The following is a 143,763-nucleotide window of genomic DNA, read 5'->3' on the forward strand; positions in this document are numbered from 1 at the left end:
AGCTGCCTTCCAACAGCTAAAAGACAAACTCGTCTCTGCCCCCATCGTGGCCTTTCCCGATTATGTCCTCCCTTTTCGCCTCTACACCGATGTTTCCCTCACCGCCATAGGCACCGTACTAGCCCAGGTACAAGCCGGTTGGGAGCACATCATCGCCTGTGCCAGTCGCACCTTGAATCCAGCCGAGAAAAATTATGCCGCGACCAAGCGAGAATGCCTCGGCATAATTTGGGCCCTTCAACATTTTAGGGCTTACCTTTCCGGGACCCGGGTCACAATTATCACCGACCACCAGTCACTCCAGTGGTTATGCCAGTCTGACTCACATAATGCCCAACTCGTCAGGTGGTGCGAAACCCTGGAGGAATTTCAGTATGAAATCTCCTACAGGCCCGGAAAGCTCCACACCAATGCAGATGCCCTCTCCCGCCTCCCCATCCACGTGGTACAACCAGATCCGGACCTCCTACAATTATGGCACCGCAAGGAACAGCCTCCCTGGATTCCCGTCCACCTGTTCACCAAACTATGCTGACAGAGTGACCACCTCCTAACCCCGTCTGGGCATATCCTCCTGACCCCTGATACAGCACGTGACACCCTGTCATAAAAAGACTTTGTAGTTACTTGTAGAGAAGTTATATATATTAGACTTGTGGACGAGCGGTTGTTATACTTGAGTTGTTTGTACGTTGATAATCTTGGTTCCCATTTGTCATGCAATGACAGGAGAGATAAAGAAGATTATGGGACTATTTTTATTTGTCTTGGAAATATTAACAAGTGCCTTGCACATGAGTGAGTATAAGTAGAGTCCCTGTCTCCCTGTCTCGCTCTCTCTCTCTCTCTCTCTCTCTCTTCCAAGTTGCTAAGCCTTTCTCCCCACTACCTGCCGATTCTATGGCCTCTCTTCTTCTGAGCTCTCTTTCCTAAATTCTGGTGAAACAGGGGTCGTGTCACGTGTGTTCACTGTGGTTGGAAAGTTCTAGAAGCCTGTGTGTGAGTATGTGTGTATGCGTGTGTATGGTCATGAGGCGCTGTCGTGTGCCTATAAAGCATTCCTTGAATTAAGAGTGTGTAAGCATGTTTAGCATTGCTCGATTCTTGCAGACACAATACCTTCTCGTCATCTGACTTCCTGCCTCTATATGTCTCTCTATCTATCTATTTATCTATTTATTTATCGTGATTTGTAATTATAATATGGAGTCCTAACATATGCTCGGCACACGCCACTGGAGGTCCTCCGACAGCAATCATCATTGACATATGCTAATCTATTAGTACATAATATTGATTATAATATTGTATACATATAATATTCATAGTAAATTGCCTTGATCTAGTAATATTACGTTTTAAACCAGTTGTATACATATTTGAATAAATGCAATGGTTATTGTATGACATTTTGTAAGATGTGTATGTACAACAGACATACACATATAATTGTGCGATGGTAATACTGCTAGGTTATACATTACATATTGAGTTATCCCTTTAGTAATGTCTAACATTTCCCCTAACTTGTAAGATGATTCTGGTAATACAGAATTGTGGTATAATGGTATGACTTTACATAATATTGTAGTAATATTGTGGTAATACATAATTGTAATATTTTATGAACTGTTACATAATATTGTGGTAATGCATAATTGTGTTGGCCTTATAATTGTAGTTACATTTTGTTAACGCAACTGTTACATAATTGTGTTGGCCTTATTGTAGTTAAAGTTACATAAAAGTTACATCTTGTTAATACAACTGTTACATAATTGTTACATATTGTTTGTAGTTACATAATTGCAGTTAAAGTTACATAAAAGTTACATCTTGTTAATGCAACTGTTACATAATTGTTACATCTTGTTAATGCAACTGTTACATAATTGTTACATCTTGTTAATGCAACTGTTACATAATTGTTACATATTGTTTGTAGTTACATAATTGTAGCAAGTGTAACATAATGCAATCGTTTGTCGTTACATAATTGTTACATATCGTTTGTAGTTACATAATTGTAATAATTGCAGACCTGACATTGAATCTGGTCATGCTGCGGTCGATGATAGTGATGTGCCATGCCACTAGCTTGTGGAGACAACAATTTGCTTTTTTGTTTGTAGTTTATGTGGTATTTTGGCATTTGTAGTAACACTTACACTTATTTTCATTTGTTTGTTATGTGATCTTACTCTATTTCTTTCTTTTTTCTTTCTTACTTTTTCTTTCTTTTCTTCTTTTTTTTCTTGTATGTATTGATTTTCTATAGTTTGTTTTTCTTCGCTTGTGTACGCTTTTTCTATGTTGTTCATGGTTGCATAATTACTGGCTAATTTCCTTGGGATACTTTTTTAAAGTTTAGTTTATATTGCACAGGTATTATTGAAAATGATATTATATAGTCCCATATTTTGTTATTTTATAAAAAAAAAAATATATATATATATACACTATATACAGTATTAACTATATACACTGACTTGTTGTTCACTTGTACCTCTCGTGGGCAATATATGTGTCAGCAATGTGTGGAAATCACTGTCTTCACGATTGTGTTGAAGATGTTCATTCTTGCTAACGTCATTTGTGTTGGCCATTTTTTTTCTTCTGGTTTTCCTTGTAACTTAATTTATCTGTTTCCATTAAGTAGCTTTAATTAATAAAATGTAATACAGTTCTTTTAATCGCTCACTGAGTAACTGTGATGGTATATTTTCTTTATCACTTTGTAGATATAATAATGTATAGCTGTATGTATGAAACACGTATTTTATGTAGGTATAAATGGTAACACTCGTTGGTAGTAAATAAATGCTATAATAAATGAATGAATATATACAGTGTAGAATATTTATTGTTGGTGCAAGTATTTAATGATGAAATTATGAAGATAATTGAAGTAGGTATATGTAATTAAGTTGTAACTATACAGCACGTTTTATATGTTTGTGCAGAAGCTTATTGTCTATCACTGTGTATTGTAAAAATGAAGTAACTATGTAACTCACTAATTTTTACCGTGGTGGGAATGGTGTTAGTGATGGTGCAGGTGGTGAGTTGACTGACGTGGCGTCTTTTCAGCAAGCACGCATGATGACGTCGACTTCCCACACTGGTAGCTGTGGTGAGTGAATGAGTAGCGATGAGTAACTTGAGTGAAGACGAGTGAGTAAGATGAGTTGTGAATATGGACTTAATATTTGCTTCGTCGTCTTGACCTCTTCACTCCTGCGTCAGCGGTGGAGGTTGGGGAACGGTAGCAGAGAGAGGAGGGTGAGGTCTGGTAGTTGTGAGTTATGAGTCGTGTCTCATTCTTCATTTGTTTGTTTTGTTTTTCTTTGTCGATGTTTTCTCGGTCCTATTCTCCTGTGATTTACTCGTTGTAGGATGAAGACTGCCGCTACTTGTAGGTGCGTGTAGAAGATTATACAGACGACTCGTAGAGTTGTTACTTGTAGTTGATTGTAGATGGTTGTAGTTCGTTAGTTGTGAGAGGTATTTTTTTGTTTTCAATCTTGATATTTTGTAGGAATTCACTGTTGATTCGAAGACGAGGTGCGTTCTTTTCGCTGCTACCAAATGTCATAAAAGACTTTGTATAACTTGTAGTGGAGTTTATGTGTATTAGACTTGTGGACGAGCGGTTGTTATACTTCAGTTGTTTGTACGTTGATAATCTTGGTTCCCATTTGTCATGCAATGACAGGAGAGATAAAGATTATGGGACTATTTTTATTTGTCTTGGAAATATTAACAAGTCTCTCGCACACGAGTGAGTATAAGTAGAGTCCCTGTCTCCCTGTCTCTCTCTCTCTCTCTCTCTCTCTCTTCCAAGTTGCTAAGCCTTTCTCCCCACTACCTGCCGATTCTATGGCCTCTCTTCCTCTGAGCTCTCTTTCCTAAATTCTGGTGAAACACGGGTTGTGTCACGTGTGTTCACTGTGGTTGGAAAGTTCTAGAAGCCTGTGTGTGAGTATGTGTGTATGCGTGTGTATGGTCATGAGGCGCTGTCGTGTGCCTATAAAGCATTCCTTGAGTTAAGAGTGTGTAAGCATGTTTAGCATTGCTCGATTCTTGCAGACACAATACCTTCTCATCATCTGACTTCCTGCCTCTATCTGTCTCTCTATCTATCTATTTATCTATTTATTTATTGTGATTTGTAATTATAATATGAAGTCCTAACAACCCTGCACCAATTTCGTGCCCATAACAGCATCCACCTGGGCACCAAGAAATTATTACAAGTGTTCAACGACACCTACTGGGCGCCAATCCCCTCCACCCTCGCCAAGGAAATCATTCAAACTTGCCGCACCTGTGCACTGGGAAAAGATGTCACAGGGACCGCTGGACCCTCAGGCCACATCCTCGCCCAGAAGCCCTGGCAACTCCTGGTGATAGATGTAGAAGGCCCCCTCCCTCCCAAATCTGGATATAAATATGTGATCACCTTTGTGGACACATATTCGAAATTTGTAGTAGCCTGTCCAGTGAAAGGGCATCATGCTGTCGCCATTGCCAATGCCCTTCTCCGACACATGTTCCCTTATTTTGGCATCCCTCAAGCCATCCATTCTGATAATGCCCCTGAATTCTCCGGGAAAATCTGGGAGGAACTCGCCAGAACCTTTGGGTATAAAATCTCCCACTCCTCTCCTTACTGGCCACAGGGGAACGCAGTATGTGAACATAGCCATCATACTCTCATGAATCAATTATGCACACACATCGAGGCTACGAAAAATGACGACTGGCTGGCTCATGTGAAGATAGTTCAGTGGGGCATGAATTCCTGCCCCCGAGAAGACGGGGTTTCCCCACATGAAAGGATATTCGGCGAAGCCCCCCTTCTATTACCACTGCGCCAACACCTGCAACCACCCACCTCTGCTACCACTACAGACCCGTTGCACCTTCTGAAGGGCCGACTGCACCGCCTACAAGAAACTCTAGACCTCGGCCCCAACACAGCCTCCAACCCCTTCAGCCCGGGTGGCACCATCGTCATCTCCCAACTTCCCACCCCCCACAAACTCGCCCCTCGCTTCATGGGGCCCCACACAATCACCCACTTAAAGTGCCCCAACCCTTAACAGGTTATCGTAGATTATCATGGCACCCCGCGCAACCACCGAAACCGCCATGTGCGCCCTTTCCGCATGCCCGCCTTTGCCACCCCGACCCCACATCCCCAACCTCCCCCTGCTCCTGCGCCGCCCTCCGCTTCCACATACGAGTGCTACATTTCCTCCTCGCCCTTCCCCCTCCACCCCCCCTACTGCCTCAGCTTCCCCGGCTGCCACCACCTCTCGCACCTCACCTGACATCTCACCCGCCATATCAACCTCCCCTCGCTTTCCTTCACCCCTTCCCTCCGCCGCCCCACCCTCACCGCCTAACCCCACGTCTCCTGCCCATGCCGCCACACCATCACCACAACCCACTACCACTGCCCTCCGCCCACCGCCCTTGCGTACGCCCATTCCGACGGCCTCACCCACCACCGCGCCCCCCACTTGCACAGCAGCCCGTACTACCCAACCCCGCCCACCCTGCACGCCCACTTCCCCACCCACTCCCATGCTCAGAACCACTACCACCCACTGAGGCCGCCTCTCATGCCCACCCGCCCTATACACCCATTCTCCTACACCACCTGCCTCCCCACAACTTCACACTGTCATGATACACCAAGCCCAAATCCCCTCCACCTACACTCCCCAGAGACTCGACGCCACATTACCACGGCACAAAACCCGACCCCGACCCTCAGTGTCCAGCATACAGCACCCTACCACACCAGCAGCAACACCGAGCAAGATGAAAGTGTGACGGGCCATATGGGCACCTACCCTCGACAGGAACCACCGGCTCCGTGGACCACACCACCTGCTGGCCCTCCTCCGTTCTGCCCTCACCACCTCCACACTCTTCCTTACCTGTGATGCGGAGCAGGAAGAAAACCACTACACTGCTGCCTGGCAGGCCCTACTACAACACTTCCAGCCTGTGTACGCCACACACGACACTCACATATACCACCTCCAGCCACGGGGACGTGACTTTTTCCAGGGGGAGAGTGGTGAAATACGTGATGTACAGCATAGTGCCCCCGGAAACTCACTGACACCCCCACCTGGACCCATGGAGTAGCCGCAGCCGAACCATGGGATGCAGTGCGACAACGGCATAAGTCAGCCTGGGCCGTGCGCCCCTATAGCACCCAGCTGTCGCACTGTCACCCTAGCAGGAAGATGACACTACCTTAGGGGAGTGGGACCACCAGATCAGATCGGGGTGGAGCTGCCTATCCAGCTCCAAACAGCACCCCTCAGGAGTGTGCTTGTAGCTGCTCCCGCCTTCGTCAGACGGCCGATTGCCGTTCTGAAGGTGCTGACCCTGAGTCGGCCTATTGCTGCTCCTCCCTTCAGCAGAAGGAGATGGCCTGTGGCCGCTCCCACCTTCGTCAGATGGCCGATTGTTGCTCCAAAGGTGCTCCCTCCGAGTTGGCCTATAGCCGCTCCTCCCTCCGGCAGAAGGAGACAGCCTGTGGCCGCTCCCTCCTTTGTCAGACAGCCGGTTGCCACTCTGAAGGTGCTTGCCGCTCTGAAGGTGTCCAGAGGCGCGCTGATTCCCCCACTTAGGCCACGGCCAGTAGCCAGGCCTTGGCGCTTCATAGTTGCGCCTTTGGGCAATCATGGCCGATTGCCGGGCCCCACGGCCAGAGAGAGGTGTCGGCAGTGTCATCGCCCCATCGTGGGATGAGAGCCTGGACCTCCAGCATCAGAGAACCCCAGTGAGGCCTTATGGCTTCCCCTGGCCTCCGCTCCCTACGCCTGGCCCTGGAGAAGGCCCACCTGACGGACCCTAGTTCAGGTCGGTGCTGCAGCCCCTCCCTGATGGCGCCCCTCGACTCTGGGGACCGCAGCCCTCAGTCACTCCAGACCCTCCCCAGGACGCCCGGGCATGATCTCTCCACGCCCCCAAGATGGCGTAAGACCTCCACCTCCAGCCGAGACCTGAGCCAGAGATTCCTGGACCTGTTTGGCCCCAGTCCTGAGGGCCACACTCCTGTACCTAGCCCAGAGACTACAGGCCCCTTCGCCACCTGCAGCCCTGGATGAGAGAGGACGCCCCTGCGAGTCGTCCCGTGCCCTCTCGGCACGCCCTCCCTTGGCGGTGCCCCTATTCCGGCAGAGTTGTCGCCAGCGTGTCTCCCCACCGCCCCCACTATATGAGTGAATCATGTAAAGTGTGATGTTGCCCCAGAATTAGTTAAGTATCTTATGCTAAGTGTGACATTGCCCCAGAATTAGTGTAACAGTGATACAGTGACTTAATGTATGTTGAATATCGGTGAAAAGCGTGGCTTGCAAATCAGTGCCCCTGGAGACGATGTGAGGGAAGAACAACATAGTGCCCCCAGAAACACGGAAGAACAACGTAGTGTCCCCAGAAGCACAGTGAGGAAGAAACAGTGTAATGCCCCCAGAAACACACCAACACCCCTACCCGGACCCCATGGAGTAGCCACACCCACACTAGGGGACCCAATACGACAACAACATAAGCCAGCCCAGGCCGTGTGCCCTTATCACACTCAGCCGTCGCACCGCCACCATAGCAGACGGAGGACACTACCTTCGGAAAGCAGGACTGCCGAATCAGACTGGGGTGGAACTGATATTTCAGTTTCTGACAGCACCCCTCTGGAGACGGCTGATTGCTGCTCCCGCCTTCGTCAGTCGGCAAAGCGTCGCACTGAAGGTGTTTCTGCTGAGACGGCCAATTGCCACTCATCTCTTCTGCCGAAGGAGACGGCCGATTGCCGCTCCACCCTCCTGCCGAAGGAGACGGCCGATTGCCGCTCCACCCTCCTGCCGAAGGAGACGGCCGATTGCCGCTCTGGAAGCGTTCCCCCTGAGATGGCCGATTGCAGCTCAACCCTCCTGCCGAAGGAGACGGCTGATTGCCGCTCTAGAGGCACTGCCCCTGAGATGGCCGATTGCCACTCAACCCTCCTGCCGAAGGAGACGGCCGATTGCCGTTCACTCCTCCTGCCGAAGGAGATGGCCGATTGCCACTCTGGAGGTGCTGCCCCTGAGACGGCCGATTGCCGCTCACTCCTCCTGCCGAAGGAGACGGCCAGTTGCTGCTCCAAAGGCGCTGCCCATGAGACGGCCGATTTCCACTCCCCTCTCCTGCAGAAGAGACAGGCCCACGGCCTCTGGAGAGACGACCAGAGGTGCGCTGACTCCCCCACACAGCCATGGCCTATTGCCAGGCCCCACGGCCAGACAGAGGTGCCGACATCGCCCCTGCGTGAGACAGACGCCCGGCTCCCCAGCACCAGAGGGACCTCGCGAGGCCTAACGGCCTCCCCTTGCCTTCGGTCCCTACGCCTGGCCCTGGAGAAGACTCACCTGTTGGGCCCCAATACAAGACGGTGCTGCAGCCCTCACCTGACGACGCCCCTTGATTTTGGGGACCGCAGCCCTTAGCCTCCCCGGGCACTCCCCAGGACTCCCAGACGCAACCTCTCCACGCCCAAGAGATGGTGACGGGCCTCCACCTCTGGCCGAGACAGGAGCCAGAGACTCTAGACCTGTTTGGCCCCAGCCCTGAGGGCCATACCCCTAATCCCAGCCCGGAGACTATGGGCCCTTGCGCCACGTGCAGCCCTAGACGAGAGAAGACGCCCCTGCAAGCCGTCCCGTGCCCTCTCGGCACAAATTTCCCTGGCGGTGCCCCTAGCCCGGCCAAATAGACACCAGCGTGTCTCCCCGCCGCCCCCACGACACGAGTGAATATATGTCAAGTGTGGTATTACCCCAAGACTAGTGATGGAAATTATATTAAGTGTGACGTTGCCCTAGAAAACAGGTTACAATGATATAGTGACTAAATGTATGTTCAGTAGCAGGGCGAGTGAAATCACGGGAGAGTGAGTAACGATGAGAACAGTGAGTGAGTCCCGAGAACTCTGACTCATAAGTGACGCCCTCTAAGAAACCAGTAAGAACTCTTCCCCTGAGGAAGTCTCTGTAGTGAAAATATATATATGTCCCTTGTTGTCAGAAAACCATAGAAAAGTGAGAATAATATCCGTCCCTTTGTATTACCGCAAATATCCAGTGTCCCACTATTCCCTCCCTCTCTACAACATCCCCTCCCCATAACTAACGTAATATAAACGAGAATAGAATCAAATGTCAAAACCCTTTTTCAATCAAGCGATACTAAGAGTGAAATAGAAAGATGTATCCTTTCCCAATATTACTATAACTCTGTTCCGGCTCGTCACGAGTCCTTCCCCTCCCCCCTCCGCGTGAACTCCCCCTCCCGTGCTCTCACACGCACCCGTGTTCCCTGTACACCTGTTCATTAGACTTTCTGTATTGGCAACCGTAGTGGTTAAGTCAGTATCCTGCGAGATACTAATATCCTAAGTAAGGTTTTTTTGTGTATCACTATTCGTGTTGTAATATCTGTATTTTTTCCTGTGTCTGACTGTGGGAATATACGTGTAAAAGGTTATTGCCTAGAGTTTTTGTGTCCTGCCTCTCTTTCATTGCACTAAGCTCCAGTCACGAAAGAGGACCCCGCTACATGTTAGGTGGTTTAGGACCGAGGAGTCGGGCCTTTTTCACCTAGCATTACACTGGTGGCCAGCGGTGGTTCTTGACCCGGGCGTAGAAGAGAGGTAGTGAGAAATATTTGGCAACATGGCAACTAAACCGCACGTACAATTACCCAGGTTTGACCCTGACCAGTACGATATACACACATATCTGACGATAATTAAACCCTTACTGGATATTGGCTTCGAGAATGACCAGCAGAAAATTGCAGTCACACTCCCACTATTGGGCAAAGCGGCGGCGAACATAGCACCGAAAATCGTCCCGGAGCTCACCTGGCAGAACTTTACAAAGTTCGCTGTCCAAGCCATCACCCCATCATTAGGGAGAGTGGTGGCTCTATCCAAATTGGGTAGTTTTTCATTTGACGGGGATTTAGACAATACCCTGATACAGGCAAGACGCCTGGTCACTGCTGCCTACCTGGAGGCAGATGAAGAAACCCGGGACCAACACTTGTTTGACACTCTACTCAGAGTGCTCCCGAATGTCATTAGACAACACTTTACCATCCATGACCCAACCGGAGACATGGATAGGGACATCCAGCTAATATGGTGCCTTCTGACCGCCTGCCCTACTCCTCAGCCGATCAATGTGGTGAAGAGATTTCCCACCCAACCCCCGGCCCCTCCAACCATGCAACGACCGCCCATGCCTCACACCAGCCCTACCCCGGCACCTAGCCCACCCAGGGCACACCCTTCTCGCTGGCGACCTGCCCCACGGGAAAAGCCAAACCTGATTTTGGTCAACCCGTGGGAGTTCACAGCCTGCAGTTCTTGCTGTCCCCTACATGATATACGGGACCAACTCAAAGCTGCCCGCCGCAGACTCACAGCCCCAGGTTCATGTAAGGTGTCCTCTTTGGAGGGCGAGACTCCAGAGGACGAGCTGGCACCCGTGGACGAGCCCTATGCGGGAGAACAGGAGCAGGACCAGGAGAGTGAAAGCCCCAGACAGCTGGATTTTTAGGCCCACCCCCGCACCAACCCATGGTGGCGGGGGTCACTACCTCTAAGTATCGCCCCCCAGTGTATCACAAGATGAAATTAAACGGCGTGAAGGCCAGACTGCTAGTCGACACGGGAGCAGCCAGGTCCTGTTTATACAGCCACTATTTCTCCCGTCACAAGTCGACCTTTGGCCCTCACTGACCTACCACCACTCACCTTGTGGACGCTGGGGATGGCCCCCTGCCCATCCATGGGGAGACTTGGGCCCTACGGGTCGATACCCACCAGCCGGTGTCCACCCAACATCAGTTTATTGTTTTTGACTCCTCCTGCCGGAGTTACGATGGGTATTTAGGACTGGACTTGCTCCAAAAACTCGGAGCTACCATTGACTGCCACTACCAACAGCTCCAGTTTCGCTCCCCACCCCGCCCTACCCAGGCCGTTTGCACCTGCACGCCGCGGCCCCGGCCGGAGGTCTCGTCCCCTCCCTCCCTCCTGCCCCCCCTCCCCCTTCTCTCTCCCTGCCCCCCTCCCCTTCTTTCCCAGTGCTTCCCCCCACCGCCCCGGCCCCTTCCTTCCCCACTACCGTCTCCGTCGCTGTTACCATTCCTTCTCACCATGAGGCTTGGGTGCCCCTGAACCGGCCCTCCGGCCCCTCTGTACTATTTTCACCCCTCCTCCCATCTGCCTTTTGTCTCCCACCTTTCTCCTCCCCCACCACACCGCTGTCCGCGTAGCCAACCTTGCCCCTTTCCCCCTTACCCTCCCCAAAGGGCTCATTATCGGAGAGATGGAAGAAGCTGAGCCCTGTGCCCCAACCTCCTCCCATTCCCCCGCCCCCCTACCCCCTATTCCTGACCATCTCTCCGCCCAGCAGTCAAATACCTTACGTTGCCTTCTCCTGGATTTCCAGGACCTGTTTGCGACCGGACCAGCAGATATAGGGCATACCACATACCTGTCTCACGAGATCTATACGACAGGCCCACCGATTAGACAGCCTTCCCGACGCAAGAACCCCCGACAAAGGGAGGAAGAGGACCGCCAAGTGCGCGAAATGATCGAGGCCGGCGTCATTTCCCCCTCCACCAGCCCTTGGTCCTCCCCCATCGTTCTAGTAAGAAAGAAGGACGGTACGATGCGGTTTTGCATTGATTACCGCCGCCTGAACGACGTGACCGTCAAAGATGCCACTCCCCTCCCACGGATCGACGACTCCCTAGATTCCCTTCATGGGGCATCGTGGTTCTCTACCCTCGACCTCCAGTCTGGGTACTGGCAGGTCCCGGTACACCCAGAACACCGAGGCAAAACCGCTTTCTCCACGAGCAACGGGCGGCACTTCGAATTCAATGTCCTGCCGTTTGGCCTTTGCAATGCCCCTGCCACCTTTTCCCGGCTAATGGAATCTGTCTTGAGCGGCCTCACTTGGGAGATATGTCTGGCCTATCTGGACGACGTCATCGTTTTCAGCCAGACCTGGGCCGACCATTTGCAGCGCCTCCGTCGGGTCTTTACTAGGATCCGCCAGGCAGGCCTCAAACTCAGTGGCGTAGCATGGGTTGCCAGCGCCCGGGGCAAGGAAAATATTGCGCCTCCTAACCCGTGGACTGTCAGCACTCCTTGAGTCCCTTCCACCAGTCCAGGATTGAACCCCTTTCTTCCCAGGCACATGTATTTTAAGAAAATACTTCATTGTATAACCATTCCTTCACTTTCATAAATGTTTAAACCATTAAAGAATCGAATATATGTATATATATATATATATATATATAGTTGAAACAGAAGAACGAATAAGAAATGACTACCGCGTCAGCAAAACAACTGTCACAGAAAAAAATATATAAATAACTTGTCGACACGCTAGAACAACAAAATTCACCAAACGATCGAACTCTTATCGACACACGCAAGCACTGGCTACAACATCATGTTTTACTCAGTGTTGGTGTTGCAACACTAAATTGGCGGGAGGCGACAGTATTTCGAGATTCCGACAGATCTTAATTTTACGTGTGTGTGGATGAGCGAAAATGAGAAGACAAGTGTTGGATGCAGGAGTGTGGAGAGGGTGGGGGAGTGGAATCTCGGACCATCACTATATAGTGATGGCCAAAGTAAGGCTGCAAAGAAAATGGGTGAAGAGACGAAGGGGAAGACAGAGGAAACAGCTCCTGTGAGAAGAGTGGAGAAGTCGCAAGATGGTAAGAAAATGGCAGAGTATAAGAGCATTGTGCAAGGAAGATTGGGAAGGTATGAGAGCAGACGGAAGGGGTGGAAGATGTATATAAGATATTCACGGACGAGATAGGCGCAGCGTGAAGTGGTTTGTGGAGTGAGGAGGAGATGCAGGGGTGTGCAAGGGACAGCATGGTGGAATGATGAGGTGAAACAAGCTGTGGAACGAAAGAAGGCACATAGTGAATGGCTAGTTCGTAGAGGTAGAGGAGAAGATGAGAGAGAGAAGAGAGAGGTATATATGAGCAGAAGAAGGAAGGTGAAGAGATTGGTGAAGGAGAGTAAGAAGAATGTGGATGAAGAGTTTGGGAGGAATCTGAATGTAAAATGGAGGGAGAGTAAGAAATTGTTTTGGATGGAGATAAAGAAAGTAAGACAATGTGAAAAGGGAAACAGTAGGGGAGTGAAAGATAGGGATATTAGACTGTTGGTGGAGAAGAAAGAGAAACTGAGGAGACGGAAGGAGCATCTTGTGGAGCTGCTGAATGTAGAGAGTGAGAGCAGTGCGAGTATAAATGGTTGGGGAATGGCTGGGAGAAGAAGGGATGAGAGGAGGGAGGAACAGATCAGTAGGGCGGAAGTAGTGGAAGCAATGAAGAAGATCAAGCTGGGAAAGGCCCTAAGAACTGATGGAGTGTGTGGTAAAATGCTGAAGTATGGGGGTGAGATTGTTGTGGAGTGGATATGGAAGTTGTGTAGATTGGCTCGGGAAGAGGGAAGAGTTCCAGAGAATTGGAAATCAGGTATAACTGTTCCTTTATACAAAGGAAAAGGGGAGAGAGAAGTATGTGGTAACCATAGGGGTATTCGCCTTCTTAGTGTGACTGGAAAAATATATGGTAGAATACTCATTGATAGGGTTAGGCATATAACAGAGGAGCTAGTTGGAGAAGAACAAGGGAGATTTAGGAAGGGAATAGGGTGTGTAGATCAGATATTTGTTCCAAGAAGTCTAGCGGAGAATTATCTAGAGAAGGGAAAGAAAGCGTATATTGCCTTCATGGACTTCGAGGAAGCTTATGAGAGAATAGATAGGCAAGGTATGTGAAAGGTATTAAGAATATATGGAGTGGAGGGGAAATTGTTGAGTGCTGTGAAGAGTATGTACGAAGGAGCTAGGGTTACGGTGCGAGTGGATGGTGAGCTGAGTGAGTTCTTTGATCTTAATGTGGGACTGAAACAAGGTTGTGTGATGACTCCATGGCTGTTTAATATATACATGGATGGGGTGGTAAAGGAGGTGCAAGGTAGGGCAGTGGATGCGGGGGTGGCTCTAATGAATGAGGGTGAGATGTGGAAGATTCCGGTGTTGCTGTTTGCTGATGATACAGTAGTGTTGAGTGAAGATGAATGGGAGTTGCACGCTTTGGTGAATGAATATGGGACAGTGTGTAGGAAGAGGAATCTGAAAATTAATGTAAACAAGAGTAAAGTTATGGTGTTTGAGAGGAATGAAGTCCCAGAATGCACAGTGAGGTTGGATGGTGAGGATATGGAAAATATGAGTGCATTCAAGTACTTCGGTAGTGTGATGAGTAAGGATGGAAGTTTGGGGGATGAAGTGCGTGAAAGAGCACAGCATGGAAGGAAGGTTGTTGGTTCACTGAAAACAGTGATGAGAAATAGGGAGGTGAGTATGGAAGTTAAGAAGTCACTGCATGATAGTATTGTGATCCCTTCCCTGACGTATGGAAGCGAGGCATGGACCTCGCTAGAGGGTAACAAGTCAAGAGTGAGAACAGTAGAAATGAGTTACCTGAGAGGAGCATATGGAGTGACATGGAGGGAGAGGGTGACGAATGAAGAAGTGAGGGAACGTTGTGAGGTGGATGTGGATGTGGTTGAGAATATTAGGAGAAATACACTGAGGTGGTTTGGACATGTGGAGAGAATGGAGAATGAAAGACTGACTTAGAGAGTGTATGTAGGTGAAGTGGAGGGAGGGATAGGGAGGGGAAGGCCAAGGATGAGGTGGAGGGATGGAGCTGAGAGGTATATGAGGGAGGGGGGAGTGATTTGGGGGGAGGGCAGTCAAATGGTGGATGACAGAGCGAATTGCAGGCGTTTTGTCTGCGGCCACCCTTTGCGGGATTAGGGCTTCGGGCTATAGATAGACAGATAGACAGAATAATTTAGCGATCGGATTGTCGTCACATGCACAAATAACGGAGGCCACAGCATGTTTCATAAATACAATGTGTAACACTAGTTTCTGCGGATATTTGTGAGGTGAAAGAATATGTCTTTCTGAGTAGAAAATCTTCTGTACACATGTGCATTTTAAGGATTACTTTAGGCGTGAGGTGGAGTTTAAAAATTACACAACGTATCAGTGTCACACATCACGGAGACGAGGTGGGTAGGGAAGGAGGATCGAGGCTATCTAGGCGCCCTTGCAACTCGGTGAAATCATGATTTTTTTTTAATTATGATTTTTGTGCAAGTTAGGGAACATTTCAGTACCGGTATCTTCAAACGGGAAATCACGCTATTAATAGGCATTATGTAATTCACCGGTAAGGATTACACGAGGACAGTATGGTTGTAATTAGCGAGAAAAATAATGTAAATGTTACTTGGCAACATTTATTTGCCCCGTCATGTTGAAAAAACTGTAGAATGTCCGAACACTGGGAGGTTTTGTGTATGAGGGGGAGGGAGCACTATTTTTTATTTATTATCACTATTTTGACTCTATTGGATACGTTTTTGTGAAGCTGCAGAACGTGGTGAATGTTTTTGGCGTATCCAATAGAGCCAGGTTTCCGGGGGCTTGAATGATGAGTGAATGGAAGCGTGGCCCATTGGATTGGGCAAATTTGGGCTGTCTGAACATTGCTACTCCTCACCCTGCCCTTGAGTGGGAAAGGAGATCCGGATGATGATGATGATGATGATGATGATGATGATGATGATCACTACTTTATTATATATATAGATAGATAGATAGATAGATTTTTTTTTTTCTTTTAATTTTGCGCCTCTAAGAATTTTGCGCCCGGGGCAACCGTCCCTGTGGCCCCCCCCATGCTACGCCACTGTTCAAACTCCACCCCTCTAAGTGTGTCCTGGCCGCCAGGACTGTCTCTCTCCTGGGACACTTTATCTCCTAGGCAGGAATCTCCCCCGACCCTGACAAGCTCCGCGCCATAGCGGACATACCACCACCGCAAGACGTCCACGGCGTCCGCGCCTTCCTAGGACTCACATCCTACTATCGTCGTTTCGTGAAGGGTTTCGCTCAAATTGCAAAACCTCTGCATGATCTGACCAGGAAGGGGGAACCATTAGTATGGACTGAAGCAAGACGAGAGGCCTTCCAACAACTGAAAGACAAACTCGTCTCTGCTCCCGTCGTGGCTTTTTCCGATTATACCCACCCGTTCCGCCTCTACACCGATGTTTCTTTCACCGCAATAGGCGCCGTGCTTGCCCAGGTACAAGCCGGCTGAGAACACATTATTGCTTGCGCCAGCCGCACTTTAAAACCAGCTGAGAAAAATTATGCCGCAACCAAACGAGAATGCCTCGGCATAATCTGGGCACTCCAACATTTTAGGGCCTACCTTTCCGGAACCCAGGTCACAATCATCACTGACCATCAGTCTCTCCAGTGGCTGCGTCAGTCGGACTTGCATAACGCCCAGTTCGTCAGGTGGCGCGAAATCCTAGAAGAATTTCAGTATGAAATCTCCTACAGGCCTGGGAAACTGCATACCAACGCAGATGCCCTCTCCCGCCTTCCCATTCACGCGGTACAGCCAGATTCGGACCTCTTGCACCTATGGCACTGAAAGGAACGGCCACCCTGGATTCCCGCCCACCTGTTCACCAAACTATGCTGACAGGGCGATCACCTTCTAACTCCATCCAGACACATTCTACTAACCCCCGATGCGACAAGCGACACCCTACGCCACCTCCATGCCCATAACGGCATCCATCTGGGTACCAAGAAGCTAGTTCAAGTGTTCAACAACACTTACTGGGCGTCAAACCCCTCCACCCTCGCCAAGGAGATAGTTCAAACTTGCCGCGCATGTGCGCTAGGGAAGGAAGTCACTCAGACCGCCGGACCCTCGGGCCACATCACCGCCCATAAACCTTGGCAACTCCTGGCAATAGATGTAGTGGGCCCCCTCCCTTCCAAATCTGGGTATAAATATGTGATCACGTTTGTCGACACATATTCGAAATTTGTAGTAGCCTGCCCGGCAAAAGAACATCATGCCGTCGCTGTCGCCGATGCCCTTCTCCAACACGTATTCCCTTATTTTGGCATCCCTCAAGCCATCCATTCTGACAATGCCCCAGAGTTCTCTGGTAAAATCTGGGGGGAACTTGCCAAGATATTTGAATATAAGATCTCCCATTCCTCGCCTTATTGGCCACAGGGAAACGCCGTATGTGAACGTAGTCATCGTACACTGATGAACCAACTACGTACACGCATTGAAGCTACGAAAGATGACGACTGGCCGGTCCATGTAAAGATCATTCAATGGGGCATGAATTCCTGTCCCCGAGAGGACGGGGTTTTCCCACATAAAAGAACGGCCTCTCCTGCTACCACTACGCCAACATCTGCAACCACCTGCCGCCGCCTCCACCACGGACCCCTTGCACCTTCTGGAAAGTCGGCTGCACCACTTACAGAAAACACTGGACCTTGGCCCCGACACTGCCTCCAACCCTTTCAGCCCGGGCGATACTGTCATCATCGCCCAACTTCCCACCCCCCACAAACTCACCCCCTGCTTTACAGGACCCCACAAGATCACCTATATTCCAAACCCCTACCAGGTTGTCATGGATTACCACAGCACCCCACGCACCCCCTGAAACTGCCACGTGCGCCCTTTCCGCACGCCCACCTCTGCCACCCCCACCCCACATCCCCCACCTGCCCCTGCTCCTGCACCGCCTGTCACTTCTACATACGAGTGCTATGTTTCCTCCTCGCCATCCCCCTCCACCCCCCCTACCACCTCAGCCTCCCCCGCCGCCACCACCCCCCGCACCTCACCTGACATCTCGCCTGCCACACCAACCTCCCCACGCTCACCCTCACCCCTTCCCTCTGCCGCCTCACCTTTTCCACCTGCACCCACTTGCCCCCCCCACACCACAGAACACCCCACTACCACCTCCCCCTCCCCTCCACACCTGCGCACGCCCACTCCGACAACCTCACCTTCCGCTGCGGCCCCAACACGTACAACAACACATACTAACCAACCCCGCCAACCCCGCCCGCCCACTTCCCCACCCACCCCCACCCTCAGAACCACCACCACTCGCTCCGGCCGACTCTCACGCCCACCCGCCCGATACACCCATACCCCTACACCTCCTGCCTCCCCTCCACTTCACACCATCATGATACATCAAGCCCAAATCCCCTCCACCTACACTCCCCAGAGACTCAACGCCGCATTACCATGGCACAAAACCAGGCCCGGACCCTCAGTAGCCAGCATACAGCCCCCTACCACACCAGCGACAACACTGACCAAAATGAAGATCCGACGAGCCATATGGGCGCCGACCACAGGCAAGAATCGGCGGCTTAGAGGACCATACCACCTACTGACCCTCCTCCGATCAACCCTCACCGACTCCACGCTCTTCCTCACCTGCGACATCGAACAAGAGGAAAATTTTCACACCACCATTTGGCAAGCCCTACTCCAGCATCTCCAGCCTGCATACGCCACCCACGACACTCATGTATACCACCTCCAGCCACGGGGACGTGACTTTTTCCAAGGGGAGAATGGTGAAATGCGTGGCTTGCGTTCCCCCCGAGACGGCCGATTGCCACTCAACCCTCCTGCCGAAGGAGACGGCCGATTGCCGCTCTAGAGGCACTGCCCCTGAGACGGCCTATTGCCGCTCTAGAGGCGCTGCCCCTGAGATGGCCGATTGCCACTCAACCCTCCTGCCGAAGGAGACGGCCGATTGCCACTCTGGAGATGCTGCCCCTGAGATGGCCGATTGCCGCTCACTCCTCCCGCCGAAGGAGACGGCCGATTGCCACTCTGGAGGTACTGCCCCTGAGACGGCCAATTGCCGCTCACTCCTGCCGAAAGAGACGGCCGATTGCCGCTCCAAAGGCGCTGCCCCTGAGACGGCCGATTGCTGCTCCCCTCTCCTGCAGAAGAGACGGGCCCACGGCCTCTGGAGAGACAACCAGAGTTGCACTGACTCCCCCACACAGCCACGGCCTATTGCCAGGCCCTACGCCCAGACAGAGGTGCCGACATCGCCCCTGCATGAGACAGATGCCCGGCTCCCCAGCACTAGAGGGACCTCGTGAGGCCTAACGGCCTCCCCTGGCCTCCGGTCCCTACGCCTGGCCCTGGAGAAGACTCACCTGTCGGACCCCAATACGAGACAGTGCCACAGCCCCCACCTGATGGCGCCCCTTGATTTTGGGGACCGCAGCCCTCAGCCTCCCCTGGCCCTCCCCAGAACTCCCGGGTGCAACCTCTCCACGTCCAAGAGACGGCGACGGGCCTCCACCTCTGGCCGAGACAGGAGCCAGAGATTCCTAGACCTGTTTGGCCTCAGCCCTGAGGGCCACACCTCTAATCCCAGCCCGGAGACTACGGGCCCTTGTGCCACGTGCAGCCCTAGACAAGAGAAGATGCCCCTGCAAGCCGTCCCATGCCCTCTCGGCACGCCTTTCCCTGGCGGTGCCCCTAGCCTGGCCAAATAGACTCCGGCGTGTCTCCCAGCCACCCCCATGACACGAGTGAATATATGTCAAGTGTGGTATTGCCCTAAGACTAGCGACGGAAATTATATTAAGTGTGACGTTGCCCTAGAAAACAGGTTACAGTGATATAGTGACTAAATGTATGTTCAGTAGCAGGGCGAGTGAAATCACGGGAGAGTGAGTAAGGATGAGAACAGTGAGTGAGTCCCAAGAACTCTGACTCATAAGTGACGCCCTTGTAAGAAACCAGTAAGAACTCTTCCCCTGAGGAAGTCTCTGTAGTGAAAATATACATATGTCTCTTGTTGTCAGAAAACCATACAAAAGTGAGAAAAATATCCATCCCTTTGTATTACCACAGAGATCCAGTGTCCCGCTATTCCCTCCCTCTCTACAACATCCCCTCCCCATAACTAATGGAATATAAACGAGAAATAGAATCAAATGTCAAAACCCTTTTTCTATCAAGTGATATTAAGAGTGAATTAGAAAGATGTATCCTTTCCCAATATTACTAAAATGCCCGCCACCAGACCTCCCACCTCGCCACCCCCCACCCCAACACCGGGCCGCTACCACACCACCACCCCAGGAGGACACAACGGTGGGGCTAGTGACCCAGGTCAAGAGGGTCACCGGGACACTACTGTCCTGAGTCCCTTTTCCCCGCAACTGCCCCAACACCAGGTGACCGGAGAAAGTCAACTACCTTGCAGGTGGGACAACCATCGTCAGAATTGGGGTGGGACTGAACAAGATTCAGTCCCAGGTAACACCGTGTTGACGGCTATTGTTACACCCTCAAGGGCAGGAGGCCCAAGGGCAGGAGGCCCTAAAGAGTGTACCAGGGTAAAGAGACCCTCGGCTATGGCCTTAGTACACTCCGGAGAGAGAGTTGCCCCTGTGCATCCCTCTCCTGCTGTTCTATCCTACAGGAGCAACACCGCGCCGACGGCCCCTATACGTGGCGGGGAAGGAGCGGCCACTGTACACCCTTCAGTTCCTTCTCGTCAGGAAGATCAGCTCCCGGCTACGGCCAAAGTACATACCAATGTAGAGAGGCCCTTGGCTATCGTACGTGCAGCTTTTCCCTACTCTGGGAGCAACACTGCGCCGATGGCCCCTCTACGTGGCGGGGAAGGAGCAGCCACTGTACGCCCTTCAGTTGCTCCTTGTAAGGCGGGTAGGTTTATGGCCCCGGCCAAAGCACGTACCAGGGTAGAGAGGCCCTTGAAGATAGCATCAGTACGTACCGGAGAGATTGTGGCCCCTGTGCCCCCTACTCCTGCTTTTCCCTACTACAGGAGCAACACCGTGCCGATGACCACTGTACGTGGCAGCGAAGGAGCGGCCATTGTATGCCCTTCAGTTGCTCCTTGTACGACGGGTAGGCTCACGGCCACAGCCAAAGTACGTACCAGGGTAAGGCGACCGGAGGCTCCGGCCTCAGGACGTACCGGAGAGGACACGGGCTACGTGAATCCTTCTCCTGCCTCTTCCCCCTGTGGGAGCCCTTCGTCACCACCCGGGAGTGTTGCCCCGGAGGTGTCGCTAGAGTGGTGGCAAGGCCCGATACCGGACCTACCTCCTACGCCTGAGAGATCCTTGTTCCTGCCCGAGACCCGACAGAGAAGTTGCTGCAGCCCAGCCCTGTCGGCGCCTCTCCCCATAGGCGCCAGCAGTCCCAGGACCCCCAGGCCAGACCCACAGGCTCCCGACAAGGGCAACCCAGGCTCCCTCACCCCACGGAGCCAGAGATGACAGGCCCGACTCCTCCAGCTGTTCGGACCCAGTCCCGAGGGCCACCTCTCAGGTCGAGGCCCCCAGACAGGAGGACCTCCCTGCACCCCACCGACGAGGCTCCGACGCGAGGGCCACATCTCAGGTCGAGACCCCCAGACAGGAGGGCCTCCCTGCACCTCACCGACGAGTGGGACCCGGGCAGTGACTCCCCTGCGGGTAGTATATTGCCCTCTGCAGGCCGGATCCCCCTAGGGTTCTCCCCTCACCCCCCTGCTATGGAGTGAACATTACCCAGGAGATACAGGTAAATAGTGACGCCTCTTGTGCCGAGAACAAACCAGGGGAAGTAACAGTGAACAGTGACCGAGTGAAGACCAGTGTAAAACCAGTGACAGTTACTATTAGTCCAAAAGAACTCAGTGCCCGGCAGGACAGAGAATTAACATTGACGTAATTATATGAGTCCCCCAGTAAAAGAACTTTCTGTGACTGAATAGAGACTAGTGTGCGCGGGCAAATCAAAAGCCTGTGTGTAAGTGTCGCCGTGACTAAGTGACTGTGTCAAGTGTCGCGATCCGCACCCTGCCTTATTTATAGTAGTATTTCCCCCACGACTTTTAATTTTGTTTATTCCCTTTGTTTTCGACTAAGTGTATATCCTGCCTAAAAGTGACATACGGGTATTAACATATATAATTCAGGACATCAATGTATGTGCATGGTATTGCGTACTAAGCGTGACTGTATCTTGTGGTGTTGAAGGTTATCTCTGTGTCCCTGTCTCCTGTATCTCAAATATCACTCTGTGTTTTAATGTAACGGTTAAACTTAAGGCAATAGATGTGTTAAGGTATACTGCCTGGTTTTTATGTCCTGTTCCTTTGTGGGTGCTTTACTTCCGGTCCGGAAAGAGGACCCCGCTTCAGTCGCTAGTGTTTTTGGGACGAGAAGTCGACCTAAAAACACCAGCATAACACTGGTGGCAAGCGGTGGTTCTGGATTCAAGTAAAAGCACGGAGGAACGAAAAAGGGAAACTTGCACAATGGCAGCCAAACCACACATTCAGTTGCCGAAATTCAACCCGTACCAATGTGACATTGATGTGTATTTAGAAATGGTTAAACCCCTCTTAGACATAGGGTTCGACTCGGAGAAAGAAAAAATTGCAGTCACATTACCTAACCTGGGCAAAATAATCACCACTGTCACACCAAAAATTGTCCCAGAACTGACATGGGACCAATTCTCACAAATTGTGAGACAGGCTTTCATGCCTTCCATGGGCAGAGTTGTCGCTCTCTCTCAACTCAACGCCCTCACATACGACGGAAGCCTCGATGACATCTTCATCCAGGCTAGGCGGCTCGTCACCGCTGCGTACCCGGGCACAGACGCAAAAACCCGGGAACAACTCATATTCCACAAACTCCTCAGGACCCTCCCCGGTTTCATTAAAGACCACTTCATAATACATGAACCGGCGGGAGACCTGGATAAAGAAATCAACCTAATAAGGCGCCTTCTAGCCGTCCACTCCTCCCCCAAACGCATCGGCGACATCAAGCAATTCCCTACAGATCTCATCCCCGTAAATCCGTGGAAATTTTCTCCTTGCTGCCCTGAGTGCCCAATCTATGACATTCGTGAACAGCTAAAAGCTGCCCGGCGCAGCAGAGCAACACAAGAGCGCCTCCAAGCCTCCCCACCATACGCCGATTGCCCCAAGCCTCAAAGAAGGAAAGCAAGACAAGCAAGGCACAGAAGGCGCCACCCCACTGCCCCCGTATCCCACCGTGATGACGGGGGCCACCTCACATCTCCCCCAGTGTACGACAGGGGGAAACGTCATCTTTCCTTTTCCTCTCCTCTCACTATCTCTTCTATTTTGCCCTCTAAAATGCGTGGCTTGAAAAACAGTACCCCCGGAGAATACCATAGTACCCCCGATGACAGGGCAAGCCAAGAACAGCGTAGTGTGCCCACAGATACGCCGCCACCCCCACACGGACCCCACGGGGTGGCCGCCACCAGCCACCACCACTCCGGGCAACAGCGACACACGTTAGCCCGGGCCGTGCGCCCCTGTGACATGCAGCCACCACGCCGCCGCCACCGTAGGAGAAGGACACTACCTTCGCGTAGTGGAATTGCTGAGCTGGCTAGGGGTGGAGTTAGAAACTATACTCCAGACGGCACCCCTCTAGTAGAGACGATCTATGGTCGCTCCCAAAGTGTTCCGGTAGAGACTATCTATGGTCACTCCCAAGGTGTTCAGGTAGAGACGATCTATGGTCGCTCCCAAGGTATTCCGGTAGAGACGATCAATGGTTGCTCCCAAGGTGTTCAGGTAGAGACGATCTATGGTTGCTCCCAAGGTGTTCAGGTAGAGATGATCTATGGTTGCTCCCAAAGTGTTCTGGTAGAGACGATCTATGGTCGCTCCCAAGGTGTTCCGGTAGAGACGATCTATGGTCGCTCCCAAGGTGTTCCGGTAGAGACGATCAATGGTCGCTCCCAAGGTGTTCAGGTAGAGACGATCTATGGTCGCTCCCAAGGTGTTCCGGTAGAGACGATCTATGGTCGCTCCCAAGGTGTTCCGGTAGAGACGATCTATGGTCGTTCTGTTCTGGTGTCAACATCTTTTTCCATATGAAGTTGTAGTATCACACATTGTACATAATAACTTTTTTAAAGCTGTTTAGTCATAATTAACAGTGTGTAATGAAGTGTGAATGATGAACAACCAAATATCATTTCGCTGTTAGCTGTGGTATAGAAGAAGGTGGATGGCAGACCATAAGTGCCACCCTGTTTCAATTATAAAATGAAGGTTAGGAGAAGTGAAAAGATATCTGAATAGTGCGTAAGTGTAAAGTCCTGGGGAACCATTTATTATGTTGGTATATGTGAATGTACTTAATACCATTTAATAGAGGTGTATAATGTGCTAGTAGAGTTGTCATTTATCTCTACTTTTTGCATAAGCCCAGAGTATATGTAGATGCTCGGCACCTCACTTTTTAGCTGACCTCAGCACCGCGCCCTAGTCAGCTCGGTGAGTGTACAGCGTCAGAAGCCGTTTTACAGTTTTAAAGGGAGGTGGTATCGCTCTTACATATCTCTTGGGTCGCAGTTATATTATTCTGTACCCAATAAAGAGAGATTTAATCTGCTCATTTCTGTCACCTTACGCTACCACTTAATAACAGACCAGCTTCCACCTTCTCGTGGCAGAGGACCTTTGGTGGGAAGTGTCGGGCAGTGACGGCGAGTAGCTGACGTGTACTACAGACAGTGTCGTCGGTCCAACACGGTGGTCTAGTTATACTATACAGCAGAACACATTATTTTATTGGTGCTAGCGGTGGCACGATATTTAGTGCTAGCCGTGTACCGATACATTAAATTGGTGGCAGCGGTGGGATACGATACGTGGTAAAGGGATTTATGCTGTGAACCAGTAACCCTTGCAATCGCTCGTTCCTGAAGGTGAAACAGAAAATCTTACTCTACTGTTGTAAGGGGACTAATTACCAGTGAGTTAAGTGGAGCAGATAAACTGGAGTGGTGCATATTAATTCCTCCCATTATTCTGCCAGTGCGAGATTCCTATCTTAAGCACAAACTGGCAGTTATCTCGCCCTGTGGTGTGCGAGATATCTCCATCTTCAAACGCAAACTGGCAAGAATCTCGCTCTCGTGTGCGAGAGGCGAGATAAGGGGAGTTCAAGCCAGTGCGGTGAGGAGTGGGTCAACTAGTGACTTCTAGCAACTCCAGAGGCGCGGACGGCCGAAGCGAGCCGAGAGGGGGAGCCGAGAGCGGCCGAGAGGTGCCACGATTGTGTGTGGTGCGACTGTGGCATCTGCCTGGCGTGGTGCAGGGCGAACCAGTCGCTTGCTAACTCCCACAGCGAGCGGGCTGCTGCGTATGGTTGGAGGAGTCTGGTGGAGTGTGGAACGTGGAATGTGGAACATCATCCTGGACTTTCATATCTAGGTAGTGTCCATGCATTAGTAATCCACACACACACACACTTGAATCAACACACGTTAGTTAGTTGATGAGTGGAAATAAAGGTTTCTCAGAATTCCCTTGAAATAAATATACTTTCTGTATTTTATATGTGTCCCGTTCTGTCACTTACCATAACTATCCTTTTTTATGTCAGTTTATCTTCCTGTAACTGGGAGGGGAATATTACTGACAAGGTTGGATGGATACAGTGAAAAAGTGGGGACGTAGAATTAGGGGAAACAGAGATCAGGCAATCCCACTAGACTCAGAATTTTATGAGTGGGTTGAAACATCAAATAAAAGTGCTCAGACATATAAAATGAGTGAAGGACATATTGAGGATCAAGGTGATGAGGATATTTCTGAAGGACAGGATGAGGATTTGAATGTTTTGCATTTGCGTTCTAGTCATACTTATTCAACAGTCCCAGAGCAATCAGTTAGATCCAAAATGGCCACTAGTCTTGCTAATGAGGGTAATCCTAGAGAGGAGACTGTGGAAGTTGAGACAACAACAGAACCTTTGGTCATTCAGGATATGCAAAATCCAGTCATTAGTGATAGTACTACAACCACTCACATACCTGTGCATACTTCTGATGTTTTCAGTACACCACAAGGTTTTGGACAGAATTTATTTTCTGTTCCTTATTCAAATGCATGGGGCATGAATACTAATATTGGCATGCAAACCCAGAATCCTAATCAATGGGGCATGAATACTAATATTGGCATGCAAACCCAGGGCCCTTATCCAAATACCTGGGCATGACTAACAATATGGGCGTGCAAGGTCAGACTAACCCTCCTCCTTTGTGGCAGACTAATATGGCACCCACTAACTTGACTACTGCTAGTATCCCACAGACTTTACCTCCTGTTGCGCCAGTCAGACAGTCTCAAGGGCCTATTGTTACTCAGGCACCTTCAAACACAGACTGCATCAAAGTACTTCCCACAGCACAACCAAGTTTACAGTTTACTGGGGAAGACAATTATGATATTCACAAGTTTTTGAGGGACTGTGAAGCCCAAATACATAGGCTACAGCTTGCTAGTGATGCGGAGAAGATTTGGCATGTGAAAGCAAATATCAAATCAAATTCTCATGCTTCTGAAATGATGGAGGCATCCTTGTTTTACTCTGGGCCTACTGCTCAGAATTATGAAAGGTTTAAGGAAGCCCTAACCCACATTTTTGCAAGTGATTGCTATGTGCCAGATGCTTGGGTGTTCAGGTATGTAAACAGGGCTCAGCAGTACCCTAACTGTTTAGTGAATCAAGCATTGGCGAAGGCAGGTACGTGTTATGTAGAGGCTAGCAAAGCCTTACCGAAATCAGGCTGGGGAGACGACTTTGGGAATGACTTTGAAAGAGTCGCGCGGTTACTTGAATATTTACAGTTTCTAGCTTGTTTGAACTCTGCTACTCGAGCTCATGTACTTAGGCAGCCGAAAAGACCTCCCGAAATATCCTTGCCTGATATGAGCTTTAAGCTAATGGCAAAGGCTGAAGGAGAGGGTAGTAGTGTCCTAGCCATTCACACAGAGAAACCTCCTGGGAAGTATTGTACAGTGTGTAAAAAGGCTGGACATACAGACAAAAAATGTTGGCATGTTAAAAACGCGGCACGCCATGCAGCCAAGGCCAACTCGACTGCCACGTCTGAGCCTGGTTCTGGGAAGCAGGTGAGTAACAAACAACCCAGTACTAGTTCTCCACAACAAAACCCGATCAAGGCCACGAAGTCAAAGGGGACAAGGTGGTGCGCCATACATGGGCATTGTCTTCATGAAACAGACTACTGCCCCCTTGTCATTGAAAACAGGAAGAAACTAGGAAACCAAGCTAGTTCGGGGGAAGCTCGGGGCCACACGCCAAAGTAATTAAAATAGTACAATCCACCGATGCGTGTGTGGCAGCTATTACTAAGGTGGACTTATTATCTATTCCTTGGATCATAGGGAAAGGTCAAGTGTCCCTGATCGTAGATACAGGGGCATGTACAAACATTATTTCTAGTAAAGCGTTGAAAAGACTTAAAAGTGAAATGCCTCTAGCAAACTGGACATTATCACCACCTGATGTAATGTTGACAGGTGTGACAGGGAGTAGAATGAAGATTGTAAGCCAGGTGCCGTTGACATTGAGGGCAGATAAACGATCTCCTGTGTTACGTGCTACGTTTTATGTGGTTGAGGATTTTCCTCTGCCAGCTGATGGGCTGTTAGGCTTTGAGACCATGGAGGAGTATGATATAGTAATACACCCTCAAAGACATTCCATTTCCTTTAATGGGAAAGAGTTTGTAGGCCTTAATACCTCAGCAACACGAACTGGAACTGGCATCCAATCAGGAGCCGTCCAACCAGTTGTGACCCCGACAAGTGAAGCGTCAAGGGAGTCCCCGGATGCACACGAAGCGGAGGGTATGGACTGGAAGAAAGTCAGGGCTATAGTGAGTGGTAATCACCACTTACCCAGTCGAATTGTCTGTAAAATTCCTGTCCGAGTACCTGACGTGTCGGTGGGAACTGATGTAGCATGCTTAACTGAGACTGTGAAACATAAGGCATTGTCGCTGGAATCGACTCTGACTAGCGTTGGCCAAGACCAGAAGACGCCCCTCTTCATCGCAAATATGAGTGGTGGTGCAGTTAAGCTCAGAGATGGTTGTTATATAGGCGACTTGATGTGCTATGGTGCCCCCATAAAGGAAGTCGACGACGTGCCGGTGATCTCTCCTGTAGTTACATCTCAAGCAACGACTCAGTCGGAACCCGTACGTCTGGCTAAGGAAAAACAGCTGGAGCAATACGTGAAGGTCACGGATAATGTAGACCATAAAACACGACTCCTAGCCCTCCTTAGAGAATTTTCCGACGTAGTAGCACTTCCAGGAGAAGCGCTGGGTAGGACGGATAGGGTGAAGCATCATATTGGTTTGTGCCCTGGTACAAATCCAGTTTATGTGCCCGCATACCGTCTACCGCACAGCCAAAGGGAAGCAGTGGATGAGGAAGTTGAAAGGATGCTGCGTGATGACGTTATCCAGCCTTCCTCCTCGCCTTGGAATGCACCACTCTTTCTAGTGCCTAAGAAGGACGGTGGTGTGAGACCTGTTGTGGATTTTCGGCAAGTGAACAAGGTAACAGTACCGGATCGTTACCCGATTCCGCATCTGAGACTTACTTCAATCATTAGGTAAGGGAAATACTGTGTTTACTTGTCTGGATCTAGCGTCAGGGTATTGGCAGGTGGAGCTGACCGAAGAGTCGCGTCCCATTACTGCTTTTAGCACTCACCGTGGGCACTTTGAATTTCTCCGGATGCCTTTTGGACTGAGTAATGCTCCTTTAACATTTCAGCGGATGATAAACCAATTGTTTGGCGAGATGTTAGGGCAAGACGTCTTAGCGTATCTAGATGACCTAATCATCGTGAGTAACAATGTTAACAGTCATTTTAACAAGTTAAAAAGAGTGATGGAAACCTTGAGATCTGCAGGTCTGAAAATTAAGCTGTCTAAGTGTGAATTTCTGAAATCCAGTATTAGATTTTTAGGACACCTAGTTGATAGTAATGGCATCAAGACTGTGCCGGACAAGGTAAGGCCAATGTTAAATTTTCCTACACCACAGAACAAGGATCAGATAAGATCGTTCCTAGGCCTCACTGGCTTTTATAGGAGTTTTGTCCACAGGTATGCCATCATAGCATCACCTTTAACAACGCTACTTAAGAAGGACGCTGCATGGAAATGGGGACCCTCGGAAGAGAAAAGCTTCAACGAGCTCAAGCAAGCCATGTCAGAAGCACCCATATTAGCGTTTCCTGATTATACTCAACATTTCTATCTGTGCACGGACGCCTCAGGTCTGGGTCTGGGAGCGGTGTTACAGCAGAAGGATGAGCAAGGAAAGACACATACCATAGCGTATGCTAGTAGGGCATTAAGACCCCCAGAGAAGAACTATTCGACGACACATTTGGAGACATTAGCAGTCGTGTGGGCGTTAGGACATTTCCGGGATATTATCTTTGGCTACCGGATAATTGTTTTAACTGACCATGCACCCATACGCGACTTGTTTAAAGGAAAAAACTTGCACGGTAAGGTTGCGCGTTGGTTTGGCAAGGTAATGGAGTTTGATCCAGAGGTCAGATATTTACCAGGCCGTCAAAATGTTGTGGCCGACGCGTTGAGTAGAAACATTGCTGCTACCATAGCCGAGGATGTTGCTCTTGCTGAGTATTCCTCAGACACGGTAAAAGCAGAACAACATAATGATGCGATGTGGTCTCAAGTCATCTATGCCTTGGAGTCTGGCGACGAGACTTGTCTACCTGAACTCCCAGTACCAATGACTCACTTCCATCTTCAACAGGGTCTTTTGTATAAGCAACCCCTAGGGAAGGACACTGCATATCAGTTGGTTGTTCCTGCTACCTTACAGCAAGCCGTGCTACAGTTAGTGCATGACGTACCTCAAGCGGGTCATCCCGGTCGCGATAGATGCATACGTGAGGCGAGAAAGAAATACTATTGGCCGACCATGAGGAAGGACATAGAAGCCCACGTCAGTCAATGCGTCAAATGCGCGGAAATACGAGGAACGACGGGACTTCCGACTCCCATCTTAGAGTATCCTCTACCGGAAAAACCCTGGGATACAGTCTCCATTGATCTCTTAGCGTTGCCGAGAAGTCGTCAAGGTTCAAGTTATGTACTGGTGGCAGTGGACCATTTCTCACAATTCACTGTTTTAGCACCTTTACAGACGAAAACTTCAGAGGAGGTGGTGCACGCTTTTGTGACTTCAGTGATTTGTCCATACTCTACACCTAAGGTATTGCTCAGCGATAATGGCAGTGAATTTCGTAACCAGGTGTTACAAGAAATCTGTCGTATGTATGGATTAAAGCAAGTTTTTGTAACGCCTTACAGTCCTAAGAGCAATGGCCTGGTGGAGAGAACAAACAGGAAGATACTGGAAGTCTTGAGACCAGTAATAACCTTAAATCAAGAGGATAACTGGGAAGACTGGTTACCACATGTAGCGGCGACCATCAACTCCTCAGAAAATTCATCAACTGGGAAGTCTCCTCATTATATCCTTTATGGAGAAGAGAAAGTGTTACCCTACGATTTGTTGGCTGGACCTCCTACTCCAGTATACAACGAAGAAGACTACGCAAAGGTACAGTTGTTGAAATTCCAACGTATACACAGTGAAGTACGGAAAAGATTAAAAGCCTCAAGAGCAGAGATGATGGCGAAACAACACAAAGGTAGTCAAGAAAAGACGTTACAGGCAGGCCAGAAGGTCATGATCCACAACCCTGAGAGAATTTCCAAGCTCAGACCTAAGTTCCGCGGACCATATACCGTTGTGGAACGAGTACGTGGAAATACTTAAAGAATAAAGGATGAAGCTAATGGAACTCAGGAGGTAGTACATGCTGATAGGATCAAACTAGTAAGTTAAGAGCTAGGCCTAACTAACCCTGCGTCTGATGTGTTGTCCCCTCTGTCTTCGTCGCAGTCTATGTTGTCATCCGTACCTGTCCCTAACCAAGAGTATCGCAGCAAGCTACGATCCCACAACAAGAGTGATTAAGGGAGTATCTTCTCTTGCAGAAAAAAATGTGGCTGTGGCTCATACTCCTCGTGCGTTGCTTGGGGTGGATCTATGGAAAGACGTCGGACACGGACACGACTGCGTTAATGCCAGGAGCACTGAAGAGCCCACTTGGAGAAGTCGTAGTAGTGGAAGATGCAGTATGCGTCTACTATCCAATGGAAGGCTATCTCCAAACGCCAGATATTGTCAAGGAGGTCTCCAAGGGCTTGTCGAATCTCAGACAGCAACTGTTGGAAGTGGGAAAGATGTTTAATCGAAACCCACGATTGACGAACTCTGACACTGAAGCTTTGGAACGAACCTTGCATGGAATTGTTGAGCTTCAGACTAGGCATATAGACAGGCTCACCGACAGGCTCACTAACTTGCATGTAGCTTTACCTAACGTACACTCTGATCTTTCCAAGCATGTCCATGCACGTACTAAGAGAGGACTTGTGGATTTTCTAGGAATCCTGTCTCAACAACTCTTTGGTACGGCATTAGATAAGGATGTAGTGCAATTGGGTAGACAGATGCATGACTTGACACTGGCCGCTAAAGCCAATAATAGATTAATCATGCATGTGTATAAACAGTTAGATGAGTTCACTAACAAAGCTAACGAGATAATTAGGACTACCAACCATCTAGTAGAGCCTGTGAACAACATCCAAATTAACCTACCAACCCTAGCTAACTTGGTGTTATTCGCTGAGTACTTACATGCTCTCGACGAGTCAACCATTGCTTTGGAGAAGCTGGCAGCCAATATGGTGGACGGCTTAATCGATGCAAGTTTGAACAGGGTTAATGCTTTATTGCTGCCTACTAATATACTAACCAGTGCACTTGATATAGCTATGTGGAAGCATGGACTTATGCCACTCTATGATCTGAGTCAACTGGAATATTATTACCCATTGTTAGAGGCCCAGTTGACCCATGAAGGCATCCTGATATTGGTACCTATGAGGAATGCTGTAACATACCAGGCATGGCGGTTCATTTCCTTCCCTTTTGCTACTGCTAATAATACACTTGTTGTTATTGAAGAGGGTCCAGAGGTGGTAGTTGTCTCAGATGACAAGAAATATGTAGCAGAAACGACTGTGGATGAATTTGAGAAGTGTAAGGCCTCATTTCTTGATCTCCATGTATGTCCTGCTTTCCATTTTGTCTTCGTACCATTAAAGGTAGAGGAGTGTAAGAGGGCCTTGTTGGACACAAATACTTCCTCTGCTCTGCAACGTTGCACCTTCCAACCCATCCAGTTGAAGTCAGTTTTCCATGCTCATATTCATGCGAAACAGTACTTTTACTTTCCTAAAGACAGAGGATGTAACTGTGATTTGTGGCTCACAGAATCAATTCCTTACAGTAAAGGGGTACTATGTTGCACCTGATTTTTGTGAGTTACACAGTAAAGAGATAGCAGTTCTGCCTAGCAAGCATCATCTAGCTTTGACAGTGAACTTCTCATCCCAGTTACGACCCTTTTTACCTTCATTCAATGTTACTTCCTTGAATGTGAACAGGCTGTCTCATGTATTAAAGGAGCTTACCTTCCTCTCCCACCTGAACAGGACTGATTTAGAGCCTTATGTACTGTCCTATCTTCCTTCATACCTTTCTCCTTCCTGTTTTGGTCCTGGCGTTGGTCTTCTACTTATTGTGGTCTTGTCCTGTGTTTGTGGTTTAGGCTACTATTTAAGGCGCCAATTAAGGAACCCACTGATACCACGTGTCCGTACTCGAGGATTGCAAGTGGATGTTCCTGAATAGTTAGGTACCCTACACTCTGGTTAGGCTACACGGTAGTTAGGACAACAATGTCGACGAGGACGTCAATGGTGTGGCCGAGCGATGTTCTGGTGTCAACATCTTTTTCCATATGAAGTTGTAGTATCACACATTGTACATAATAACTTTTTTAAAGCTGTTTAGTCATAATTAACAGTGTGTAATGAAGTGTGAATGATGAACAACCAAATATCATTTTGCTGTTAGCTGTGGTATAGAAGAAGGTGGATGGCAGACCATAAGTGCCACCCTGTTTCAATTATAAAATGAAGGTTAGGAGAAGTGAAAAGATATCTGAAGAGTGCGTAAGTGTAAAGTCCTGGGGAACCATTTATTATGTTGGTATATGTGAATGTACTTAATACCATTTAATAGAGGTGTATAATGTGCTAGTAGAGTTGTCATTTATCTCTACTTTTTGCATAAGCCCAGAGTATATGTAGATGCTCGGCACCTCACTTTTTAGCTGACCTCAGCACCGCGCCCTAGTCGGCTCGGTGAGTGTACAGCATCAGAAGCCGTTTTACAGTTTTAAAGGGAGGTAGTATCGCTCTTACATATCTCTCGGGTCGCAGTTATATTATTCTGTACCCAATAAAGAGAGATTTAATCTGCTCATTTCTGTCACCTTACGCTACCACTTAATAACAGACCAGCTTCCACCTTCTCGTGGCAGAGGACCTTTGGTGGGAAGTGTCGGGCAGTGACGGCGAGTAGCTGACGTGTACTACAGACAGTGTCGTCGGTCCAACACGGTGGTCTAGTTATACTATACAGCAGAACACATTATTTTATTGGTGCTAGCGGTGGCACGATATTTAGTGCTAGCCGTGTACCGATACAGCTCCCAAGGTGTTCCAGTAGAGACGATCTATGGTCGCTCCCAAGGTGTTCCAGTAGAGACGATCTATGGTCGCTCCCGAAGTGTTCCGGTAGAGACGATCTATGGTTGTTCCCAAGGTGCTCCGGTAGAGACGATCTATGGTCGCTCCCAAGGTGTTCCGGTAGAGACGATCTATGGTCGCTCCCGAGGTGTTCTGGTAGAGACGATCTATGGTCACTCCCATCCTCGTGAGACGATCTATGGTCGCTCCGAGAGTGTCGTGGTATAGACGACCCATTGTCGCTCCCTCCTTCGTGAGACGATCTACGGTCGCTCCAAAGGCGTGCAGAGTAGAGAGACGTCCCCACGGCAGGAGACTGGAGCCCAGGCTTCCTGTCCCAGAGTGACCCAGACAGGCCTCCCAGCCTCCCCTGGTCTCTGTACCCTACGCCTGGCTCTAGAGCAGACGCACCTGACGGACCCCAGTGGAAGTCACTGCCGCAGCTTTCCCCTGTCGGCGCCCCTAGACGCTGGAGACCGCAGTCCACAGTCTCTCTCGGCTCTCCCCAGGACACCCGGGCGTGATCTCTCTACGCCCCCACGACGTCGGGACCTATCACAGAGGTTCCTGGAGCTATTCGGCCCCAGTCCCAAGGGCTACACGCCGGAGCCAAGTCCGGAAGCCACGGGAAGTCCAGGACGCGAGAGGACTCCCTAACGAGCTATCCCGTGCCCTCTTGGCACGCCTCGCATTGACGGTGCCCCTGTCCCAGCATGATCACCGATGACATGTTCCTGCCTATCCCCCTGATGAATACGTGTGATATTGTAGCACGAGTGATTTAGGTTAAGTGCGATTTCCCCTAATGTAAGTATTGTGCAGTGATTTCATATAGTGAATATCGGGGTAAATCAGATCACAGTGAGAAGTTAAAGGACGAGAGTGTGGAACAAGATCTGATTGACTATACTTGTGAGTGACATCTCTGTTATATAATTAATAAGCTTGTGCTGTGCCTATAAAGACATACCCCCATTACTGTGAAGGAATATTGTGAAAGGAAGTATTAACAGTATTCTCTCCTTCCCCCACGCTGTGGAACAAGATCTGATTGACTATACGTGTGAGTGACATCTCTGTTATACAATTAATAAGCCTGTGCCTATAAAGACATACCCCCATTACTGTGAAGGAATATTGTGAAAGGAAGTATTAATAGTATTCTCTCCTTCCCCCACGCTACCCATAAATCTTGTTTACCACCCGCTCTCACTCCCATATCTCAAGTAAGTGTAAATCAAGGATAAAATGAATTATCAAAGTATTTTGGCTAGTGGAAACCATGTAAACTTCACGGCTAATATCTGCCGCCTTCCAGTATTACCGTAACTTTCCCCTAGCCGTCACAAGTCACTCCCCGCACCTCCCCTATCTCCTCCTAGTGAGTCTCAACCCCCTCCATGCGCCCCCGCGCGCGCGCCTATATTTACTGCACTCCTGATACACTAGGATTGTTTGTGTTGTCATTAGTATCAGAGAAGCAAGTATCCTGCGAGATACACATATCCTAGATAAGGTTTTATATTGAAACATATTGTGCTGTAATATCTGCTGATTTGTCTTGTGTCTGACTGTGGTAATATACGTGTAAAGGTTGTTGCCTAGAGTTTTTGTGTCCTGCCTCTCTTTATTGCACTAGCTCCGGTCTCGAAAGAGGACCCCGCTCCACGTTAGGTGAAATAGGAACGAGAAGTCGAGCCTAATTTCACCTAGCATTACACCCTCCCCTATTCCTAAGCTTCCCACCTCACACACCACTTTCTCCACTACTACAGCCTCCCCCTTTCATATTCCTCCCCAACACAAAGCCTGCCTCCCCCTTCACAGACCTCCTAGAACCCTTACGTCATCTTCCCCTAACCTACTTCCCAAAACCGCCTCCTCCTGTCTACTCCCTCCCACTTACCACCCCGCACCACCCACCACCATTACTTCCTCGCCACTCATTTTCCCCGCCAACACAGCCAACTCATTCGCCTTCCCTATCACACCATCCTCCTCCTCACTCTCACCTGCCTCTCTTTCCTCGCTCACCTCCCCCACCCCACCCTCAACCTCACCATACCCACAAACCCCTTCCCCCACTTCACCCTTACCTGACCCACCACCACCTTCCTCCGATTCTGATCCTTCACCAACCTCACCTCCGCCTGCATCTCCTCCGGCTGCCCCACCTCCTCCAACCCACCATTCTCAATCACCGCCCGCTACGTCCACCACCAACACCGCACCACACCACCCATCACCAACTCCCACCTTCACCGCCGCGGAAACAACCACCACCACCGTACCACCACACCCCACCCGCACCCCACCACGCACCGCCCCACGCAACACATCACCCACCAACTCCCCACGTGCACCAACCCCACCTACCACCAACTCCACCCACTCATCCACTCCTGGCCACCCATTAACCACCGACCATGCCCACTACACAAGACACCCCACACCACCACCAACAACCGCCCACAACCATGACGGGAAGCCCATGCCGCCACGTGCCCAACCACCATCACCGCCTACGCCCACCCTCACCACCACGACCACCAAATCACGGCGCCTTTTCCGCCCACCATCTAGATACACCCCCACACCTCCATCTCCTCCCCATCCTGGTCCCCATTCCCCAACACATGCCACCCACACCCCAAACACCACCCCCATTACCCTCCCCCTTCATCAGGCATCGTGGAAACTTCCCACTTCACAACCAGAGATGAAAATTGAGAGAGTGCTATGGCGCCCCCACGACCGCCCACCTGTCAGGATTCGGGAGACACACCACCTTCTCCGCCTCCTACGCCAGACCGACCACCCATCCTCCCTCCGGCTCACTCTCAACCCCCATCAGAAGCCTAACACCATCACCTACCACTGGATCAGCCTCCTACAACACCTCACCCCGGCCCACCAGACATCCACCTCCACGACATACCACCTCCAGTCACGGGGTCGTGACTTTTCCACCACGGAGGGTGGTAAAATGCCCGCCGCCGGACCTCCCACCTCGCCACCCCCCACCCCACCACCGGGCCGCTACCACACCACCACCCCAGGAGGACACAACGGTGGGGCTAATGACCCAGGTCAAGAGGGTCACCGGGACACTACTGTCCTGAGTCCCTTTTCCCCGCAATTGCCCCAACACCAGGTGACCGGAGAAAGTCAACTACCTTGCAGGCGGGACAGCCATCGTCAGAATTGGGGTGGGACTGAACAAGATTCAGTCCCAGGTAACACCGTGTTGACGGCTGTCACACCCTCAAGGGCAGGAGGCCCAAGGCTACGCCCTAAAGAGTGTACCAGGGTAAAGAGACCCTCGGCTACGGCCTTAGTACACTCCGGAGAGAGAGTTGCCCCTGTGCATCCCTCTCCTGCTGTTCTATCCTACGGGAGCAACACCGCGCTGACGGCCCCTATACGTGGCGGGGAAGGAGCGGCCACTGTACGTCCTTCAGTTGCTTCTCGTCAGGAAGATCGGCTCCCGGCTACGGCCAAAGTACGTACCAAGGTAGGGAGGCCCTTGGCTATCGTACGTGCAGCTTTTCCCTACTACGGGATCAACACCGCGCCGACGGCCCCTATACGTGGTGGGGAAGGAGCGGCCACTGTACGCCCTTCAGTTGCTTCTCGTCAGGAAGATCGGCTCCCGGCTACGGCCAAAGTACGTACCAAGGTAGAGAGGCCCTTGGCTATCGTACGTGCAGCTTTTCCCTACTACGGGAGCAACACCGCGCCGACGGCCCCTATACGTGGTGGGGAAGGAGCGGCCACTGTACGCCCTTCAGTTGCTTCTCGTCAGGAAGATCGGCTCCCGGCTACGGCCAAAGTACGTACCAAGGTAGAGAGGCCCTTGGCTATCGTACGTGCAGCTTTTCCCTACTACGGGAGCAACACCGCGCCGACGGCCCCTATACATGGCGGGGAAGGAGCGGCCACTGTACGCCCTTCAGTTGCTCCTTGTAAGGCGGGTAGGTTTATGGCCCCGGCCAAAGCACGTACCAGGGTAGAGAGGCCCTTGAAGATAGCATCAGTACGTACCGGAGAGATTGTGGCCCCTGTGCCCCCTACTCCTGCTTTTCCCTACTACGGGAGCAACACCGCGCCGACGGCCACTGTACGTGGCGGGGAAGGAGCGGCCACTGTACGCCCTGCAGTTGCTCCTTGTACGACGGGTAGGCTCACGGCCACAGCCAAAGTACGTACCAGGGTAAGGCGACCCAAGGCTCCGGCCTCAGGACGTACCGGAGAGGACACGGGCTACGTGAATCCTTCTCCTGCCTCTTCCCCCTGTGGGAGCCCTTCATCACCACCCGGAAGTGTTGCCCAGGAGGTGTCGCTAGAGTGGTGGCAAGGCCCGATACCGGACCTACCTCCTACGCCTGGGAGATCCTTGTTCCTGCCCGAGACCCGACGGAGAAGTTGCCGCAGCCCAGCCCTGTCGGCGCCTCTCCCCATAGGTGCCCGCGCAACCCAGGCTCCCTCACCCCACGGAGCCAGAGATGACAGGCCTGACTCCTCCAGCTGTTCAGACCCAGCCACCTCTCAGGTCAAGGCCCCCAGACAGGAGGGCCTCCCTGCACCCCACCGACGAGGCTCCGACGCGAGGGCCACATCTCAGGTCGAGGCCCCCAGACAGGAGGGCCTCCCTGCACCTCACCAACGAGTGGGACCCGGGCAGTGATTCCCCTGCGGGTAGTATATTGCTCTCTGCAGGCCGGATCCCCCTAGGGTTCTCCCCTCACGCCCCTGCTACGGAGTGAACATTACCCAGGAGATACAGGTAAATAGTGATGCCCCTTGTGCCGAGAACAAACCAGGGGAAATAACAGTGAACAGTGACCGAGTGAAGACCAGTGTAAAACCAGTGACAGTTACTATTAGTCCAAAAGAACTCAGTGCCCGGCAGGACAGAGAATGAACATTAACGTAATTATATGAGTCCCCCAGTAAAAGAACTTTCTGTGACTGAATAGAGACTAGTGTGCACGGGCAAATCAAAAGCCTGTGTGTAAGTGTCGCCGCGACTGACTGCGTCAAGTGTCGCGATCCGCACCCTGCCTTATTTATAGTAGTATTTCCCCCACGGACTTTTAATCTTGTTTATTCCCTTTGTTTTCGACTAAGTGTATATCCTGCCTAAAAGTGACATACGGGTATTAACATATATAATTCAGGACATCAATGTATGTGCATTGTATTGTGTACTAAGCGTGACTGTATCTTGTGGTGTTGAAGGTTAACTCTGTGTCCCTGTCCCCTGTATCTCAAATATCACTCTGTGTTTTAATGTAACGGTTAGAATTAAGGCAATAGATGTGTTAAGGTATACTGCCTGGTTTTTATGTCCTGTTCCTTTGTGGGTGCTTTACTTCCGGTCCGGAAAGAGAACCCCGCTTCAGTCGCTAGTGTTTTTGGGACGAGAAGTCGACCTAAAAACACCAGCATAACAATTACTATAACTCTGTTCCGGCTCGTCACGAGTCTTTCCCCCCTCCCCCCCCCCCGCGTGAACTCCCCCTCCCGCGCACCCGTGTTCCCTGTACACCTGTTCATTAGACTTTCTGTATTGGCAACCGTAGTGGTTAAGTCAGTATCCTGCGAGATACTAATATCCTAAGTAACGTTTTATTTCTGTGTCACTATTCGCGTTGTAATATCTGTATTTTGTCCTGTGTCTGACTGTGGGAATATACGTGTAAAAGGTTATTGCCTAGAGTTTTTGTGTCCTGTCTCTCTTTCATTGCACTAAGCTCCGGTCACGAAAGAGGACCCCGCTACACGTTAAGTGTTTTAGGACCGAGGAGTCGGGCCTTTTTCACCTAGCATTACAATCGGGGCAAGTGAAATCACGGGTGGATGTGTAAGGAAGAGTGCAGAAACTAAGTTCTGGTGAATCAGACTCACGAGTGACGCCCTTGCAGGAAACCAGTAAGACTACTACCCCGAGAAATCCTCTATAGTAAAATACACCAATGTCCTTTGTTACAGGAAACAGTAGAGAAAAGTGTTAATAATATTCTCCCGCTTGTATTACCGTAAACAGTGAATTCCCAGTGTCCTCCACCCTCCCTTTAAGAATCTCCTCCCAGCAGCTAGTGTGAACGTAAACGAGGAATAGAATCAATTGTCAAAACCCCTTTGCTATCAAACAATACTAAGTTTGAATTAATAATGCTTACTCCCTCCCAATATTACTATAACTCTGTTCTGACCCGCCGCGAGTCACTCCCCTCGCCCCTCCCCCGTGTGAGACCCACTCCCCGCGCTCCCAAGCGCACCTGTATTCCCTGTACACCTGTGCACTTGAATAACTGCGGTGACGTCAGTATCTGTTAAGCCAGTATCCTGCGAGATACTAATATCCTAGTTAAGGTTTTTAAAATGCCCGCCGTGCCCGCCGCAGGACCTCCCACCTCACCACCCCCCACACCACCACCGAGCCGCCACCCCACCACCACCCCAGGAGGACACACTGGTGAGGTTAGTGACCCCGGGCAAGAGGGTCATCAGGGCATCACGGCCCTGAGCCCCTATTCCCCGCAAGTGCCCCAACCCCAGGTGATCAGGGGAACTGAACTACTGTGAGGGCGGAGCAGTGATCGACAGAATAGGGGTGGGACTGAAATTAAATCAGTCGCAGGTAACACCGTATTGACAGCTTTGTTACACCCTCTAGGGCAGGAGGCCCAAGGGCAGGAGGCCCAAGGCTACGGCCTAAACAAAAGTAAAAAGAGACAGACAAACCTAGGCTACGGCCTAACAGAGTGTGCAAAAGGGAAGGCGACCCCAGGCTCCGGCCTTAACACACCAGGGAGAGAGAGTTGCCCTAGTGCATCCCTCTCCTGCTGTTCTTCGGCTACGGCCAGAATACGGACCAGGGTAAGGAGCCCCTGCTGCCGTACGTGTAGCACTACCCTATTACGGAAGCGACGTCCCAGGGTCGGTACCCAGCCGCAACGGACGGGCGAACCAGTTCGCCCATTAGTTGTCTTACGTACGGGCAGACACTCGGCTCCGGCTGGGGCACGTACCAGGGTAGAAAATTCCCTGCAGGTAGGATCAGTCCGTATTGGAGAGAGTGCGGCCTCTGTGCCCCTCCCTCCAGCTTGTCTCCTACTACGGGAGGAACACCACGCCGGTGGTACCTTGCCACGGCGAAAGGGTGACACCGATCACCCTATAGGTGTACCCCGTACGCCGTGCAAGTTCACGGCTACAGCCAAGGTGTGCAATAGGGGAAGGAGATCCCCGGCTCAGGCCTCCAGACACACTCGAGAGACCACGGGCAACATGAGTCCTCCTCTAGCCTCTTTCCCTTCGGGGAGCCCTTTGTCGCCATCCGGGAATATAGCCCCAGATGAGACATTAGAGTGGTGGCAAGGCCCGATATCGGACCTACCGCCCACACCCGGGAGTTCCTTGTTCCTGCCAGAGCCCTGTAGGAGACGCTGCCGCAGTCCAGTCCTGACGGCGCCTCTCCCTCTTGGTACCCGCAGTCCCAGGACGCCCAGGCCCGACTCCACAACCCATGACGAAGGCGATCCAGGCTCCCTCACTCCCCGGAGTCGGAGGAAACAGGCCCGACTGCTCCGATTGTTCAGCCCCAGTCCTGAGGGCCACCTATCAGGTCGAGGCCCCCAGACCACAGGGCCTCCCTGCACCCTACCGGCGCGGCCCTAACACGAGGGCCGCCTCTCAGGTCGAGGCCCCCAGACGGGAGAGCCTCCCTGTATCCTAAGTGCAACAGTGATAGTGACTATACCCAGGAAACAAGGGGAAACAGTGACAGTGACAGTAACCAGGAGAACAGTGACAGTGCTTACGCAGGAGAATATAGTAAACAGTGGCCCACTAGAATCTAGTGCTATCAGGGCAGAAAGTGCATTTGATGAATTGTTTTAGTCCCTCCCCACATTAAGGAACCAGGGAGTTTTCTGTGAGTCTAGAGGTAGGAGCGCGGGCGAGTCGAAAGATAAGTGTACGTGTCTCCGTGACCAGGTGACAGTGTCGAGTGTCGCTATCCGCACCCTACCTCTTTTATAGTAATATCCCTGAACCAGACTCTCAATCTCGGTATTCTTACAGTGAACAACCCCATTTATATATTACCTCCAAGTGACATAAGAATCCCATTAAAGAACCTAAAGTGAACAACCCCATTTATATATTACCTCCAAGTGACATAAGAACCCTATTAAAGAATACTCGCAATCTCCCTGTGTAATAATGATAGTGCATATGATCATTCTGTGAAGCCAAGTGTTAATTCTGTATCTCTGTGTCTCTGTATCCTAAATATCATTCTATGTGTACTGTTATGAGAAGGACCTAGGTAATAGATGTGATACGGTATAATACCTGGTTTTTATGTCCTGTTCCTTTGTTAGTGCTTTACTTCCGGTCTAGAAAGAGGACCCCGCTTCAGTAGCTAGTGTTTTTACGATGAGAAGTTGCCTTAAAAACATAGCATTACACTGGTGGCAAGCGGTGGTTCTGGATCCGAGTAAAAGCACGGAGGAACGAAGAAAGGAAACTTACACAATGGCAGCCAAACCACACATCCAATTGCCGAGGTTCAACCCGGACCAGTGCGACATAGAGGTATATTTAGACATGGTCAAACCCCTCCTAGACATAGGGTTCGACTCAGAGAAAAGATCGCAGTCACACTACCTAACCTGGGTAAAATAATCACTACTGTCGCACCAAAAATCGTCCCAGAACTGTCATGGGACCAATTCTCGCAAATAGTGAGACAGGCTTTTACGCCATCAATAGGCCGAGTTGTCACTCTCTCTCAACTCGACGCCCTTACCTGCGACGGAAACCTGGATGATACATTCACCCAGGCTCGGCGCCTCGTCAGCGCTGCCTATCCCGAGGCACCTACAAATGCCCGGGATATACATACATTCAATGCTCTATTGAGGATCCTCCCCAGCATAGTCAGGGAGCACTTCTCAATCTACGACCCCTCAGGGGACATGGAAAATGACCTGCAACTCGTCCGACGTCTGCTCGCCACTCACCCCACACCACAGCCACTCCACGCGGTGACACGTTTTCCAACAAAGCAACACCCCCCATCCAAACCTAAGCTGCCGCCTCATCAGCCAACTACTGAGCCATCTCCCACAGTCCCTAGAGCTTACCCGCAGAAGAAACGCCCAAACCCCAGGGAGCAAAGAAACCTCATCACAATTAATCCCTGGGAATTCACGGCTTGCAGTCGCACCTGCCCTCTGCACGACATTAGGGAACAGCTTAAAGCTAGCAGGCACAGAACCTTTCACCAAGGGCACAAGAAAGTCTCCTCCTTAGACGACGACGCCCCGGAAGACGACGCACCGCCACAACACTACTCGGGAACGGACGACGACGATCAAGACGACACCACTCCACAACAGATGGATTTTTAGGCCCGCCCCCGCACCTCCCCACGGTGGCGGGGGCCACCTCACAGAACTACAGACCCTCAGTTTACAACAAGATTTGGCTAAACGGGGTCAAGGCACGACTACTAGTGGATACGGGAGCAGCCAGATCGTGCCTCTACTCCCACTTCTACTCCCGCCATATTGGTGCATTCGGCCCTCTTTTCCCCACCTCAGCCAACCTCGTCGACGCGGGGGACGGCCCCCTGCCTATCCGTGGGGAAACACGGGCCCTTCAAACCCACACCCACCAACAAATATCCACTAGCCACCCATTCATCATATTCGACTCAATATGATGGATATTTAGGGCTGGACCTCCTCCAGAAACTACACGCCACCATTGACTGCCATCAACGCCGCCTCCACTTCGGTCCAGCCCACCCCAACCAAGCATCAACCAACAAGAAAGAAGAAGAAGAAAAAAAAAAAACACATAGAAGAAAAATCAGGAACACCTCCCCTCACACACTACACAAACACACACTACCATCAAACACTCACCTGTCCCAAATCACCCACACACCTAACCTCAACCCAACCCCTCACACTACCCTACCCCCATCACCACCACCCACCACACGTCATCTGCATCCCTCCCCATCTTTTCCTGCCACTATCGCCTCCTCAATCACTATTCCACCCCACCATGGAGCTTGGGTAAAACTAAACAAACCTTCTCATACCTCCGTCCTCTTCTTACCATCCATCCCCACCGGCCCACTCTCTTCCTGTTTAGTAAGCCCCACCTTCCTCCCCCCACATGCCCATGAAATCCGTATCGCCAACCTCGCCACTACCCCACTAACCCTACCAAGAGGACTCATCATCGGCGACACAGAAGAAGCCGAACCATGCCAAACACCACCTCCGGACCATCCCACTCTCCCCGACCTACCATCACACCTATCCCCTGCCCAAACCAACAGCCTACGACAACTCCTCCTGGATTTTCAAGACCTATTCTCCTCCGGCCCAACCGACCTTGGCCATACCACCTATCTCAGCCATGAGATACACACGACCGGACCTCCAATTCGCCAACCATCACGACGAAAGAATCCAAAGCAACGGGCAGAAGACCGGCAGGTCCAGGACATGCTAGATGCCGGCGTGATCTCCAACTCTACTAGCCCATGGTCCTCACCGGTGGTACTCGTAAGAAAAAAAGATGGGACAATGCGTTTTTGTGTTGACTACTGCTGAGTCAACGACGTCACAGTCAAAGATGCAACTCTCCTACCCCGGATTGATGACTCACTGGACTCCTTACATGGCTCGACATGGTTCTCCACCCTACACCTGCAGTCGGGCTATTAGCAAGTCCCTGTACACCCCGACGACAAACACAAAACCGCCTTCTCCACATCGAATGGCAAACACTATGAATTCAACGTCCTTCCTTTCGGACTCTGCAACGCCCCTGCCACATTCTCCCGTTTGATGGAGTCAGTCCTCAGTGGACTAACCTGGGAGACTTGCTTGGCGTATCTCGACGACGTCATTGTTTTCAGTCGTACCTGGACCGACCACCTTCACCGCCTCAAGCAAGTGTTTCACTGCATACGCCAAGCAGGGCTAAAATTGAAACCAACAAAGTGCGTCTTGGCAGAGAGATCAGTGTCTTTCCTGGGACACTTAATTAACGCCGAAGGCATCTCACCAGACCCAGATAAACTTCGAGCCATCGCAGACATCCCCCTGCCCCGCGACATACATGAGACCAGAGCCTTCCTGGGGTTAACATCATACTATAGGCGGTTCGTCAAAGGGTTCGCTGATATCGCCAAACCCCTACACGATCTAACAAAAAAGGGTGAGCCTTTCGTGTGGACCGAAACAAGGAAAACAGCATTTACCACCCTCAAATCCAAGTTAACCACCGCCCCAGTAGTCGCGTTCCCAGACTACAACCTCCCATTCCACCTGTATACTGACGTGTCCCTCATCGCCATAGGGGCTGTCCTTGCACAAGTACAAAATGGGAGAGAACACATCATCGCCTGTGCCAGTCGCACCCTGAATGCGGCAGAACACAACTACGCGGCCACCGAACGTGAGTGCCTAGGGATCATCTGGTCCCTAGAATACTTTCGGTCCTACATCTCAGGCACCCATGTAATAGTCATTACAGATCACCAATCCCTACAATGGCTACGGCAATCAAACACCACCAATGCCCAACTGATACGCTGGCGAGAGACACTCGAAGAGTATGACTTCGAAATCGCATACCGACCAGCCAACTCCACACCAACACTGATGCCCTATCCCGTCTCCCAATCAACGCCATCACGACAGAACCAGACCTGGTCCAAATGTGGCACAACAAACAACGCCCCACCTGGATTCCACAGACCACGTTCACTAAACTCCATCCACACGGCGAACATCTCTTCGACCCAAACGGACACATTGTCCTTAGCCCCGCCACTGCCCACGACACCATGCTCCACCTCCATGCCCACAACGGCATCCACCTGGGAACGAAGAAGCTGCTACAAGTCTTTAACGACATGTACTGGACCCCAAACCGATCCACCATCGCAAAGAAGATCATACAATCATGCCGAGCATGCGCCCTTGGAAAGGACATCACCCGAACACCAGGCCCTACAGGAAAGTTAACAGCACAAAAACCGTGGCAACTACTCTCCTTAGACGTCGTCGGCCCTCTCACACCAAAAGCAGGCTACAATTACATAATTACCTTCGTGGATGTATATTCTAAGTTTATCATCGCCTGCCCCGCCAAGGATCACACCGCACTATCAGTTGCCGATGCCCTCACCCGACATGTATTCCCTTATTTTGGGATCCCACAGGCTCTTCATTCGGATAATGCTCCAGAATTTACGGGAAAAATCTGGGAAGAACTAGCTAGCATATTCGGATACAACATCTCACTCATCCCCCTACTGGCCCCAGGGCAACAGCATCTGCGAGAGAAGCCATCGCTCCCTTATGAACCAGGTCCGCACACGCATTATGCAAATGGGAAACGAAGACTGGCCTGCACACGTCAAGATCATACAATGGGGTTTAAATACGTGCCCACGAGAAGATGGAATAACTCCACACGAGAGAGTTTTCGGAGAATCGCCCCTACTCCTACCACTCCGCCACCACCTACAACCGCCCACCCCACCCTCCACCACCAACCCTCTCCACCACCTCAAATGCCGCCTCCACCATCTGCATTCACAACAAGACTTAGCACCTGATGCAACCCACTCCAACCCATACACACCTGGCCAGTCTGTTGTCGTCGCAAACCTGCCTACCCCACCCAAGACCTCCCCCCGATTCAACGGACCTTACAAAATTGTGCGAGTACCCAACCCATACCAAGTCACTGTGGATCAACAAGGACAACACCGCACATACAGAAATCGCCACGTGCGCCCCTTCCACCCACCCGACACCGCCCACCCCCGCACTAAGCCTACCTGCACCCCGGCCCACACACCTGGCCACCCCGACCTTTCTCAGAATCACCCCCTAGACTCCTACTCCTACTCCTTCTCACCCCCTTCCTCAAACTCACCAGCAACCAGCCCACCCCCCGACACACCACCACCACAGGCTGAAACCACCACTACCTCACAACCTGAAATTCACCCACCTAACACCCATCCACCCACCACCTCCCAACCCACTTCACCCATGCCGCCCACATCACCACAACCGCCCCCCCCCCCGAAAACCACACCACTCGCCGCCCCACCACCCCCACATCCACCACCACCCTTCCTCATGACCACTCCCATTATACGCGCCACACCGCACCCCCAACCATTCCCCCCCCTAACCCCTGCACACCCTCACCACCACCACGCACACAACCAGCCTCGCCACCCACACCCACAATAACCACTACCACCACCAGATCAGGACGCCTCTCATGCCCACCCGCAAGATACACACCGACACCTCCACCCATCGCACACCCACCCCAAAACCCACCCTCCCCACACCCCCCCCCAAACACCTCCCCCATAACCCTACCCCTCCACCAAGCACGTTGGAACTTTCCCAATTCCCAATTCCCCAAAGGACGACGCTCCTCCCACCAAATTAGCCCCAATAAAACCACCAACCTCCCATCACTCTCCAGCATTCAAATTTCATCTCCCCACCAGGCACCATTCCCCGAGATGAAGGTGACGAAAGTCCGCTGGCACCCATACAACCGCCCACCAGCCAGAATCAAGGGCACCGACCACCTGCTACGCCTCCTACGCCGGACCAACCATCCGTCCTCCCTCCACTTCATGCTCAACCCCTATCAGGAGCCCAACCCGTTCACCACTCACTGGGTCAGTCTCACCCAACACCTGACCCCGGCCTACCAGACAGCCACCTCCACCACCTACCACCTCCAGTCACGGGGCTGTGACTTCAACAACGCGGAGGGTGGTAAAATGCCCGCTGTGCCCACTGCAGGACCTCCCACCTCACCACCCCCCACACCACCACCGAGCCGCCACCCCACCACCACCCCAGGAGGACACACTGGTGAGGTTAGTGACCCCGGGCAAGAGGGTCATCAGGGCATCACGGCCCTGAGCCCCTATTCCCCGCAAGTGCCCCAACCCCAGGTGATCAGGGGAACTGAACTACTGTGCGGGCGGAGCAGTGATTGACAGAATAGGGGTGGGACTGAAATTAAATCAGTCCCAGGTAACACCGTATTGACAGCTTTGTTACACCCTCTAGGGCAGGAGGCCCAAGGCTACGGCCTAAACAAAAGTAAAAAGAGACAGACAAACCTAGGCTACGGCCTAACAGAGTGTGCAAAGGGGAAGGCGACCCCAGGCTCCGGCCTTAACACACCAGGGAGAGAGAGTTGCCCTAGTGCATCCCTCTCCTGCTGTTCTTTGGCTACGGCCAGAATACGGACCAGGGTAAGGAGCCCCTGCTGCTGTACGTGTAGCACTACCCTATTACGGAAGTGACGTCCCGGGGTCGGTACCCAGCCGCAACGGACGGGCGAACCAGTTCGCCCGTTAGTTGTCTTCCGTATGGGCAGACACTCGGCTCCGGCTGGGGCACGTACCAGGGTAGAGAATTCCCTGCAGGTAGAATCAGTCCGTATTGGAGAGAGTGCGGCCTCTGTGCCCCTCCCTCCGGCTTGTCTCCTACTACAGGAGGAACACCACGCCGGCGGTACCTTGCCACGGCGAAAGGGCGACACCGATCACCCTATAGGTGTACCCCGTACACCGGGCAAGTTCACAGCTACAGCCAAGGTGTGCAATAGGGGAAGGAGATCCCCGGCTCAGGCCTCCAGACACACTCGAGAGACCACGGGCAACGTGAGTCCTCCTCTAGCCTCTTTCCCTTCGGGGAGCCCTTTGTCGCCATCTGGGAATATAGCCCCGGATGAGACATTAGAGTGGTGGCAAGGCCCGATATCGGACCTACCGCCCACACCCGGGAGTTCCTTGTTCCTGCCGGAGCCCCATAGGAGACGCTGCCGCAGTCCAGTCCTGACGGCGCCTCTCCCTCTTGGTACCCGCAGTCCCAAGACGCCCAGGCCCGACTCCACAACCCACGACGAAGGCGATCCAGGCTCCCTCACTCCCCGGAGTCGGAGGAAACAGGCCCGACTGCTCCGGTTGTTCGGCCCCAGTCCTGAGGGCCACCTATCAGGTCGAGGCCCCCAGACCACAGGGCCTCCCTGCACCCCACCGGCGCGGCCCTAACACGAGGGCCGCCTCTCAAGTCGAGGCCCCCAGACGGGAGAGCCTCCCTGTATCCTAAGTGCAACAGTGATAGTGACTATACCCAGGAAACAAGGGGAAACAGTGACAGTGACAGTAACCAGGAGAACAGTGACAGTGCTTAAGCAGGAGAATATAGAAAACAGTGGCCCACTAGAAACTAGTGCTATCAGGGCAGAAAGTGCATTTTGTGAATTGTTTTAGTCCCTCCCCACATTAAGGAACCAGGGAGTTTTCTGTGAGTCTAGAGGTAGGAGCGCGGGCGAGTCGAAAGATAAGTGTACGTGTCTCCGTGACCAGGTGACAGTGTCGAGTGTCGCTATCCGCACCCTACCTCTTTTATAGTAATATCCCTGAACCAGACTCTCAATCTCGGTATTCTTACAGTGAACAACCCCATTTATATATTACCTCCAAGTGATATAAGAATCCCATTAAAGAACCTAAAGTGAACAACCCCATTTATATATTACCTCCAAGTGACATAAGAACCCTATTAAAGAATACTCGCAATCTCCCTGTGTAATAATGATAGTGCATATGATCATTCTGTGAAGCCAAGTGTTAATTCTGTATCTCTGTGTCTCTGTATCCTAAATATCATTCTATGTGTACTGTTATGAGTAGGACCTAAGTAATAGATGTGATACGGTATACTACCTGGTTTTTATGTCCTGTTACTTTGTTAGTGCTTTACTTCCGGTCTAGAAAGAGGACCCCGCTTCAGTAGCTAGTGTTTTTACGATGAGAAGTCGCCTTAAAAACGCAGCATTACAGTTTTATTTCTCTACCACATACTGTGTTGTAATATCTGCTGTTTTGTCCTGTGTCTGACTGTGGTAATATACGTGTAAAGGTTATTGCCTGGAGTTTGTGTGTCCTACCTCTTTTTTATTGCACTAAGCCCCGGTCTCGAGAGGACCCCGCTACACGTTAGGTGTTCTAGGACCGAGAAGTCGGACCTTTTTCACCTCACATTACATGTTCCTTTGTGGGTGCTTTATTTCCGGTCCGGAAAGAGGACCCCGCTCAGTCGCGGGCGTTTTTAGGGCGAGGAGTCGGACTAAAAACATCCCGCATAACAATGACACTGCAAGCTGGACCTTGTGTCACTAGGACATACGGTTGTTTATCATTAACACAGGTTGTGTGGTTTCGGACGTCTATTAATTCGTATTAATGTGGCAATTTAAGCCTTGCGGTAAAAACACGTAAGGTTTATGTTACTGACATTATTGAATGAACAAAACGAATCAGGGATCGCCTCTGATGAACCACAAACTCTCTGCTAAAACGAAAACATCTTGATCTCTCGTCACAACAGTGACACAATGTCATTATGTATATGACTGAATGTTGGACAGTCATATACATAATGTTGTTGTGTCACTGTTTTGACAAGAGGTCAGCATATTTTCATTAAGGCAGAGAGTTTGTGCTTCGTCAGAGGCGATTCCTAATTCGTTTGGTTCATCCAATAATGACAGGAACATAAACCTTACGTGTTTATAATGTAAAGCTTGAATTGCCACGTTACGATGAATTAATGGACGTCCAAAACTACACAACTAGTATTAACGATAAACAACCGTATGTCCTTGTAACACAAGGTCCAACTTGCAGTGTGTCACGTAACACCTCAGAATGAAATAGTTGGCAGATATACCGAAGTATTGTTTATTGATTTGTTGATGCTTAATACAGAGGTGTATGATAATATGATCAAAACCTGACGGATCATTTCATCAGTATCTTAGTTTATGCTGGTTAACAATGGGCGAGACTGGGGGACGAGAAGGTAAAAAGAGACTTTTTGTTGAAACAGCAACCCAGAGAGTAGAATGGTGGAGGTGGGAGCGAGAATAAATGAAAAAAAGACATCATATCTTTCAACAGATGTTCACTATACTATACTTATTTGTAACATTATAATATAGGATGTAAATATAGACAATAACCATACATTGTAGGTCTCCTTTCATTTTATTGCCTTACTCGTATGTTGTGGATAAAAGCAAAGTGATTCACATTAAATACCATTAATACTTACCCCTACTGGTTCTGATTGTCTATAAAAAACAATCATGGCACACCGTAACATAACTAGCTTTGGCCATCCCACATCTACCCAACAATGCTTATACTGGGGTTGGGGTAGGGGCAGTGGGTGTGGGATGTTCGATTCCCCGGTTGCTCACTGGTCGTGACTCTGGCTATCAGGGGGTGAGAAACTAATGCTTTCGGGTGTACCACATTATTACTATATGCATAATGCTGGATCTTACAAGTCCAGTATAGCTATTTATGTTAATCACACAGATGCACATACCAGGTTTTTCTTTCATTCATTCATTGCCAGACGCCATGTATCCCAAACGGGGTGGCCAAGGGCTTAGAATTAATTGTTTTACAGGGAGGGGCACTAATCCTCCACCAACCCCACTTGACACGTATGGATGCCAACAGCATCTGGTGTTCCCCGACGGTCACCCATCCAAGTACTAACCAGACCCAACGTTGCTTAACTTCACTGATCAGACGGGAAGCGGTGTTCTCAACGTGGTATGGCCGTTACTTCACATAATTACAGTAAAAATCAAGATTTGGTTGGTGAATGATTACTGAAGCTCAGAACCATCTTTCAACATGTGACAAAGGAAAAATTGTAAGGGACATAATCAAAGTGGATGTAGATGAGTACTTGGAATATCTGACTGGAGAAAATGGCTTGGGGATATGAATGCACATGAGAAAGCAACTGGATCCTTAGTAATTCCATTTGTGAATGATTATTGAAATTCTTGGGTGGACCACTTTAAGAAGGCATTACAAAACCAACACAAATTGTGTCATTTTGTACATTTTGTAATATAGCTGAAAAGCAGTGTAAATATTATGTCTATCAAACTGCAAAGTACAATTTTTTGTTTTTTTTCATTATACTCCCTTTTTGCAAGCATCCTGAAGAGGAGATTTTTCCCTCAAGATATCAACCAGGCATTTTAAAGGGTTATGGGAGGAAGCTTCCCCCACTTGTAATGCTTTCACTGCTTCATCTCCAGTAAAAATCCCTCACAAACCATGGCAACCTTCCTCTTGATTTGTCAATGTTGAAATCAGCTGCCATATGATGTGATTCCCACACCTGTCTTGTCATGGACACTGAGGAACATAATCATTTAGTTTAACTGACCATGTTATAGCTGTGGTATCTCATTTAGAAAGATTTATTTGGATAACATTATTATTTATTTATTTATTTAATTTTTCCCTCTCCAGTGGCAGACCTGTGTGTGCAATATTTGAGTTGAAGTGTTCTGCCCCACATGCAGTCTGGATGTACATAATTTCCAGACTGACTATTTCTGTTCATTTTGATGACCTTTATCATCTATTTTCATCAATTTATCGTCCTTCATTTTCCCCCTCCTTTCAGTGCTGGCTGGGATATAGAGGTTCCTGTATATATCAACACTTGAAGCACTGCAGTTGTTGAGACAGATTATTATATTCTATAACTATCAATGCTTGACGTATAGCAGCTGGATTCAACAGACCACATCTTTCACTTCACTTGTGGCTGCTAGCTCTTGGATCAACAAAGTAAGCCAGCACATAGGGGCTTTCTCCTGGGAGCAGACTAAGCTGTCCCTTTCAGGTCAGTGATGAGTTAGTTCATGTAAGTTGTCACTGTACCTGATTGCGATTCCCTGCTGACATGACCTTTGGTGGAGGCACCAACCCCTGGACGGCTGTATCATATGCAACATAGGTCCCAGAAATTAGTCCCTGACACATCCTCCACCCTATTCCAATAGACAAATATCCACCAACTCCTCTAATTCGAATAGCTAATGCTGTAGATCATCAGTTATGAGAACAAGTTGACTTTAGGGAGTAAGGTAACTTTGGGTTGCCAGCCTATGTCTCCCTATTGTCCTAGTTTACTGGGCACTTGAACTACCATGTTGCATGCAATGAATCCTATAAGGGCCATCAACCCCAACTTTGGGTCAAGATCATGACTGGGTATCATCAACCCCGCCCTTGCCTGTAAAATATAATTCTTCATTATCTTGCCTCTTTCAGATATGCATTTATTGTAGACCCCCGTGATTCTGGGGTAAGCCTTTCTCAACATTATTGTTGCAGCCTTTGTGGCAGTACCTTTCCCTCTGCAGGGTAGCATCTTTTGGCTATTTGACCCATCCATACCAGAAAAAACGTGTGAAGATGCCACCGTATGGATTGTTGGTTCTTGCACTATGGATGGAGTATGTGCCTCTCATTAATTAGCAAGTGGACAGTCAGTACTCAGTTGCGTTGTCTTAATCCCTTGAATCCAGCTATTCATTCTTGCAACCTCCAGATGATATTATTCATCTTATAAAATGATTTAGTATTGAACAAATTAATTAAGGCTATATCCCATCCAGATCAACAAGTCCATCTCAAGCTGAAAGAAATAGCAATCATTAGCAAGATTAAAACACAAATTCCATAATTGGAGTGAAGGAGTTACAGTTGTCCATCCTCTCTACAACAAAAAGGTTTGCCACATGGCTACTGATTTATGCTCCTGAACTTGTTTTCTTGGCTTATGATCACAAAGGACATACAGTAGACCTTCACTGGTTCTCCTCCCCATCCTTGTGAAGGCATTTCCTATCTCCCTTGATTTGATTAGCCATGATACTGAAGATTCATCCCACCACCTCACCTCTGTACGTTAAGTTTCTTAACCCCTACACCGCGGGCTTGTTTACTAATAACTTGCGTGTGCCGCGGGGTTATTTGGGCTCCGACAGACTCTCAAAAAATATTTGCCAAAAATCAGTTATTAGTCCTAGAATAATAAAATTATATATGCTTATGGCACATACCTTCAGCTTTCTCCTGGAATGATTGTTGAGCCTTCATCGGTTACCGTAGGACTTGTGGAGACCTCTGAAGTAGGGTAACGAAGTCTCCACTTTACACTTCCCGACAACCCGTAATATGATTACCACAGCCAGATACAAACACTATAAACACTATTCTACAATTTTCAAGTAGTTTGGGATCCATACTAAAAAAAAAACACTGTGAAAGCAATGGAAATTACGAGCGCGTCTGATCGTCGCACTGGCACTAGTTCGCTCTTGGTAGTCTGTCATTTATTATTCATAAAACCCCTCACACTTTATATTTCTATTACTATATAACACTTATATATATCTATAGTCTTTATCCATAAGTTTCCTTCAGTAGTATTAGTTTATTGTCACTGTAGGGATTCAATTTCTTTCAGTAAAATACGTAGCATTCACTTTCTCGTCCTGTATACTGGCATTGAGAGTGAATGTCACTTTCATCTTCACTCTCATAACTCATAGCATTCAGACATGCTAGAGTGAAACTTTCACTTTCATTACTCCTAGGGTATATACTCGTATTCTTATAATACTACTCATTTACATTTCTATTTACGTTCTCTATTTTATTTACGTTATTTACATTTCTATTTTATTTACACTGTGTTGTGCACTGTCACTTGAAATAACTTATAAAACTATTTTCCATTGTTCACGTATATTTACATTCATTACTTTCACTTGCTGTTTACACATTATTTACACATTATTTACAATTCCACTTGCACTGTTTTACTCAATAGAAAGATCGTAGTCACTCTTTTATCAATTGTCAGCCCTTTACCTCTTTCCACACGAGGTTTAGTAGGGGTAAAGGTCACAGGGCCATTTGCATGGGGGTGAAAAAAGGCCTTGAAGTCAGCAAGAAGAAACATACGTACTCTCGCTTCGGAAGTTGAGAGAGAACTGAGTGATAACGGAGGACCACCAGTGTAGAGGCCTGCTAGGGGTTATTCAGAGTTACCAATATTACTTCTTGAAACAGCTAAGTCTAGCACTGATATGATTGGCAGGAAATCTAGACAATACATTATAAATTTGGTAGTTCCAGGTGAATGTAAATATCACTTAGGTTGCTCCCTTCCCTCCTTACATGTATATTTATTAAGAAAATAGATTAGAGGCCTACTTAGGAGATATATATATTCAGAGCTACCAGTGTTATATCTTGAAACAGCTTTGTCTAGCACTGATATGATTGGCAGGAAATCTAGACAATACATTATAAATTAGGTAGTTCCAGGTGAATGTAAATATCACTTAGGGTTCTCCCTTCCCTCCTTACATGTATATTTATTACGAAAATAGATTATAGGGCATATTTCAAGGGGGAAAAAACAGCGAAAATTAGCGAACGAGTGCACGTGAGGTGCTGTCAGGTGATAATTAGCCAATTCCAGGTGTATGGCACTCTCACTTACCTTATTTCTTTCTTGTATATATTATTTGGTATAAGAATAGGACATAGGGCTTATTTCAATGGATGAAATCAGTGAAAAATTCCAGGGAAGATTTACTTAGCGTAGCATGGCCGGGCAGGCGAGAGGATAGGGTAATGGAGGGGGGGTAGGGAGGGGAGTCAAGAACGGGGAGAAATGGCTAAATTGTCAACAATGGATGGGAGTACAGATGAGATTAGGAGTGCTGACTAGTGTTGGACATTGGCAGTACCGATAGATGATACAAGCCCCCACTTGGAAGCCCAGGTGAATTCAAAATAACACAGAATCACAAAAGCGACGCCCCGCGGTATGATCCCTTGCTCCCAAGCGTCACGAAAGTGACGCCCCGCGGTTAAGGGGTTAAAGGTTGGGCACTGCTGTGCTGCAATACTTGAGCTGGCATAGAGTTAGCACAGAGGGTGGTCTGTTCTTCAGTGCAGTACAACACTTTGGCCATGGTTAGGTATGGTCATCTCATGACTAAAATGGCTTCTCCTAGGGGTTAACCATGTCATTAAGATGTGAGAGTGATATAACAAATCAGGAGGGCATGTCACCAAGGAAGTCTTCCCCTAGGATTAGTCTCAACTTGTCAGCGGCAAGGATCATACACCATACTATTGTCACATAAACTTGGCCTGAAACTCCCATCTCAGTTTTGAATGCACTGGTGAAACAACAGATTAACAACAAAATATGATGCTGGTCATAAAAACATGCTGTCAAAGAATGAAGAGTTGTAGTATTGTATTTTTCTGCCATTGAGCTGTGTGAAACATGCAACAGGATGAAAATCAGAGTCAAGAGTATGGTATTGTATCCACCCACAATGAAGCCCAGGAAATGGTGGCAAACTCATGTGACTAACTCCCATTGGCTGCTGCATCCTGTCACCACTGGTCCCCACACAATCAACCAACACCTCAAGATCAGATGCAAGCAGCTGCCTTACCACTAACATCCCTCACCTACTTTTAACTGCTTCAAAACACCACACCTATGTCACTACAGGCGTAAACATAACAATCCCTTCCGTGAATGAGACTGTAGTCAGAGCTTGTCACCCAGGTCAAGCAGGCTTATAGCCCTCCCGTTAAGTGTCCAAAGATCTCAGTCAGTGGGAAATAGTACAACAGTGCAACTGGCTGCACGCATCCAGGAGTTTTCACAACAGACATGACCAGTCGCAGTGCCTTTCAACAATGTATCTCAATGCCATCTGGCATAGCCCACCAAAAGTCCTTCAGGTCTCCAACTCCATTTCAGAGCTCACAATGGCTCTTCAGTGACCTAAACCCTTCACGGTCTCAACACCTATTCAAGCTGTCTGCCATGTTAGTCTGTCAGGGTATATGCACAGTCCTCAACCTTTCCAGCCATTAAACCCTTCACTGAGCTGTACAGGGTCTTCAGTTGCTTCAGGTGACACAGGAACCACTACTAATGCCTTGACCATCAGTGAATCATGGTGCTGCCAAGCTGTCATGCTAAGTAATCTGATATCAGTCCTTTTCCAATCAACTCGTTAGAAACACAGTCTTTGGTCTCTGTCCAGGTGCATTACAGTCAGGCCCTCATCCTCCTTGCTCAGGCTATCCCTTTATTAATCTTCACTACTCTTTGTAAGGGTGACTTCATATAAGGAGCATCAAGTGGAAGGGGGGGGGGGGGGACAGCACCAAATAACGATTTTTGCTGATAGAGTGATTTTAAAGACACTCAGTTCATTAGCCCATATCCAAGAGCTCTGCTTCCTCTTCCTTCCCATGTTTCACAAAATGAAGCCACATACACAAGGGAGTGGTGGCATTAACATAACCATGTACAACTGACATTCCCCACCATTCAAGACAAGATCAAAGAACTGTGTTATACAGTGCTTCATTGAACAAATGGACAAAACACTGACATTCCTGACTGAGGAAATGTTACTATGCATTGAGGCATTTTAACTGAAGACAAGAACCAAAGTACCCTCTTCACTGTTACATGAATCTGGTCCAATAATTCCATCACCACTTTACAATTCCTTGGTGAAGTCTGAAATGGCTCGATGCCTCTTCCTCAGCGGCTCTCTAACTTCACTTACTGTGAGAGAATGGGGTTTTGGGCTTTTGAAAATCTTCTCTTTCACCTTAGTAACAGAGGACACAAATACTGTACTACCCTGAGGCCCAAAGTCTTCTTATATTAAGCATATGGTGCTGCTTACCATATCACTAACTAAGCACCAATACTCAATGTATACCGTACTGTATTCTCAATATAGGCTACCACTATGTCATTCAGAACTGGTGTGCTGGTATTATGAGGGGTATGAGATATCGGCATGTCTCGTGGAAAATCAGACGAGTTTTTACCATATTCAGATCCCAAAACTTTTCTCTGCTCTCCAGTTGGGGATCTATCTCACACTGAATTGGTCAGCAGTCTATAACTATAACTATCTATCACCTCTTTGAAAGGTTTTATAACACAATGAACACTAAATCCACAGTCTTGCTGCATGCATCTTACTGTCTGCAGAATACTGTTTAAGCCTGTTACCTAATTTATCTAATAATATGGAATGATGGATGGAATAACCCAAATTTTCTTCCTTTAAAAACTGACAATCGATTCATTTAAAATTCCAAATAGAAATGAATAATTTCACAAATACAAGCAATAAAAAAAAACTTTAGGCTATTAGAGAAACACATAAGACAAAAAAACAAAAATTCATTTCTACTTTCATTACTCTATAAAGTTCACATGGAAATCTGCCACAAACCATAATAAGTTATGAAGAGTTTGTACAGGCTAAAGCTAAGAAGCACTCCTATAAACCTAATGGTATCACAGCAAATACAGAATGCTGAATTTCTATTTAATCTAAATATGAACATGAAATACAAACAATGTCCTTCTGGACTATACTGAAACAAAAATGACTGACTCTGAAACATTTCACAGTAAACTTAAACAGTAAACACAATCCTACCTCTACACAACAATAATTCTAATTAACTTTATAGTACTTTGTTATCTCCATATATAAAATAATCAACTATAAAACAAAAGCATAGTTCTATACAAAAATGTTTCCTTCTGCTACTCTTTTATTCAATTTGTTGGGGCTTCCTGAAAATGGAAAAAACATAAATTTAATATCCTGAGGTCAAATTTTTGAAACACTGTAACTGGAAATTAATTATGTAAAGCCCTACTCAATAATTAACTATATTTTTTTAGTTGACTGACATCATTATTCTTGGAAATTGTTACTACTGGACAATTTATTCTTATTCTAATTTAGAAAGCCCCCAAGTTATGAAGGGATTACAGAACACTACATCTTATTCCTGTTCTTCAAGAAGTCCGAGCTAAGTTCAATAAAAAATTAAATAAATAAATTACTTAATTTAAAAAACTGGAGAATACAAGATGACAAAAATGGTGTAATAAAATTTGGAAAAACAAGAAAAAAAGTCTGCACCCCACATTACACCAATGTCAACAAGGATGTGCAAGATAGCACATTTCATCATCGTATGCTTCAGAAATTGTCTTAACTCCTAAAACGCGGCCATTGACAGCCGACCTCCCCCCGGGTGGCGGGGTAGGATCGAGGTCTGAGTACCTGTAGGAAAATATTAGCCAAAAATCAGTGTTTAAGCCTAGAACATTATACTTGGTATGGCAGATAGTACTTACATTCAGCTTTCTCCAGAGACAGGTGTTGAGCCTTCATGGACTACCCAAGGACTTGTGGAGACTTGCAAAAGTTGGGTAACAAAATCTTCACTTTCACACCTCCAGCAACCTGGTTTCCCCTCTACCACAGCCTCATTCTGTCACAGTAAACTTTATACTACAACATACAGGTAGTTTGGAATCCGTATTTATACAATAAGCACTGAAAATAAGGCTAAAATCAACGAAGCGTACGGCTGACATGAAGCGCGGCGGCGGTCTTCCCGTCACTCAACAAACATTTCCATTTTCACAGCTAAAAACACGTATACTACATTATTTTCAATCATATTACTTCCCAAAAGATCACCGCGGCGCACTATTTATTCTGCCTTACGCCCGTCACTTTATTCTTGTTCCTGACGGCCGCTCGCACTGACTCGGAAGAGCTAGAACTCGCCATAATGTCACTTTGAAAGCCTGCGGTAAACTGACGCTAAACAGGGGCAAACCGCGCGAAAAAAAGCTAGTGTGACAACTGAGGAAACAAGCGTTTCCTATTAGCATAAACTGCTTGTGAGAGGAGAGCGCAGATTTACAGTTCTGAGCAGTCAGAGCGCTGCCATATATCACAGCCAGGCTGGCCGGGCCATGTGGGGGGGGGGGGAAACGCGATACTTGGCAACAACGGAGGTCAGTAGCACAAAGGTCAAGTATGCTAATTGTAGCTAAAGGGTGGTGGTACTGCTAGACAATACCAGCTGGAACATCCTGCCCGCGTTTATTCAAAATTAACTCGAATCGCAAACGCGACGCTCAATGTTTCAGGGGTTAAGAAAACGTAGGCTTTTCTACACATTCTTTCTCACAGTTTTTGTACCATAGCCCTTAATACGTATACTGTATATATCAAGATATTACCTTAAGATATCATAGCTGTCTGGTCGTTCTTGTACTGCTCCATTAGTTTCTCAATTTCTGGACAGAGGTAATCGAAGGCTGATGGCTCTATAAGCACTGGCTTGGGCCTATTCTGTCGCCCAGCATAGGAGCATGTGGCAACTTTGCTGACAACTTCATTCACCTCTCCACCACTGAGCTCATACGAAAGCTGCAAAATTGATTCAGAAATAATAATAATAATAATAATAATAATAATAATTATAATAATAATAATAATAATAATAATAATAATAATAACCATCCACTCACTCTGTGTAGGGATGCCTTAAGGTCTCTACACTGAGTGACAAGCCAAATGGTTTCCTGTACCCAGGAAACCATTTACTACACTGGGTGGTAACCATATAACTGGGGTTTTTGGCCAGGTTAAGTGTCCCCCAGATTCCCATATCTAAAATCACTTAATCATGGCAGTTGTTTTGGGGAGCCTCGGAGGGCCCAATACCTGCCCGGGCCCCAACCAAATGGGCAGATTCGCATGGCCATGTGGGATGTGAGAGGTGTGAATGAGGAAAGCAAGAGGGTGGAAGTGGTGAATGTGTTCAAGAGTGTGAGATATTACGTGATGGCATTGTATGAAACAAAGATGAAAGGATGTGGAGTGAAGTGGGAGGGTGTGAAATGTGTAAGATCGGGTATGAATGGGCGAGGAAGATGCAAGGAAGGAGTTGCTTAGTTGATGAATGAGGTATGGCAGAGTGGAATGAGAATTTACAAATGTGTCAGCTTGAGAGGTATGTATGTCCAGTTCAAGTTTGAGAATGTGAAAGTGGTGGTGATTGTAGCATATGCATCGTGTGTGAACAGGAGTGAGAAAGACAGATTTGGGGATGAGCTGGATGAAGTAGTGGGAGAAATGCCGAGGAGCTATCAAGTGATCATAATGGGTGATATGAATGGAAGAGTAGGCACTGATCCTGAGGATAACATAATGGGTTGTAATGGAGTACCAGGAGAAAATGATAATGGGATGTGACTGAAGGATATGCGTCAGGAAAGGAGGTTGTGCATTTGTAACTCATATTTCAAACACAAAGATGTACATAACTATACATGGTATAGAGGGAACGGGGACCACGTTGAAAGGAGCCTGATTCATTACGTGCTCGTAGAGAGGTTGATTCTGGGAATGGTTGCTGATACAAGGGCTGTGAGAGGACAATGTGAAGGTCTGTCAGATCATATGAGTGTGGCATGCAAGATCAATCTGAAAGGAATGAGGTGAACCAGGAGAGATAGGAGCAGTCAGGGAGAAAGACCGAAAGTTGAGAAGCTAAGGATCAAAGAATTGGCAGATGAATACAGGTCCAAAATAGGGGAGGAGTTAGAATCAGTGAATTGGAATGAAATGAATCTGGACAGCCTGTGGAATGCATATAGGGACTGCTTACAAAGAAATGCTAATGTGGTGTGGCAAGAGTAACAACAAAGAAGAAAGGCACGGCGTGGTGGGATGAGGAGGTTAAGAGAGCAGTGAAGGAAAAGAGGAAGAAGTGGCTAGAATGGTTACAGGACAGGGGTTCAATTGAAAGAACTGAATATATTGATAGCAAGAAGCACGTAAAGAGACTAGTGAAGAGGAAAAAGAGGTTAAGAGCGCAGTGAAGGAAAAGAGGAAGAAGTGGCTAGAGTGGTTACAGGACAGGGGTTCAATTGAAAGAAGAACTGAATATATTGAGATCAAGAAGCACATAAAGAGACTAGTGAAGAGGAAAAATAAGGAGGTAAATGATGATTCGGAAGAAAAATGGATGTAAACTACTCTGAAAATAGGAAGTTATTCTGGAAACTGGTGTGGAAATGTAGAAGTGAAAGCAGAAAGAAATGTGATGGTGTGAAGGATGCAAGTGGTAGACTATTAACCCATAAGGATGAAGTAAGGACCAGATGGAAAGAATATTTTGAAAGCCTGATGAATGGGAATAGAAAGAGCAGAGCAGCAGTAAACATGACTGGTTCTGGGGGTGCGCAGAGAAGGCAGGCAGTAACAGGAAACATGACACACGCACAGGTGAAGCTGCTGAAAAATGGGAAAGCACCTGGGGTTGATGAGGTGTATGGAGAGATGATCAAGTGTAGTGGAGAGAGCGGAATGAAGTGCTTGTTGGAGATACGTAAGAAGGCATGGATGAGTGAAACTGTGCCAACAGAATGGAAAAAGGCTGTGACTGTACCCCTGTACAAAAATAAAGGTGAGTGAAGTGGGTGCAAGAATTATTGTGACATAAGTTTACTGACTGATGAGAAGGGTGGGTGGTGAACTGAATGAAAGGAAGGCAATGATTGATTATGTGTGTGTGAATGAAAGGATGCGAAAATGTGTAATGGATGCAAGAACTTATAGAGGTTGGGGGAGTGGACTTTCTGACCACTACCTCGTGGTGGCCAGAATCAAGATCCAATTAAGATGGAGAAATAGAAGAAGGAAAGGACGGGAAGAAGGAGTATTTGTAAGGAGAGTGGAAAGGTTACAAGAGGATGAGAAAAAGGCAAAGTATAAGAGAGAAGTGGAGGAACGATTGGGCAAATACGAATTGGAGCAGACGGGGGACGTCGAAGGTGTGTGCAGGATATTCACAGAAGGAATATGTGCAGCATGTGATGTGGTGTGTGGGATGAAGAGAAGACGGAGGCGTGTGCAAGGAACAGCGTGGTGGAATGAAGAGGCGAGACAGGCTGTGGCACAAAAGAAGAAAGCATACAATGGATGGATGAGAAATAGGGGCGTGGAAGAAGTTGAGAGGCGGAAGAGAGAGTTATATGTAGAAATAAAGAGAGAGGGGAAAAGATTAGTAAGAGAGAATAAGAAGAGAGCAGATGAGGAATTTGGAAGGAACTTGAGTGTAAAGTGGAGGTACTAAGAAAATGTTCTGGAAAGAGGTGAAAAGAGTAAGACAGGGTGGAAGTGAAGTTAGCTGGGGAGTGAAAGATAAAAATGGTAGATTACTAGTGGAGAAGGGAGAAAAAGTGAGCAGATGGAGAGAACACTTTAAGGAATTGTTGAACATAGAGGATGGAAGTAATGAGAGTATAAGTGGCTGGGAGAAGGAGGGAGGTGAGAAGACAGGAAGAAATCAGTAGGACAGAAGTTGTGGAAGCAATGAAGAAAGTTAAATTGGGGAAAGCTCCAGGAATTGATAGAGTGTGTGGTGAAATGCTGAAGCATGGGGGAGATAGTGGTAGAATGGATGTGGAAAATGTGCAGATTGGCCTGGGAGGAAGCTAGAGTTCCGGAGGATTGGAAGTCAGGTATAATTATTCCCTAGTACAAAGGAAAAGGGGAAAAAGAAGTGTGTGGTAATCACAGGAGCATTTGTCTTCTTAGTATAATAGGAAAAGTGTATGGTAGGATACTTACTGACAGAGTTAGAGAAAGAACAGAGGAATTAGTTGGAGAAGAACTGGGAGGCTTTAGGAAGGGAAGAGGTTGTGTAGATCAGATATTCATTCTTAGATCTTTAATGGAAAAGTTTCTAGAGAAGGGAAAGAAGTTGTACGCAGCTTTCTTGGATTTGGAGAAAGCATATGACAGGGTGGATTGACAAAGATTCTGGTAAGTATTAAGAATATATGGAATAGATGGGAAGTTGCTGAATGCTGTGAAGAGTATGTATGATGGTGCAAAGGCTACAGTGCATGTGGATGGTGAACTGAGTGAATTTTTCTCTTTGAAGGTTGGGTTGAAACAGGGATGTGTCATGTCTCCATGGTTGTCCAATCTGTAAATGGATGGGGTAATAAAAGAGGTACAAGGTAGGGTAGTGGATGTTGGAGTGGCCCTGGTGAGAGAGGGTAGTGTTTGGAAACTCCCTGTACTGTTGTTTGCAGATGATACTGTGTTGTTGAGTGAAGACGAAGGAGAGCTGCAAGGCTTGGTGGATGAGTTTGGGAGAGTGTGTAAGAAACGGAATCTAAAGGTGAATGTAGGGAAGAGTAAAGTGATGGTCTTTGAGAGAGGTGAAGTCAGTGAATGTACAGTGAGGTTGGATGGTGAGGAATTGGAAAATGTGAGTATGTTTAAGTACTTGGGTAGTGTGATGAGTAAGGATGGAGGTTTGGAGGGTGAAGTGCTTGAAAGGGTACAGCAGGGAAGAAAGGTTGCTGGTTCCTTGAAAGCAGTGATAAAAAGCAGGGAAGTGAGCATGGAAGTGAAAAAGTTACTACATGACAGTATTGTGATACCAACTCTAACATATGGAAGTGAAGCTTGGACGTTGCTGGAAGGACATAAGTCAAGAGTGAGAGCAGTGGAAATGAGTTATTTAAAAGGAGCCTGTGGAGTCACATGGAGAGACAGGCTGACAAATGGGGATATAAAGGAGCATTGTGGTGTGGATGTGGATGTGATAGGAAGCATTAGGAGGAATACACTGAGGTGGTTTGGCCATGTGGAGAGGATGGAGGATGAAAGACTGACGAAGAGAGTGTATGTGTGTGAGGTGGAGGGGGGAAGAGGGAGGGGGAGGCCGAGGATGAGATGGAGGGATGGGGTGTAGAGGTATATGAGAGAAGGGGGTGTGAGTTGGGATCGGGGCAGTGAAATGGCGGGGGACAGGGCGACGTGGAGGCGATTTGTTTGTGGCCACCCCGAACGGGATTGAGGCGTCTGGCAATAGATAGATAGACAGAAGTTTATTGAGTGTTGTAGGGAAGGTATATGGAAGAATTATTATAAAGTAAGAGAGATATCAGAAGTTCTAGTGAGTGACGAACAGGGTGGCTTTAGGAGAGGCAGAGGATGTGTGAATCAAATATTTGCTGTGAGACATAGTGGAGAATGTTTGTGAGAAGGGTATAAGGTGTTTATGGCATTTATGGATCTGAAAAAAGCACACAACAGTGTAGACAAAGAAGGATTGTGGAAGGTTTTGCACATATACAGTGTAGATGATAAGCTGCTAGGTGCCATCAAGAGTTTTTATGATGGTAGTGAGGCATGTGTATGGGTAAATGAGCATCTAAGTGAATGGTTCACGATCAGTGTGGGCATGCAACAAAGTTGTGCAATGTCCCCATGGTTGTTCAGTATATATATATATATATATGGATGGGGTGATGAGAGAAGTAAAAACACGAGCATATCACACCCACGACTCATGTGTATGGTACTGAGTGAGGAGAGTCATTTCTCCAGAGGAAAAGAGTGTTGTCTTGGCTGTATGGATTAGTTGCCCAACTGGACCCATAAAACAAAGCTTGAATGTATATAATATAACTTCCAATCCATGTCTGCCTAGTTACAATTCATTATCACTGTCAGTGTATTCTTTGCATGCAACTGTGGGGGGGAAAAAAAAAAATAAAAGACTCAGTAAGAAAGGACTAACACTAACATAAAGCCATTCTACAGCCTCTTTGCCCCACTTTTCAGTTCTCTTAATGTTTCCATAGCATTAACCATCTCTCTTCCTTTATGCAACAGTTTTCCACATCACACACACACACACTTCCCTCCCTTGTCTATAAGGTACTCAGCATTCCACACACTTAAGCTCTACTCTTCACATACTCCTAAGACTGACTCAATTAGCTACTCTCCAGAATCATTACTTTGCTCCAGGGTGCAATACTACATTCACCCTGAATGCCACACCATAACACTTCATTCCTTGTCATGTAGCCCCACCCTCATTTCCTGTTAAGTACACAGTAAAACTACTGAAAAATTACCTCTACAAGCAACCTATCCTGATCTGCCAGTTTCTCCCAATGTACAGTATCAACTCTATGGAAAAAGCTGTGATATTCTGGAGAACCTCCCTGACTTTACCAACAGCCTGCACTGACATCCATATTTGCTCAATTTACGTTTATTCACTTCCCTCACAGAAACCGCCACATCATCTGCATATAATAAATTTGACACCGTTTTTCATAAGCCATCATCAACTTTCACTGAATTCAAATTCTTTAAAAAGGTGACTTACCAAGTGCAGGGCATGTGGGAAATTAGACTGTTCACGTTCCACAGCAATATGTTGGTTAAAGTTTCTGTGAGGAGCTAGGAAGTGAGGGCAGCCTGGGATCTGGCAAGCGTTATGTAGCAGCTTCAGCTTCTTGTCATATCTGAAGCAAGGAACAAAAGATACATGAATGACAATACGAACCAGACACAGTAAATAATCCTACTATCATCTATAATACTCTAGAATACTCAAAATTCTGTCCTCTTACCAGCTCTCATTATTTCACCATCCTAGGCTGTACATCTGGCCCACATCACCCACTTCCCAAAGCATCCATTACAGCCATCAGCACAACAATCTCGCAAAGTAATAATATAACTTGCCTCTAAATTATTTACTATTTGATAGGGTAAAAGAGAACCTTATGTTTAAAGCTCTATACTTTTTTTTCTCTCTCTCTCTCAAATATCCTTCCATATAATATCCTTTACCTCCACCAATTCACAACTCATTTCTTCAATAACTCTGAATATTCTTGGTGTCTATGTCTCCTAATCAATTTTGGTAAAATCAGTGGTAGTTGTTTTCTTGCAAAATCACCTCTGTGGCTGGATGTGCTGAGCCAACTTGATGCCCCCCCCCCCCTTCCCCCAGTTGCTGGGCATTATTTGCACATGCAGAGTACAGCTCATGTATGGAAGACTCATCACATGCAGCTCCTTGAAACAAAGAATCCAAAACTTTTCCGCTCATCAGCTCCTCTCTCCAGTGATTCCTTTCAGCCTATGTAACAGTAACAGTCAATCAATCTCATTCTCATTGCTACAACTCTGATCTTAGCACTTAACTCTCAGCCTGCATCCCTTGCACTGGCATACTGCACCTGTCTAGATACACACTCAACCCTTATATGCCCAACTATAATGCAAACAAAAGGAAGAGTGCCTTGGGTCAAAAACAAAATTCCTACCTGTACACTTTAGAGAAAGTTTCCTCATTGACTTGGATGCCCATGTCCTGTGCCTGGGTAACCACTTCCTGGGGTGTCATGGGCATCACAAGAGGCTTGTGGGCCTCATGGTACAGCTTATACCACTCTTCTTCGGCACTCTTTAGAACCTACAATTACAATGATGTTTATGTTACTTTCTTATTCTTGCTTTCAGTTCAGCCTTTCAGTATAAAGAAGGCATCCTGATTTCCCCAACTGTCTTTTATCATAAATTTATCCAAGTGAGTGATGGCTGTATATAATGATTAATGTGGTAATACATGTCTGATAAGCACTTATATGAGTGATGGAATGACTAGAGGTGAAGGGGAAACTACCACATATCACTTTACTGTATTTCTTGGTATTACTCACAAAACTTCTGGTAGAAAGTCACTTCACAGATTAACACAAAGGTTAACAAGACTGGCAATGCTACGAACAATTGAAAGGAATGAGCAGAGAACACGGGATGAATTGCTGTTTAGGGTGAAACAAGATAAGAAGTAACAAACAAACATGGGGAAAGCCTGGAGAGACATTAGTCCTGAAATTAAATGACAGACTAAAATGACATGATTATAGGAATTATAAAACTTAAGGTAATATGGGGATGTATTTCTGAAAGCACTGTACTAATGCTGCATCCCACCTTCCTCCTTACTAGGGGGTGAGGGTGGGGGTGGGGGTGCAGAGAGTTGAGGTCCATTTGCATGGCCAGTAAGGTTGGCATGATTAAAATCAAATTATTACAATCACTTGATTATAATTACAACTATTTTCCAAAGGAAAATAGTATTAAAAATTAGACATTATATGGTACTCTTTGTGTACTGCCTCACTTTTCAACAAAAAGCTGTTTACAGCATACAAATAGATAAAGTCACAACACACTGATGCAGGCCATTTGTTCCTGCCTCTTAAGACATTGAGACATGGTGTGTACAGATGTACAGGACCTATCCCACAGCTTGGCAAAGAAAAATATCAACTAGGCAAATGTTCTAGGTAAATTAGCTTTTCTGTCCTGTGTACTCATGTATGACTGGTGAACTAGTTTATGCATTTGGCTTCATTTTTCATCACTATTACATCACTGGTGCTGGCGAGGGATGCCTTCACACAGTGGCACCGACATGAATGGGTTGCTTTGCTGCCTGGTTATACAATAGGAGCATAAATCTAACTCCCTCCCTATCCCAGAAAGAAGATGGGCTGCTGAAGGGCTACTTCACTACACAGTCCACCACGTTCAACTAAGCTTGAGGCCACAAAATATCTGTACCTACCTAAATCAGGTATATAGTATTTAAGTTGTTACTACTGATTTACTAAAACTTGATAACACATTAGCTGCCAACTACTTCCACAGACACAGCACCCACTGAGGTATATCTGACTGGGCTAATTTACTTGTTTTGTGGTAATTACCAGATTTTAATTTTATTAAATCTTATGACGATGAAAAAATTTTCTATGTTTTATTTTTAGGAATCAGATTTCTTGCAAACCCCAACAGCCAACAATTCTTCCCACTGCACTGAATGTTCTCCCTTTTTGGTGGATTCCCCATCCAGGGACACTGCTGCCAAACTGCAATGCAGTCATCACCCTTTCCTGATAGTGTACCCACACAATACATGACTTGCAAACAATCCATTGTGCCTACACTGCAATGCAACCTCCCACAGCAATAACATTTACTCACCTCATGCACCACACTATCCCAACACAGAAAATCCTCCACCATTGCCTCAACAAAAAATCACAAAATGACCAGCTGAAGTGGCCAGTTACCAGCAGTTCAACAGGTTCACATTCAACTGGTCCCAGGCTTGCAACAACATGTCAAAGTACTGATAATATACTGTACTTTAAAACATTGTTCTCATACACATACCTCCTCAGTAAGCTTTTTTTTCAATACAGTTGCATTCTCCAGTGTCACCTTCTTCTTGACTAGCTCTAAACAATCTTCATATGATGCGAGGTCTTTTGCCAACCGTTCCCTTGAATTATGGCATTTCAAAGCTTCAGTCACATACACGAACACCTGCAAATTGTACATATTTGCTAATGACTGTTTTACAAAAAATGCTTAATATAAACACACTTGGAAACTACAGAGCCTTCATTTAAACCCTGCAATACTAGATGGCACTTAGCCTGAATAAAATCATTAGGTATTAGCAAGAACAGAATGTAAAATGAACCATCATACTTGTGGTTAATAATGTGTGTGTGTGAATGAGTGCAATGTTTACTGTTGGGGTGTTTAACCCCTTAACCGCGGGGCGTCACTTTCGTGACACTTGGGAGCAAGGGATCATACCGCGGGGCGTCGCTTTTGTGATTCTGTGTTATTTTGAATTCACCCAGGCTTCCAAGTGGGGGCTTGTATCATCTATCAGTACTGCCAATGTCCAACACTAGTCAGCACTCCTAATCTCATCTGTACTCCCATCCATTGTTGACAATTTAGCCATTTCTCCCCGTTCTTGACTCCCCTCCACTACCCTATCCGCTCGCCTGCCCGGCCGTGCTACGCTAAGAAAATCTTCCCTGGAATTTTTCACTGATTTCATCCATTGAAATAAGCCCTATGTCCTATTCTTATACCAAATAATATATAAAAGAAAGAAATAAGGTAAGTGAGAGTGCCAAACACCTGGAATTGGCTAATTATCACCTGACAACACCTCACGTGCACTCGTTCGCTAATTTTCGCTGTTTTTTTCCCCTTGAAATATGCCCTATAATCTATTTTCGTAATAAATATACATGTAAGGAGGGAAGGGAGAAGCCTAAGTGATATTTACATTCACCTGGAACTACCTAATTTATAATGTATTGTCTAGATTTCCTGCCAATCATATCAGTGCTAAACAAAGATGTTTCAAGATCTAACATTGGTAGCTCTGAAAATATATCTCCTAAGTAGGCCTCTAATCTATTTTCGAAATAAATATACATGTAAGGAGGGAAGGGAGAAGCCCAAGTGATATTTACATTCACCTGGAACTACCAAATTTATAATGTATTGTCTAGATTTCCTGCCAATCATATCAGTGCTAGACTTAGCTGTTTCAAGAAGTAATATTGGTAACTCTGAATAACCCCTTAGCAGGCCTCCACGCTAGCCCTCCGTTATCAGGTTACTCTCAACTTCCGAAGTGAGAGTACGTATGTTTCTTCTTGCTGACTTCAAGGCCTTTTTTCACCCCCATGCAAATGGCCCTGTGACCTTTACCCCCTACTAAACCTTGTGTGGAAAGAGGTAAAGGGCTGACAATTGATAAAAGAGTGACTACGATCTTTCTATTGAGTAAAACAGTGCAAGTGGAATTGTAAATAATGTGTAAATAATGTGTAAACAGCAAGTGAAAGTAATGAATGTAAATATACGTGAACAATGGAAAACAGTTTTATAAGTTATTTCAAGTGACAGTGCACAACACAGTGTAAATAAAATAGAAATGTAAATAACGTAAATAAAATAGAGAACGTAAATAGAAATGTAAATGAGTAGTATTATAAGAATACGAGTATATACCCTAGGAGTAATGAGTGAAAGTTTCACTCTAGCATGTCTGAATGCTATGAGTTATGAGAGTGAAGATGAAAGTGACATTCACTCTCAATGCCAGTATACAGGACGAGAAAGTGAATGCTACGTATTTTACTGAAAGAAATTGAATCCCTACAGTGACAATAAACTAATACTACTGAAGGAAACTTATGAATAAAGACTGTAGATATATATAAGTGTTATATAGTAATAGAAATATAAAGTGTGAGGGGTTTTATGAATAATAAATGACAGACTACTAAGAGCAAACTAGTGCCAGTGCGACGATCAGACGCGCTCGTAATTTCCATTGCTTTCACAGTGTTTTTTTTTTTTTAGTATGGATCCCAAACTACTTGAAAATTGTAGAATAGTGTTTATAGTGTTTGTATCTGGCTGTGGTAATCATATTACGGGTTGTCGGGAAGTGTAAAGTGGAGACTTCGTTACCCTACTTCAGAGGTCTCCACAAGTCCTACGGTAACTGACGAAGGCTCAATAATCATTCCAGGAGAAAGCTGAAGGTATGTGCCATAAGCATATGTAATTTTATTATTCTAGGACTAATAACTGATTTTTGGCAAATATTTTTTGAGAGTCCGTCGGAGCCCAAATAACCCCGCGGCACACGCAAGTCATTGGTAAACAAGCCCGCGGTGTAGGGGTTAACAGTGCTCTTTCTTATGTAAGTATAGAGATGTCTTGCCCGATTTAGTGGGGCTGCTTTTAATAGGTTATCCAAGACTATTTAGTGCTCAGGTATGCTGGGTAACCATGTCAGTGTTTTTCAGGGCAGATATTATTGTGATTTCAACTGTGTGGGATGCCACCATTACACTCAGCTGGGATACCACTAATATACTGTATCATTAGCAAAAGTTTGCACACAATCCCCATATGTTGTGCCTTCTGTTTTCACTTACCTTAGGATGTCTCTTGTGACAAAGAGGTTAATTATGGTTATACCTAACTTCTCCAGTTTGAAAGTCTTTCCAAAGTTCTGCATACACCAAGCAGAATGAAAGTCAAAAGAGTAGAAAATTGACCAATGTCTGGCTGCATTTACATGATCAGAAAACCTCCAACCACCTCAGAGATTCATACCATTGTGTTCACAATAAGACCATCACTTGGACTGGTGTATTCTATGACTAGAGTCCCAGATGTCTAACCTGTATTTAGTACAGCTTTCATAATCTACTGGAACTAAATTTTTTAAAGTACTGTAATTTAAATTTGTTTTGTCAATGCTTTCTAGTTCACATCAAACCCAGCCTCATTTGTCAGTCCCTTAAATCACTATGATCCTTCTCCACCAACTCTATATCCAATGTACACCTTTTTGCTTACAGAATGGAAAAATAAGTTAGAAGGCAGAGAGGAAAAATAAGCAAGAATATCAAGGAGGCAGGTGTCAGGGGAAAAAATAAATTAAGAAGAGATGTGAGGAAAGTATCCACAGAGCAAGTCACATTACCTGTTTCTGGTCAAATGCCGCATCAATTTTCTCCTTTGGTAGGCCAATTTCTTCTGCCCAAGTTTTGAAGTTTGACCATCGGACTGCACCACAGCTTCCTGAATTCTTCAGCTGTTTCACCTGAAGGAAAAAATAATAATAATTACTGTACTTACACTATACAAATAAATTTTCGTTAAGTCAAGGAGACATCCCAGGAGAACAGGGTAAGCCAGGGTTGGAAAAAAAGCATTTTATAAATGATTTAAGACAAGACGGTGATTTAAATCATGTTGTAAATTACATAAACATCATAAATGACACAAGTTTATAATGAATGAAAAAAAAAAATAAAAAAATAAATAAATAAATAAATAAACTGCTGTACATTTGAAAAACCATGACAATTTACCAGTACATACTGTAAAGCTCTATTTCAAGCTGTCCCACAATACAGTAGCATTTTTTTTTTTTTTTTTAATGCGAGGAAGAAGGAACCAAAGGCTGTGAGCCCACAATTCTTGTTCCTTCCAAGAGAAAAACAAAATACAAGAGAGTCAAATTCCAAATCTGATCATTTCGAGATGCCTGGACACACTGCGTTTGACAGACTGGAGATCATACGAAACAGGAAACAAAGACAGAGGGAGACAGTTCCAGAGCTGACCTGTTGCATAAATGAAGGACTGGGAGTAACGGTTAATTCTTGCATAAGAGAGTTGGACAGAAAAGGGATGAGAGTTTGCTGCTAGACGGGTATTACGCGCCCATCATAGAGGTGGAGGAATACATGCAATCAGTTCCGAGGAGCAGTGACCATTGAAGCAGTGATAGAAAACAGACAAAGATGCAACAGTGCGATGAAGAGGCAGTCAGTAAGAGGAGGAGTGTTAATAGGACAAAAAGCCTTTGACTCCACCCTATTGAGAAGAGCTGAATGTGGGGAGCCTCCCCACACGAGAGTTGTACTCCACACAGGGGCCGATAAAACCCCTGTATAGAGTCAACAATTGTGGAGAGGCAAAGGAGGAACGGAGTCGGCTTAGCACACCCAATCTCTTGGAAACAGATTTTACAAGAGAAGTAATATGATCTTTCTAAGATAAGTCCCAAGGAAATGAAACCCCAAGCTTGTTCAAGGATGATGCAGGATTAAGCTGAATATTATTAAACATTAGTGGGTATACCTGTGGATGATTTTGTCGGGTTGATAGATGTAAAAACTGAGTCTTTCATGCATTAAAAACAACCAGATTGTTTTTACCCCAGTCAGAGATACGAGCCAACTCAGACATTAGGCGTGCCATTGCCTCATCCCTTGTTTGTTGATGTAACTGTTGAGATGGATGTTGCGGGAACCAAATGGAAAGGTGAAGGGTGGAGTCATCAGCGTATGAGTGGATAGGGTTAGATGTACAGCTTAGAAGGTCACTGATGAATAAAGGGAAGAGAGTTGGTGACAGGACAGAGCCCTGAGGAACACCACTGTTGATAGATCTAGGAGAAGAACGATGGCCGTCTACAACAGCAGCTATAGAATGACCAGAAAGGAAGCTAAAGATGAAGACACAGACAGAAGGATAGAAACCGTAAGAGGGCAGTTTGGGAATTAAAGATTTATGCCAGACTCGATCGAAAGCCTTTGAGATGTCAAGTGCAATGGCAAAGTTTTCATCAAAGTCTCGAAAGGAGGATGACCGGGAGTCTGAAAGGTAAGTGAGAAGATCGCCAGTGGAGCGTCCCTGATGGAACCCATACTGATGATCAGAAAGAAGGCTGTGGTAGGAAAGATGCTTTAAAATGTTTCTATTATGAACTGACTCGAAAACTTTTGAGATACAGGATGTTAAAGCAATTGGACAATAGTTAGAGGGTTGGGAATGGCTACCCTTCTTTGGGACTGGCTGAATGGGAGCCAACTTCTAGCAAGAAGGAAAGGTACAAGTTGATAGACAAAGGCAAAAGAGTTTGCCTAGGCAGGGTGTAAGCACAGAAGCACAGTTCTCGAGACCAACAGGAGGGACTCGATCAGGCCCATATGCCTTATTAGTATTGAGGCCAGTGATGGCAGAAAATACATCAGCTGAAGAAATTTTAGTATCAGCCATGAGGAACTCAGAGGAAGGAACTGATGGAGGAACAGCACCGGAATCGTCTAAGGTGGAATTGGAGGAGAAAGTCTGAGCGAAGAGATCTGCTTTATCAGTAGAAGAAATAGCTACAGAGCCATCAGAGTAGAAAAGAGGAAGGAAGAACGATGAGGTAAAGTTGCTAGAAAGGTTTCTTGCAAGGTGCCAGGAGCGGGAAGAATTCGAGATGGAGAGCTGAGAGCATTTAGTACGGGTGAAATTATTTTTAGCAGAGCGAAGAACAGACTTAGCAGACCGAGGATGAGGTGGAGGGATGGAGTTGAGAGGTATATGAGGGAGGGGGGGGTGAGTTGGGGGGAGGGTAGTCAAATGGTGGGTGACAGGACAGAGTGACTTGGAGGCGTTTTGTCTGCGGCCACCCTTTGTGGGATTAGGGCGTCGGGCTATAGATAGCTAGACAGATAATTTAAATAATTTGGTGGGTCAAAGAAGCCCAAAACCACCTTGCATTCTGCTTTAACAGCAGGTGGACTGGTGAGAAAAAAATAAGAAATAAAATATAAAATAAAATAAAACACTGCCTCTGCAGTGAAAGAAACAACTGGATTGCTACAATGATCCTTGAAGGGTTACTGAAGGTGCTTCTGTTGAGGCCATACAGCATTTTACTTCTTCTTGATATTTAGTCTATCAACAATTGTTGGCCTAGAAGAAGCAATTCACAGGATGGTATGGGTACAGCACCAATTTTCCGGCACCAGATGATCCAGTACCTGTTTTAACCTGGAAAAAACTGCGATAGGGCACCTGAAATTCCCACACATGCCAGACTGGTTTACCAAGTAGCCACGGATAGCATTGTGCGTCGTGTGATCACTTGGGTTGCTTACACTGCATGTGCTGATGGTGATCCCTACCAGTAAACTTTGATTCTTATCTCAGTTTACTTACATTTAACCTTAGCTATGGCTTCTAAGCATGATGCAAGTGTCAGTGGTGGTGTCAAGTGTAAACATCAGTCTATTCCACTATGGTCAAACCTCCATGATCATGGTTAACTGGTCTGCCAAACTACTGCAATGACAAAATCCTTCAATAACCAAAGTAAAGCAATATATGGGAGTAAATGATAACTGACTCACAGCCCACAAGTTTACACTCACTTTTTTGCCAAATACCTGAATAATAACCACTAAAAAGACATGAGCGACTGGATCAGCTATGTTTACACAGATTCTGCTACTCTTGATCGTGAACCAGACAACCATTTTGTCTCAAATTTCTTGTAACAAACATTGTGAGCCTGCAGTGTCATCAAATATTTTGTCTGAATATAAAAACATCACAATTTACCACTCCTAACCATCAATTTCTGTTCTCATGAACACGACACTTCATCAAAGTTTTCACAATTTTTGTTAAGTTTACCATTAAAAAATTATATCACCACTTCAGTTTATTCTTAATTAATACCACAATCAAATCAAAAGATTATTTTCATAAGTAGTATCTATCGAGACACTTTATGGGCAAGTGTAAAGTGCATAATGTTATTACATTTCAGGGTTGTTTGCCAGGCATGCAGTTACCATAGCGACTAATAAGTAGCAACCCAGTGACCTACCGCACTGGACGCCTGTATCTTCACATACATTTTTACTCGTCTGTCTACTCAGAATGGTGTAATAACAGCTATTGGGGAGGGGTAGGATTTAATGCAGTAAGACATTTTTATTATGTTAAAAAATCTATCTATCTATAAAAACAATAAAACTGGATAAGGTAGAATGTTGAAAGAACTGGACTGTGGTGTTCTGTGCAAAAGTTGTGTGAAACACACAGTGTTGGTTTATTAACTCCTTATGATATACAGAAGCAAAGGGGGAAAAATAATGAAATTCTATGCTGACTGATTTGAAGAAGCAAATGAATATTTGGAAGACAAAGAAAGATGGTATGAGTACTGATCATGATCAAGGGATGACAGGACGGCTTCTACGGCGTCTGATGATGTGGATTTGTCAGACAGCTTGATTACAAACCAGGCTCACTTGTTCCATGAAGAACTTAAATTAGTGAATTAGTGTGACTACACTGAAGGACAGTGGGTCAAAGGTGTATTGTTGAACTATTATATGTGACTGCCACTGGTCCCTAATCAATTATTACATGTGACATATGTGGCCTCATTTGCTCCGGCACAATAGCTCATCCGGCAAGGCTCTGGAACCAAGGGTGCTGGAAAATTATTGTTGTACCTCTACTGGATTTTAAGGTCACTGTAGGACATAATCTTGCATCTAATACCTGGTGGTTTATCACCCATATTCACACAATGGTCTTTTCATTCAAATTTTGTCCTTCATTAACTCCACATCCCCAAATTACTGCTGCCAAATACACTGACATCAACTACAATAATAAGTGACCCTCAGTACAACGTAATCCTAAAATACTGAATAAGGGCAAAAAATACTGATGTGAACAATGAACAGATGACAAAAATAAGCTTGGATGGAGAAGCAGACTTCTTACTAAATTGCGGTATAAAAAAAAAAAAAAAAAAAAAAAAAAAAAAAAAAAAACTGTACTCAGTGTCAAATCACACTGCTATGAAAATTCACCCACCTTGTTCATGTTGACTTCCAGTGTAATCTTCTCTGTCAGTTTGTCTGCCATTGTCTTCATTACAGTGATTACTTGTTTTCTCATTGCAGCTCTCAGATCGTCCAAGGAGAAGAAAGATTTCAGGAGATTCCCTCGTTTACTCTTGAAATCATCTGCAACTTGCTATAAAAAGGAAACACCAACAGGTAAGAGAGAGAGAGAGAGAGAGAGAGAGAGAGATACTGGCCAAGTTTGTCCAACTGAATGTACCACACTACCATTCACTTCCATTCAAACCCCCAGAATCCTGGCTTCACCTGATAGGTTGAACACTGTGCATGTACAGTCATAAGAAAAACTATTGTTACCCTTCAGAGCTGTGCACTATGACACAACGACGAAGAGTTGTGGAATGACGGGACAGGAAAGTTTGTACCGCAAACCTGTCAATGTTGGTTCAGACACAGATAATAGAAGTTGTGCTAGAGGTAATAAAAGCTAAAAAGATCATCTGGCCTCTATGCATAGTGACAATTAGTTTTATTATCAGGCATTGGATTCAATAAATAAAAATATAACAAAATTGTGTAGAGTTGGCAACACATGCAGACAGACAATGAGTATGTGCACCCATGCCAGACATATGATGGTCATTCAGCCGACACTAGCCAAGTTAGTAAATTTCAAGGTAATAATATGCATTGCTTTCTACATATAATAAATACAGAGTGAGTATAGCCCCCTGTGCACTCTGTGACGTCTCCATAATAAATAACATGGATATACCACACCCCAACCATATTAACTCTGAACCATTTAACCACCCATCTAAAGCAAACAAATGAACTCGTGCACCCCTGCTAAAAAAAAAAAAAAAAAAAAAAAAAAAAAAAGTCGATGCCTATAGATTTAATACCCTTCAAAATGATTTATTTGTTGTATTCAGTAGATAATAAATAAGTGCCAAATAGTAGGAAAATAATAACCACTGCAAGTTTCATTATTAAACCCCGGCGGAGCGCTCAGGGTAACACAAACATGTACAGTAGAACCTCTTTGGTCTGGACCCTGTTAATCCGGATTTCTGTTAATTCGGACAAAATTAAAAAATAATAAACTCCAAAAATATGTTGAAAATAATTCTAAAGTCATTCTCAGTATCGGTGCGGAAAGCAATCGTCACTTGTTTAGTCTCGGATCACGCTAGGTCGTAACATGGGCGCCTGTTTAAACACACGCTAGCATTCGTTCCATCAACTAGTTCACTGACCATTTATATTTTTACGCCGTATTTCAAAAGTTAATCCTCCTTACCATGCCCCCTAATGCAAGTGTAGCTTCTGCAATGAATAAAGGTGTTAAAAGGAAGCATGTAACACTAAGTATTGCAGGTAGAGTGAAAATACTGGATAATCTAGAGGCTGGTGTTCCTGCAGGAAAACTGATGAATGAGATTACCCTGATGGTCCGGACAATCTGCTAATTCGGACAACCCTTCCCCTCGTATAGTCCGAACTAGAGAGGTTCTACTGTACTACATAATTCCCAACCATATGGCTCATTCTTGCTCATTATTCCAACTCTTGTAATGGGATTGTGATATGGCAACACTAGATAGGGGAGGGGTGAACAGCAAGGACCAGCCCACATACTCCAGCCAATGTTCGTTTTGCATCAAACATTCTGGGGGTAACAATTATTTTTCTTATGGCTGTACCTTCACACTCAATCTTAACATAGTCAATCTAATGGCTGAAGCTATAAGGGGTGCCAAAGTCTGATCATACACTCCTCAGCACAAAATTTATCCTGTCAGCTTGATTGCTTGTCAATTTCCTAGCCTCATTAGCTTCTATACTTCTCTCACACCCCTCACCATATTTAATGAAATTCTAGGCATACCCCACCTCCTCCCACCTTCAAATTTGCTCAGATATGTGCTTTTCACCATTATTCACACCCACTCTTTCCACATGCCATACCATCTAAGAAAACTTTCTTCAACTCTGCAGTCCACAAATTCCCTTACTCTGCTTCTTTCATAAATCACTTCACAATCGATCACTATGAATACAGCTATGAAATGTGGCTTTAAAATTGTAAATTATATATGCTTGTGTACAGAACCAAAATTTACATACAATGCAACTGGTAAATATTTTCTCAATAGGCTCTATAAAGTCTGTTTATGGGGTTATTCAATTATTCACACACTGTCAAACTGTTGCTCACCTTAGTATACGTCTCCAACCATTCTTTCTTCATTTCTGAATCATTCAACTTGGCAGCAAAGAAGTCTGTGAATGGCAATGAATCAGAATTATTCCGGTACATCTCCAAACTGGAAAGGCAGCGTCCAATGAATTCTGCTAATATCAATTTTAGCAGATATTCAGCTTGTTCTTCAGTAAATTTTTTAATTTCCAGATATACAAAGAACATTGGCTTTATCACTGCTTCACATTTCAGTGTGTGATCATCATATTTCTCTGTACTTTCTGTCATCAAGGCTTGTTTTGGGTCACTGACGAGCACCTTCACATAACGAACAATGGAATCTCTGTCCATGTACAATCTGGCAGTAGCAACAAGATTTTCCAGCCTATCCTTGACAAACTCTGGACGATTTTTAAGAGGATGATCACTGATACTCTTTACCCATGCACAACCCAGTGCAGCTATATGGGCATTGTGGTCTATGATGTGTGGATTTTTCAGCACACAAAATGTTGCAAGAAGGGAATAAAGGTTTGTGCGTACCAGAGGTTTCAGTACTTCCGCAGCACCAGCAGGTGCAACAGGAATGACAACATTGAACCGAGTACTTTCTTCATTTTCCTGCAGCATTACATCCATGTCCTCTGTTCCAAAACTGTCTCCGCCCATATCAACATATGCTTCAATGGCTCTCTGGCTTAGAACAGTGAAAGGTGTGACAAGAATATGCTTTATTTTCATTGTCCAAGGGTTTATTTGTGAGGCATCACGCACAGGGGCATAGACTGGGATCCCTGTCATTGTAAAATTCTTCAAAAATTCAAATTTATTCTCCTCCAAAATACTCAGGAAGTCTGGGTCCTGAAGATCCTGCAGGGTTGATGACATTGTTATTCTACAGCACTCATCTGGTGTAGGGGGTGGAAGCTGAAGGATCTTTTCTTTGTTTCTGCAATACACCTTCTTAAATTTTTCTACATCCTCAGTGAATTCACTTATTCCATGACCTTTGAACTTGAGATTCTTTAAATCATATTTCCTGGTCGTGACAGTGGTCCTTAGAATACCTTCTGCGAGCTCAATCTCACTCAGATATTTCCCCTCAATGCCAATGAGTGTCTTACTCTCTTTCACAAGAGTGGCATATTCTGTTTCACAGGTTTTCAAATGCTTTCTGGAAAGTCTTGTTTTCACAGAATTTTCTTCACCAATTTCTGATTTCTCCTTTTCAAATAGGAATTTAAAGAGGGAATCCATCAGATCAAAAGTTTCCATGGAAACTTGTAACTTTTTCCGATGTTTCTGAATCATCACTGAATTCCACTGACGAAACACCTGCTTCAGCAAAAGTGACATGGTAATCAGTCTGGTCTTCACTGACAAGGGCTGAGGCTGTTCATCATCTACCTTCAGACAAATTTCAGGCAACTTTTCAGGCTCCTCTGGGAAAAAAAGCCACTCCCCCAGGTTAATCTGCTCAGTTTTCTCAGATCCAGGCAGAATAAAGCCCCCATGGCTCAGGCTAAGTGTAACAAGGCTAGCATTCAACTCTGATGCTATGCACATAATCTGTTCTTCTATTTCATCGTTCTCCTTGGCCCAGAACAGGGAAGGCACATTGGCACTCCCATTGTGCAACCGAGATCTTATATCAATACTGTAATTGACAGGAAAATGATATCCAATACCCAACAGAAATACATCAATGGTTTTACCAGCAGGTATACTCATAACAGCAATTTCAAAGTCTGGAAGTGGCTCACCTCTGTTATGATGACCATCTGTCACAATGAAAACTCTGACATACTTTTCTGAGCAGTCATTAACTTCATGTCGAACAGTTCTCAAAGCTGAAGTAAGATCTGTGCTACCAGATAAGTTGTCTTCTAGAGTGAGGTCAGTGCCATCTCGTATAAACTTGACACTTGAAGAGAAGACAAAAATCTTGGTCCGACCTGTAGAAGAGAAAGTATTATATTCTTATTAATATACACATACGCAACAGTATAGCAAAAGAAAACAAACACTGAAACTTTTTTTTTTTTCCATATTCTAGTTATGCTGTCAATCTCTTCTCAAGTTTGACAGTGTTTTAGGTTTACTTTTTACTAGTTTGACAAAGATCAGTCTTTTGTCTATAATGAATTTTGCCTCTGCCAGAAGATTACAAGTGCACTAGAATGGACTCATTTATTTCTGATATCTATTTTGCCAGTACTGTACTTCAAGATACAGTAGAGAATGTGGGTAGTGATCTGTCCAATATTTGTAGTTCCTTTGAGCCAAGGCTCATCTGAATATGAACCCTGTGGACTGCAGTCTGATGCTAGCCATCCCCTATATTTCCCTATCATCTTTTAGAGGGTAGGGAGGAAGCCGAGGCACATTAACATAAAATAAATAGACACCACAGTCACCCTGTTATATCCATATCAGTGCGTGAAGACATCCCTGTCTAGCACCAACAATCTACTCTACAGTACATGTCATAAAGACAACAATGCATCACTTTTCTCACAAGCCATATGCCTGAAACTGACCAATAAATTTTTCAATAAAACTTAAAACTCTGCCACTGGATTCCCTTCCTGGCACCAACCTACAGCTTTTGAGTGGGATCAAAAGAAAAATCTTTCATCTGACATTAAGCAACCAAGCCAAATGAGCCAGAACAGTAAAGAAAGAATTTTTTTCTTTTTTACATGTGGCAAGAATGATCTGGTGGTAGGTGGTGGCAACCATCATCCACTCACTTGATGTAGTGCTGCCTACTTCTTCCTTAGCCTTTATCATTCTTTTTCTGTGCCTGTCCTCCTCTCTTCCTATTTCTCCCATCTTTCCTGTCATTTCTTATTGCTATTCTTTCCTTTACAGGTGGCTTTACATTGAGTGACAAGCCAAATGGTTTCCTGTAAGCCAAGAAACCATTTACAACACTGGGTGGTGACCATATAACCAAATCATACGTGCTCCCTACGTGTCAGCAAGTGGGTTGGTGGAGGGTTAGTGCCCCTCCCCGTAAAACAAATAACTCAAAGTCAAATGGCCACCCCTTACGGGATTATGGCGTCTAGCAATACATAGATAGAAGAAAGATTTGGAGACACTGAAGGAATGTTTTGATCCACTTTTGACACCAGTGAAGCTTTTGAAATGGTGCAAGAAATAACCCCTGATTCAGAGATAAGAGAGTGTACTGCTTCTTGTCTCCAGTTATAATACCTCACAAGGTATGCTGACCTCCCTTTGGCAACATCCATGTCTCTTTGGTTCTTCAAAATGACCACCCAGGGAGGCCATTTCAGTGCCTGTCTACAAGACCTATGGAAACTATTCTCTCTAGACGTCATGAGTTATACCACTTTTTGAGTGAAACTGCTCAGTACAAAATAGCAAGGCAGAGGAAGCAGTGTTCTCTCTGGCAGAGCCAGTCAAACTGGGTGCCTCCATGACACACCTGTAACAGTGAAAAATTGCTTTTTTGGCCACTGATGTTCTTTTTATCCACTCCTTCCCAATCATTCCACTTTGAATATACTATACTGTACTTTGGTAATTTCCAAGCCTATTACATTCAATCCAGTCCACTTAAAAAAAAAAAAAAAAAAAAAAAAAAAAAAAAAATCTTAGTGAAACAATCTTCCAATCCAAGACCTTCCCATTCTTTCTGGCAACCATGGTGATGGGAGATATGGAAAATTGGAAATAAGCATGGAAGTACAAGAGTTGCTGCATGATAGTACTGTGATCTCCAGCTTAATTCATGCAAGTGAAGCATGAACTCTTGTCAGGACACAGGAGAGGAGTTTAAATGATATATATATATATATATATATTTCTTTAAGAAGCATGTGAAGTTAAACAGATCCACAGATACAAGGAAGTGAAGGAGCACTGCTACATTGATGTGGATGTGCCGGAAAGCATTAGAAGTACCTCAGACAGTATGACTATGTGGACAGAATGGAGAGACTAGCCAGGAAAGAGCATGCGAGCAAGTCAGAGGGGAGATGGGGATACTGAGAACGAGACTGGCAGATGGGGTGGACAGGGTAAGAGGTAGGAGTCGGAGACAGCAGCCTGAAGGCAGAGGATAGGTTGACAAGGAGGCAATTTGTTTGTGGCTACCCCATATGGCAGTGTTTTCCAAACTATGGGGCACAAACTATGGGCAATGGGGGGAGTTGCCTCATTGTATAATATTTAAGGAGCTATAAGATGTTCAGACTTTTGTCAAGAATGACTTGAGATCATCAATAACATCTATCTCTTATTTTATAATTCAAACTTAACTTTTTTTTGGCAGTATTTCAATTGCTGCAATTCATAAATATATCAGTGAAGACTATATGAAGATATGATTCTAAAGTTAATGATTCTACAGAGCATTCGAACATGTGTGGACATCAGCAAATAAGCATCCAGCATTATTTGTTCAGATGTGTCACACTCAGTACTGGGAGGTATAAAATTTGTTCTCATCTTTCTGTGTGTATGGTTTGCTGTTCTTCAAGTCACTGACAAAAAATATTTAAATGTGTTCACCTTATACTTTGCACTTGTGTCATTTTATACACTGCACAAAAAAGGAGTAATATTTAAGAAAACTTCAAATGAAAAGCCAAGCATACAATAAATAAAATACATAAAGTTTCTTTTATGTTTCAGTTCTTTAACCCCTACAAGGCGGGCGCCGTTACATAACGTTTGTACATGAGAAGGCGGGCAACGTTACATAAAGCTGGGCCATTTTTTGTCAATTCATTAGTTAAATTGGGCAATATGGCAATGCTGTCCCCTACTGTCATGCAACATGAAGACAAAGAACATAGTAAATAATGCATTAATGACAGTGTTTTGTGGTGACGAAAACGAGTGAGTGGGAAGTCCACCAGCCTTGCCCCACCCAGCCATACACGCAACTCTGCTCCACCTCACACAGCCAGCTGGAACATTGTCGTTTTGTTTCGTTTCTAAAGGCTCCAACGTGCTTGCATGCGTCAGCCTTGGTCACCTAATGGCGGCTCTCCATGCTGCACGGTCCATTGCAGCCTCCCTGTTCAGTCCCTTAACCCTGAGGTCACACTTAATGACCTCATCCCATGTCTTTCTCAGTCTATCCCTCACAACCCCACCCCCGGTATTAACACTTCTCACCTTCCTCACCAAATTATCATCCCCCATCCTCTCCACATGTCCAAACCATCTCAATCTACCTCTCCTCACCACAGCGCCAATACACTTTAGTCCCATCCTACCTCTCAACTCTACCATCGTAAACCCAGCCCCCCCAGACCTTGCACGCAGGGACGCACTACACATCCACCTAATCATTGTCATTTCTGTACGTCTGAACTTTTTTTTTTTTTTTTTTTTTTATGCGAGGAAGAAGGAACCAAAGGCCATGGCCCGCAGTAACAGTTCCCACCAAGAGAAAAACAAAATACAATAGAGAGCCAAATTCAAGATCCGATCATTTTGAGATGCCTGGACACACTGCGTTTGAAAGACTGGAGATCATAGGCAGCAGGAAATACAGACAGAGGGAGACAGTTCCAGAGCTGACCTGTTGCATAAATGAAAGACTGGGAGTAACGATTAACTCTTGCAGTAGAGTTGGACAGAAAAGGGATGAGAGTTTGCTGCTAGACGGGTGCTACGCTCCCGTCGTAAAGGTGGAGGAATCCAAGCAGACAGTTCAGAGAAGCAGTGACCATTAAAGTAGCGATAGAAAAGAGATAAAGATGCAACAGTGTGGCGAAGAGACAGAGATTGAAGGGAGTCAGTAAGAGGAGGAGAGTTAATGAGACGAAAAGCCTTTGACTCCACCCTATTGAGAAGAGCTGTATGTGGGGAGCCTCCCCACACATGAGAGTTGTACTCCACACAGGGGCGGATAAAACCTCTGTATAGAGTCAACAATTGTGCAGGGGTAAAAAAGAGCGGAGTCGGCTTAGCACCCAATCTCTTGGAAGCAGATTTTACAAGAGATGTAATATGATCTTTCAAGATAAGTCCTGAGTAAATGAAACCCCAAGCATGTTCAAGGATGATGCAGGATTAAGCTGAATATTATTAAACATTAATGGGTATACCTGTGGAAGATTTTGTCGGGTTGATAGGTGTAAGAACTGAGTCTTAGATGCATTAAAGACAACCATATTATTTTTACCCCAGTCAGCGATACGAGCCAAGTCAGACATTAGGTGTGCCATAGCCTCATCCCTTGTTTCTTGAAGTAACTGTTGAGATGGGCGTTGCGGGAACCGAATGGAAAGGTGAAGGGTGGAGTCATCAGCGTATGAGTGGATAGGGTTAGATGTACAGCTTAGAAGATCATTGATGAATAAAAGGAAGAGAGTTGGTGATAGGACAGAGCCCTGAGGAACACCACTGTTGATAGATCTAGGAGAAGAACGATGGCCGTCTACAACAGTGGCTATAGAACGACCAGAAAGGAAGCTAGCGATGAAGGCACAGATAGAAGGATAGAAACCGTAGGAGGGCAGTTTGGAAATTAAAGATTTATGCCAGACTCGATCGAAAGCCTTTGAGATGTCAAGTGCAATGGCAAAGCTTTCACCAAAGTCCCGAAAGGAGGATGACCAGGAGTCTAAAATGTAGGTGAGAAGATCGCCAGTGGAGCGTCCCTGACGGAACCCATATTGACGATCGGAAAGAAGGTTGTGATAGGAAAGATGCCTTAAAATTTTTCTATTAAGAATTGACTCGAAAACTTTTGAAATACAGGACGTTAAAGCAATTGGACGATAGTTTGAGGGTTGGGAGTGGTCACCCTTCTTTGGGACTGGCTGAATGAGAGCAAACTTCCAGCAAGAAGGAAAGGTACAGGTTGACAGACAAAGGCGAAAGAGTTTGCCTAGGCAGGGTGTAAGCACAGAAGCACAGTTCTTGAGAACAACAGGAGGGACCCCATCAGGCCCATATGCCTTGTTAGTACTGAGGCCAGTGATGGCAGAAAATACATCAACTGAAGAAATTTTAATGTCAGCCATGAGGAAGTCAGAGGGGAGAAGTGATGGAGGAACAGCACCGGAATCGTCTAAGGTGGAATTGGAGGAGAAAGTCTGTGCGAAGAGATCTGCTTTATCAGTAGAAGAAATAGCTACAGAACCATCAGAGTAGAAAAGAGGAGGGAAGGATGATGAGGTAAAGTTGTTAGAAAGATTTTTGGCAAGATGCCAGAAGGAGCGGGAAGAATTCGAGTTGGAGAGTTGAGAGCATTTAGTATGGATGAAATTATTTTTAGTAGAGCGAAGAACAGACTTAGCACGATTCCGGGCAGAATATCCTCCTCCTTTACTGCCCAGGTCTCACTTCCATACAGTATTACACTCCCAACACATGCTGCATACAAAGACCCCTTAGGATGCAGGGAGAGCCCTTTCAATGTCAGAAGAGGCAAGAGCTCCCTGAACTTCTTCCAACCACTTCTCACCCTAGCCACAGAGCTAGTTCCAGCCCCACCTCCAGCACACAACATGTCTCCCAAATAACAAAACTCTTCCACATACTCAAAGAGATTCACCAGCAAGTTTAATCCTTTCACGCCTGACAATCTCCACCTGCTCTCCCCGACACGCCGTACACATAAAATCAGCATTATCTCGCAGTGTACCTCTGATACCACTACATCTCTTGTGCACCCATTTATCACAAACACCGCACAAGATGGAATCACTTCCCACGCCCTTGTGGCAAACTGCACATGGCCACTCTCCCTCGTCTTTAACAGTACCGCCACCAACCCTAGATATCATCACTTTTGTTTTATCTGCATTTACCCTTAAGCCCTTGTGCCCCATACCATCTCTCCACTTCTTAAACCTTTCCTCCGCCTCCCTTTCGTTCTCTGCAATCAACACCAAATCATCAGCATACAAAATCTCCCACGGGAGTCTGTTTCTAAAGTCATGTGACAGGGCTTCAAGTACCATGATAAACAACATGGGACTCAAAACTGACCCCTGATGCACACCAACATTCACGGAAAACTCATCACTCAAATCTCCATTCACTCTTACCTGGATGCGAGCACCCACATACACAACTATAACCACCCTAACCAGCCACTCCTCCAAGCCAAGCTTTCTCATTGCCCACTTCACCACCTCTCTAGGAACTCTGTCAAAGGCCTTTTCCAAAGCAACAAAAACAAAATACAGATCCCTTTTCTTCCCAATATATTTTTCCTGAAGCTGTCGAACATTGAATATGGCATCAGTGGTCCCCCTACCTGGAATAAACCCAAATTGCATCTCATCAATATTCACCCTTTCTCTAATCATACCTTCTAAAACTCTCTCCATTACCTTCATTATCTGATCTAAAAGCTTTATACCTCTATAATTTCCTCTTCCAGGGCATCACCCTTCCCTTTATACACATTTACAATTACACTCTTCAACCAATCATCTGGGACAACACACTCATAAATAATCATTGTCACGGGGTTTTTTTAATATCACGGTAATTTTGATATAAATGGTTAAATATTATTTAAATTGATAATATTCAATAATATTGAAGAGCAGAGACAATGGTTGTCTTGCTACATCAAGCAACGATTACTTTACGTTGGCTTACTAAGATTCTCAAGAACGAGAATTTATAAACTTTCTCAACAGTACTCAGCAGAGACTAATTACTCACAATTGCTGAATTACTGTACTGTTAGCCTCTGGAGAAAGTTACATCACCCCTGACAATAAATAACTAATACTAATAATAATAACATCAGGTTCTTGCTGATGCATTAACTCCTGGCACAACGGATTTTAAGTTAATACAACAAGACTGGTCTAAGTACCAGTTATGAATAGTAACGTTTATGCAAGCTAGGAGCTGTATGGAAAATAAGCTTAATTATGGAGAAATGAAACAAGATTTACTCTACATTAAGCTCAAGAAATAGAACTGTTAAATTTATTAATTACAAAAATAAATTTAACATTACATTTCAATCAAATCAATGAGACGCACTCGCTCACTCACACAGAAGCTAAATACTTACGCCTAGGGAAAAACACCTTAACTAAGCTCTTAAAACTACAAAATACACAAAAGAAATACCAGTCGATGAATGCTATGTATCACTACTAAGGTGGGAGGACTGGATTAACTGTCTAGTGGAGCTTGGGGTGCTAGCTGACCTCTCCACTTCTGAGCACAGAACCTTTCTCCGCCACAGCAAACACAAGACTGAATTCAAATAATGTATGGGCAGGAAGCACGAGCCACCGGAAGAAGGCGTGGCTAATGGTTTATGCAAGCAGAGGCGAACGATAAAGAAACAATTGTATCGCTCAGTAGCGCACTTAGTGACGTGCATTAAATCGGTCACTTTTGAAAGTGACGAATTATTTGAAAAGTATACCCCGAAATGGAGAGAGAAACGGTTAACTGAAGCGATACACAGTGAGTTTTCCACTAATAGTTCGTGGCTTCTCACAAAAAGGAAATGTCGCGAATTGATTCGTGACATTACGCCCCATGAAAATTAAATCTTTCTTCCTTCAGAAGAAAGATTTCAATATACATACATATAAATCCTAACTCAGTCACACAAGATTCACACTGTGGTGTGTATGCTATCCTGCTACAGGAGAAAGTCGCAGTCGTCAGTGAGCGAAAAACCTCGTATTTAAGTTAATAGAAGCAAGCTTGAGGGAAAAACTCCGTGACGACGGTGAAAATCCTGTACTCAGGTCAAACTGAGCGAAAATTCGCTACATTTACACTGACAACTAATTGTTGTGTAGCGTGGTGTATGTAATACACGGTGTAGGTGTGACAGCTGTAGTGTAACTGTACCTACGTGTAAAATGACATAGTAAATATTATGGCGGCACGGAGGCAGAGGAGAAGAGGCGGCAGCGTGCGGCAGACGATCAGCTGGTCCGCACAGCAAAACTGCTACACCCATTGCTGAACCTGCAAAACCAATTGAGGTGGAGCATCAAAAGTGTCAATGAGACAAAATTCTTATTAAGTTACAATTACTCTCTCTGCCTAGCAGTCAGTGCTACGACGTACATTCGAGGTCGCCATTAATTATAGCACACGATTATGGTCGGCCAGTTGAGAATCCCTGTGCAAACTCGGGTCTTCCATAGCCTCGAACCGCACACGGGTCCTCAACCTGTGCCTTAACCTACAGTACTTATATTAATATCGGGAAGCTGAGAATCCTTGTGCAAACTTGGGTCTTCCATAGCCTCAAGTCGCCACTGCGGAGTTCTCTCTCGAACTTTCCCCTTAACCTACAGTACTTCTATTAGTACCGGGAAGCTGAGAATCCTTGTGCAAACTTGGGTCTTCCATAGCCTCAAGTCGCCACTGCGGAGTTCTCTCTCGAACTTCCCCCTTAACCTACAATACAATACTTATATTAGTACCGGAAAGCTGAGAATCCTCGTGCAAACTTGGGTCTTCCATAGCCTCAAGTCGCCTCTGCGGAGTTCTCACTTCCCCCTTAACCTACAATACAATACTTATATTAGTACCGGAAAGCTGAGAATCCTTGTGCAAACTTGGGTCTTCCATAGCCTCAAGTCGCCTCTGCGGAGTTCTCTCTCGAACTTCCCCCTTAACCTACAATACTTATATTAGTATCGGGAAGCTGAGAATCCTTGTGCAAACTTGGGTCTTCCATAGCCTCAAGTCGCCACTGCGGAGTTCTCTCTCGAACTTCCCCCTTAACCTACAGTACTTCTATTTGTACCGGGAAGCTGAGAATCCTTATGCAAACTTGGGTCTTCCATAGCCTCAAGTCGCCTCTCAACTTCCCCCTTAACCTACGGTACATAATATGTATGTAAAGGCCCTGGACATAATGTGTCCTGTGGGGCCAATGGGCGAGACGTCAGGTCTGCACCCACTTCACCACTACCCTGTCTCTCAACTGACTCAGAGATTACAGGTGTGGTTACAAATGGCACAGGAAGGGCATGTCCCTGATCAGTGGTGATACTTTGGCACACACTACAGGAACGGACAAAACTATCTATGTCCCGTCCCATCCCTGGCCAGAAAAAGTCAGCTCGGATACGGCCCTGGGTCTTCCTTTTGCCCACGTGACCTCCTGAGGCTGAACAATGACCCCATTGTAACACTGCTAGGCGGTACTTGGCGGGAACGACAAACTGCAGTCGAACCTCGCCTCGGGTGTTCGTGACTCACGGTAGAGCCGTCCTTGTTTACTGAAGGAACTTGGCTCGACCTCCCGTGAATACTTAATCACTCGACCCTTTTGTTTATTCCGCACGGCAGCAAGTGTCGGGTCAGAATGTTGTTCTTGTACAACAAGTTGACTGCACATCAGATCTTGCGGCGATTCAATGATCACTGGGGTGACACAATCTGGAGCCTCAGTCATGGCTCGTGTTACCGCAGCAGCCGAAGTCTGAGTGGCGCCATCATCGGAGCAACTATCCTTGGCTCCTTGAATATTGCCTACTATAAAGTCAAATAGAGGCTCTGGCATGACAACTGCAAGTGTCGTACCAGTATAAAATGGAGATGCCACCTGGATACATGCCTCAGGGAACAATCTCACTGATCCATCAATAAGCTTTGCATGGATCTGTCGACCTGTATACTGCTCAGGCCGAACTAAACTCTGTTTAACAGAGCAACCTGAGGAACCATTGTCTCTCAGGACCTTCACAGGAATGCCTCCCACAAACCCTGGCTGTACAAGGAAGGTACTGTCACCTGTGGTGGGGCCTGTGGAGGAAGCAGCTAGCCACTCATGAGGCTGCTGAATTGATGTGGCAAACATTGTGCCTTGAGATTTATATTGGGAAGATGGAACATTGGCCATCTGTGGAGGGGGGTTCACTGTCACTGTGGGACTAGTGAACTGTGGGGAAGTACCCACACTGGTAGGGACGTGACCACCGTGCTGCAGCTGAGGAATGAAGGCTGCATTCGCTTCCTGCCTCTTTTGAGCTGGTGGTGAAAAAGTTTGTCCCGACGGTCGGTTGCGTGGCTGATACTGCTGCTTGGGGAACTGCTGCTGGTTGGGGTGCTTGTTGTACCGCTTCCAAGCAGGCTGCTGTGTATTTTGCCCCTGGTCCTTCTGTGGTTTGCTTGGACCTTGACCATTACTCTGAGAACGGCCTTGGTGCTGGGATTCAGTCTGAGACGGCTTCCCAGACTTGGCAGTATCTTTTCTGCTCCAGGTGTTTTGCTTACGAGCTTGATACCCGTATGCAGTAAAGAATGCGTCAGCCTTCTCTGCCATTTGGCTAGCATCTTTCACCTGGCAGATCTTAAGCTGTGCTATGAGCTCAGCAGGCCACGACCTCTCTAGCTGTGTACGCAGCATAAGGTCAATTATCCCCTCACGCGTGGAAGGAGTTTCATCTTTCTCCATCCACTCATTTAAGTAAGCTGTGAGACGATCAAGGAACTGAACAGCTGTCTCCTTGTCTTGGAGACGAGCTCGCATGAACTGAACTTTGGCGTCGTCTACTGTGAGACCATACGCCTTAATGAGTGCAGCTTTCATCATCTCATATGTGAGATTGTCTCCACGAATTCTGTGGAGAATATCGAGGGCAGGGCCCTCAAATAAACTAAGAAACTGAAGCCGCTTAGCTGCCTCATCCAGTTGATATAAGTCTGCCATGTCCTCAAAACGAGCTATGTACGGCTCGATTCGCTCGCTTTCCTTGTATGAAGGAAGCTTGATGCGTGGGGTCGCCAGGACATGTGCAGGGGGAACGCTCGTGGAGCTTTGACCAACTGCACCAGACGTGTCTGAAGCCAAGGAATCTCGCTTGAGCTTCATCATTTCAAGTTCATGTTTTTCTCGTGCCTCACGTTCGGCACGTTCATGTTCTCGTTCTTTGTCTCGTTGTTCACGCTCGTATTCACGCTGTTCACGCTCGTATTCGCTGTTCACGCTCGTATTCGCGCTGTTCTCGCTCGTATTAGCGCTGTTCTCGCTCGCATTGGCGCTGAATCTTACGCTCATCACGGGCATCATTCTCGCGCTGCTGTTCCTGATTATGCCGTGAGAGTATATACTCTTTAATTTCGGTTGGGTCCAAAGACCCATTTCTTTGGCTTCCTGTAAAAATACAGTAGTAGCCATTTCGCTAATTTATTAAGCAAACCGAAATTGAGTACTGACTGCTTAGCGACGAATACTAATAAACACAAGTAAAGAATACAGACGCAAGTTAGTGGTGACCAGTCTTATCTAGTTAACTGGCAAAAATTAAAGCAAAAATGTAAATGACTGGGAAGACTCAATAATAAACACAATGGGTACGCCGACTTCCCAGGAGCGAATAAAATCGTCTGGCGTTACCAAGCATAAACTAGAGTTAGGTACTCTATTGATTAATAAAGCAAAAATTCACTTGCTAAATTAACGGTAAACACCAGTAAACTTGTGCCTATAAACTTTAATTATAAATACCTAAATATGAATGAGTGAGCACTATCTCGTGAATAGCTTTAGAGCTAGGAGTTAATATCCTGGCGAGGTCGCCAATTGTCACGGGGTTTTTTTAATATCACGGTAATTTTGATATAAATGGTTAAATATTATTTAAATTGATAATATTCAATAATATTGAAGAGCAGAGACAATGGTTGTCTTGCTACATCAAGCAACGATTACTTTACGTTGGCTTACTAAGATTCTCAAGAACGAGAATTTATAAACTTTCTCAACAGTACTCAGCAGAGACTAATTACTCACAATTGCTGAATTACTGTACTGTTAGCCTCTGGAGAAAGTTACATCACCCCTGACAATAAATAACTAATACTAATAATAATAACATCAGGTTCTTGCTGATGCATTAACTCCTGGCACAACGGATTTTAAGTTAATACAACAAGACTGGTCTAAGTACCAGTTATGAATAGTAAACGTTTATGCAAGCTAGGAGCTGTATGGAAAATAAGCTTAATTATGGAGAAATGAAACAAGATTTACTCTACATTAAGCTCAAGAAATAGAACTGTTAAATTTATTAATTACAAAAATAAATTTAACATTACATTTCAATCAAATCAATGAGACGCACTCGCTCACTCACACAGAAGCTAAATACTTACGCCTAGGGAAAAACACCTTAACTAAGCTCTTAAAACTACAAAATACACAAAAGAAATACCAGTCGATGAATGCTATGTATCACTACTAAGGTGGGAGGACTGGATTAACTGTCTAGTGGAGCTTGGGGTGCTAGCTGACCTCTCCACTTCTGAGCACAGAACCTTTCTCCGCCACAGCAAACACAAGACTGAATTCAAATAATGTATGGGCAGGAAGCACGAGCCACCGGAAGAAGGCGTGGCTAATGGTTTATGCAAGCAGAGGCGAACGATAAAGAAACAATTGTATCGCTCAGTAGCGCACTTAGTGACGTGCATTAAATCGGTCACTTTTGAAAGTGAACGGGTATTTGAAAAGTATACCCCGAAATGGAGAGAGAAACGGTTAACTGAGCGATACACAGTGAGTTTTCCACTAATAGTTCGTGGCTTCTCACAAAAAGGAAATGTCGCGAATTGATTCGTGACAATCATATTTATCAGGTCAGTGACTAACATCACCTCTATATCTCTGGAGGCCTTCAACATTTCGGCAGTCAACCCAGATACACCTGCTGCCTTCCCCACCTTCATCCTGCCTATTGCCTCGCTCACAGTAGCAGCATCAATCAAAGGCCAAGGGCCAAACACTGGATCTGCTGGCTCCAAAACTTCCCCGTCCCAGATAAACTCCTCATTCAACAACTGGCTATAATGCTCTCTCCATGCATCTTTAATATTCTCACTGTTCACCATTACCCTTCCTTCATCATTCTTCACACACTGCTCACCTATAATATCCCGATTATCCCTCTTCATCTGATTTGCCACCTTAAATATCATATTTTTCCTTTGCCCATGATTTAGGTTATCAAGTAAAAGTCTCTGTGACTCAGACTTTGCCCTGTATACCTCTCTTCTAGCCCTACGCTTGGCAGCCAAGTATTCCTCCTTGCTACCACCCTTCTTCCATTCCCCGAAAAGCCTTCTTTTCTCCTTAACTGCAGCTTCTACACCCTCATCTCACCACCAAGTTACTTTATGTCTTGGTGGTCCTCTTGTCCAACCGTATGTTACATCAGTAACTCTCAGGAGATTGTTCTTGAGGGCTCTGTACTGCTCATTAACGCCTCTGTCTACAGCTCCCTGTTCACCCACCACTCTCCTCATCTCGCTATAGAAGGCATCCCTTACTACTTGGTTTTTTCAGCTTCCATATTTTCCTCCTAGGTACATAAGTCCTCTTTTTCATGACTCATTCTTTAAGCACCATATCACAAATCAATAGTTTGTGCTGCTGCACACACTCCTCACTTCCTATAACTTTAACATCCCTCACTAACCTCCTATCAGCCCTCCTAACCAAAAAATAATCTATCTGACTGCTATTTCCCCCAGACTCATACGTAATTAACCTACTCTCTTCCTAAAATGTGTGTTGCACACAATCATGTCCGTTGCCTCCCCAAACTCGAGTATCCTTTCCCTTTCCGCATTCCGTATACCATAAGCACATCCCCCATGTACTCCTTCATGAGTAACACCTCTTACCTTTGTTTTTCATCCATTTTCATCTATTTATGTATGTATAGATTTATTCCTCAATACTTTATTTTTTCGAAAATATGCCGTCCTACACAAGTGTATACTAAATAAGTTGCCCACCTGTAAGGGGTTAATCATCAGTGCACAAGTGATATATAAGCAAAACCATAAAACTGAAACTTATAAAAAAATGTTCTTTTTCTTCTTGCATCAATCTTGTAAACAATTTGGTTGAAAGAGGTTATCAGATTATTTGAATATTAGGAGGCAGTCATTACTGAAATCTTGTAAAACACTGCCTTATGGGATTAAGACGTGGTTAAATACGGACTGAACCCAATTACTATAATGTACTTTTTATTCTTTCAATCTCCTGACAATTTTTTCAGCATGAGAGACTTTGAATGAGGGGGGGGGGGGGAATGTGGCAAGATATAGCATTCAATACCTCTTTATTACTACAGGGCTTTCCTGTTATTAATGATATGGAAGTGGTGTCTAACTTTTTCATGCCTGATACTAAGACTTCTAGTAAAGATACATGGTACACTCTGTCCTATCAAGCATCAACACTCAGGGGCGCACCCAGGAATTTTCTAAGGGGGGGGCCCGTAGTGAGGTGAGGTCAGGTAATCCAATAATTATAGGGTGGTCACATGCAGGTTTAGAGTCAGGGAGCTGCTGGCTCATGTGTTACTCTTTGTTTGTACTTGCCAATTTTTCATGTTTTCCTGTTATCGAAATAAATATATCTATCTATCTATAGCCCGACGCCCTAATCCCGCAAAGGGTGGCCGCAGACAAAACGCCTCCAAGTCACTCTGTCACCCACCATTTGACTACCCTCCCTCCAACTCACCCCCCCCTCCCTCATATACCTCTCAACTCCATCCCTCCACCCCATCCTCGGTCTACCCCTCCCTCTCCCTCCCTCCACCTCACCTACATACACCCTCTTAGTCAGTCTTTTATTCTCCATTCTCTCCAACATGTCCAAACCACCTCAGTGTATTTCTCCTAATCTTTTCAACCACATCCACATCTGCCCCACAACGTTCCTTCACTTCTTCATTCGTCAACCTGTTCCTCCACATCACTCCACGTGCTCCTCTCAAGTAACTCATTTCCACTGCTCTCACTCTTGACTTGTTCCCCTCTTGCAAGGTCCACGCCTCGCTTCCATACGTCAGGGTAGGGATCACAATACCATCATGCAGTGACTTCTTAACTTCCATACTCACCTCCCTATTTCTCATCACTGCTTTCAGTGTACCAACAACCTTTCTTCCCTGCTGTACCCTTTCACATACTTCATCCCCCAAAGTTCCATCCTTACTCATCACACTACCCAAGTACTTGAATGCACTCACATTCTCCATAACCTCACCATCCAACCTCACTGCACACTCTGTGACTTCATTCCTCTCAAACACCATAACTTTACTTTTGTTTACATTAACTTTCAGCTTCCTCCTCCTACACACTGTCCCAAATTCATTCACCAAACCTTGCAACTCCCATTCATCTTCACTCAACAATACTGTATCATCAGCAAACAGCAACACCGGAAGCTTCCAAATCTCACCCTCATTCATTAGGGCCACCCCCACATCCACTGTCCTACCTTGCACCTCCTTTACAACCCCATCCATATATATATTAAACAGCCATGGAGACATCACACACCCCTGTTTCAGTCCCACATTGAGATCAAAGAACTCACTCAGCTCACCATCCACTCGCACCATAGCCCTAGCTCCCTCGTACATACTCTTCACAGCACTCAACAATTTCCCCTCCACTCCATATATTCTTAATACCTTCCACATACCTTGCCTATCTATTCTGTCATAAGCTTTCTCCAAGTCTATGAAGGCAGCATACACTTTCCTTCCCTTCTCTAGATACTTCTCCACTAAACATCTTAGAACAAATATCTGATCTACACACCCTTTTCCCTTCCTAAATCCCCCTTGTTCTTCTCCAACTAGCTCCTCTGTCATATGCCTAACCCTATCAATGAGTATTCTACCATATATTTTACCAGTCACACTAAGAAGGCAAATACCCCTATAGTTACCACATACTTCTCTCTCCCCTTTTCCTTTGTACAGAGGAACAATTATACCTGATTTCCAGTCCTCTGGAACCCTTCCCTCTTCCCAAGCCAATCTACACAACTTCCATATCCACTCCACAACAATCTCACCCCCATACCTAAGCATTTCACCACACACTCCATCAATTCCTGGGGCCTTTCCCAGCTTAATCTTCTTCATCGCTTCCACTACTTCCGACCTACTGATCTCTTCCTCCCTCCTCTCATCTCTTCTTCTCCCAGCCATTCCCCAACCACTTATACTCACACTGCTCTCACTCTCTACATTCAACAAATCCTCAAAGTGCTCCTTCCATCTCCTCAATTTCTCTCTCTTCTCCACCAACAATCTATTATTCCTATCTTTCACTCCCCTACTATTTCCCCTTTCACACTGCCTTACCTTCTTTACCTCCTTTCAAAACAATTTCTTACTCTCCCTCCATTTCACACTCAGATTCCTCCCAAACTCTTCATCCACTTTCTTCTTACTCTCCTTCACCAGTCTCTTAACCTCCCTTCTCCTGCTCACATATACCTCTCTCTTCTCTCTCTCATCTTCTCCCCTACCTCTACTCGCCAACCATTCACCATATGCCTTCTTCTTTTGTTCCACAGCTCATTTCACCTCATCATTCCACCACGCTGTCCCTTGCACACCCTTGCATCTCCTCCTCACTCCACAAACCGCCTCACATGCTGCGCTTATCTCTTCTGTGAATATCTTACATATGTCTTCCACCCCTTCCATCTGCTCTAGCTCATACCTTCCCAATCTTTCTTCCACTATGCTCTTATACTCTGTCATTTTCTCACTATCTTGCAATTTCTCCACTCTTCTCACAGGAGCTGCTTCCTCCTGTCTTCCCCTTCGTCTCCTCAACCACTTTCTTTGCAGCTCTACCTTGGCCATCACTAAGTGATGGTCCGAGACTCCATTCCCCCACCCTCTCCACACTCTTGCATCCAACACTTGTTTTCTCATTCGCTCATCCACACACACGTAGTCTATCATTGCCTTTCGTTCAACAAGTTCACCATCCATCCTCCTCATTACTCTCCGTGGATCATCTTATGATGAAAGTAGGTGTTGGCTATTGCCAACCCCTTAGCAGCACAGATATATACAGTACATAAATTTTTAAAGGACCCAGAGAGCTAAGGGGGGGGCCCGGCCCCCCCCCCGGGTGCGCCCCTGTCAACACTACGGCATATGGTCCTCACAGGGTCTGTGCTACTATTCAATAAGTGTACCCTCAATGTAACTCTAATAACAAACTCTTGACTTATCTACTTCAAAATTTCCTTCCTGCTAAAAACTCTCTCTGTTAGGCTGTTCCCTAAAAACTGGGATATTCATTCCAATCTTCCATCTACAGTATACCCTTGCTATAATGGACTAACTGAGGGGAGGCCTTACTCAATAAAGCAGATAGCCCATTAAGTCTGATGGGTCCTCCCTTGGTGGGATTCCAAGTACGTTTGAACTAAATGAGCACAACGGCATATTCTGATACTAAAAAAGAAAATTATACCGATCTTACTCTAACTTGGCCCATAATTTCACCCTTTTGCAACTTACTTCACAACCTTTGTCATAGTACTTCATGACTATACTCAGCTTTTTTTATTGAGACAAAGATGCACTTGACAGGTTGGTGATGAATGGCTGAATGCAGCATGTCCAAATAACATTACCTAACCCAAATTTCCCCCTCAGATATATGTTGTCAATTAATCATGCTAACAAGTAAAGAGATTATGAAGTAACGTTGCATTCAGCCAATCATCACCAGTGCATCTTCACCTCGATTAAAAAAACTGAGTATAGTACAGTATTACTACAGTCTTATTACAACTCAAGTCACAATAGGGAGAAGGCAATTTCAGGCCAAGTTGAAGTAAAATGGGTAGGAAACACAGGAAACACGTATTGCACCCCATTTAACAGAAACAGTTCATTATATAGAAGGCCAGTCAGATACTGTTCATCATAGAAAGGCCAGTGGCCTTCATAGTGTCCATTAAAACTTATGTCCACTATACCAAGGTCTTATAGCAAGGGTCTACTGTGCCATCCTGTTCTTCTGCCCACTTACTTTCAGTTTTTCAATTTATTCACAAGCATTTTTCTTCTTGTAACACTCCCTACTTGTCTGCATGATTTTCACCAGAGAAATGTCAAAACTGGTCCACCATGTAATGCCACTCAGGGATGAGTGAGGCTGGTCACTCTCATTTTAATGTCGAGACCAACTGCCTACCCCTGGGCTCCTACGCTCCTCATGGGGTAATGTAGGATTGGATGATGGATGGATGGATGGATGGTCCACCATACAGATCTTTTATATTGCTTTCAAAATTCTTGATTATCCTCCTCTGAGGCCTTCAGTGAGCCTTGTGCTTTGAATTAGAGATATTTAAAGCATTTACAACGTTTGGCACAAAGCTTCACATTTCTAAACTACCCTTCTCCAGTTCCTATCCTTCCATCCATGTCTTCATCTGATTCCTCTAAGGTCATTCTAGAGGTGCTGTTGCCGACAGCCACTGTTCTTCCCTTATGGCTCTAAGTATGGTTGTTCCTCAAGGTTCTGTCCTTTCAAACTTTTCATATTACAGGTACAGTATTCAAAAGGCTTTTAACGATACAGCAGCTACTGTGGTCCTATTCATCATCATTAACATTTAATCCTGTGTTGCCCCAATGAGAAGCATAGAAGCCCAGGGCTAGGCAAGTTGGTCCTGACATTTAAGATGAGGGTGACCAGCCTCACTCATTCCTGGGTGTCATTATGTGAACAATAAACACCAACCATCCCTTGGATGAAAACCTGCACAGGCTCAATCGGATTAGAGGGCATTAATTACCCATTAAACCACCAGACGCCATAATTTGGCAATATGACTGCCACCCAGCATAGTAAATGGTTTCCCAGTGTACAGGAAACCATTTGGCTTGTCACTCAGTGTAGAGTTACCCATAGGCAGAAGGAAGAGGAAAGAATGAAAAAAAAAGAAAGGCAGAAGAAGGAATGTAGAGTCACCCATAGGCAGAAGGAAGAGGAAAGAATGAAGTAAAGGAAGACTGAAGAGAAAGGAAAGATGGAAAGAAGGAAGAGAGAAAAGGGGAGTCACCCGAGAGCAGCACTATAATGTAGTCATTGAGTGAGTGGATGGTGAGTGTCCTTCTCCACCACTAATACGCTGATAAATACATTCGTATCCATCCACTGCTGCTTTCGCCCTCTGGTACCAGTCAATTAGAATTCATCTGATGAAGCTATGGTACACAACATTACAATGAAAGAAACCTACACACACACTACCACAGAATCACATCGTAATAAAACATAAATTGAGACAAACTGTAGTACTGATCAATCATACAGTTGAAAACTGATTCAGTAACAGAAAAGTTCATTCCCTACAAATTCTACACACTGCAAATGCAATACCATATGTTACAATCAGCCACTGCTCTGATTGTACTGACACTTGAAAACAAATGAAGCAAAATTACAATACCTGTCAGTTTATTTTTCATATAACTCTGCCATCCGGTTACCACATATGGCCAGGCATCGAACATGGAACCAGAAACATCTGCCATAAGAATGTTGAAGATATCATTAGTGGCAGCTGTGTCCCCATGTTGCAGCCGACGAGGTAGTGATTTGGGTACCCTGAGCAGTGAGTGACGTTCCCCATTGGCCTTGACTGCCTCATAAAGCTCAAAATCATCTTCTGTTGTGGCTTCCATTCCCTCCATCTAGTAAGAAAAATAAATACATAAAGCAAGCTTTCCCACATAACATTACATTACACTTTAACAGCTACACCCCTGGGAGAGGTCTGGCTGCCACACTACACCACCTGGGGAGTGTGATCTTAAAAATTTCAAACTTTCTACAAAAACAGAGAATGAGAAGTAAGAATGAATGCTTATACACTGATCTTACAGAGGCTACTCTAAAAATGTAAGAAAGCAAGACTGGTATAGTGGGGAAGGCAGTGGATGAACCAGAAGAGACGTGGCTTGCAGTCCTAATGAACCCATGTTTGAATCCCAGCTGGGGTGGGGAAGAGTTTAAGGTTTTGAATTTGGAGGGGGGGGGGGGCTCATCTAACATACAACCTGCCAACATGGCAAGAATATCCCCACTAATACCAATATACCAGTTCTGTATGAGACAGCTCTAACATTTACAAGATTCAATAAGGATGGTGGGTTAGCACTGAAGTGGTGACACATGAAGGTGTACAGTACGAAGGATGACTACTGGCACTTGAGAACAACCTGTGAAGCCTATGCCCAGAGTATTAAAAACATCAAAAGCCCAGATTTTTCTCTTCCCTTGTGCAGCTTCTTTCATGTTGCTCAGGGGCAGAAATATAGAATATTACAGCTCTATGGCATTTTCATAGCATTTTTTCAAGACTAACATCATATTCCGGTGTTAATATATTCCTACAATTTAACATTCATGATAGAGAGATGGCAATTTTTAGCCTAATTAGAACAAAAAGAGTATTATGAGATGATGAGAGGGAATGTCATAAGGAACCTTGACCTCATACACTCAGTACCAGCCTGTGTCTTTGTTTTGGCATGGCTGTAAAAGCAAAGCAGTTATCACAATGTTAATCTTTTCATAAATTCATTCACAGCATAAGTTTCTAACAATACTGCACAGGGCTTACAATCACCCCTTGTTTTTAGTGGTTTCAACTTTGCCAGTTTTTGTTATTCATGGATGAGCAAGCCACCACAAAATACACTAGTTTCTGGTGTATTCCGAGATGATCTGACAAAATTTGTTGCAATAATATCTAAAAATACTCTTTAACCCTACCACTGCTGATGGCATCAATCTTTGGAATAGGCTCAAACTGCCAATGGCACTGATTGAAAAAACAACTCTAAAAACTGCATGAAGAATTCCAGAGAAATTTCTTCTATTTGGCATCTCATACAGACCCTAAACCATGCACCCAAACACTTAACACCTCAATACATACACCCTGGGAATGTTGTGTTTTTCTTGAATAACTATCCATTTATACACTAAACCCTCACTACTGTACAGTATATCTACCATCTACAGCCGGATGCCATAATCCCATGAGAGGTGGCCATTTGGCTTTCAGTTGTTTGTTTTACTGGGATGGACACTAGCCCTCAGCCAACCCACTTGCTGACGGGTAGGGAACACATACGGGTTGCTTATGCGGTTGCCATCCGCACTGTAAATGGCTTCCTGACTTACAGGAAACCATTAGGCTTGTCACTCAATGTAAAGCCTCTTGAAAAGGAAAGAAGAGTAATAAAAAGTGACAGGAAAGATAGGAGAAATAGGAAGAGATGAGGGCAGACACAGGAAAAGAATGATTAAGGTGAAGGAAGAAGTAGGTAGCATTACATCAAATGACTGAATGATGGTTGCCACCACCTACCACTACAGTGTATTACTCATTTATCAGAACTTTGGCTATGCTGTATCGACCACTGTTAGGCAACCAAACAACCTTCAAATATATTAAACAAAAAGCCAATTTATTGATGTGATGCAGCCAAAGACTGGATGAATGGTAAACAGTAATTTTTGTGTTTGTTTCTGTTCTACTGCTAATTACTGACTGAAAATATTTGATATTTACCTATAGAGTACAGTAATATAAACTCAAAAAAGTCATTAAAATGAACACTATCTATCTATTGCCAGGTGCCTTAATCCTGTACGGGGTGGCCACAAACAAATTGCCTCCACATCGTCCTGTTCCCTGCCATCCCTCTCCCCCTCAATCACATACACTCTCTTCATCAGTCTCTCACCCTCCATCCTCTCTACATGGCCAAACACAATGCCATTATCATCCACTGAACAACATTTACAGTAGTAAAAATCGAAACTGTGATTGTTATAGTTCCCCAACGAATATCAGCTAATATTGTTAGCTTCTCCACCCAGTTAGTTCAACACTGTGCAGTTACTGTACGGTACATTTCAAGTACAGTATCTTTTTTAAGACTTGATTCCCATTTTTTTAAAGGCTCCATGCTGGAAAGCTATGGATTCTTTTTGTAAGTTATTATACTCTGAGATGGGTCATATTTATGGCATCTGGCAATAGATAGATAGTTAGATTAGTAACAACTCTTGCTATTTCCCTCCCATCTGAAAAGTCTGAGCTGAAGAAAATCACCTGGAGAGAACCAGACAGAGCATCAGAGAGCACAAAACCTGCACCTTACTGTTGGTCTATGACCGAGCATTTAGCCCTGTCCTGTGACCTAGATCTTTGACCAATTGTTCTCAAGCTTGAAATACTGTATACCATTTTTTGCTCTTTCACTAACTTACTCACACTGGATTAAAAAATTAAAAAAAATAAAAATAAAAATAAATAAAAAAAATGGACTGCAACTTTGACCTCTGACCTATTTGTCCAAACAGAATCACTTTACTGGTGACCTTGACCCCTCCCACCAAGTTTGATCTGAATCAAAATCTTTTTAGTTATGGGGCCAAAACTTTGACCCTGTCTTGTAAACTGTATCTCTGGCTAACTGTTCTCATAATTATATCACTCCATGATCTGCAAACCCTCAACCCATCCACCAAGTTATCAAAATTGCGTTAAAACTGTAAAAGCTGACCTATTACCACTATTACCAACCTATGACCTTGAGTTTTTTTTTTTCGGCCAATAGCTACCTAGTATCAGACCCACTGGAGAATGAAACCCATTTGTGAAAAACCCAAGGTGAGTGGCTAAGCTGCTTTCGAGTCAGGCCGTGCTCAGAGAGAAGAAAATGGAGAAACTGGGGTTCTGAGAAACTGTGTTTTAGCCTTTTAGCATTACATTTTTAACTGTGCTACTTTAACTGTTGTTTTGAGTACAAAAATGTTTAACGATTATGGCTAGATCTTAATGAAGATAAAAAAATCCTTTGTGTTTTGAGAATTATAAGGTATTTTATCAAGGATTACGGGTGTGTCAGAGCCATCCCTAGATAGTGTCTACCTACTGATAATCATGAAAGCTCAGTTCACTTCTTGAGGATTAAACATATGCAAGCATTTTTGTTTTAAGTGCAAGGAAGAAGGAACCAAATGCCTGAAGACTGAAAAATTATTTCCTTCAAGAAAAAAATTTATAAATAAATACATGAGCCAAAAGAGAGATTAATTCATTTCAAGATGTCTGGACACATTCATTTATTTCATTTCATTTATAAAGGCTCCAACATGCTTGTATGCATCAGTCTTGGTCACCTAATGGCAGCTCTCCATGCTGCTCGATCTCTGGCAGCCTCCCTATTCAGTACGTTATCCCTGAGGTCCCACTCTATGACCTAGTTCCAGGTCTTTTTGGTCTGCCTCTCGCAACCCTGCCCCAAACATTCACACTTCTCACTTTCTGCACCCAACTGTCAACCCCCATCCTCTCCACACACCAAAACCATCTCAATCTACCCCACCTTATCACAACACCAATAGACTCCAGTCCCATCCTTAAAATACTGGAGGTCACAGGCAGAAGGAAATAAACACATGAATACAGATCCAGAGTTGGCCTGTTGCATATATGAAATATTGCGTTATCAGTCAACTCTTGTACTAAAGAGCTCGACAGAAAAAGGGCGAGAGACTGCTGCCAGACTGGTGCTACATGCCTGCCATGATGGAGGTGGGATGCCAGCACTCTGCCTGCCATAATGGAGGTGGGATGCATGCAGACAGTCCAACTGGGGCATTGTAACCACTAGACCACCAAGTGACACATCAAATGTAAATGATCCATGATGAAACAGTTCACCTAATATCAACATACTGGTAAACACATCTGTCTTTCATTGTGGCTTTACTGCAAATTCTTCTTATACCAAGTACAGGAAGTCCCCGATAAACGAAAGGGTTAGGTACCTTTAAAATCTTTCACATATCAATTTTTTGTATATTAAAGCATTATTCCCCAAAAGAAACTTTAAGAAAATGAGGAGATGCATTCCACGAGCCCCCCAAAATCTGTCAACTAACTACTCTGTACTGTCCTAGGCTGGTTGTATGCTCTTAAATCTACAGTAGAAACGTTAAAAAAAGCTAAATGAACTTTAAGCAGCTGTTTATCAAACCACTGAATAAAAAAAAGAAAACAGTACTGTACAGTATATACAGATAAGGCCCAAACTCACTCATACCCTGGACTTCCTCATGCCTCTTGATAATTTCTAGCTTGAGCTCCAGTGTCAGGGTTCGGTGTTGCTTCTTCTTGAGAGGCTCCACAGATGATGTTGAAAGTGAGTGACGCTTGGGTGGCTTGATGCAAGATGCTAAAGATTCTCGGAGTACAGAAGGCCTGCACTACACAGCTGGGGAGTGAGAACGGACTGGGACGAAGCGGAGGTAGCTGTTTTTTTGTTGTTTTTTTAATGTTGCCTCGCCATACACGATAGTGGTGCTGCGGTCAGTCGTACACCAAATTTAAATCATTTTCTCATAGCACTTTTCGCACCATTGAAGTATATGCCTTTCGTATAGGGGAATTTGTCCTATATTTTTCACTTTCATACCTTTGAATTTTCGTATATTGGGGCTTCGTTTATCAAGGACTCCCAGTACCTCATCAAACAATAATTTTTATGACATCAGTCTTTTTCTGCTGTTATCAAGTTCAGTTGAGCAATACTGTAACTACTATAAATATTATCTTTTGCAACACTGGCCCCAAGAGAACATTATGAATATAAATCTTATTAAACTACACTACAGTAGGAATAAACTATACTGTACTAATTATAAAGTGCACCAGCTATTATTATTATTCCTCTTTCTTCTAACTATGGGTGACTTTCCACTCCCTCTTGTCTTTCTTTCCTTCATTCTTTCCTCTTCCTTCTGCCTATATGGGTAACTCTACACTGAATGACAATCCAAATGGTTTCCTGTACACCAGGAAACCATTTATTACGCTGGACGGTAACCATATAACTAGATTACAACACCTGATGGTTTAGTGGGTAATTGTAATTAAAATGCTCCAATCAGATTGAGCCTGTATAGGTTTATATCCATGGGGTGGTTGGGGTTTATTGCTCATGTAATGGCACTCAAGGATGAGTGAGGCTGGTCACTCTCATCTCACATGTTAGAACCAACTTGCCTAGCCCTGGGTTCCTATGCTCCTAATGGGGTGACATAGGATTGGATGTTGGATGGATGGATGTACTGTATTATTATTATTATTATCATTATTATTATTATTATTATCATTATTATTATTATTTTTATTATTAATTATTATTATTATTATTATTTGTGGCCAGTGGGGGCGTTCACCATCCACTCACTAGATGTAGTGCTGCTCTCGGGTGTATGCCCTTTCCTCTCCTCCATGCTTCTTTCCTTCCATTCTCTTCTGTCTTTCTCTCCTTCATTCTTGCCTCATCCTTCTGTCTACAGGTGACTTAACACACCCTCTTCTGTCTTTCTTTCCTTCATTTTTTCCTCTCCTTTCTGCCTGTGGGTGACTCTACACTGAGTGACAAGCCAAATGGTTTCCTGTACACCAGGGAACCATTTACTAAGCTGGGTGGTAACCATATAACCACATTTTGGCCCCTGGTGGTTTAGCAGGTAATTACTGCGCTCGAATCGGATTGAGCTGGTGAAGGTTTATATCAACGGGGTGGTTAGGGTTTACTGCTCACGTAATGCCATTCAGGGATGAGTGAGGCTGCTCACTCTCATCTTAAATGTCAGAACCAACTTGCCTAGCCCCGGGCTCCTACACTCCTCATGGGGCAATGTAGGATCGGATGATGATGATGAGGGTGCAAAAGTGGATGTATGTGGAATGACTGAAACAAAATGGAGAGGAGAAAGTGTGAGAGAATGGGAGTATGGATGGGGAATATGTGCAGGAGTAGGTGAGAATGAGAGGGCAAAGGAAGGAGTATGTATAGTTGTGAGTAAAAGATGGAAGAAGAGCATAAGACAGTATGGATCAGTTGGGTCAAGGATTGTGTGGGTAAAGTTGAAAGATGGAATACAAATGTGGGCGATTGTGTGTGTGTGTATGCGCCAACGCAAGATCGTGCTAGCCGAGTGAGAGAAGAGTTCTGGACAAATGTGGAAGTGTGCATGGAAACGTATGGAAGAAATGAGAGTGTTTTTGATCGGTGATATGAATGGTAAAGTAGGGAATGTGAAGGTGGATGGAATAGTTGGTGAATGCGGTGTGCCTAATGCGATAAATGAGAATGGCAGTGTGTTAGTGGACATTTGTGCTGGGAAGGGGTTGGTGATAGCCAATACCCTCTTCAGGCATAAAATGATTCACAGGTATACATGGCGAGTGATGAGAAGGGTGGGTGGTGAACTGAATGAAAGGAAGGCAATGATTGATTATGTGTGTGTGGATGAAAGGATGCGAAGATGTGTAATGGATGCAAGAGCTTATAGAGGCTGGGGGAGTGGACTTTCTGACCACTACTTGGTGGTGGCCAGAATTAGGATACAGGTAAGATGGAGGAATAGAAGAAGGGAAAGACGAGAGGAAGGAGTAGTTGCAATGAGAGTGGAAAGGTTACAAGAGGATGAGAAAAAGGCAGAGTATGAGAAGTGGAGGAACGATTGGGCAAATATGAATTGGAGCAGATGGGGGACGTCGAAGGTGTGTGCAGGATATTTACAGAAGAAATATGTACAGCATGTGATGTGGTGTGTGGGAGGAAGAGAAGACGGAGGGGGGTGCAAGGAACGGCATGGTGGACTGAAGAGGTGAGACAGGCTGTGGCACAAAAGAAGAAAGCATACAATGAATGGATGAGAAATAAGGGCGTGGAAGAAGTTGAGAGGCGGAAGAGAGAGTTATATGTAGAAAGAAAGAGGTGAAAAGATTAGTAAGAAAGAGTAGGAAGAGAGTGGATGAGGAATTTGGAAGGAATTTGAGTGTAAAGTGGAGGGACTGTAAGAAGATGTTCTGGAAAGAGGTGAAGAGAGTAAGACAGGGTGGAAGTGGTTAGCAGAGGAGTGAAAGATAAAAACTGTAGATTACTAGCGGAGAAGGGAGAAAAAGTGAGCAGATGGAGAGAACACTTTAAGGAATTGTTGAACATACAGGATGGAAGTAATGCGAGTATAAGTGGCTGGGGAATGGCTGGGAGAAGGAGGGAGGTGAGAAGACAGGAAGAAATCAGTAGGAGAGAAGTTGTGGAAGCAATGAAGAAAGTTAAATTGGGGAAAGCCCCAGGAATTGATGGAGTGTGTGGTGAAATGCTGAAGCATGGGGGAGAGATAGTAGTAGAATGGATGTGGAAGATGTGCAAATTGGCCTGGGAGGAAGGTAGAGTCCCGGAGGATTGGAAGTCAGGTATAATTATTCCCTTGTACAAAGGAAAAGGGGAAAAAGAAGTGTGTTGTAATCAGAGGGGCATTTGTCTTCTTAGTATAATAGGAAAAGTGTATGGTAGGATGCTTACTGACAGAGTTAGAGAAAGAACAGAGGAACTAGTTGGAGAAGAACAGGGAGGCTTTAGGAAGGGAAGAGGTTGTGTAGATCAGATATTCATTCTTAGATCTTTAGTGGAAAAGTTTCAAGAGAAGGGAAAGAAGTTGTATGTGGTTTTCATGGATTTGGAGAAAGCATATGACAGGGTGGATAGACAAGGATTGTGGAAAGCATTAAGAATATATGAAGTAGATGGAAAGTTGTTGAATGCTGTGAAGAGTATGTATGATGGTGCTAAGGCTGCAGTGCATGTGGATGGTGAACTAAGTGAATTTTTCTCTTTGGAGGTTGGGTTGAAACAGGGATGTGTCATGTCTCCATGGTTGTTCAATCTGTTCATGGATGGGGTAATAAAAGAGGTACAAGGTAGGGTAGTGGATGTTGGAGTGGCCTGGTGAGAGAGGATAGTGTTTGGAAACTCCCTGTACTGTTGTTTGCAGATGATACTGTGTTGTTGAGTGAAGACGAAGGGAAGCTGCAAGACTTGGTGGATGAGTTTGGGAGAGTGTGCAAGAAATGGAATCTAAAGGTGAATGTAGGGAAGAGTAAAGTGATGGTCTTTGAGAGAGGTGAAGTCAGTGAATGTACAGCGAGGTTGGATGGTGAGGAATTGGAAAATGTGAGTACGTTTAAATACCTGGGTAGTGTGATGAGTAAGGATGGAGGTTTCGAGGGTGAAGTGCTTGAAAGGGTACAGCAGGGAAGAAAGGTTGCTAGTTCTTTGAAAGCAGTGATAAGAAACAGGGAAGTGAGCATGGAAGTGAAAAAGTTACTACATGACAGTATTGTGATACCAACTCTAACATATGGAAGTGAAGCTTGGACATTGTTGGAAGGACACAAGTCAAGAGTGAGAGCAGTGGAAATGAGTTATGGCACACCTAATGTCTGACTTGGCTCGTATCTCTGACTGGGGTAAAAATAATATGGTTGTTTTTAATGAATCTAAGACTTAGTTCTTACACCTATCAACCCAACAAAATCTTCCACAGGTATACCCACTAATGTTTAATAATATTCAGCTTAATCCTGCATCATCCTTGAACATGCTTGGGGTTTCATTTACTCGGGACTTATCTTGGAAAGATCATATTACATCTCTTGTAAAATCTGCTTCCAAGAGATTGGGTGTGCTAAGCCGACTCCGCTCTTTCTTTACCCCTGCACAATTGTTGACTCTATACAGGGGTTTTATCCGCCCCTGTGTGGAGTACAACTCTCATGTGTGGGGAGGCTCCCCACATACAGCTCTTCTCAATAGGGTGGAGTCAATGGCTTTTCGTCTGATTAACTCTCCTCCTCTTACTGACTCCCTTCAACCTCTGTCTCTTCGCCGCACTGTTGCATCTTTATCTCTTTTCTATCGCTACTTTAATGGTCACTGCTCCTCTGAACTGTCTGCTTGCATTCCTCCACCTCTACAACGGGCGAGTAGCATCTGTTTGACAGCAAACTCTCATCCCTTTTCTGTCCAACTCTCTAATGCAAGAGTTAACCGTTACGCCCAGTCTTTCATTTATGCAACAGTTCAACTCTGGAACTGTCTCCCTCTGTCTGTATTTCCTGCTGCCTATGATCTCCAGTCTTTCAAACGCAGTGTGTCCAGGCATCTCAAAATGATCGGATCTTGAATTTGGCTCTCTATTGTATTCTGTTTTTCTCTTGGAGGGAAGTGTACTGTGGGCTCATGGCCTTTGGTTCCTTCTTCCTCGCAAAAAAAAAAAAAAAAAAAAAAAAAAAAAAAAAAAATTAAGAGGAGCCTGTGGAGTCACATGGAGAGACAGGCTGATGAATGAGGATATAAAGGAGCGTTGCGGTGTGGATGTGGATGTGATAGGAGGTGTTATGAGGAACACACTGAGGTGGTTTGGCCATGTGGAGAGGATGGAGGGTGAAAGACTGACGAAGAGAGTGTATGTGAGTGAGGTGGAGGGGGGAAGAGGGAGGGGGAGGCCGAGGATAAGATGGAGGGATGGGGTGGAGAGGTATGTGAGAAAGGGGGGTGTGAGTTGGCAGCAGGGCAGTAAAATGGCGGGGGACAGGACGACGTGGAGGCGATTTGTTTGTGGCCACCCCAAACGGGATTGAGGCGTTTGGCAATAGATAGATAGATATTCACTGTATATAATATTTACTGTGTTTCTAAACATATACATCACTGAACTTAATAAAATACTGTACATACAGTAACTGTATACAATGCAGCATAAGTACAGTACTTACAAGAAGGAGAGTCAAAGACTAGAAAACCGGTACCTGTGCCATATGTTATAAACTAGTGTTATCTAATCAATCCTGATATGAATCATCCACCTAAACGTTGTGACAAAGAACACCACTACACAGCATACATATACTGTACAGACAAACAACCCAATTTTTATTTAAAAGGAAAAAAAATGTACATACCCTAGTTATATAGAGCCAATTAAACTTAACTGTTTAGCCTATTTCTTTCTCCTTTATAGCAGTGGCTTATTTAATGCCCTGGACACTTTATGGTTCAATATCACATTACATGCCGCGCTTGTTATAATGATGGGATGCGTTTGGGAAAACCCATCATTGAGTCAGGGTATTGAAAAAACATAGACAGTATAGTGATGTACTGTAAAGCCTTGGGATCCCCCCACAACCAATTCTAAAACCCACCCAGTGGGTCCAAAAACAAGTTTCTAGTTCACCTGAACTCCCAAATAGCTTTAAAACAAGCTAAACTAAGCCTAAAAACAGTTTATAACTCACCTAAACCTGAAAATAACATCTGGAATCACCAAAAATAAGTCTGGAAAAAATCAAACTTTGTAAAATGTACCCCAAAAAGAGTGTTCACCACACCTATGACTAAAACACATTAATATAAGTCTAAAAAGTTTATAAATCAACGTAAACACAATATTCAAGTCTAAAGTATCATAAAAATCAGTTAGAAAAGAAACCATTGGAAAAAAAAAATTGGATAACCAGGGACTGGCCACTGACAGGCAGGGAAGGGTGTTAAATTTTTTACATCTCTGTGGCAGGATATCGTATAGCGGCTGATCATATAAACTACATCAATATCACTCAAAGGGTTATATGTTATGAAGGTGCAAGGTCATCAGGATTACTGACAGTTCAGAAATAAACACAGACTTTGAAGGGTAGGTTGCCACTCCACCTAAAATCAGGGTGAAAAAATTGCTCCAAATCAAAATGCCAGGATCAGATTTGAAACTAACGTAAACTCTCAATTATCTGTTGTAATTCAGCTAAGCCCTACGCCGGTTAAAGCAAACGCCAGATACTGCATATCCAGCACAACATTCTGCTTTGAGCCAGATAGTGATTTTATCCATCTCAACCCTCTATCCCAGTAACTTTACCATGAGTAAAAGATGTAAACTATGCATACAAACACAACACAGGAATGATACAGTAGAGTAATACAGTACTGTACACAGCATACTAATGTACGAGGTCTATCTATCTATCCATTGCCTGACACCATAATCCCACAAGGGGTGGCCATTTGTCTTTCGAGTTAGCGGCTTTACGAGGAAGGCAATTAATCCTCCATCAACCCACTTGTTAAACACGCAGGGAAAAGTAAATTGGTTATATGGTTACCACCCAATGTTGTAAATGGTTTCCTGGCTTACAGGAAACCATTAAGCATGTCACTCAATGTAAAACCACCTGAAATGGAAAGAACAGTAATAAAAAGTGATATGAAAGATGAAGGAAACAGGAAAAGAGGAGGACAGACACAGAAAAAGAATGATAAAGGTTAAAGAAAAATCACGTGAGTGGATGATGGTCGCCACTACCTACCACTATTGTACGAGGTGCTATTCAATATTTTCCGGGCTAATGCTATATAAAACTGAAAACTCACCATAGCTCTTATTGGCCGCCATCACCCTCAAAGTACAGTGGTTCCCTTGTGCATTAATACACCAGTCCCAGCGCTTCCTCCATTGCTGGAATGCTCCTTTTTGAGGAGTGTTGAGCACCACCTGCTAATCCTTCTGGACATCCTCAATGGTATCAAACCAATGCCCTTTCAACTTGATTTTCATTTTTGGGAACAGAAAGAAATCACAGGGGGCCAAATCCAGTGCGTAAAAAGGGTGAGGGATAATAGCCATGTTGTTCTTGGCCAAAAACTGCTGGATGTTTAGCGCACTGTGACCCGGGGAGTTGTCATGGTGAAGCAGCCAGTTGTTGTCTCACCAAAGGTTAGGGTGTTGCCTTCTCACATCTTCACGCACATCCTCAAATCTTCTCATTCTAAAATCTCACATCCTCACAAACGAGCTTCCGAATTTTTGCAACATTTTGAGGAGTTGTGCTGGTTGAGGGCCTCCCTGTGTGGTCATCATCGTCAACTGAGGTTTGATGGGCCCTGAATCAGGCATGCCACTGAAACACCTGTGTCCAACCAAGAGAATGCTCACCAATCACATGTAGAATCTTTACCTGGGTCTCTGTTGCATTTTCCCCAAGATCTGCACAAAATCTGAAGCTAATTTGCTCTTCCTTTTTTACATCCACCTAGTAAATTGCCTGACAACACATGTACGAGCAAATATAGGAACATCACTAATTTCCACATCCGCCTAGCTCTGCACTGTGTGGTACACTGACTCAAAATGCATGTTTGTACTACCGTAGCACCTAGAGGCACGTCGTGCTACTATAACCAGTTTAGGCGTCATGATCTCAGTCTTGTATATACTCGCAAAGTGTTGGCATAAATGGAGAGAAACAGCACTGGGGGGTTCACACTCGTGACCAGTACAGTACACAACGCATGTATAGCCCGGGACATGAGCAATGATGGGTCATTAGCTTTGAAATACAATACAGTACAGTAGTTTGAACATGGGATGCCAAGGAGTTGGTCAAAGCACCAGGGTTTTGCAACCCCATTGTCAGAAGAGTGGAAGCGCACAGGCACGTCTTGACTCTATGACATCCATGCCCACGGGTGAGAATGAGAGCATGGGGGTATTCTTGGCGTGCCAGATAAGTCATGCCCATGACAGATTCCAATTGGCTGGCGCGTAGCGGGAATTTTCATTGGTTCCTGAGCTTCGGGATTTCCCTTAGTGCCAGTTGGCTACTGCTTACATGCTGGTTGAGACCCCCTCAACGTTGGATATTGCACTGGACCACCAGTTACGTCTTGTTTCAGTGCTAGATGTTGTATAAAAAATCACTGGGTTGCTTTAATAGAGCCAAGATAGCTGCACTGAATACTGTGACGACGGATAATTCAGAGTTTACTGTATTAGCAAAAACAGTCACCATGTAAAATAGGCAAATGTAATTGCAACTATGATGCAGCAAACCTTATACAAATCTCTGGGCCTGTGACTTAATAAAATCATTGACTGATTTCATACAAAACACAAGACAGACGTACACATGATGTCTCCACACGAAGCATTCCAACCATCCTTTGAAAGGAGACAAATTCATATGGCACTGATTAGGCTTGGCAATTAAACTGCCTGGTTATAAAAACATCACTGAACTACCTTTCCTATCCCCAAAAAGAAGAAAGGTGGACAGCAGGAGAAGGACAACTTAAGCCTGCAATCCACCAGGTTTACATTTCTGATATACTGTATATGCCTGAGGCAAAACATCAATAATACAGTATTTGTAAAGCTTTATTGGACTCATTTAGTTAGGACACCTTAACCCAAGAGACCATCATGCATCTGTTGATTATATAGGTAATGGGTATCATTCTGCCTAGTAAATGGCCTTCCAGGTTACTGGAAAACACATGGCCTATCACTCTGTAAAGTCACTTAGAGGTAACACTACATCTCATTAGAGGCTGGTGGGTGCATTTTATTAACCCCTAAAAGACGGGGATCGGAATGTTCTGACATAGGCTCAGGACAGGCATAATTGTCGGGTGCTTTGTGGTGGGGGATTTGTGGGGGGGTAGGTGTGGGGGTGTGTGGGGGTTGTAGGGTGGTGCAAGGATGGGGACTAGGTGCTTGGGGGAGGTGGGGGTGATGGCTGAGGGTGGTAAGTGGTGGGTGGGGAGGGGATTGGGGGAAAATGGTGGGGATGGCAGTCAGGGTTGGAGTGGTGGGGTTGTTTGGGGGGTGTGGGGGTTTGGGGGTGGGGGGTGGAGGAAAGTAGGAGGTGGATGGTGGTGGGGGTAGGGGGTGGGCAGTAGGGAGTGGGGGACAGGTGAGTGGTGGGAGATGGTGGTAGGTGGTGGGGGGATGGTGGGGTGGAATGGGGGATGGTGGGGGGAATGGGGGGTGGTGGGGGAGTTGTTGGGGGATTGGAGGTTGTTGGGGATGGGGGTGGGGATGGGAAGGGTAAGGGTTGTGGGAGGGTGGGAGTTTGGGGTGGTAGGGGCGGTGGCGGTATTGGGGAGTTGGGGGTGGGGTGGTGGGGAGAGGGGTGGGGTGGTGGGGAGAGGGGTGGGGTGTGGTGGTAGGGGGGTGGGGTGCGTGACTGTATGTGCGGACACCCGTCTTTCTGGCAGTAGTACCCTTGGACAGCATATGCAGACACCTGTCTTTCTGGCAGTAGTACCCTTGGACAGCATATGCAGACACCTGTCTTTCTGGCAGTAGTACCCTTGGACAGCATATGCAGACACCTGTCTTTCAGGGGTTAAACCCAATGCACTGAAATGCGCATAACATTTAACACATGCTTTTCCCTTATGCATGTGCAACAATGTGTTTCACCTTCAAACACTCCCACGAAGTGAATGCTCTGGGAAGCATAAAAATTCTAATTTTTCTTTAAAATGACAAAATCTGCAAATAAAGTTGCCATACTGTACTTTGAGTGAATCCATGATGAGACATCCCACAGAATGAAGCTATAATGCTTAAAAAAGGTCATGTGATGAGTTATGGAACAATAATACAAACTTAGCAACTTCATTCTTCACTATGTAATGAAAACTGTGTGCAAAGACACTGTTACATTTCTCAAAAGCAGGGTTGGTGATATTTCTTTTTTTAAAAAAACAAAAAAAACAATTATTTTTATTTATTCAATTATTTGATTTTTTTTTTTACTTATTTGATTTTTGTTTTGTGGTAGGTGGTGGCGACCATCATCCACTCACTTGATGTAGTGCTGCCTACTTCCTTAGCTTTTATCATTCTTTTTCTATGCCTGCCCTCCTCTCTTCCTATTTCTCCTATCTTTCCTGTCACTTCTTATTCCTTTTCTTTCCTTTACAGGTGGCTTTACATTGAGTGACAAGCCAAATGGTTTCCTGTAAGCCAAGGAACCATTTACAACGCTGGGTGGTAACCATATAACCAAACCATACGTGCTCCCTACATGTCAAGAAGTGGGTTGGTGGAGGGTTGGTGCCCCTCCCTGTAAAACTACTAACTCAGTGTCAAATGGCCACCCTTTACAGGATTATGGTGTCGGGCAATAGATAGATAGATAGATAGATTTTTGTTTATTATATAGCCAATATTTCAAAAGCAGTACAGTATACTGAATACTGTTAACTTCATGTCCTGTCTATCCACTGATGGTTCAGACTGAAAGCCACTGTCCAGAATCCAGATACATACCAGCATCTGTTCAAGTCCTGTCTGTACGCTACTGGTAAGGCTGAGCTGCCAGTGGTAATCATGACAGCATACTCCAAAGCTGATTATATTACCACACAGAAAAATCTTAAGCTGATATTATTAGGACATGGCCTTAAGTGACCAAGCCAAGCCTATCTTGTTTTTTTATTTATGGCTCATTATTTCACATGTACAAATAATTTCAATACTAAGTTACACAAATGTAAAAATATTTTTTCTGTCATACAATGTAGCAATTTCTAATGGCACCATTCTCCAAAATCTGCTAACTTAATGGTTAAGCATTTGAATAAATGAATGCCAACACAAAGTTATACACAACTTTTATAAACCTTCAAATTATATTTTTGTTAACTTTTATTTAAAAAAAAAAAAAAAAATCATGATTTTTTTAGCAAAAAATATCAATGCCCTAATCACATGATAAAATAAATTTGATTTCATCAATGCAAACCCTACTCAAAAGTACTGCAATTATTTTTCAAACTTAATTATAGTTTTAAATCTCTTTCTCAATTATCATACTGAATTAATATTTCTGATGTAATAATAATGAACACACTCAAGGGGGGCTTACTAGGACCCATGGTGAGTCCCTCTTCACTTCCTCATTTGCCAGTCTGTCTCTCCATGTGACTCCACAGGCTCTCTCAAATAACTCATTTCCACTGCTCTCACTCTTGACTTATGTCCCTTCAACAACGTTCAACCTTCACTTCCATACGTTAGAGTTGGTATCACAATACTGTCATGCAGTAACCTTTTCACTTCCCAGTTTCTTATCACTGCTTTCAAGGAACCAGCAACCTTTCTTCCTTGCTGTACCCTTTCAAGAGCTTCACCCTCTAAACTTCCATCCTTACTCATCACACTACTCAAGTACTTAAATGCATTCACATTTTTTTACTTAAAAAAAAAAAAAAAATCACAGCCTTCCATTCTTGCAATATAATATTTTTGGTAAATTTGCATTTTTGGACAGTCTGAGTTATTCTGATTTTACTTCTAACTTAACCCAACTAAGTTAACCTACTTAAACTAAAGTAACCGATCAAACCTAACTACCCTAACAGATATCTTACTTAATTGGCCAACGTGAAGGTTGTGACTGAAACTGCAATAATACTGTATATTTTTCCTTTACGTACCAATGTAAAACAAAGTTGCATTAATGTATTCCAAATGTCAGAATTTAACTATGTGCAAACCAATTGCAACAATGGCTTATTTGAACATGAAAAAAGTTATCATTCCTAATTTTGGTATCGTATCAGTTATTACTCCATAATAAAGGTGTCAAAAATCAATCACACAAATGGTGTCTGGAACATGGACTTGTCAACTTCCAATGCTGCAGCTGTGAACTGGAGTCCTCCTACCGGTAGTCTCACCCTGTCATCAATTTTTAAAATGTACATTTAGAGCCTATATATGGTTTGCCTGGCTCACTATTTTACAGTGACCGGCGACCTTGTCATTATACATTCCAAAGCATTATTTAGTGAGTCACAGCATAACACTTACACCTGCGTTGAAGATCGTGTTCTATCTTTTATCACGGACAGTGGCTGTTCCAGTTTTGATTACGGACAGTGGCTACTGCATCTTACCTTCAAACACGTCCCCAGAGTGACTTCTAACGCTTCAACAGAGAGGAGGGAAATGTCAAGCTTCCGTCATTCTCCGACCTGGAGGAATAATTATTCGACCTCGGGCCCTCAGCACGCGCCCAGCGTTTTGTTTACTGTAACTCCACAGCTCCGCCCACCGATGTTGCAAATGGTTTTACCCATTCTCACCACCAAATTCTGAAAAATTATACTCAGGTCTCAAGTACAAAAAAGGTAGGTGAAAATGTACTTAATCAGTCACAAAGATTTCATCTTATACATCCTGATAGTTACCGTACTCTAATTGCATGCCATGCTGCAAGAAGCCAGTTTGAGAAATATGGTGAAACTAGTGACGAAATAAATAGACTGTGGTGTAATAGGCCATACACAAGAGAAACGAGTTCGATAGTACACATCGAGCATTTGCATGCACCCTCCCTCCATCCCCTTTTTCAGCATTATCGTGACCTATTTGAGTGGATTTCATGCGGGATGGGGATGCTTGGAAGTCAGTCATGTAGCGATTTCGGAATATTGATGAGGCTCCTTTTTTTCTCCGCATTAGCGGATTTTATGCTGACTGTGCCTGTTCAGTTATTTTCTCTTTATCCATAGTTGTTTAATTATTCGTGTTCTAATTATTATTTTTTCCGCATATTGATTTTTGAATGCCAGTAGATTGGCCATAAAATCTTGGGTGTCTTATATGTAGGGCTGTTGTAAAAAAGTGTGTTTGTTCCGTATGTGGCCGTAACTGCTGCAAAATAGTAGAAAGTGGTCGAGAGTTCATTTCCATGTCCACACACAAGGCAGGCTGTTTCGTCCTTGAGTCCCTTTCTCCAGTTTAGGTCACTTTCGGCCAGGTACTGTTATGTTCACCGTATTCCTTTACTACTCTTATACTGTCCTTTACTCCTGTATGTAATACATCTTACGAATGCCTCTATATTTTATAACATAGAGTAAAATGCAGCATAGCGCCCCCTGGAACACCCAGCCACCCCCCACAAGGAATACAGCATAGTGCCCCCATGAACTCCCGGACACCCCCACGAGGAGCCCACGGAGGAGTAGCAGCAGCGCGCCTCGACTCGGTGTGACAACGGCCCAAGTCAGCCCGGGCCGCGCTCCCCTATGACCCGGAGCCCGCACGCCGTCGCCATAGCAGGAATACTGCACTACCTTCCGGGCGAGCCTTCACCAACCAGCTAAGGGGTGGTGCTGCCCATCTAGCTCCTGCCAGCACCCCAAAGGAGACGGCCGGTAGCCTCTCTGAAGGTGTCTTCCTCTTTGAGACGGCCAGTAGACGCTCGCCCTCGCTAAGGAAAAGGCCTGTAGCCGTCCTGAGGGTAATCAGGAGACGGCCGGTAGCCGCTCCTGCCTTCGTCAGGAGATGACCTGTGGTTGCTCTGAAGGCGTCCTTCCGGGGACGGCCAGTAGCCACTTCAAACCCCTCCTGAAGGAGACGGCCTGTAGTCGCTCCTACCTTCGTCAGACGGCCTGTAGCCACACCAAAGGCATTCTCCCTGAGACGGCCGGTAGCCGCTCACCCCTTGCTAAGGAGACGGCCGGTAGCCGCTCACCCCTTGCTAAGGAGACGGCCGGTAGCCGCTCTGAGGGTAACTAGGAGACGGCCGGTAGCCACTCCCTCCTTCGTCAGACGGCCAGTAGCCGTTCTGAAGGTGTTCCTCCTGAGTCGGCCTGTAGCCGCTCTACACCCCTCTTGCAGGAGGTGGCCTGTAACCACTCCTGCCTTTGTCAGACGGCCAGTAGCCGCTCTGAAGGTGTCCCTGGGTTTGCTGGCAGTCACTTACCCTTTCAGGCCACAGCCAGTAGCCGGGCCTTGGCAGCTTGTAGCTGCGCCCCCAGGAAGCCACTGCCAGTAGCCGGGCCCTACGGCAGGAAGTGGCCGACAGCCGCCCCACTGCCTAATTTTGATGCCTGTTCCCCGACCCCCAACGCAGAGGGCGTAGAGGAGTATTGGAGAGGCCCTGTAGTCTCCCCCGGCCTCTGCTCCCTATGACTGGCTCTGGAGGAGACCCACCTGACGGACCCTGATGCAGACCGGTGCCGCAGCCCCTTCCTATCGGTGCCACCCAGCCCTGGGGACCGCAGTCCTCGGGAACCCCAGACCATCCCCAGAACGCCCGGGCAGGAACTTCCTACACCTCGACGGCAGAGGACCTCATCCTCCATCAGGAGCCTGAACAACTGGTTCAGGCACTTGTTCGGCCCCAGCCCTGAGGGCCGCACTCCCGTCCCCAGCCCTGAGAGCACGGGACCCTTCGCCACCCACACCTCTGGATGAAAGCAGACGCCCCTGCGCGTGATCCCGTGCCCCCTGAGCATGGAGTCTCCTGGTGGTGCCCAGCCCCGTCAGTAGCGGAGCTGCGTTGCCCCGCAGCCGCACCCCTGGTGCCAGATTCAACCATAGTGACTGTGACTGTGCAATGATAGTGGTCGACAGTGACAAGGCGGAATAGTGAATTGACAGTGATAGTACCAATGTATTGGAAAGAATATAGACACAGTGAACCGCCATACAGTAATAAGATAAACACCAAAGCAGTGGAGTAAGTAATGATAATTGATCAAAAGCAACATAAAAGTAGAAAATAACAAAGTGAACACGCTACCATACCATCAGACCCTACCTCATAATATCATAATCATAATTAGACCCCAGAGCCTTACACCCCTCCCCTTGTGAGAAATAGCTCTAGCATCTCCACTCGCTTAGAGACCCTGGACAATACCAATTTAGACTATTCCGCCTCAAGTGTTGTTTTCACTGTATTCCCAAACAGTATCCTGCGAGATACTACTAACCCTATCTAGCTATAAAAGTTTATAATCGCCCAGTATATCGTGTGTGTAACATCTGCTGATTCCCCTGTCCGACTAAGTAATACACGCGTAAGGTTGTTGCCTGGAGTTTTTGTGTCCTGCCTCTCTCTTATTTGTCTAAGCCCCAGTCTTGAAAGAGAGCCCCGCTATATGTTAGGGGTTTAAGTAACGGGAAGCCGAGCCTAAAACACCTAGCATTACATTGAGTAAAACTTATTTTTATCAGAAGGTATGTGGCTACACCCAAAAACCACGGTGTAGCCAAACCCACGAATGTCCAATCACTAACTGTATGTAACTGTAATGCTGTGTTTTTAAGGCGACTTCTCGTCGTAAAAACACTAGCTACTGAAGCGGGGTCCTCTTTCTAGACCGGAAGTAAAGCACTAACAAGGAACAGGACATAAAAACCAGGCAGTATACCTTAACACATCTATTACCTAGATCCTACTCGTAACAATACACATAGAATGATATTTAAGATACAGGGACACAGAGATACAGAGTTAACACTTGGCTCCACAGAGTAATCATACACACTACAATAATCACACAGGGAGATTGTGAGTTTCCTATAATAGGGTTTACATGTCACTTGGAGGCAGTATATAAATGGGATTGTTCACTTTAGGAATAAACAAGGTTGGGAGTCTGGTTTGGGAATATTACTATAAAAGAGGTAGGGTGCGGACAGCGACACTCGACTCTGTCACCTTGTCACGGAGACACGTACACTTAGCTTTTGACTCGCCCGCGCCCTTACCTCGATGTTCATAGAAAACTCTCTGATTCTTTTATATGGGGAGGGACTAGGATAATTCACAAAGTTCACTTTCTGCCCTGTTAGCATTGAGTTCTGATGGGCCACTATTGACTACGGTTTCTTGCGGAGTCACTGTCACTATTTTCCCTGTTTCCTGTGTAATAGTCACTTTAAGTTGTACTCGTAGGTGGGGTGCAGGGAGGCTCTCCCGTCTGGGGGCCTCGACCTGGGGGAGCAGCCCTTGTACTAGGGACGCGCCGGTGGGGTGCAGGGAGGCCCTTTGGTCTGGGGGCCTCGACCTGATAGGTGGCCCTCGGGACTGGGGCCAAACAGCCGGAGTATTCGGGCCTGCTTCTTCCGACTCCGGGGAGTGAGGGAGCCCGAATCACCTTCGTCGGGAGTTGGAGAGTCTAGCCTGGGCGTCCTGGGACTGCGGGCACCAAGGGGGAGAGGCGCCGTCAGGGCTGGACTGCGGCAGAGTCTCCTATGGGGCTCGGACAGGAACAAGGAACTCCCGGGTGTGGGCGGTAAGCCCGATATCGGGCCTTGCCACCACTCTAGTGTCTCCTCCAGGGCTATATTCCCGGGTGGTGACGAAGGGCTCCCGGAAGGGAAAGAGGCTGGAGGAGGACTCACGTTGCCTGTGTCCTCTCGGGTGTGTCTGGAGGCCAGAGCCTGGGGTCGCTTTCCCCTGTCACACACTCTGGCTGTAGCCGTGAACTTGCCCGGTGTATGGGGGACACCTATAGGGTGAACAGGGTCGCCCTTTCGCCGCAGCTTGGGACTGCCGGCGTGGTGTTGCTCCCGTAGTAGGAGAGAAGCCGGAGTGAGGGGCACAGAGGCCACACTCTCTCCAATACGGATTGAGTCTACCTTTAGGGGATTCTCTACCCTGGTACATGCCCCGGCCGGAGCCGAGTGTCTACCCGTACGAAAAACAACTGCCGGACAAACAGGGTCGCCCTCACGCTGCGGCTTGGGACCGTTCACGGGGTGTTGCTTCCATAATAGGGAAGTGCTACATGTACGGTAGCAGGGGCTCTTTACCCTGATCCGTACTCTGGCCGTAGCCGGGAGCCGATCGGCCCCAACAGGAACATCTGCCGGGCAAACGGGGTCGCCCTCACGCTGCGGCTTAGGACCGTCCATGGGATGTTGCTCCTGAAGGGGAGAACAGCAAGAGAGTGATGCACTGGGGCAACTCTCTCTCCCTAGTGTGTTAAGGCCGGAGCCTGGGGTCGCTTTCCCCTTCGCACTTTCTATTAGGCCGTAGCCTGGGGTCGCTTTCCCCTTTTTACTTTTTATTAGGCCGTAGCCTTGGGCCTCTTGCCCTTGGGCCTCTTGCCCTTGGGCCTCCTGCCCTAGAGGGTGTAACAAAGCCGTCAATACGGTGTTACCTGGGACTGAATTTGGTTCAGTCCCACCCCTATTCTGTCGATCACTGCTCCGCCCGCACAGTAGTTCACTTCCCCTGATCACCTGGGGTTGGGGCACTTGCAGGGAATAGGGACCTAGGACCGTGATGCCCTGATGACCCTCTTGACCGAGGTCACTAAACTCACCGGTGTGTCCTCCTGGGGTGGTGGTGGGGTGGCGGCTCGGTGGTGGTGTGGGGGGTGGTGAGGTGGGAGGTCCGGCGGCGGGCACGGCGGGCATTTTACCACCCTCCGCGTTGTTGAAGTCACGACCCCGTGACTGGAGGTGGTAGGTGGTGGAGGTGGATGTCTGGTGGGCCGGGGTAAGGTGTTGGGTGAGGCTGACCCAGTGGGTGGTGAATGCGTTGGGCTCCTGATGGGGGTTGAGTGTGAGGTGGAGGGAGGACAGATGGTTGGTCCGTTGTAGGAGGTGGAGCAGGTGGTAGGTGCCCCTGATTCTGGATGGTGGGCGGTTGTAGGGTTTCCAATGGACTTTCGTCACCTTCATCTCGGGGAATGGTGCCTGGTGGAGAGATGAAATTTGAATGCTGGAGAGTGACGGGAGGTTGGTGGTTTTATTGGGACTAATTCGGTGAGAGGAGCGTCGTCCTTTGGGGAATTGGGAATTGGGAAAATTCCATCGTGCTTGGTGGAGGGGGAGGGTTATGGGGGAGGTGTTTGGGGGGGTATGTGGAGGGGGTGGGTGTTGGGATATGTGTGCGATGGGTGGAGGTGTTGGGGTGTACCTCGCGGGTGGGCGTGAGAGGCGTCCTGATCTGGTGGTGGTAGTAGTGATGGTGGGTGTGGGTGGCGATGGTGGTTGTGTGCGTGGCGGTGGTGAGGGTGTGCGGGGGCTAGGGGGGGGGGATGGCTGGGGGCGCGGTGTGGCGCGTATAATGAGAGTGGTCATGAGGGAGGGTGGTGGTGGGTGTGGAGGTGGTGGGGTGGTGAGTGGTGCGGTTTTCGGGGGGGGTGGGCGGTGGTGGTGGTGTGGCGGCATGGGCGGAGTGGGTTGGGAGGTGGTGGGTGGATGGGTGTTAGGTGGGTGAGTTGCAGGTTGTGAAGTGGTGGTGGTTTTGGCCTGTGGTGGTGGTGTGTCGGGGGGTGGGCTGGTTGTTGGTGAGTTTGAGGAAGGGTGTGAGAAGGAGTAGGAGTAGGAGTCTGGGGGGTGATTCTGAGAGGTCGGGGTGGACAGGTGTGCGGGCAGGGGTGCAGATAGGCCTAGCGTGGGGGTGGTCAGTGTCGGGTTGGTGTAAGGGCTGCACATGGCGATTCCTGTATGTGCGGTGCTGTCCCTGTTGATCTATAATGACTTGGTATGGGTTGGGTACTCGCACAATTTTGTAAGGTCCGTTGAATCGGGGGGAGGTTTTGGGTGAGGTAGGTAGGTTTGTGACGACTACGGACTGACCAGGTTTGTATGGGTTGGAGTGGGTTATGTCGGGTGCTAGGTCTTGTTGTGAATGCAGATGGTGGAGGCGGCGTTTGAGGTGGTGGAGAAGGTCGGTAGTGGAGGGTGGGGTGGGTGGCTGTAGGTGGTGGCAGAGTGGTAGGAGTAGGGGCGATTCCCCGAAAACTCTTTCATGTGGAGTTATTCCGTCTTCTCGTGGGCATGTATTTAAGCCCCATTGGATGATCTTGACGTGGACAGGCCAGTCTTCGTTTCCTGTTTGCATAATGCGTGTGCGGACCTGGTTCATAAGGAAGCGATGGCTTCTCTCGCAGATGCTGTTACCCTAGGGCCAGTAGGGGGATGAGTGGGAGATGTGGTATCCGAATATGTTTGCTAGTTCTTCCCAGACTTTTCCCGTAAATTCTGGAGCATTATCTGAGTGCAGTGCTTGTGGAACACCAAAATAAGGGAATACATGTCGGGTGAGGGCATCGGCAACTGATACTGCACTGTGATCTTTGGCGGGGCATGCGATGATAAACTTTGAATATACATTCACAAAGGTGATTATGTACTTGTAGCCTGCTTTGGGTGTGAGGGCCGATGACGTCTAAGGAGAGTAGTTGCCATGGTTTTTGTGCTGTTAATTTTCCTGTAGGGCCTGGTGTTCGGGTGATGTCCTTTCCTAAAGCACAGGCTCGACATGATTGTATGATTTTCTTGGCGATGGTGGATGGATTAGGGGTCCAGTACATGTCGGTAAAGACTTGTAGCAGTTTCTTTGTTCCCAGGTGGATGCCGTTATGGGCATGGAGGTGGAGCATGGTGTCGTGGGCAGTGGTGGGGCTTAGGACGATGCGTCCGTTTGGGTCGAACAGGTGTTCGCCGTGTGGGTGGAGTTTAGCGAATGTGTTCGGTGGGATCCAGGTAGGGCATTGTTTGTTGTGCCACATTTGGACCAGGTCTGGCTCTGTCGTGATGGCGTTGATTGGAAGACGGGACATGGCATCGGTGTTTGTGTGGAGTTTGCCTGGTTGGTATGCGATTTCAAAATCATACTCTTCGAGTGTCTCTCGTCACCATATCTGTTGCGCATTGGTGATGTTTGATTGCCGTAGCCATTGCAGGGATTGGTGATCTGTAATGACTATCACATGGGTGCCTGAGATGTAGGAACGGAAGTATTCTAGGGACCAGTTGATCCCCAGGCACTCGCGTTTGGTGGCCATGTAGTTCTGTTCTGCAGGATTCAGGGTGCGGCTGGCACAAGCGATGATGTGCTCCCGCCCATCTTGCACTTGTGCAAGGACAGCCCCTATGGCGATGAGCGATACGTCAGTATACAGGCGGAATGGGAGGTTGTAGTCTGGGAAAGCGACTACTGGGGCAGAGGTTAATTTGGACTTGAGGGTGGTAAATGCAGTTTTCCTTGGTTTGGTCCACACGAACGGCTCGCCCTTTTTTGTTAGGTCGTGTAGGGGTTTGGCGATATCAGCAAATCCTTTGACGAACCGCCTATAGTATGATGTTAAGCCTAGGAAGGCTCTGGTTTCATGTACGTCACGAGGTAGGGGGATGTCGGCGATGGCACGTAGTTTATCTGGGTCTGTTGAGATGCCTTTGGTGTTAATTAGGTGTCCCAGGAAAGAAACAGATCTCTCGGCCAAGATGCACTTTGTTGGTTTTAATTTTAGCCCTGCTTGGCGTATGCAGTGGAACACTTGTTTGAGGCGGTGGAGGTGGTCGGCCCATGTACGACTGAAGACGATGACGTCGTCGAGATACGCCAAACAAGTCTCCCAGGTTAGTCCACTGAGAACTGACTCCATCAGACGGGAGAATGTGGCAAGGGCGTTGCAGAGTCCGAAAGGAAGAACGTTGAATTCATAATACTTCCCGTTTGATGTTGAGAAGGCGGTTTTGTGTTTGTCGTCGTGGTGTACAGGGACTTGCCAATACCCCGATTGTAGGTCTAGGGTGGAGAATCACGTCGAGCCATGTAAGGAGTCCAGTGAGTCGTCGATTCGGGGTAGGGGCGTTGCATCTTTGACTGTGACGTTGTTGACTCGGCAGTAGTCTACGCAAAAGCGCATTGTCCCATCTTTTTTTCGTACGAGTACCACTGGTGAGGACCATGGGCTAGTGGAGTTGGAGATCACGCCGTCATCTAGCATATCCTGGACCTGCCGGTCTTCTTCTGTCCGTTGCTTTGGATTCTTTCGTCGTGATGGTTGGCGAATTGGAGGTCCAGTCATGTGTATCTCATGGCTGAGATAGGTGGTATGGCCAAGGTCGGTTGGGCCGGAGGAGAATAGGTCCTGAAAGTCCAGGAGGCTGGACTTTCAGGACCTGAAAGTTGGAGGCTGTTGGTTTGGGCAGGGGATAGGTGTGATGGTAGGTCGGGGAGAGTGGGATGGTCTGGGGGTGGTGCTTGGCATGGTTCGGCTTCTTCTGTATCGCCGATGATGAGTCCTCTTGGTAAGGTTAGTGGGGTTGTGGCGAGGTTGGCGATACGGATTTCGTGGGCATGTGGGGGTAGGAAGGTGGGGCTTACTAAACAGGAGGAGAGTGGTCCGGTGGGGATGGATGGTGAGAAGAGGACGGAGGTATGTGAAGGTTTGTTCAGCTTTACCCAAGCTTCGTGGTGGGGTGGAATGGTGATTGAGGAGGCGATAGTGGCAGGAAAAGATGGGGAGGGGTCTAGATGATATGTGGTGGGGGGTGGTGATGGGGGTGGATGGGGTGAGGCAGTGTGAGAGGTTGGGTTGGGGTCAGGTGTATGAGTGATTTGGGACAGGTGAGTGTTTGATGGTAGTGTGTGTTTGTGTGGTGTGTGAGGGGTGGTATTCCTGATTTTTCTTTGATGTGTTTTTTTTTTCTTTCTTTCTTGTTGATTGATGCTTGGTTGGGACGGGCTGGACTGAAGTGGAGGCGGCGCTGATGACAGTCAATGGTGGCGTGGAGTTTCTGGAGCAGGTCCAGCCCGAGATATCCATCATATTGATCGCATGTCGAGTCGAATATGATGAATGGGTGGCTAGTGGATATTTGTTGGTGGGTGTGGGTTTGAAGGGCCCGTGTTTCCCCACGGATAGGCAGGGGGCCGTCCCCCGCGTCGACGAGGTTGGCTGAGGTGGGGAGAAGAGGGCCGAATGCAGTGGTGTGGCGGGAGTAGAAGTGGGAGTAGAGGCACGATCTGGCTGCTCCCGTATCCACCAGTAGTCGTGCCTTGACCCCGTTCAGCCAAATCTTGTTGTAGACTGGGGGTCCGTAGTTATGTGAGGTGGCCCCCTCCACCGTGGGGAGGTGCAGGGACGGGCCTAAAAATCCATCTGTTGCGGAGTGGTGTCGTCTTGGTCGTCGTCGTCCGTCCCGAGTAGTGTGTTGGCGGTGCATCATCTTCCGGGGCGTCGTCGTCTAGGGAGGAGACTTTCTTGCGCCCTTGGTGAAAGTTTCTGCATCTGCTAGCCTTTAGCTGTTCCCTTATGTCGTGCAAGGGGCAGGTGCGACTGCAAGCCGTGAACTCCCAGGGATTTATTGTGATGAGGTTTCCTTGTTCCCTGGGGTTTGGGCGTTTCTTCTGCGGGTAAGCTCTAGGCACAGTGGGAGACGGCTCTGTAGTTGGCTGGTGAGGCAGCAGCTTAGGTTTGGATGGAGGATTTTGTTTTGTCGGGAAACGTGTCACCGCGTGGAGTGGCTGTGGTGTGGGGCGGGCGGCGAGAAGACGTCGGACGAGTTGCAGGTCGTTTTCCATGTCCCCTGAGGGGTCGTAGATTGAGAAGTGCTCCCTGACTGTGCTAGGGAGAATCCTCAATAGAGCATTAAATGTATGTATATCCCGGACATTTGTAGGTGCCTCGGGATAGGCAGTGCTGACGAGACGCCGAGCCTGGATGAATGTATTGTCCAGGTTCCCGTTGTAGGTGAGGGCGTCGAGTTGAGAGAGAGCGACAACTCTGCCTATTGATGGCGTAAAAGCCTGTCTCACTATTTGTGAGAATTGATTCCATGACAGTTCTGGGACGATTTTTGGTGCGACAGTAGTGATTATTTTTCCCAGGTTAGGTAGTGTGACTGCAATCTTTTCTCTGTCTGAGTCGAACCCTATGCCTAGGAGGGGTTTGACCATATCTGAATATACTTCTGTGTCGCACTGGTCCGGGTTGAATCTCGGTAATTGGATGTGCGGTTTAGCTGCCATCGTGCAAATTTCCTTTCTTCGTTCCTCCGTGTTTTTACTCGGATCCAGACCACCGCTTGCCACCAGTGTAATGCTGTGTTTTTAAGGCGACTTCTCGTCGTAAAAACACTAGCTACTGAAGCGGGGTCCTCTTTCTAGACCGGAAGTAAAGCACTAACAAGGCACAGGACATAAAAACCAGGCAGTATACCTTAACACATCTGTTACCTAGATCCTACTCGTAACAATACACATAGAATGACATTTAAGATACAGGGACACAGAGATACAGAGTTAACACTTGGCTCCACAGAGAAATCATACACACTACAATAATCACACAGGGAGATTGTGAGTTTCCTATAATAGGGTTTACATGTCACTTGGAGGCAGTATATAAATGGGATTGTTCACTTTAGGAATAAACAAGGTTGGGAGTCTGGTTTGGGAATATTACTATAAAAGAGGTAGGGTGCGGACAGCGACACTCGAATCTGTCACCTTGTCATGGAGACACGTACACTTAGCTTTTGACTCGCCCGCGCTCTTACCTCGATGTTCATAGAAAACTCTCTGATTCTTTTATATGGGGAGGGACTAGGATAATTCACAAAGTTCACTTTCTGCCCTGTTAGCATTGAGTTCTGATGGGCCACTATTGACTACAGTTTCTTGCGGAGTCACTGTCACTGTTTTCCCTGTTTCCTGGGTAATAGTCACTTTAAGTTGCACTCGTAGGTGGGGTGCAGGGAGGCTCTCCTGTCTGGGAGCCTCGACCTGGGGGGGCGGCCCTCGTACTAGGGCCGCACCGGTGGGGTGCAGGAAGGCCCTTTGGTCTGGGGGCCTCGACCTGATAGATGGCCCTCGGGACTGGGGCCAAACAGCCAGAGTATTTGGGCCTGCTTCTTCCGACTCCGGGGAGTGAGGGAGCCTGAATCACCTTCGTTGGGAGTTGGAGAGTCTAGCCTGGGCATCCTGGGACTGCGGGCACCAAGGGGGAGAGGTGCCGTCAGGGCTGGACTGCGGCAGCGTCTCCTACGGGGCTCGGACAGGAACAAGGAACTCCCGGGTGTGGGCGGTACGCCCGATATCGGGCCTTGCCACCACTCTAGTGTCTCCTCCTGGGCTATATTCCCGGGTGGTGACGAAGGGATCCCCGAAGGGAAAGAGACTGGAGGAGGACTCACGTTGCCTGTGTCCTCTCGGGTGTGTCTGGAGGCCGGAGCCTGGGGTCGCTTTCCCCTGTCACACACTCTGGCTGTAGCCGTGAACTTGCCCGGTGTATGGGGGACACCTATAGGGTGAACAGGGTCGCCCTTTCACCGCGGCTTGGGACCGCCGGCGTGGTGTTGCTCCCGTAGTAGGAGAGAAGCCGGAGTGAGGGGCACAGAGGCCACACTCTCTCCAATACGGATTGAGTCTACCTTCAGGGGATTCTCTACCCTGGTACGTGCCCTGGCCGGAGCCGAGTGTCTACCCGTATGAAAAACAACTGCCGGACGAACGGGGTTGCCCTCACGCTGCGGCTTGGGACCGTCCACGGGGTGTTACTTCCGTAATAGGGAAGTGCTACATGTATGGTAGCAGGGGCTCTTTACCCTGATCCGTACTCTGGTCGTAGCCGGGAGCCGATCGGCCCCAACAGGAACATCTGCCGGGCAAACGGGGTCGCCCTCATGCTGCGGCTTAGGACCGTCCACGAGATGTTGCTCCTGAAGGGGAGAACAGCAAGAGAGTGATGCACTGGGGCAACTCTCTCTCCCTAGTGTGTTAAGGCCGGAGCCTGGGGTCGCTTTCCCCTTCACACTTTCTATTAGGCCGTAGCCTGGGGTCGCTTTCCCCTTTTTACTTTTTATTAGGCCGTAGCCTTGGGCCTCTTGCCCTTGGGCCTCCTGCCCTAGAGGGTGTAACAAAGCCGTCAATATGGTGTTACCTGGGACTGAATTTGGTTCAGTCCCACCCCTATTCTGTCGATCACTGCTCCGCCCGCACAGTAGTTCACTTCCCCTGATCACCTGGGGTTGGGGCACTTTCGGGGAATAGGGACCTAGGACCGTGATCCCCTGATGACCCACTTGACCGAGGTCACTAAACTCACTGGAGTGTCCTCCTGGGGTGGTGGTGGGGTGGCGGCTCGGTGGTGGTGTGGGGGGTGGTGAGGTGGGAGGTCCGGCGGCGGGCACGGCGGGCATTTTAGTAACTCTATTGTCTGAAGGTGTGTGGCAAGTCCCACCACCTTCTTTTGTTGTATCAGCGCACTGTACCTTTTCAAAAATAAATATTTCAGTTCAACACTTTTAAAAAGTTTGGCACTTAAAACTTGTGTTAATGTTACCAAATGAGATAATATAAATTGCGGTACAATATATAAAAAAGCCAGGTTCAATATAAAAGCAGGAATTTAATTAATTAATAAGGGGTTGTTAGTTGGTGGGAACGAAACGAAAACGTAGATGTTGCACGATGTGGAGTCTCGAAGATGGGGGAATGGAAAGAGGGGGTTCATATTTTATCTGCTTGCATCATGGTGCCAAGTAGGTAAGCCCTTTTGATGTTTATATATGTCCCGTCTAAATCCTCCCAGATCATAGTGACGTAGTAGAATCCCAGTTCAGCATTAGCTTTCACCCCGTACAAGCATTCGCATATAGGGCGTCATTTTTTCAACATCGCTATATGCAATGTTGACAAAACTGAAGCTCTGTAAACGAGTGCTAATACAAGCTGAAAACTAATACTGAGCCAAAATTCTTCTTGATAGCCATAATCTAGTGGGGTTTAGGCCAAAGATTGTACAAGAATCACTGCCACTTACCACGTAAGTACTGTGATGCAACATGATGAAAAAAAAAAAATCCCTCCACCATCTTTTAACCCGCCCTGTCCCGTTGATGTATATACAGGGTATGTGCCTGAACGTTTTGTCATGCTCAGTCCCGTTGATGTATATAAATGCCCTGCAATTGCAAAGTCCGTCGTTTGCACATTTTTCAAATTTCATGCATGATTTTTGGTACATATACGCAGGACACCTTCCTCCATCCAAGGCCAGGCGGGGATAATGCCTTACCCCACATGGCCTTCCCCACACCCCTGCATGCCATCGTCTCAGCAACTCACCTGTTACCAGCAGTGATGGGCTGCTCAAACGAAGAAGGACCTTGCGCAAGCGCAATCCACAGTTCATTAGCTTGCGCAAGTGCAAGTGCGCAGTCTGACAAATATTTAGCTTGCACAATGTCACAAAGAGCAAACGCAAACTATTTGGATATATTTGTGGGAATTACTGTAAAATATTGAGATATTTAAATAAAATAGCATACTTATTTACTTACTTTTATTTACTATTTTTTATTATTTGTAATTTGCACAAGTGTGCAGTCTAATACTTAGCTTGCGCAATGTCTCTAAGTGCTAGCGCAAACCATTTGCATATATTTGTGGGAATTACTGTAAAATATTGAGATATCTAAACAAATTAGCATAATTACTTTTATTTATTATTATTCTATCTATCTATTGCTAGACGCCTAAATCAATTAAGGGGTGGCCACTGCCCACAAACAAGCAACAAATCGCCTCCACGTCGCCCTGTCCCCCACCATTTCACCGCCCTGCTCCCAGCTCACACCCCCCTCTCTCATATACTTCTCCTTTCCATCCCTCCATCTCATCCTTGACCTCCTCCCTTCCTCTTCCCCCCTCCACCTCACTCATATACACTCCTCGTTAGTCTCTCACTCTATCCTCTCCATATGACCAAACCACCTCAATGTGTTTCTCCTAACGCTTCCTATCACATCCACATCCACACGACAACGCTCCTTCACTTCCTCATTTGTCAGTCTGTCTCTCCACATAACACTCCACAGGCTCTTTTCAACTCATTTCCACTGTTCTCACTCTTGACTTCTGTCCCTCCAACAAGCTCCAAGCTTCACTCCCATACATTAGAGTTGGTATCACCGTTATGCGGGATGTTTTTAATCCGACTCCTCGTCCTAAAAACGCCCAGGACTGAGCGGGGTCCTCTTTCCGGACCGGAAATAAAGCACTCACAAAGGAACAGGGCATAAAAACTAGTCAGTACAGCTTAATACATCTATTGTCTTAATACAATACACTATTACAATATAAAAACAAAGAGTTACAGGATATGATGGAGACAGGTTTACAGAGTTAGCTTCTCAGTATAATATATCACACACAGCACAGGCAGAGAGTGGAGTTCTGCAATTATACATCGATGGTGAGTTGTAATTTCTTTATACCCATATTATGTCCATAGGCAGAACTAGCATTTAATAGTCTAAACCAGATGCACTAGGAGTAAAGAGGGCCAGGGGTTGAGAGAGTGAATATTACTATAACTTGTCAGAGCGCGAGTCGCAACACTCGGGAGAGTTACTTAGTTGCGGAGACACTGTTCACAAGCCTTTGTTTTTTCCTCGCGCTCTCGGTGTTTCTGTATGTCTCTGTACCCGTGTTTACTAGTATTTTCTGTTCCGCCGGGGTATTTGTTTCACTGCGTTTCACTTATATTATTCTGGCCTTACTCTTTCACTGTCACTGTTCACTCCCGTCTCTGTGGGTTTTCAAGGCACACGAGATGCGTTAAAGTCACTACTTGCCCTTATTTCCTTGGCTTAACAGAGGAGGTGCCTGGGCATGGGAGGGGGCTCTACTGGGGAGACCTCCTGCAGGAGACAGTGCACTACCCACAGGGGTGTCACTGCCCGGGCCTTCTTCGTCAGGGGGGTTTAGGGAGGCTTTCCCATCTGGGGGCCTTGACCTGAGAGGCCCTCATGCTGCAGCCTCATCGGTGGGGTGCAGGGAGGCCCTCCGACCTGGGGGCCTTGACCTGAAGGGCGGCCCTTGGGGCTGGGGCCGAACAGCTGCAGGAGGTGGGCCTGTTGCCTCTTACTCCGGGCAGAGCCATGAGGGAGTGGAGCCCAAGCGGCCTGGCTCTGGGACCTGCGGGTCCGGTCTGGGTGCTGCGGTCGCCTGTACAGAGGGGCGCCGTAATGGGCAGACTGCGGCACCTCTTCTATCTGGTGTCCGTCAGGGACCGGGACCGACCAGAGGTAGGCGGCAGGACCGACACAGGGCCGCGCCACCACTCCGGCAGCACCTCTGGGGAACCACACCTGGAGGGAGAAAGAAAAGGGCGTCCCACTCAGCCGAGAGGTGGAAGGCCGGCCGCGCAAGGGACCTACTTCTCCGGGAGGACCCCAGGAATCAAGGATGAAGGGCGTACGGTGGCCGGTCCTTCCCCCACACGTACAGTGGCCGTTGTGACGGTTCCGCAGTTCCTAAGGTCCACAGCTGAAGGGCGTACAGTGGCCGCTCCTTCCCCCATATGTACAGTGGCCATTGTGGCGGTGCTGCTCCCGAAAGAGGAAGAGGCAGATGAGGGGCGTACAGTGGCCGCTCCCTCCCCGGCACGTACAGTGGCTGTTACCACGGGCCTGCCTGCCCAGCGGGAAGTAACTGAAGGGCGTACAGTGGCCGCTCCTTCCCCAGCTCGTACAGTGGCCGTTACAGCAGTGTTACGCCCATAGGAGGAGGAGGTAGTGGATGAGGGGCATACAGTGGCCGCTCCCTCCCCGACACGTACAGTGGCCATTATTGCGGTTCCACTCCTCCTTCCTTTGCCAGTCGCAGTGTGTTCAATAGCTAACACTCTGAGGCTGTCTCCAGATGTGGCTGTAGCTGAAGGGCGTACAGTGGCCGCTCCTTCCCCCACACGTACAGTGGCCGTTGTGGCGGCGCTACAGGGGGAAACAATCGAGGGGTGTACAGTGGCCGCTCCCTCCCCGGCACGTACAGTGGCCATTGCCACAGTGTTGTCTGGGACTGGATCTGGTTCAGTCCCACCCCGAACCTGGTGAAGGCCGCCCCACCTGCAGGGTCGTGTCTTTCGCTGGCGTAGTTTCTGTCAGACTGGTTGAGTGACAGAGGGACTTAGGACAGGGGAGCACCGGCGCCCTTCTTGCCCCGGGTTTACCTCTCGGTGATCCGGCCCTCTGTGGTGTCCTCCTGGGTTGGTGGTGAGGCGGCACCTCGGTGGTAGGGTGAGGGTTGGTGGGGTGGTTGGTCCGGCGGTGGCGGGTATTTCAGTCACAATACTGTCATGTAGTAACTTTTTCACTTGTGGAAGTTCAAACAGAGGAGTGAGTGGGGTGCGAAGCGGAGGGGAAGGGAAACAAAGGCTGTGATGTTGCCAGTTTTACTTTTATCTGCATGTGTAATTTCTTACAAAAATGATTGAAACATTGTATTAAAATCAAATATTCACAGCCTAATAAATTAGTAGGCCTTGGATACTTGATTTAAATGTTTTAATGATTTTTGTAAGGAATTGCATATGCTACTCTTAATAAATAATGTATTTTTAATTTATTATTATTTACTAATAATAATAATTTAAAAAATATTAAAATACATTATCTCTGCTGAAGCATTTTAAGAAATGCTACTACCCTCCGTCCCTCCCACCTCCCCCCAGCAGAACTCCGCGACCCGACCCAGCCTCCCCCATCCCTTTTCCAGACATACGGGAAGCTCCCAAGACCACGTGTCCCTTGAACTGCGCAGTACGCAATCCACAGGACAGGTGCGCCAGACAGGTATGCAAGCGCAATTTTAGTTGTGCAAGCGCAACTAAATTTGCACTTGCGCACCTCCCTTTTCATGTGTGCAAGCACAATATTGCGCATGGTCTCATGCGGTGCACAATGCGCAAACGATATTCACCAGAGCGCAACGGTGCGCAATTGCGCTTTGCACAAGTGTTTGTGCACCTGCCCAGCACTGGTTACCAGTGACCTGGCCAGTAAAGACGTGTCGCACCACGGTTCGAAATTCAAGGCGAGAGTGATTCCCCAATTGATGACAAAGTGGAGAACAAAGTTTATATGGCACCAGAGGAAGAAATGGTCAGAAGTGATGAGTAGATAACATCGCCAAGGAAGGTGCGGTATGTTAATGTCTTTGGTGAGTGAAACAATGCTTAGACCGCCTATATTACTGTGTGAAAACCAATATACTCTTGTACTGCATATGAATTTATACCAAATAAATAAATACCATATCTACCTGTTCTGAGTGGTTTAGAATAGTTACCCCTCCCATAGAAAACGTCCTCTCTGGAGCCAGGCTCGATAGATGGTACCAGGTGAGGGGAAAGTCACCTGTACCAGGCATTTCTAAGCTCAGGTGAGCACTTTCTCTCTGAATTTTCGATGTTTTTCATAAAAAGCGGAGGTTTTAGCACAAAAAACTTCGAAAATCTGCCGGGATTGGGAGGGGGTCATTGTGAAAAATCTGCCAGGCCGCGGCGGGTTAAATGTAGCAGCAATACTGGGATGTCTGTGCCCAGTCAAGGATGCACAGGCCCAGCAACATTGTTTAAACTAATAATATACATAATAAAAGAAGTAGAAAGAAAGGGAACAGCCTTCAAGAATAAGTTCAATCTGAAAACACTATTTTATACGGATGATGGTTTGATGCTAGCTGAAAATGTAGAGGATAAAAAAAAAAAAAAAGTAAATAACTGACATCAGTCAAAGGTATGGTTTGGAGATAAATAAAGATAAGAGTAATATCTTAATATGGAATTTGAAAGAACAGCCTGATATGATAGAAGGAGTGAAAGTTACATAAATAAAATACCTGGTGTTGGGTTGAGGACCAGGAGGGAGGTAGAAATAGTGAGGCTAGCTGAGGGAGATAGAAAATGGCGAGGCCAGCATGAGATTTATGCAAGAGTTAACCGTTACTCCCAGTCCTTCATTTATGCAACAGGTCAACTTTGGAACTGTCTCCCTCTGCCTGTATTTCCTGCTTCCTATGATCTCCAGTCTTTCAAACGCAGTGTGTCCATGATCGGATCTTTAATTTGGCTCTCTCTTGTATTTTGTTTTTCTCTTGGAAGGAACAGTTTTGCGGACTCGTTGCCTTTGGTTCCTTCTTCCTCACATAAAAAATAAAATAAATTGGTGTTGGGGTGAGGACCAGGAGGGAGGTAGAAATAGTGAGGCCAGCTGAGGGAGATAGAAATGGCGAGGCCAGCATGAGATTTATTCTAAGAGGTCCAGGCATGGGCGCGTCTTATCACTAGCCCGCCAAGCCCAAGGTGCTTAGACAAGGAGTCAATGCAATAGGACGAAGTGAAGTGGGATTCATTAGACGACTAGCCTCTTTGGGTATCGGTATGATGTGCGCAAAGTGCCATGAGTTCGGGAACGTTCGGGACGCCCAAAGCTCATTGTACAATGCTAACATCTTAATCAGGTTGCCCTTAATATGCTGGGTCACACCGTACGTGACAGTATCTGGTCTAGAACAGGTATCTTTACAGGATTTAAGGACAGGGGACAATTCATCTTTTGTAAACTCTTGGATGTACGGGAAGTCTAAATCTTCTGTGGCAAAGTCTTGTGTTTTGTTGCTCAGCCATGCGTTTATGATGTTGAAAACACCGATCGTCATTGGCTGAGCTACTTACATGAGAAAAACTGCTGGTGAGGATGTTAGCTAAGTCCACAGGATCGTCATGGATGGAACTATTCACCTGCAGGGTGGTCACAGATATGTTAGGGCGTTTATTATTAAGTGGAATCTGAAGCAACTGCTGTTTGCAGATGATACTGCATTGGTGACTGATTCAGAGGAGAAATTGAGACAGTTGGTAGAGGAGTTTGGAAGGGTGTGTGAAAGGAGGAAATTGAAAGTAAATGAGAATAAGAGTAAAGTGATGAAGTGTACGAGGTTGATAGATGGTAGGGGGATGAATATAGTTTTGAATGGTGAGTTGCTTGAGGAGGTAGATTGTTTTAAATATCTAGGGTCACATGTTGCTGTGGATGGAAGAATAGATGCAGAAGTGATGTTTAGAATTAATGAAGTAGGAAAGGTGCTGGGAGGAATGAAAAAAGTGTTTAAATGTCGTTCGCTTAGAATGGATGTAAAGAGAAGGCTGTATGAGGGTGTTGTGGTACCGACTGCGTTATATGGGGCTGAAACATGGAATATGGGTGTAGCAGAGAGGAAAAGTTTGAATGTAATGGAGATGAGATGTCTGAGGAGTATGTGTGGAGTGACGCGTATGGATCGAGTGCGAAATGATGAAGTGCGAAGGAGAACTGGAGTTGTTCGGGAGATGGCTGGTAGAGTTGAGCAGAGGGTGTTGCAATGGTTTGGGCACATGGAGAGAATGGATAATGAGCGATTGGTGAAAAAGATAACTAGATCTGATGTGAGAGGTGTAAGACTGAGAGGAAGACCACGAATAGGATGGATGGACAGTGTGAAGAGAGCGCTGGATGCGAGAGGGATGTCTGTTGAGCAAGGAAGAGTGGCTGTGCGTGACAGAAATAAATGGAGAGAAATTGTGAATGAATAAGTGATGACGCAGCCCTGAGGGGATATTCTCCCGCATTTGGTCTGATCAGCTAGTCAGGTCAGGTGCGGGTAAGGGGATGGGTCTGTTATGATGTGGCAGGGGTAAACCAGTTCTGCTGTCGGGCCCTGCTGTGGATGTCACTGCTTGCATTGCGCAGTTGACCCTTGTGCGGTGTGATGCGGTGAGGATCTGTCCGTTTTCCCCTTTGGGGCTAAGATGCGAATGAATGTGTTTGAATGGATGAGTAAATGGAGAGTGAGTCGTCCTGTCTCGGCTACCTCCCTTTCCTTGGGGGAAGCAGCCTAGGTATATAGATAGATAGAATAGATTTTAACAATGGACCAGACTTTACTTAATGGAGTAAAACGATTCACCATGGACACAACAGAGCACCAGGAGTTACGTTTAGCCCTTCTTATCATTCTCCTTCCCTCAGTCGGTGCTTATTTGTATGCAATAAAGTTTTCCTCAGTCGGCTGACTATCAAAAATCCTGTATCTCCTGTTGCATTTCCTTACTGTTTGTCGGCAATCCGGGGTCCACCAATGAGCTCTATGCTTTGCATGAACTGTGGAAATCTGGGAAACAGCAGCTTCAACTTCTGCCAGGCCGCGGCGGGTTAAATGTAGCAGCAATACTGGGATGTCTGTGCCCAGTCAAGGATGCACAGTTTCAGCAACATTGTTTAAACTAATAATATACATAATAAAAGAAATAGAAAGAAAGGGAACAGCCTTCAAGAATAAGTTCAATCTGAAAATACTATTTTATACGGATGATGGTTTGATGCTAGCTGAAAATGTAGAGGATAAAAAAAAAAAAAAGTAAATAGCTGACATCAGTCAAAGGTATGGTTTGGAGATAAATAAAGATAAGAGTAATATCTTAATATGGAATTTGAAAGAACAGGCTGATATGATAGAAGGAGTGAAAGTTACATAAATAAAATAGTAGGAGTAGACTGTAGCACCAGTCGAGCAGGACAGTACTCCCAAGGTGGATGGAAAGCTGATGGCAGGGAGAGCTGGAGCTCCCGTTTCATCGGCCCTAGGGACTAGGTCCCGACCATCCCCCTTTGCTGAACTTTTTCAGTGTCTCAATAACACAGAGAGTAGGCCAGCATGCTCTCCAATACAAGTTTCTCTAACTATCAACGCTAAACTACATGCACAGTACACACCACACTTCCTTTTCAAAATTTTAGAGAAAATGGCATCAAATAATGTAGCCTCGGAGTCCCCAGGGGGAAGACCATAAATGTCCCCACCTTCTGCCCCTCTCCCGGTGACGACTCAAGATGCCTGGAACCATTGTCTGACTCTCTTCTTCTTCATTTCTGCAACATTCGTGCCCTTTCCTCTAACTTTCACACTGTTGAGCACCACCTCTCCTTCTCTAAACCTCACCTTCTTTTTCTAACTGAGACTCAGCTGTCTGAGGCAACTGACAGCAGACCCTTTTCTGTATCCTCCTACTTTCTCTATACTCATTTCAAAGCCAAAGGTGGCTGTTGTGTAAATATACGCAACAACTTATCTTGCTCTCGTGTTCCTGAACTCGATTCTACTGAATTCTCTACAGTACAATCTTGCTTCGGCTTTCCTGTCATTCTCTAACTAAATATATCTGTGCTGTTTACTTATCTCCTAATTTTACTGACTATCAAAAATTCTTTGACTATCTTAATTCTACGATGGAACACATTCTCTCCATTTCTTCTTTCTCTGAAATCTCCATTCTAGGAGATTTCAATGTTCACCACCACCTTTGGCTCTCCTCTCCTTTCACTGATCCACCTGGTGAACAAACCTACACCTTTTCTATCCTTAATGACCTAGAGCAGCTTGTACAGCACCCTACCTGTATCCCTGACTGCCTTGGAGAGAGTTCCAGCATACTTGACTTCTTCCTTACAACTAATCCTTCTGCTTACACTGTTAATCTTTTCTCTCCATTGGGCTCCTCCGATCAAAACCTTATCACCTTAGTCTGTCCTATCGCTCCGGTACAGCCTGCAGACCCTCCAAAGAAATGTCGTCTGTGGCACTTTGGAGCTGCAGATTGGGAGGCCCTCAGGCAGTACTTCTTTGATTTTCCATGGAATGATTATTGCTTCCATGGCCGAGAGCCATCTGGGTGTGCCCTGTGCATTACGGAGGTTATTCTCTCAGGCATGGAAGCATACATTCCTTTCTCATATCCTTTGACTAATGCATGAAAGCCTTGGTTTAATCATGCTTGTTCTAATGCTGTCCACAATAAGGAGAGGGCTTATGAAAGGTACCGGAGCCAACCCATCTTTTATATGTTTCTGTCCGGAATCGTGCTAAGTCTGTTCTTCGCTCTTCTAAAAAATATTTCATCTGTACTAAATGCTCTCAACTCTCTAACTCAAATTCTTCCCGCTCCTTCTGGCACCTTGCCAAAAACCTTTCTAACAACTTTACCTCATCATCCTTCCCTCCTCTTTTCTACTCTGATGACTCTGTAGCTATTTCTTCTACTGATAAAGCAGATCTCTTCGCTCAGACTTTCTTCTCCAATTCCACCTTAGACGATTCCGGTGCTGTTCCTCCATCACTTCCCCCCTCTGACTTCCTCATGGCTGACATTAAAATTTCTTCCTCTGATGTACTTTCTGCCATTGCTGGCCTCAGTACCAATAAGGCATATCGGCCTGATGGAGTCGCTCCTGTTGTTCTCAAGAACTGTGCTTCTGTGCTTACACCCTGCAAAGGCAAACTCTCCCGCCTTTGTCTATCAACTTGTACCTTTCCTTCTCGCTGGAAGTTTGCTCTCATTCAACCAGTCTCAAAGAAGGGTGGCCATTCCCAACCCTCGAACTATCGCCCAATTGCCTTAACATCCTGTATCTCAAAAGTTTTCGAGTCTATTCTTAATAGAAAAATTTTAAAGCATCTTTCCTATCACAACCTTCTTTCTGATCTTCAGTATGGGTTCCGTCAGGGATGCTCCACAGGCGATCTTCTCACCTACCTTTCAGACTCCCGGTCATCCTCCTTTCGGGACTTTGATGAAAGCTTTGCCATTGCACTTGACATCTCAAAGGCTTTCGATCGAGTCTGGTATAAATCTTTAATTTCCAAACTGCCCTCTTCCAGTTTCTATCCTTCTATCTGTGCCTTCATCTCTAGCTTCCTTTCTGGTCGTTCTATAGCCGCTGTTGTAGACGGCCATCGTTCTTCTCCTAGATCCATTAACAGTGGTGTTCCTCAGAGCTCTGTCCTATCACCAACTCTCTTCCTTTTATTCATCAACGACCTTCTAAGCTGTACATCTAACCCTATCCACTCATACGCTGATGACTCCACGCTTCACCTTTCCATTCGATTCATGCAACGTCCATCTTAGCAGTTACTTCAACAAACAAGGGATGAGGCTATGGCACACGTAGTGTCTGACTTGGCTCGTATCTCTGACTGGGGTAACAATAATCCGGTTGTTTTTAAAGCATCAAGACAGTTTTTGCACCTATCAACCCGACATAATCTTTCACAGGTATACCCACTAATGTTTAACAATATTCAGCTTAATCCTGCATCATCCTTGAACATGCTTGGGGTTTCATTTACTCGGGACTTATCTTGGAAAGATCATACTACATCTCTTGTAAAATCTGTTTCCATGAGATTGGGTGTGCTAAGCCGACTCCATTCCTTCTTTATCCCCGCACAATTGTTGACTCTATACAGGGGTTTTATTTGCCCCTGCATGGAGTACAACTCTCATGTGTGGGGAGGCTCCCCACATACAGCTCTTCTCAATAGGGTGGAGTCAAAGGCTTTTCGTCTCATTTACTCTATTCCTCTTACTGACTCCCTTCAATCTCTGTCTCTTCGCTGCACTGTTGAATCTTTATCTCCTATCGCTACTTTAATGGTCACTGCTCCTCTAAACTGTCTTCATGCATTCCTCCACCTCTACGACGGGTGCTTAGCACCCGTCTAGCAGCAAACTCTCATCTCTTTTCTGTCCAACTCTCTAATGCAAGAATTAACCGTTACTCCCAGTCCTTCATTTATGCAACAGGTCAACTCTGGAACTGTCTCCCTCTGCCTGTATTTCCTGCTTCCTATGATCTCCAGTCTTTCAAACGCAGTGTGTCCATGATTGGATCTTTAATTTGGCTCTCTCTTGTATTTTGTTTTTTGCTTGGAAGGAACAGTTTTGCGGGCTCGTTGCCTTTGGTTCCTTCTTCCTCACATTAAAAAAAAAAAATGGTGTTGGGGTGAGGACCAGGAGGGAGGTAGAAATAGTGAGGCCAGCTGAGGGAGATAGAAATGGCGAGGCCAGCATGAGATTTATTCTAGGAGGTCCAGGCATGGGCGCGTCTTATCACTAGCCCACCAGGCCCCAGGTGCTTAGACAAGGAGTCAATGCAATAGGACGAAGTGAAGTGGGATTCATTAGACGACTAGCCTCTTTGGGTATCGGTATGATGTGCGCAATGTGCCATGAGTTCGGGAACGTTCGGGACGCCCAAAGCTCATTGTACAATGCTAACATCTTAATCAGGTTGCCCTTAATATGCTGGGTCACACCGTACGTGACAGTATCTGGTCTAGAACAGGTATCTTTACAGGATTTAAGGACAGGGGACAATTCATCTTTTGTAAACTCTTGGATGTACGGGAAGTCTAAATCTTCTGTGGCAAAGTCTGTGTTTTGTTGCTCAGCCATGCGTTTATGATGTTGAAAACACCGATCGTCATTGGCTGAGCTACTTACATGAGAAAAACTGCTGGTGAGGATGTTAGCTAAGTCCACAGGATCGTCATGGATGGAACTATTCACCTGCAGGGTGGTCACAGATATGTTAGGGCGTTTATTATTAAGTGGAATCTGAAGCAACTGCTGTTTGCAGATGATACTGCATTGGTGACTGATTCAGAGGAGAAATTGAGACAGTTGGTAGAGGAGTTTGGAAGGGTGTGTGAAAGGAGGAAATTGAAAGTAAATGAGAATAAGAGTAAAGTGATGAAGTGTACGAGGTTGATAGATGGTAGGGGGATGAATATAGTTTTGAATGGTGAGTTGCTTGAGGAGGTAGATTGTTTTAAATATCTAGGGTCACATGTTGCTGTGGATGGAAGAATAGATGCAGAAGTGATGTTTAGAATTAATGAAGTAGGAAAGGTGCTGGGAGGAATGAAAAAAGTGTTTAAATGTCGTTCGCTTAGAATGGATGTAAAGAGAAGGCTGTATGAGGGTGTTGTGGTACCGACTGCGTTATATGGGGCTGAAACATGGAATATGGGTGTAGCAGAGAGGAAAAGTTTGAATGTAATGGAGATGAGATGTCTGAGGAGTATGTGTGGAGGGACGCGTATGGATCGAGTGCGAAATGATGAAGTGCGAAGGAGAACTGGAGTTGTTCGGGAGATGGCTGGTAGAGTTGAGCAGAGGGTGTTGCAATGGTTTGGGCACATGGAGAGAATGGATAATGAGCGATTGGTGAAAAAGATAACTAGATCTGATGTGAGAGGTGTAAGACTGAGAGGAAGACCACGAATAGGATGGATGGACAGTGTGAAGAGAGCGCTGGATGCGAGAGGGATGTCTGTTGAGCAAGGAAGAGTGGCTGTGCGTGACAGAAATAAATGGAGAGAAATTGTGAATGAATAAGTGATGACGCAGCCCTGAGGGGATATTCTCCCGCATTTGGTCTGATCAGCTAGTCAGGTCAGGTGCGGGTAAGGGGATGGGTCTGTTATGATGTGGCAGGGGTAAACCAGTTCTGCTGTCGGGCCCTGCTGTGGATGTCACTGCTTGCATTGCGCAGTTGACCCTTGTGCGGTGTGATGCGGTGAGGATCTGTCCGTTTTCCCCTTTGGGGCTAAGATGCGAATGAATGTGTTTGAATGGATGAGTAAATGGAGAGTGAGTCGTCCTGTCTCGGCTACCTCCCTTTCCTTGGGGGAAGCAGCCTAGGTATATAGATAGATAGAATAGATTTTAACAATGGACCAGACTTTACTTAATGGAGTAAAGCGATTCACCATGGACACAACAGAGCACCAGGAGTTACGTTTAGCCCTTCTTATCATTCTCCTTCCCTCAGTCGGTGCTTATTTGTATGCAATAAAGTTTTCCTCAGTCGGCTGACTATCAAAAATCCTGTATCTCCTGTTGCATTTCCTTACTGCTTGTCGGCAATCCGGCGTCCACCAATGAGCTCTATGCTTTGCATGAACTGTGGAAATCTGGGAAACAGCAGCTTCAGCCGCGTGTAATATGGAATTAGTTAAATTTTCGACTTTTACATCTATGGTCTCCTCAGATACATCTAAATCGACGATTTTTGAGAAGAATCCTCAATCTGCTTTTTTGTAGTTAAATTTTGGAGGTGAAGGGTCTGGAATAATGTCGCGTGTACAAGAAAGACAAATGGGTAAACGATCACTTCCCAAGGAGTTGTCATAAGGATCCCACGAGAAATCCTGTTGTATACCTGGGGAGGCCAGAGACAAGTCAATGGCCGAAAAGTTACCAGTACAAACATCTACACGAGTCGCTCTACAATCATTCAGAAAATGGAGGTTGGACTTTAGTATTAGTTTTGTTATACGAGTGGTAGTGTTAGAATTGTGGAGGATCAGGATGATCCATCAAGCGTGTCTCCTATTAACTAATAACGTCTGGCCTGTGTATAGATAAC

At 46.3% G+C, this 143,763-nt stretch overlaps 1 protein-coding gene and 1 non-coding gene across 3 annotated transcripts; both read right to left on the reverse strand.

The window, feature by feature from the left end:
• Positions 1 to 51,268: 51,268 nt before the first annotated feature.
• Positions 51,269 to 51,387, reverse strand: LOC145401159 (5S ribosomal RNA). Its single transcript, XR_013897570.1, has one exon. It is a non-coding gene; the product is annotated as a 5S ribosomal RNA (ribosomal RNA).
• Positions 51,388 to 57,898: 6,511 nt separating this feature from the next.
• LOC145400931 (uncharacterized) lies at positions 57,899 to 117,161 on the reverse strand. 2 transcript variants are annotated; one of them, XM_080273296.1, is made up of 10 exons: positions 117,075 to 117,161; positions 99,890 to 100,133; positions 78,655 to 80,594; positions 76,444 to 76,605; positions 71,747 to 71,866; positions 68,602 to 68,754; positions 66,681 to 66,829; positions 65,732 to 65,870; positions 59,763 to 59,952; positions 57,899 to 58,289 (listed from the first exon to the last, which is right to left on the reverse strand). In XM_080273296.1, the coding sequence occupies exons 2-9, from the start codon at positions 100,131 to 100,133 to the stop codon at positions 59,764 to 59,766; spliced, it is 3,096 nt and encodes a 1,031-aa protein (XP_080129422.1). In that variant the 5' UTR covers positions 117,075 to 117,161; the 3' UTR covers positions 57,899 to 58,289; position 59,763. The 2 variants fall into 2 exon arrangements, with proteins under 2 accessions (XP_080129422.1, XP_080129421.1); XM_080273295.1 differs by lacking the exon at positions 117,075 to 117,161 and adding an exon at positions 104,568 to 104,696.
• Positions 117,162 to 143,763: the final 26,602 nt, after the last annotated feature.

This window comes from Coenobita brevimanus, chromosome 54 (genome assembly GCF_032717465.1).
Source record: "Coenobita brevimanus isolate Jiangsu-jjx chromosome 54, ASM3271746v2, whole genome shotgun sequence".
NCBI lineage: Eukaryota > Metazoa > Arthropoda > Malacostraca > Decapoda > Coenobitidae > Coenobita > Coenobita brevimanus.

What these genes read in the sequence shown, in the direction of transcription:
- LOC145400931 (XM_080273295.1), bottom strand. An exon ending in TATGAAAAATAAACTGACAG is followed by an intron (nt 80,595 to 99,889) that starts GTATTGTAATTT and finishes TCTCTTCTACAG; the next exon opens with GTCGGACCAAGATTTTTGTC. An exon ending in TGGAAGTCAACATGAACAAG is followed by an intron (nt 71,867 to 76,443) that starts GTGGGTGAATTT and finishes TTTTTCCTTCAG; the next exon opens with GTGAAACAGCTGAAGAATTC.